We start from the raw sequence: 138,937 nt of genomic DNA, 5'->3' as shown, positions 1-138,937 counted from the left end.
ATGGTAAATCAATTTTACTGGTGTGGTTTAAAGAAAAAGGCCATCACTAAGAAAATTATATATCTAATGTTAAAAAACTATTCATGTGACATGCTAAACATCTCAAATTTGTACACCATTTGTTTTTACATTGTAGATGAAATTGTGAGGTTAAGGAAAGAGCATGCGACAGCAGAAAGAACAGTAGATGACATAGGGAGTGCCAGAAAAGACAAGGATGACCTAGGTGACCTTGAGACAGGTCCTAAACAAGTGAAACTTGCCCAGTATCCAATGAGCTATTTTAAGTTTCAAATGAGAGCATTCAATTCAAAATGGTATGACAGTTTTGTCTGGCTTGAGTACTCAGTAGAAAAAGATGCAGCCTTTTGCTATTGCTGTCGCTTATTTGGAAAACAACATACTCGAATCAACAGTGACAAACTGCAGAGTCAGGGCTACAAAAATTGGAAGAAAGCCCTCAGTTCATTCAGAGAACATGAACAAACCGCTGTTCACAGTGCCAGCATGGTCTCATGGCAAGGCTTTAAGAGTACGAAAGAGCATGGAGATATATGCATGCAACTGCACTCAGCCAGTATAAATGAAATCCAGGAAAGGCGTGAATACCTTCGTCGCATTGTTGCAATAACAGGATTTCTAGCAAGACAAGGTATACCATTTCGGGGGCATAGTGAAAAAGAGAGCAGTGAGAATCAAGGAAATTTCTTAGAGTGTTTCAAACTACTGTCTCAGTTTGATCCATTTCTTCAAAATTACACGGATAAGTCTCACTCTACTGGTCAGACTTATCCTGAAATGTTAAAGTGTCACACTGGGAGATGTTTAATATAAGAAATGCACCAGCTGGAAATATTTCATCAGGTGGACACAGAGTAATACATGACTTGGAAGGCAAATGTAAAAGCCCTTTCATTCTCTCAAGCTGAAGGAAATGTAAATGAACACACAAACAAACCTTTAAGCTGTGCTGCCATTCTAGATTGTACGAAGAACAGGACACAGAAGTTCATTACTCTTCAGCAATAATCAAATTAAGGATATTTTGTATAATTTAACATTGCAGGTTTGCATCATACTCTGAGTTTCTGTTTGGGTCGTGCATGTTCACATTCAATCTAGAGCTACAATAAATGGGAAAACAAAGTAACTTGCGTTACAGAATTTGGAAAAGTCAGACATTTTCTAGTAAATGAAAAAGTAATGCATTACCAGTTACTTGGGAAAAGTAATCTGATTATATAACTCACGTTACTTGTAATGCATTACCCCCAACATTGTTTATGGATGTTTGTATTTCTTGCAGATTTTCCACACGTCACAGATGATGCACTTGTATGAAAATCTAGCAGAATACATCTGTAGTGTATTCAACCATGTGCAAGAGTGAACCTGATCAGAGAAGCTACCATTAATCACAAAACTAAAGAGTGCTTTTTAATTTGAGCATGAAACTTATCAGTTCAAGAATGTTCAATTCAGCTCAGCTGCACCACACAGTGAAAGCAAAACCACAGCAAAGCAGACATATCTGAGAGCAATATGACAAATGACACGCACCATAAGCTGAGCTTGGCTTTTACACATCAAGCATGTACTGCTTTATTGTACAATACAGCTTTAACAAACGTTTAGAGCATCTCTGATGACTAAAACACAAGCTGTATTCTTCTGAAATAAGTGAATGTATATTTTCTTGCTGCAATTACATTTCCAGGAATGCAGTAATGTATCAAAAGCTTGCAAAATATCAAAACAGAAAGATCACAATTTATGAACAACATTTTAACAAGGCAAGAATTCCTGTGGAAGATCTGTACAAGCTTCGGCTGCTGCTTACAGTCTTTCAACAATCAGCAGAGAACTTAAAGTGCTATCCATCAGGACAAACCCACTGTCGTCTTTCATCTTTAGTTTAGTTTAGTCAATCCAAGCTGTTTTAGGCTACGACTAGAAGGGACCGTGCAGCACGAAACAGCACACATGCTTGAGTGTTAGAAAACCTCCAGGTCTGTTGAGCTGTTCACGACAGGGTTGTCCTCTGTGCCCAGCGCAGACTCCGACGGGCCATCGGGGGCCTCCTCCAGCGAGCCCAGAGCCTCTTCAGTGTCACTGGCAAACGTTTCTCGTGAGACATCGTCATGCTCCTGGAGGTTGGCCTGCTTCATCTTCTCTGCTGCTATTCGCTTCAGTCGCTTCTTAGCAGCCTTTTTGATGTTGTATTCTTTCTGGTTCTCCTCATGAAAGATCTCCTGTATGAAGAAAACATGCAAAGAAATATTTCTGAAATCTGTATGTAATGAGGAGAAGGTAAACGTGCAAATAAAAGCTTCAGCCAGCAGGCCTTTCGAAACAGTGTCAGACCGGGAGTCTGGGCAGAGCCGCTAAACCACAGTGAGCCGATAAACTCCGCCCAACAAACGCTTAACCCAACCCACCACTGATCTCATTAAGCCTATAAGCTCCGCCCAACAAACGCTTAACTCCACCCACCACGGATCTCATTAAGCCTATAAGCCCCACCCACCACTGATCTCATTAAGACGATAAGCCCCACCCACCACTGATATCATTAAGCCTATAAGCCCCACCCACCACTGATCTCATTAAGCCGTTAAGCTCCGCCCTAATTTTCACTGTGAGGCTGCTGGTGGCTCTGCAGTTGGATGCAGATTAAGTGTTTGTGAAGACTCGAGGTCATGTTGAGAACGGAACAGAAAGACGTGTTGATGAAAACCCCTCGGTGTTGACGCACCTTCACCTGTCCGTCAGAGATGCTGGGTGTGTTCTTCAGTAAGTTCAGATACACTCCACGCGGTGTCCGTCTCCTTCTGCCATCCTGCGGGAACGCCAATCAAACATGCTAGCACATTTGATTTATTTTTTGTAAAACACTGATAACAGCAAAACATTTTTTAATGATGTGCAATGATTGTTTTGATACGCAAGGCCTGATGCAGTCAGCCGTTCTTTCACAAAATCATGTTGTGTTTGGTTATGCAACAGTAAATCAAGCCAGCAAACATCACATTATTATTAAAATTGGGATTAAATCATTTACAGAAAGCCAGCTAAAGTGCTCTCCTTCATAATTACTTAAGCTCAGTGAAAGATGCACAATAATGCTCTTATACAGAGTTTACGCTTCATGATCGGAGCAGAGTTAGACTGATAGATGCATACATGTTCCAGTCAAAATAACATCTGTTTGTTACTTCAGACAAGATGTGATCCTGCACTCATAGTGGCGTGATAATAAAGATGAAACGAGTGTTATTAACAGCTAGCGCATTCTATCAGAATCAGTGGAAATAGTTCCTACGGATGCAATGATCATGATCTTTCATGGCTCTTCAAATTCTTTGGGCTAATTTTGGTTGCCAATTTTTTTTTTTTAAGAGATAAGGAGGAATGGCAATGAATTACAGGTCACTATTATACATAATATATTCAGTTTCTCTCACAGTGTGATCATTTTATGAATGAATGAAGCATTTATAGAGCGCTTTGTGTATAGCTGTACCCCCAAAGCGCTTTACAATCATGTGGGGGGATCTCTCCTCAACTACCAACATTTTACTTCATAAGACCCAAGATAGTGTCAGGAGACCCAAGTATCAATTTAGTATTCATTTATTAAGTTGCTGTTGTAGCGACGGCAAACTTTAATTGCTGTGATATTCCCATCTAGTGCAAACTGTCCCTCCATTTATGTGTCTACAAATTTATTTAGCACAATAATGATCAAATGCTATGATTAAATTGTAAGCATATATTAAAAGCGGTAGAATATGGCTCTCTATGCACACATTAGTGTGTTTGACAAACAGAACCAGTTCTGAATAAGCAGTTCTCAGCTCCAAACTCGTTCATCTGTACTGAACTCTGGGTGGATTTGGACGGTGTAGAGACCTCCAGTCTCTGACAGCAGCTCGATGGCTTTCTTCTTTTCTATCACTCGCTCGATCAGATCCTTCCTCGGCTCCATCAGTCTGTAACAGAGCAAACAGATGCAGCTGCGCAGAGACTACAACATCATCTCACAACAATCTCACGTTACTGTAGAATTGATATAAAGCTATTTTTAACATTTCATTATACATATATATATATACACACACACAGAGATGTTCAAAAGTTCTGAAACTAATACTTTAATGTTTTAAAGAAGTCTCTTATACTCATCAAGGCGGATTTGATCAATTTTTCTAAATATATTTTAAAATCAATGTAATTGATTTCTGTGATGCAGCGCTGAAAATTCAAGTTCTTCTGCATTCAGTCTCAGTTTGTTCTCTTTCTTCACTCCAGACACACTGATGATGATGATCAGATCTCACTGGATTATTACAATTAATAACAAACACTGGCTCTGACACTCTCCAGCAGAAACTGACTTCAAAGCATGTTTATCTGCTGGAAACAGTGTAGTGATGAACACTGTGCTGTCTCTGAAATAACAGGCCTTTACCGGATGAACACAAAGCAAGCTCGTTGAATGACAGGAGCGTGTTAATGATGTTAATGAAGTGAACGGGGCTCAGCAGCACTTCTCACCTGATCATTCCTCACAGCCGGAAGTGACGCGCCACATCTTTACTGCCGCTCTCATCTTCTTCTTCTTCTTCCTTTGTTTTTATGAACCTTGGGAGAAACCAGGCTCAGTCGGGGGGCCAATTCTCCTCTGGCCAAACAAACCAGCAGTTCAATACCAAACTGCAGCAAGTCAGATTGTAAGGGCTCAGCTGGTTCCAGTGGTCTTTTCCGATGGCTGTCTAAGTGGCGGGGTCCTCAATGGGGATCTGTCTCTGGCGTTCATCCAGGTGTTTGGCCTCTGCCTACGATCAGGGCCACATACGTCATCTCCCGGCGCTGATCCTCCATCTCAGGTGTTCGGTCATCTCAGATCATGTAATGGTTGGATCCAGACTGAAGTTCTGTAATTCCTGGCTACCACGGGATTAACATACAGAAACGGAGAGACAAGCAGAGACATGATTAGCGTAGCTGCTGTTCCATCTAAGCAAAAATAAATTGTTCAACCCAAGCTAAAGAATAATAATAATGTACATTTGATCAGATATAACTGCAGTACAAGATTATAAGATGCATTATGTGAATGCTTGGCTAAAGAGATGTGTCTTTAATCTAGATTTAAACAGAGAGAGTGTATCTGAACCCCGAATGTTATCAGGAAGGCTATTCCTGAGTTTGGGAGCCAAATGTGAAAAAGCTCTACCTCCTTTAGTGGACTTTGCTATCCTGGGTACTACCAAAAGTCCAGAGTTTTGTGACCTTAGGGAGCGGGTTGGATTATAGCGTGGTAGAAGACAAGTTAGGTACGCAGGAGCTAAACCATTTAGGGCCTTATAGGCAAGTAATAATATTTTGTAAATAATACAGAACTTAATAGGTAGCCAGTGCAGAGACTGTAAAATTGGGGTAATATGATCATATTTTCTTGACCTGGTAAGAACTCTAGCCGCTGCATTTTGGACTATCTGTAGCTTATTGAAGATGCAGGACAAGCAGCTAGCAGTGCATTACAATAGTCCAGTCTAGAGGTCATGAATGCATGAACTAGCTTTTCTGCATCAGAAACAGGTAGCATGCTTCGAAGCTTAGCAATGTTCCTGAGATGGAAGAATGCTGTTTTTGTAACATGGGAAATATGATTTTCAAAGGGCAAGTTGCTGTCTAATATAACACCCAGATTTTTTACTTTAGAGGACGTAACAGTACATCCGTCTAGTTGCAAATTGTAATCCAGGAGATTCTGTGTACTGTTTTGTGGTCCAATAAGTAATATCTCTGTCTTATCTGAATTTAATAGGAGGAAATTATTTATCATCCAATCTTTTACACTTTTTACACAATCTATTAGCTTAGATAGTTGAGAAGTTTCATCTGGTCTTGTTGAGATATATAGTTGAGTATCATCAGCATAACAATGAAAACTTATCCCGTGTTTTCTAATAATATTTCCAAGGGGCAATGACTACAATATTGGCATTTCCCTGTTGAATGTTTCCCTATTATCTTCAATGAAGAATTGAGCCCTGTGTGTCCTATTCTTAACCGTGTAATGATACTTTCCTCTCTTCTACTCCTACTCTCTGTCCTTCCTATATCCACTTCTGGTTGTATATTATATAAATGTCTCCCTTTATCATGATCCACCCAATACTCCTGCCATTTTGATCTTGCATATGCCTTAATGAACACTTCAGCTTCAGATTTGCTATATGGAACTTGTAATATTCTATTGTGTTTCAGTGTTTGTTTTGCAAGTTTATCAACCTCCTCATTCCTTTCACTCCAACATGTGCAGGTACCCAAAGAAATCTGATTTTTAAATCCTTTGCATTTAACTTATACAAAACCATACAAATTTTATGAATTATATCATTTCTTATAGATTTCCCAGATTTAATGCTTTCTAAGGCGGAATAACTATCAGATATAATCACTGAGTTATTTAAATCATTTCCCTCTACCCATTCCAAGGCCAACAAAATTGCAACCAACTCTGTTGTGTATACTGATAAGTTATCTGTTATTCTTTCCTGACATATTACCCCATTCTTTGGAGTATATACTGCTGACCCAGCGTGTCCTGTGTTTGGATCCTTGGAACCATCTGTAAATATGAATGTATGGTCAGCAAAATGCATATCCAGATAATATTTAAAAATATCCCTCACTGCTACTTCCTTTGTTTTATTTTTGATTTCCTTATGAATGCCTAAATCTACATCTGGTACAGGGAAAAACCATGGAGGAATAGGAGGGACTGAAACCGTTGAACAGTACTGTAACTTATGTAATCCTATATTCTCGTCTTTCACATCGCCAATCCACCCAAAACGTCTGTAATTGGACTTACTATGTTCCCAGCAGTCTTTTAAGATAGCTTTAGCTGGGTGGCTTTCAACTTGTCCCTTCACATTAATCCAGTATGCTAACATCAGTTGTACCCTTCTGATCCTCAAAGGCATCTCACCCATTTCCACTTGCATAGAAGACACTGGGGATGTTTTAAAAGATCCACTACATATCCTTAGAGCCTGAGCTTGCATGACATCCAAAACTTTGATATTAGACTCTGCTGATGACATATATGCTATACACCCATAATCAAAGACAGACCTCATTAGTGCCCAATATATATTTCGTAAAGATGCCCTGCTTGCTCCCCATGCTTGTCCTGATAGACAGGGTAGGATATTAACAATCTTTTTACATTTATTAACCATTTTTTCCAAATGAATCTTCCATGTCAATTTTTCATCAAACCACATCCCAAGAAACCTAATAATCTTCATTTGCTCAAAAGGGCTGACTGTACAATATTAAGGATACAGGTGTGATCTTATGCTTTTTTGAAAAACATATTTATGAAATATGAAAAACATAGAGGTTTTCCTCTGTTCTTCACATTGTCTGCAAACAAGAATCTCAAAAAACGCTGCTTGTCTATAATCTAGTGTACCGATAGAAGATGAGATGGTTCTGATGGGATCGTACTGGTTTTAATGGAGATTTTAATGGCGTCTGCTGGTATGTGATGGATTCTCATGGGATTGTACTGGTTTTAATGGAGATTATAATGGCGTCTGCTGGTATGTGATGCTTCTGATGGGATTGTACTGGTTTTAATGGAGATTATAATGGCATCTGCTGGTATGTGATGCTTCTGATGGGATCGTACTGGTTTTAATGGAGATTATAATGGCGTCTGCTGGTATGTGATGGATTCTGATGGGATTGTACTGGTTTTAATGGAGATTATAATGGCGTCTGCTGGTATGTGATGGTTCTGATGGGATCGTACTGGTTTTAATGGAGATTATAATGGCGTCTGCTGGTATGTGATGCTTCTGATGGGATCGTACTGGTTTTAATGGAGATTATAATGGTGTCTGCTGGTATGTGATGGATTCTGATGGGATTGTACTGGTTTTAATGGAGATTATAATCAGGTCTGCTGGTATGTGATGCTTCTGATGGGATCGTACTGGTTTTAATGGAGATTATAATGGCGTCTGCTGGTATGTGATGCTTCTGATGGGATCGTACTGGTTTTACTGGAGATTATAATGGCGTCTGCTGGTATGTGATGCTTCTGATGGGATCGTACTGGTTTTAATGGAGATTATAATGGCGTCTGCTGGTATGTGATGGTTCTGATGGGATCGTACTGGTTTTAATGGAGATTATAATGGCGTCTGCTGGTATGTGATGCTTCTGATGGGATCGTACTGGTTTTAATGGAGATTATAATGGCGTCTGCTGGTATGTGATGGCTCTGATGGGATTGTACTGGTTTTAATGGAGATTATAGTGGCGTCTGCTGGTATGTGATGCTTCTGATGGGATCGTACTGGTTTTAATGGAGATTATAATGGCGTCTGCTGGTATGTGATGATTCTGATGGGATCGTACTGGTTTTAATGGAGATTATACTGGCGTCTGCTGGTATGTGATGCTTCTGATGGGATCGTACTGGTTTTAATGGAGATTATAATGGCGTCTGCTGGTATGTGATGCTTCTGATGGGATCGTACTGGTTTTAATGGAGATTATAATGGCATCTGCTGGTATGTGATGCTTCTGATGGGATCGTACTGGTTTTAATGGAGATTATACTGGCGTCTGCTGGTATGTGATGCTTCTGATGGGATCGTACTGGTTTTAATGGAGATTATAATGGCGTCTGCTGGTATGTGATGCTTCTGATGGGATCGTACTGGTTTTAATGGAGATTATAATGGCGTCTGCTGGTATGTGATGCTTCTGATGGGATCGTACTGGTTTTAATGGAGATTATAATGGCGTCTGCTGGTATGTGATGCTTCTGATGGGATCGTACTGGTTTTAATGGAGATTATAATGGAGTCTGCTGGTATGTGATGCTTCTGATGGGATCGTACTGGTTTTAATGGAGATTGTAATGGCGTCTCCTGGTATGTGATGGATTCTGATGGGATCGTACTGGTTTTAATGGAGATTATACTGGCGTCTGCTGGTATGTGATGGCTCTGATGGGATTGTACTGGTTTTAATGGAGATTATAATGGCGTCTGCTGGTATGTGATGTTTCTGATGGGATCGTACTGGTTTTAATGGAGATTATAATGGCGTCTGCTGGTATGTGATGCTTCTGATGGAATCGTACTGGTTTTAATGGAGATTATAATGGCGTCTGCTGGTATGTGATGGATTCTGATGGGATCGTACTGGTTTTAATGGAGATTATAATGGCGTCTGCTGGTATGTGATGCTTCTGATGGGATCGTACTGGTTTTAATGGAGATTGTAATGGCGTCTACTGGTATGTGATGGATTCTGATGGGATTGTACTGGTTTTAATGGAGATTATAATGGTGTCTGCTGGTATGTGATGCTTCTGATGGGATTGTACTGGTTTTAATGGAGATTATAATGGCGTCTGCTGGTATGTGATGGCTCTGATGGGATTGTACTGGTTTTAATGGAGATTGTAATGGCGTCTGCTGGTATGTGATGCTTCTGATGGGATTGTACTGGTTTTAATTGAGATTATAATGGCGTCTGCTGGTATGTGATGCTTCTGATGGGATCGTACTGGTTTTAATGGAGATTGTAATGGTGTCTGCTGGTATGTGATGGATTCTCATGGGATTGTACTGGTTTTAATGGAGATTATACTGGTGTCTGCTGGTATGTGATGGTTCTGATGGGATCGTACTGGTTTTAATGGAGATTTTAATGGCGTCTGCTGGTATGTGATGCTTCTGATGGGATCGTACTGGTTTTAATGGAGATTTTAATGGCGTCTGCTGGTATGTGATGCTTCTGATGGGATCGTACTGGTTTTAATGGAGATTTTAATGGCGTTTGCTGATATGTGATGCTTCTGATGGGATCGTACTGGTTTTAATGGAGATTGTAATGGCGTCTACTGGTATGTGATGGATTCTGATGGGATTGTACTGGTTTTAATGGAGATTATAATGGTGTCTGCTGGTATGTGATGCTTCTGATGGGATTGTACTGGTTTTAATGGAGATTATAATGGCGTCTGCTGGTATGTGATGGCTCTGATGGGATTGTACTGGTTTTAATGGAGATTGTAATGGCGTCTGCTGGTATGTGATGGATTCTGATGGGATTGTACTGGTTTTAATGGAGATTATAATGGCGTCTGCTGGTATGTGATGCTTCTGATGGGATCGTACTGGTTTTAATGGAGATTGTAATGGCGTCTGCTGGTATGTGATGGATTCTTATGGGATTGTACTCGTTTTAATGGAGATTATAATGGCGTCTGCTGGTATGTGATGGCTCTGATGGGATTGTACTCGTTTTAATGGAGATTGTAATGGCGTCTGCTGGTATGTGATGGATTCTGATGGGATTGTACTGGTTTTAATGGAGATTGTAATGGCGTCTGCTGGTATGTGATGCTTCTGATGGGATCGTACTGGTTTTAATGGAGATTATAATGGCGTCTGCTGGTATGTGATGGTTCTGATGGGATCGTACTGGTTTTAATGGAGATTTTAATGGCGTCTGCTGGTATGTGATGCTTCTGATGGGATCGTACTGGTTTTAATGGAGATTTTAATGGCGTCTGCTGGTATGTGATGCTTCTGATGGGATCGTACTAGTTTTAATGGAGATTTTAATGGCGTCTGCTGGTATGTGATGCTTCTGATGGGATCGTACTGGTTTTAATGGAGATTGTAATGGCGTCTGCTGGTATGTGATGGATTCTGATGGGATTGTACTGGTTTTAATGGAGATTATAATGGTGTCTGCTGGTATGTGATGCTTCCGATGGGATTGTACTGGTTTTAATGGAGATTGTAATGGCGTCTACTGGTATGTGATGGCTCTGATGGGATTGTACTGGTTTTAATGGAGATTATAATGGCGTCTGCTGGTATGTGATGCTTCTGATGGGATTGTACTGGTTTTAATGGAGATTATAATGGCGTCTGTTGGAATGAGATTTACATTTACATTTATGCATTTAGCAGACGCTTTTATCCAAAGCTATTTACATTGCATTCAAGTTACAGTTTTTATATTTTATCAGCTCTTTGAGATTGTAATGGCGTCTGCTGGTATGTGATGGATTCTGATGGGATTGTACTGGTTTTAATGGAGATTATAATGGTGTCTGCTGGTATGTGATGCTTCTGATGGGATTGTACTGGTTTTAATGGAGATTATAATGGCGTCTGCTGGTATGTGATGGCTCTGATGGGATTGTACTGGTTTTAATGGAGATTGTAATGGCGTCTGCTGGTATGTGATGGATTCTGATGGGATTGTACTGGTTTTAATGGAGATTATAATGGCGTCTGCTGGTATGTGATGCTTCTGATGGGATCGTACTGGTTTTAATGGAGATTGTAATGGCGTCTGCTGGTATGTGATGGATTCTTATGGGATTGTACTGGTTTTAATGGAGATTATAATGGCGTCTGCTGGTATGTGATGGCTCTGATGGGATTGTACTCGTTTTAATGGAGATTGTAATGGCGTCTGCTGGTATGTGATGGATTCTGATGGGATTGTACTGGTTTTAATGGAGATTGTAATGGCGTCTGCTGGTATGTGATGCTTCTGATGGGATCGTACTGGTTTTAATGGAGATTATAATGGCGTCTGCTGGTATGTGATGGTTCTGATGGGATCGTACTGGTTTTAATGGAGATTTTAATGGCGTCTGCTGGTATGTGATGCTTCTGATGGGATCGTACTGGTTTTAATGGAGATTTCAATGGCGTCTGCTGGTATGTGATGCTTCTGATGGGATCGTACTAGTTTTAATGGAGATTTTAATGGCGTCTGCTGGTATGTGATGCTTCTGATGGGATCGTACTGGTTTTAATGGAGATTATAATGGCGTCTGCTGGTATGTGATGCTTCTGATGGGATTGTACTGGTTTTAATGGAGATTATAATGGCGTCTGCTGGAATGAGATTTACATTTACATTTATGCATTTAGCAGACGCTTTTATCCAAAGCTATTTACATTGCATTCAAGTTACAGTTTTTATATTTTATCAGCTCTTTGAGATTGTAATGGCGTCTGCTGGTATGTGATGCTTCTGATGGGATCGTACTGGTTTTAATGGAGATTATACTGGCGTCTGCTGGTATGTGATGCTTCTGATGGGATCGTACTGGTTTTAATGGAGATTATAATGGCGTCTGCTGGTATGTGATGCTTCTGATGGGATCGTACTGGTTTTAATGGAGATTATAATGGCATCTGCTGGTATGTGATGCTTCTGATGGGATCGTACTGGTTTTAATGGAGATTATACTGGCGTCTGCTGGTATGTGATGCTTCTGATGGGATCGTACTGGTTTTAATGGAGATTATAATGGCGTCTGCTGGTATGTGATGCTTCTGATGGGATCGTACTGGTTTTAATGGAGATTATAATGGCGTCTGCTGGTATGTGATGCTTCTGATGGGATCGTACTGGTTTTAATGGAGATTATAATGGCGTCTGCTGGTATGTGATGCTTCTGATGGGATCGTACTGGTTTTAATGGAGATTATAATGGAGTCTGCTGGTATGTGATGCTTCTGATGGGATTGTACTGGTTTTAATGGAGATTGTAATGGCGTCTCCTGGTATGTGATGGATTCTGATGGGATCGTACTGGTTTTAATGGAGATTATACTGGCGTCTGCTGGTATGTGATGGCTCTGATGGGATTGTACTGGTTTTAATGGAGATTATAATGGCGTCTGCTGGTATGTGATGTTTCTGATGGGATCGTACTGGTTTTAATGGAGATTATAATGGCGTCTGCTGGTATGTGATGCTTCTGATGGAATCGTACTGGTTTTAATGGAGATTATAATGGCGTCTGCTGGTATGTGATGGATTCTGATGGGATCGTACTGGTTTTAATGGAGATTATAATGGCGTCTGCTGGTATGTGATGCTTCTGATGGGATCGTACTGGTTTTAATGGAGATTGTAATGGCGTCTACTGGTATGTGATGGATTCTGATGGGATTGTACTGGTTTTAATGGAGATTATAATGGTGTCTGCTGGTATGTGATGCTTCTGATGGGATTGTACTGGTTTTAATGGAGATTATAATGGCGTCTGCTGGTATGTGATGGCTCTGATGGGATTGTACTGGTTTTAATGGAGATTGTAATGGCGTCTGCTGGTATGTGATGCTTCTGATGGGATTGTACTGGTTTTAATTGAGATTATAATGGCGTCTGCTGGTATGTGATGCTTCTGATGGGATCGTACTGGTTTTAATGGAGATTGTAATGGTGTCTGCTGGTATGTGATGGATTCTCATGGGATTGTACTGGTTTTAATGGAGATTATAATGGTGTCTGCTGGTATGTGATGGTTCTGATGGGATCGTACTGGTTTTAATGGAGATTTTAATGGCGTCTGCTGGTATGTGATGCTTCTGATGGGAACGTACTGGTTTTAATGGAGATTATAATGGCGTCTGCTGGTATGTGATGCTTCTGATGGGATCGTACTGGTTTTAATGGAGATTATAATGGCGTCTGCTGGTATGTGATGCTTCTGATGGGATCGTACTGGTTTTAATGGAGATTATAATGGCGTCTGCTGGTATGTGATGCTTCTGATGGGATCGTACTGGTTTTAATGGAGATTATAATGGAGTCTGCTGGTATGTGATGCTTCTGATGGGATTGTACTGGTTTTAATGGAGATTGTAATGGCGTCTCCTGGTATGTGATGGATTCTGATGGGATCGTACTGGTTTTAATGGAGATTATACTGGCGTCTGCTGGTATGTGATGGCTCTGATGGGATTGTACTGGTTTTAATGGAGATTATAATGGCGTCTGCTGGTATGTGATGTTTCTGATGGGATCGTACTGGTTTTAATGGAGATTATAATGGCGTCTGCTGGTATGTGATGCTTCTGATGGAATCGTACTGGTTTTAATGGAGATTATAATGGCGTCTGCTGGTATGTGATGGATTCTGATGGGATCGTACTGGTTTTAATGGAGATTATAATGGCGTCTGCTGGTATGTGATGCTTCTGATGGGATCGTACTGGTTTTAATGGAGATTGTAATGGCGTCTACTGGTATGTGATGGATTCTGATGGGATTGTACTGGTTTTAATGGAGATTATAATGGTGTCTGCTGGTATGTGATGCTTCTGATGGGATTGTACTGGTTTTAATGGAGATTATAATGGCGTCTGCTGGTATGTGATGGCTCTGATGGGATTGTACTGGTTTTAATGGAGATTGTAATGGCGTCTGCTGGTATGTGATGCTTCTGATGGGATTGTACTGGTTTTAATTGAGATTATAATGGCGTCTGCTGGTATGTGATGCTTCTGATGGGATCGTACTGGTTTTAATGGAGATTGTAATGGTGTCTGCTGGTATGTGATGGATTCTCATGGGATTGTACTGGTTTTAATGGAGATTATACTGGTGTCTGCTGGTATGTGATGGTTCTGATGGGATCGTACTGGTTTTAATGGAGATTTTAATGGCGTCTGCTGGTATGTGATGCTTCTGATGGGATCGTACTGGTTTTAATGGAGATTTTAATGGCGTCTGCTGGTATGTGATGCTTCTGATGGGATCGTACTGGTTTTAATGGAGATTTTAATGGCGTTTGCTGATATGTGATGCTTCTGATGGGATCGTACTGGTTTTAATGGAGATTGTAATGGCGTCTACTGGTATGTGATGGATTCTGATGGGATTGTACTGGTTTTAATGGAGATTATAATGGTGTCTGCTGGTATGTGATGCTTCTGATGGGATTGTACTGGTTTTAATGGAGATTATAATGGCGTCTGCTGGTATGTGATGGCTCTGATGGGATTGTACTGGTTTTAATGGAGATTGTAATGGCGTCTGCTGGTATGTGATGGATTCTGATGGGATTGTACTGGTTTTAATGGAGATTATAATGGCGTCTGCTGGTATGTGATGCTTCTGATGGGATCGTACTGGTTTTAATGGAGATTGTAATGGCGTCTGCTGGTATGTGATGGATTCTTATGGGATTGTACTCGTTTTAATGGAGATTATAATGGCGTCTGCTGGTATGTGATGGCTCTGATGGGATTGTACTCGTTTTAATGGAGATTGTAATGGCGTCTGCTGGTATGTGATGGATTCTGATGGGATTGTACTGGTTTTAATGGAGATTGTAATGGCGTCTGCTGGTATGTGATGGTTCTGATGGGATCGTACTGGTTTTAATGGAGATTATAATGGCGTCTGCTGGTATGTGATGGTTCTGATGGGATCGTACTGGTTTTAATGGAGATTTTAATGGCGTCTGCTGGTATGTGATGCTTCTGATGGGATCGTACTGGTTTTAATGGAGATTTTAATGGCGTCTGCTGGTATGTGATGCTTCTGATGGGATCGTACTAGTTTTAATGGAGATTTTAATGGCGTCTGCTGGTATGTGATGCTTCTGATGGGATCGTACTGGTTTTAATGGAGATTGTAATGGCGTCTGCTGGTATGTGATGGATTCTGATGGGATTGTACTGGTTTTAATGGAGATTATAATGGTGTCTGCTGGTATGTGATGCTTCCGATGGGATTGTACTGGTTTTAATGGAGATTGTAATGGCGTCTACTGGTATGTGATGGCTCTGATGGGATTGTACTGGTTTTAATGGAGATTATAATGGCGTCTGCTGGTATGTGATGCTTCTGATGGGATTGTACTGGTTTTAATGGAGATTATAATGGCGTCTGCTGGAATGAGATTTACATTTACATTTATGCATTTAGCAGACGCTTTTATCCAAAGCTATTTACATTGCATTCAAGTTACAGTTTTTATATTTTATCAGCTCTTTGAGATTGTAATGGCGTCTGCTGGTATGTGATGGATTCTGATGGGATTGTACTGGTTTTAATGGAGATTATAATGGTGTCTGCTGGTATGTGATGCTTCTGATGGGATTGTACTGGTTTTAATGGAGATTATAATGGCGTCTGCTGGTATGTGATGGCTCTGATGGGATCGTACTGGTTTTAATGGAGACTGTAATGGCGTCTGCTGGTATGTGATGGATTCTTATGGGATTGTACTGGTTTTAATGGAGATTATAATGGCGTCTGCTGGTATGTGATGGCTCTGATGGGATTGTACTCGTTTTAATGGAGATTGTAATGGCGTCTGCTGGTATGTGATGGATTCTGATGGGATTGTACTGGTTTTAATGGAGATTGTAATGGCGTCTGCTGGTATGTGATGCTTCTGATGGGATCGTACTGGTTTTAATGGAGATTATAATGGCGTCTGCTGGTATGTCATGGTTCTGATGGGATCGTACTGGTTTTAATGGAGATTTTAATGGCGTCTGCTGGTATGTGATGCTTCTGATGGGATCGTACTGGTTTTAATGGAGATTTCAATGGCGTCTGCTGGTATGTGATGCTTCTGATGGGATCGTACTAGTTTTAATGGAGATTTTAATGGCGTCTGCTGGTATGTGATGCTTCTGATGGGATCGTACTGGTTTTAATGGAGATTGTAATGGCGTCTGCTGGTATGTGATGGATTCTGATGGGATTGTACTGGTTTTAATGGAGATTATAATGGTGTCTGCTGGTATGTGATGCTTCCGATGGGATTGTACTGGTTTTAATGGAGATTGTAATGGCGTCTACTGGTATGTGATGGCTCTGATGGGATTGTACTGGTTTTAATGGAGATTATAATGGCGTCTGCTGGTATGTGATGCTTCTGATGGGATTGTACTGGTTTTAATGGAGATTATAATGGCGTCTGCTGGAATGAGATTTACATTTACATTTATGCATTTAGCAGACGCTTTTATCCAAAGCTATTTACATTGCATTCAAGTTACAGTTTTTATATTTTATCAGCTCTTTGAGATTGTAATGGCGTCTGCTGGTATGTGATGCTTCTGATGGGATCGTACTGGTTTTAATGGAGATTATACTGGCGTCTGCTGGTATGTGATGCTTCTGATGGGATCGTACTGGTTTTAATGGAGATTATAATGGCGTCTGCTGGTATGAGATGCTTCTGATGGGATCGTACTGGTTTTAATGGAGATTATAATGGCATCTGCTGGTATGTGATGCTTCTGATGGGATCGTACTGGTTTTAATGGAGATTATACTGGCGTCTGCTGGTATGTGATGCTTCTGATGGGATCGTACTGGTTTTAATGGAGATTATAATGGCGTCTGCTGGTATGTGATGCTTCTGATGGGATCGTACTGGTTTTAATGGAGATTATAATGGCGTCTGCTGGTATGTGATGCTTCTGATGGGATCGTACTGGTTTTAATGGAGATTATAATGGCGTCTGCTGGTATGTGATGCTTCTGATGGGATCGTACTGGTTTTAATGGAGATTATAATGGAGTCTGCTGGTATGTGATGCTTCTGATGGGATTGTACTGGTTTTAATGGAGATTGTAATGGCGTCTCCTGGTATGTGATGGATTCTGATGGGATCGTACTGGTTTTAATGGAGATTATACTGGCGTCTGCTGGTATGTGATGGCTCTGATGGGATTGTACTGGTTTTAATGGAGATTATAATGGCGTCTGCTGGTATGTGATGTTTCTGATGGGATCGTACTGGTTTTAATGGAGATTATAATGGCGTCTGCTGGTATGTGATGCTTCTGATGGAATCGTACTGGTTTTAATGGAGATTATAATGGCGTCTGCTGGTATGTGATGGATTCTGATGGGATCGTACTGGTTTTAATGGACGCCATTATAATCTCCATTAAAACCAGTACGATTCCATCAGAAGCATCACATACCAGCAGACGCCATTATAATCTCCATTAAAACCAGTACGATCCCATCAGATTGTAATGGCGTCTACTGGTATGTGATGGATTCTGATGGGATTGTACTGGTTTTAATGGAGATTATAATGGTGTCTGCTGGTATGTGATGCTTCTGATGGGATTGTACTGGTTTTAATGGAGATTATAATGGCGTCTGCTGGTATGTGATGGCTCTGATGGGATTGTACTGGTTTTAATGGAGATTGTAATGGCGTCTGCTGGTATGTGATGGATTCTGATGGGATTGTACTGGTTTTAATGGAGATTATAATGGCGTCTGCTGGTATGTGATGCTTCTGATGGGATCGTACTGGTTTTAATGGAGATTGTAATGGCGTCTGCTGGTATGTGATGGATTCTTATGGGATTGTACTGGTTTTAATGGAGATTATAATGGCGTCTGCTGGTATGTGATGGCTCTGATGGGATTGTACTCGTTTTAATGGAGATTGTAATGGCGTCTGCTGGTATGTGATGGATTCTGATGGGATTGTACTGGTTTTAATGGAGATTGTAATGGCGTCTGCTGGTATGTGATGCTTCTGATGGGATCGTACTGGTTTTAATGGAGATTATAATGGCGTCTGCTGGTATGTGATGGTTCTGATGGGATCGTACTGGTTTTAATGGAGATTTTAATGGCGTCTGCTGGTATGTGATGCTTCTGATGGGATCGTACTGGTTTTAATGGAGATTTTAATGGCGTCTGCTGGTATGTGATGCTTCTGATGGGATCGTACTAGTTTTAATGGAGATTTTAATGGCGTCTGCTGGTATGTGATGCTTCTGATGGGATCGTACTGGTTTTAATGGAGATTGTAATGGCGTCTGCTGGTATGTGATGGATTCTGATGGGATTGTACTGGTTTTAATGGAGATTATAATGGTGTCTGCTGGTATGTGATGCTTCCGATGGGATTGTACTGGTTTTAATGGAGATTGTAATGGCGTCTACTGGTATGTGATGGCTCTGATGGGATTGTACTGGTTTTAATGGAGATTATAATGGCGTCTGCTGGTATGTGATGCTTCTGATGGGATTGTACTGGTTTTAATGGAGATTATAATGGCGTCTGCTGGAATGAGATTTACATTTACATTTATGCATTTAGCAGACGCTTTTATCCAAAGCTATTTACATTGCATTCAAGTTACAGTTTTTATATTTTATCAGCTCTTTGAGATTGTAATGGCGTCTGCTGGTATGTGATGCTTCTGATGGGATCGTACTGGTTTTAATGGAGATTATACTGGCGTCTGCTGGTATGTGATGCTTCTGATGGGATCGTACTGGTTTTATTGGAGATTATAATGGCGTCTGCTGGTATGTGATGCTTCTGATGGGAACGTACTGGTTTTAATGGAGATTATAATGGCGTCTGCTGGTATGTGATGATTCTGATGGGATTGTACTGGTTTTAATGGAGATTGTAATGGCGTCTGCTGGTATGTGATGCTTCTGATGGGATCGTACTGGTTTTAATGGAGATTGTAATGGCGTCTACTGGTATGTGATGGATTCTGATGGGATTGTACTGGTTTTAATGGAGATTATAATGGTGTCTGCTGGTATGTGATGCTTCTGATGGGATTGTACTGGTTTTAATGGAGATTATAATGGCGTCTGCTGGTATGTGATGGCTCTGATGGGATTGTACTGGTTTTAATGGAGATTGTAATGGCGTCTGCTGGTATGTGATGCTTCTGATGGGATCGTACTGGTTTTAATGGAGATTATAATGGCGTCTGCTGGTATGTGATGGTTCTGATGGGATCGTACTGGTTTTAATGGAGATTTTAATGGCGTCTGCTGGTATGTGATGCTTCTGATGGGATTGTACTGGTTTTAATGGAGATTTTAATGGCGTCTGCTGGTATGTGATGCTTCTGATGGGATCGTACTAGTTTTAATGGAGATTTTAATGGCGTCTGCTGGTATGTGATGCTTCTGATGGGATCGTACTGGTTTTAATGGAGATTGTAATGGCGTCTGCTGGTATGTGATGCTTCTGATGGGATCGTACTAGTTTTAATGGAGATTTTAATGGCGTCTGCTGGTATGTGATGCTTCTGATGGGATCGTACTGGTTTTAATGGAGATTGTAATGGCGTCTGCTGGTATGTGATGGATTCTGATGGGATTGTACTGGTTTTAATGGAGATTATAATGGTGTCTGCTGGTATGTGATGCTTCCGATGGGATTGTACTGGTTTTAATGGAGATTGTAATGGCGTCTACTGGTATGTGATGGCTCTGATGGGATTGTACTGGTTTTAATGGAGATTATAATGGCGTCTGCTGGTATGTGATGCTTCTGATGGGATTGTACTGGTTTTAATGGAGATTATAATGGCGTCTGCTGGAATGAGATTTACATTTACATTTATGCATTTAGCAGACGCTTTTATCCAAAGCTATTTACATTGCATGCAAGTTACAGTTTTTATATTTTATCAGCTCTTTGAGATTGTAATGGCGTCTGCTGGTATGTGATGCTTCTGATGGGATCGTACTGGTTTTAATGGAGATTATACTGGCGTCTGCTGGTATGTGATGCTTCTGATGGGATCGTACTGGTTTTATTGGAGATTATAATGGCGTCTGCTGGTATGTGATGCTTCTGATGGGAACGTACTGGTTTTAATGGAGATTATAATGGCGTCTGCTGGTATGTGATGATTCTGATGGGATTGTACTGGTTTTAATGGAGATTGTAATGGCGTCTGCTGGTATGTGATGCTTCTGATGGGATCGTACTGGTTTTAATGGAGATTGTAATGGCGTCTACTGGTATGTGATGGATTCTGATGGGATTGTACTGGTTTTAATGGAGATTATAATGGTGTCTGCTGGTATGTGATGCTTCTGATGGGATTGTACTGGTTTTAATGGAGATTATAATGGCGTCTGCTGGTATGTGATGGCTCTGATGGGATTGTACTGGTTTTAATGGAGATTGTAATGGCGTCTGCTGGTATGTGATGCTTCTGATGGGATCGTACTGGTTTTAATGGAGATTATAATGGCGTCTGCTGGTATGTGATGGTTCTGATGGGATCGTACTGGTTTTAATGGAGATTTTAATGGCGTCTGCTGGTATGTGATGCTTCTGATGGGATCGTACTGGTTTTAATGGAGATTTTAATGGCGTCTGCTGGTATGTGATGCTTCTGATGGGATCGTACTAGTTTTAATGGAGATTTTAATGGCGTCTGCTGGTATGTGATGCTTCTGATGGGATCGTACTGGTTTTAATGGAGATTGTAATGGCGTCTGCTGGTATGTGATGGATTCTGATGGGATTGTACTGGTTTTAATGGAGATTATAATGGTGTCTGCTGGTATGTGATGCTTCCGATGGGATTGTACTGGTTTTAATGGAGATTGTAATGGCGTCTACTGGTATGTGATGGCTCTGATGGGATTGTACTGGTTTTAATGGAGATTATAATGGCGTCTGCTGGTATGTGATGCTTCTGATGGGATTGTACTGGTTTTAATGGAGATTATAATGGCGTCTGCTGGAATGAGATTTACATTTACATTTATGCATTTAGCAGACGCTTTTATCCAAAGCTATTTACATTGCATTCAAGTTACAGTTTTTATATTTTATCAGCTCTTTGAGATTGTAATGGCGTCTGCTGGTATGTGATGCTTCTGATGGGCTCGTACTGGTTTTAATGGAGATTATACTGGCGTCTGCTGGTATGTGATGCTTCTGATGGGATCGTACTGGTTTTATTGGAGATTATAATGGCGTCTGCTGGTATGTGATGGATTCTGATGGGATCGTACTGGTTTTAATGGAGATTATAATGGCGTCTGCTGGTATGTGATGCTTCTGATGGGATCGTACTGGTTTTAATGGAGATTGTAATGGCGTCTACTGGTATGTGATGGATTCTGATGGGATTGTACTGGTTTTAATGGAGATTATAATGGTGTCTGCTGGTATGTGATGCTTCTGATGGGATTGTACTGGTTTTAATGGAGATTATAATGGCGTCTGCTGGTATGTGATGGCTCTGATGGGATTGTACTGGTTTTAATGGAGATTGTAATGGCGTCTGCTGGTATGTGATGCTTCTGATGGGATTGTACTGGTTTTAATTGAGATTATAATGGCGTCTGCTGGTATGTGATGCTTCTGATGGGATCGTACTGGTTTTAATGGAGATTGTAATGGTGTCTGCTGGTATGTGATGGATTCTCAATGGATTGTACTGGTTTTAATGGAGATTATAATGGTGTCTGCTGGTATGTGATGGTTCTGATGGGATCGTACTGGTTTTAATGGAGATTTTAATGGCGTCTGCTGGTATGTGATGCTTCTGATGGGATCGTACTGGTTTTAATGGAGATTGTAATGGCGTCTGCTGGTATGTGATGCTTCTGATGGGATCGTACTGGTTTTAATGGAGATTTTAATGGCGTTTGCTGATATGTGATGCTTCTGATGGGATCGTACTGGTTTTAATGGAGATTGTAATGGCGTCTACTGGTATGTGATGGATTCTGATGGGATTGTACTGGTTTTAATGGAGATTATAATGGTGTCTGCTGGTATGTGATGCTTCTGATGGGATTGTACTGGTTTTAATGGAGATTATAATGGCGTCTGCTGGTATGTGATGGCTCTGATGGGATTGTACTGGTTTTAATGGAGATTGTAATGGCGTCTGCTGGTATGTGATGGATTCTGATGGGATTGTACTGGTTTTAATGGAGATTATAATGGCGTCTGCTGGTATGTGATGCTTCTGATGGGATCGTACTGGTTTTAATGGAGATTGTAATGGCGTCTGCTGGTATGTGATGGATTCTTATGGGATTGTACTGGTTTTAATGGAGATTATAATGGCGTCTGCTGGTATGTGATGGATTCTGATGGGATTGTACTGGTTTTAATGGAGATTATAATGGCATCTGCTGGTATGTGATGGCTCTGATGGGATTGTACTCGTTTTAATGGAGATTGTAATGGCGTCTGCTGGTATGTGATGGATTCTGATGGGATTGTACTGGTTTTAATGGAGATTATAATGGCGTCTGCTGGTATGTGATGGCTCTGATAGGATTTTACTTGTTTTAATGGAGATTGTAATGGCGTCTGCTGGTATGTGATGGATTCTGTTGGGATTGTACTGGTTTTAATGGAGATTATAATGGCGTCTGCTGGTATGTGATGCTTCTGATGAGATCGTACTGGTTTTAATGGAGATTATAATGGCGTCTGCTGGTATGTGATGGTTCTGATGGGATTGTACTGGTTTTAATGGAGATTATAATGGCGTCTGCTGGTATGTGATGCTTCTGATGGGATTGTACTGGTTTTAATGGAGATTATAATAGCGTCTGCTGGTATGTGATGCTTCTGATGGGATCGTACTGGTTTTAATGGAGATTATAATGGCTTCTGCTGGTATGTGATGTATTCTGTTGCTGGGATGTTAAATCCTAGTGGAAAAATGCCCAAAACACTACAGAAAGGAATTTTGTAATGGTTTTACTGGAGAAAGCTAATGGTTTCTAATGGTAATTTAATGGAAACCATTAGAATTTCTGCGATGGTTTGTGTTGTTTTTTAAACATGTATTGAAATGACTGCTCATTTCCTCTCCTGTTGGTCATTACTCCCACATTCTACTGTATTTATACTCTGCTCTACCCATGTCTCATAGCTGCTTCTTCATCTCAGCCTTTCTTGTGTAAATGCGTGACATGTTTTCCTGAGATATGACGGGTTTATTTAGGTTTTAATGTCGTAAGTCTTCTCAATATAACTTGTTTTATTTCCCCTCTCCGTGGTAATGATTTTGAATCATGTGCAGGTGCTGTTGTCTTCTCCTGCACTACACATATATTTCAGAGCTGTAATACACCTCATGTCATGAAGCACGTTTACATTTATTAACTGTGCTTTGAACGGACTCTGCCTGGCTTTATTGTGTTGTCTAATATTTGGAATATCTTAGGAACATTGATTCCAGACATAATTTGACTGTAATATCCATTCTTTTACTCCTGGTATTATTCCAATGCACTTTTCCCAGTTCTATTTCTCAGTTGTTCTGCAGTTCTCTAACGATCTCTGCTGCAGTGGTGTTTGATACGAATATAAGATCCAGTACTGATCTTTCCCAGCATTAACTTCTGTTCCTGTGCATTCACCCTTATTAAGCCACACTATTATTTGACCAGTGAAGTCATTTCTGTCTCTCCTCGCGTGTCATGATCATAAAAATCCCCACTCCACTTCATGTTACTACAGTTGTGTCCCTATATCTCAGCAAATCTCCTTACCTCTAGTCCTTTACATGGATTATAATTCACCAATTCTTTCTTCTCCACCCACACCTTCACTACCATGTATTCCTGCTCGTTTCCTATACTAATACTCGGTACAGTATTCCTAGCTTTAGAAATGCAGTCCCCTCTCTTCTATCAGGTCTTAAACTTTTTTCTTTTACTAGCATTGTATAATGAAATTGGGTGAGCTCAGTGCTGATTATTTTCTGTGAATTGGAATAAGTGAAAAGGTTTGTGGGTGTTTGGAGGACACAAAATATACACTTGATGCATCCGTCAAAACAAGCCAAAAGAAAGACACAAAACATGCTCCAAGGATCCTTCAAAATGAGATGTTGTTTGAGGGAATTTGAAGACGTGGCAGCCTTACTAGCATGCATCCTTCAAGAAGCACCTCTTAAGTCCCAGGTGTGGTCTGAATGCAGGTGTTCAGTGTACAAGTGTGCATGTGGTAGTTTTAATGCAAATCTCAGGATTGTGGTTAAATAAGATAATGCATCTAATATAACCAAATTATGTCTGTTGCAATGTTTAATATGACAGTAAACATGCATCACTCAGTTTAGCACTTTTAAATATAACAGTTTATATGAATTAAATAAATCACTTATTACTTGCATAAATGGACTTGGATGTGTTACATACACTCATGTTTATTTGTTGTTATTTATTGGGTACACACACACACACACACACACACACACACACACTTCAGGAGCCTTCAGAAATACACACATTTCTGCAGTGTTCAGACACTTCTTTGGTAAATACACTAATATTATGTCAAATAAGAGACAAATGTATTGTTTTTTTTGTGTATGAACAAACAGTATCATTTATATAATTTTCTTTAAATGTAAAGATGAGTTTCATTAGCTTGCACACAAAGCTAATCTCAAGGTCAGACCATTAGCCTTACTGAAAGATGCTAACGAATCAAGCATGTGAACTACAATAATAAGTGTTTTTTATTCATTTACAAATAAATGCATCGTACATTATTATGTAGAGCATATTATTTTAATAAATTAACTATTTTTAAAGATGGGCTTAAATGGTACAGTGCCACAAAACACATGCAAACTGTAGCCATCACAAGCTAACCTTGAATGAAAAAAGTGAACATTTCTTAATGTGGGCACAATGAAAATGACTTTGATGTATAGTCCACAGTATATTTAAGTTCCAGGCATGTTTTTGTAAACATATCTTACAATTTTAATCAGAATGAGCTTTATTGGCCAGGTATGTTCACATACGAGGAATTTGTTGTAGTGACAGAAGCTCCACAGCGCAACAGAAACACCGCAACAGGACACAGGTAATAAAAGAATAACATACAAATAGGCAATGTACAAAGCAGCAAAAACACAATATAATATTTTAAACGAAAATAAAAACCTAGCATTGGTCAATTTCTTTAAAAGACTATCTATATGAGAACTGTAAGTCAATTTATCATCGAGCCAGATACCAAGATATTTGTAAGATTCAACCCCTTCAATCTGTGTACCATTTAAAGTTTGAATCACAAAATCATTTAATGGTAATCTGGATCGAGTAAAAATCATGTATTTAGTTTTTTTAGCATTTAACATTAATTTTAAGTTACCAAGAGAGATCTGAAATGAATTAAAAGCATTCTGTAAAGAGTTCATTGCTACATTTAAAGATGGAGCCATAGTGTAGAGAACAGTATCATCTGCATAAAAGTGTACATTTGCAGACTCGACTTATTCCAGTTTCAACATTAGAGAAAATATCATTAATCATAATATTTAAAAGTATAGGGCTGCAAACACTGCCCTGCGGAGTTCCATTATCAGATGCTTTCCCTCTACCAAACGAACTGACTTACTCTATGGTGATCGAGCTGATGTGCCCGGTAAGCTCTAGGCAATAGCGCCCTCCAGCGGCTACATGTGACCCAAATACATCACACTATGAAAGCAAAAAATAGAGGGACTAAAGTACAAAAATAAAATAAAACCAAGTAACGCTCTGCACTGCCCGTTACAAACTTTAAAGGTGATTTTCTCAATATTTAGATTTTTTTGCTCCCTCAGATTCCAGATCAAATAGTTCTTTCAAATAGTTGTATCTCAGCCAAATATTGTCCTATCATAACAAACCATACATCAATGGAACGATTATTTATTCAGCTTTCAGATGATTTCAGAATAATTGACCCTTATGACTGGTTTCGTGCTCCAGGGTCACATATGTGTTTCTACTACAGTCTTTGAAGGGGGCGAGTCGCTGGCTGACCAATCAGAAGCGCCGTACGCACGTTACCGCGGACGGCATGCGCGTGGCGCCCGGCCGCGTACGTCAATTCAGGATGCAGCGTGTGCTGTCGCAGCGAGCTGTGCGGCTCTTCGGTCTGTCGCGGCGCGTCGGAGCTGGAGCGGTGAACATGTCGACACTACTCGTTAACCGGCCGCAGTACAGCTGGCTGAAAGAGCTGGGCCTGAGCGAGGACAATGCCGGCGTGTATAACGGCTCCTGGGGCGGTCAGGGTCAGGTAAGAGGACCACGCTAAATATAGCCGTAGCGACCTCACTCTTTCACGATCAAATACACCTTGTGTTCACTTGTGTTAGTTTATAAGCCTGTGTTCACTTGTGTTAGTTTATAAGCCTGTGTTCACTTGTGTTAGTTTATAAGCCTGTGTTCACTTGTGTTAGTTTATAAGCCTGTGTTCACTTGTGTTAGTTTATAAGCCTGTGTTCACTTGTGTTAGTTTATAGGCTTGTGTTCACTTGTGTTAGTTTATAAGCCTGTGTTCACTTGTGTTAGTTTATAAGCCTGTGTTCACTTGTGTTAGTTTATAAGCTTGTTCACTTGTGTTAGTTTATAAGCCTGTGTTCACTTGTGTTAGTTTATAAGCCTGTGTTCACTTGTGTTAGTTTTTAGGCTTGTGTTCACTTGTGTTAGTTTATAAGCCTGTGTTCACTTGTGTTAGTTTATAAGCCTGTGTTCACTTGTGTTAGTTTATAAGCCTGTGTGCACTTGTGTTAGTTTATAAGCCTGTGTTCACTTGTGTTAGTTTATAAGCCTGTGTGCACTTGTGTTAGTTTATAAGCCTGTGTTCACTTGTGTTAGTTTATAGGCTTGTTCACTTGTGTTAGTTTATAAGCCTGTGTTAGTTTATAAGCCTGTGTGCACTTGTGTTAGTTTATAAGCCTGTGTTCACTTGTGTTAGTTTATAGGCTTGTTCACTTGTGTTAGTTTATAAGCCTGTGTTAGTTTATAAGCCTGTGTGCACTTGTGTTAGTTTATAAGCCTGTGTTCACTTGTGTTAGTTTATAGGCTTGTTCACTTGTGTTAGTTTATAAGCCTGTGTTAGTTTATAAGCCTGTGTTCACTTGTGTTAGTTTATAGGCCTGTGTTCACTTGTGTTAGTTTATAAGCCTGTGTTCACTTGTTAGTTTATAGGCCTGTGTTCACTTGTGTTAGTTTATAAGCCTGTGTTCACTTGTGTTAGTTTATAGGCCTGTGTTCACTTGTGTTAGTTTATAAGCCTGTGTTCACTTGTGTTAGTTTATAAGCCTGTTTTCACTTGTGTTAGTTTATAAGCCTGTGTTCACTTGTGTTAGTTTATAAGCCTGTGTTCACTTGTGTTAGTTTATAGGCCTGTGTTCACTTGTGTTAGTTTATAAGCCTGTGTTCACTTGTGTTAGTTTATAGGCTTGTTCACTTGTGTTAGTTTATAAGCTTGTTCACTTGTGTTAGTTTATAGGCTTGTGTTCACTTGTGTTAGTTTATAAGCCTGTGTTCACTTGTGTTAGTTTATAGGCCTGTGTTCACTTGTGTTAGTTTATAAGCTTGTTCACTTGTGTTAGTTTATAAGCCTGTGTTCACTTGTGTTAGTTTATAGGCTTGTTCACTTGTGTTAGTTTATAGGCCTGTGTTCACTTGTGTTAGTTTATAGGCTTGTGTTCACTTGTGTTAGTTTATAAGCCTGTGTTCACTTGTGTTAGTTTATAAGCCTGTGTTCACTTGTGTTAGTTTATAAGCTTGTTCACTTGTGTTAGTTTATAAGCCTGTGTTCACTTGTGTTAGTTTATAGGCTTGTTCACTTGTGTTAGTTTATAGGCTTGTTCACTTGTGTTAGTTTATAGGCTTGTTCACTTGTGTTAGTTTATAAGCCTGTGTTCACTTGTGTTAGTTTATAGGCTTGTTCACTTGTGTTAGTTTATAAGCTTGTTCACTTGTGTTAGTTTATAGGCTTGTGTTCACTTGTGTTAGTTTATAAGCCTGTGTTCACTTGTGTTAGTTTATAGGCCTGTGTTCACTTGTGTTAGTTTATAAGCTTGTTCACTTGTGTTAGTTTATAAGCCTGTGTTCACTTGTGTTAGTTTATAGGCCTGTGTTCACTTGTGTTAGTTTATAGGCTTGTGTTCACTTGTGTTAGTTTATAAGCCTGTGTTCACTTGTTAGTTTATAAGCCTGTTCACTTGTGTTAGTTTATAAACTTGTGTTCACTTGTGTTAGTTTATAGGCTTGTGTTCGTGAAAGCTTAGCTCCGACTGAAGTTCACAGCACTAGTCAAGACCACTGGTTAAAGTTTGTTAACCTCACTCATGACTTCTGACCAGAAAAGAGTGTTATTTCTGACTGAAATGAAACATCAGCTTATCTAGTAAAACATTTACAGTCTGTTTAAATGCTGATAGTATCAGGATAGTAACACTTTATATGAAGTGTCCTTGTGACATGTTACTTGTACTCATTATTACAATAACAAGTATGCATAATTACATGCAAGTAACTCTGACAAAAAAACCATAACCATATAGTATGTACTTAACTATTATTATTTAGTACTTAAATGTATAATTACACTGTAACAAGGAGACCTTAAAATAAAGTGTAACCTAAGAAGTGTATACATTTATTCCATCACTTGCAGTAATGTGGGATGTGATGGGCTGTAGCTCTCTACACTTTAAACTAGTGATGCTCCGATTGATCGGCCGCCGATCATGATCGGTCGATATTGGTTAAAAATAGCTTAATCGGCAACCCCCAAAAGCGCCGATCAAAAAAGCCGATCACGTGACGTAAATAACTTGCGCAACTTTTCTGCATGTGGCGCGCGGGAACACAACAGCAGAGCAGAGCTGGCCAGACAGCAGCAAAATGACTTCTCCTTCTCCCGTCTGGAGGTTTTTCAAAGTGTCAGACAAAGACATAAAATTAGCCATATGCAATACATGTCGTGCTGAAATCCCTCGAGGTGGAATACATCAACGGCATTTTAATACAACCAACATGATTAGGCATCTTCGAACACGCTATACAACAGCTGAATATGCAGAGTATGAGAGACTAAACCAGCCGACGCAAACATCCCCATCCCTCAATCAGCCGACTGTGAGTGATGCCTTTAAAAGACGTGAACCATACAGCCGGGATAGTAAGAGATGGAAAGACATTACGTCCAGAATCATGGAATTCATTTGCCTCGACGAACAACCTCTATCCGTTGTGGAGGATAAAGGGTTCCGTCGCTTGCTAACCTGCCTTGATCCACGATACGACCCCCCAGGCAGGAAATATCTAACTGATGTGTGTCTCCCCGCGTTGTACAAATCCGTGCACACACACATTGACAAGCTTCTGAATGATAGCGTACATATTAGCTTCACAAGCGATATATGGAGTGCAGACGCCTGTCCAATGACCCTGCTAAGCTTAACAGCGCACTTTATTGACTCAAACTTCAAAAGACACAACATTGTGCTACACTGTCAGGATTTCACGGGGTCACATTCTGCGGAGGCTTTGGTGAACGCATTTAGCGGCATATTTCAGTCATGGGGGATCCAAAAAGAGAAAATCCACGCAATGTTTTGAAAAATGTTAATCTGCCTTATTTGGAAAAGATGGCATACAGTAGCCTTATGTTATCTTGTTTTCTAACTACAATCAAATAAATATTGGTGGTTCTTTAAGATTTTCTTGATTCTATCATATTTCTACTGATAAAAGATTCCCATTCCCCTGCCATTCTGTGATCGGCAGTGATCGGCAATCGGCAGATCATGATTTTGGTGATCGGTAATCGGTGATCGGCCCCAAAAATGCTGATCGGAGCATCACTACTTTAAACTGTAGTATGCAAGCTAGTAGCTTACACAATTAACAACTATACAATTAAATCTTATTTTTAAAAGAACATATCTACTTACTGTTGTTTTTACTGGAGCAATCTGTTTAATAAAGTAAACTGTGTTGAAGTTTGGTCACTACTTCAGTTTCTTCTAAACAGTGACGGCTGGTGAGGAGAAGAGTAAGCAATGTCTTTTGATTTGAAAACTGCATTTTCCTTTTAAAACGCTGTCTATCCACACTAGCGCTTTCAAGTGTTTCTCATCCACACTGAAACGTCAGATAACAGTGAATTTGCATACAGCCTCAGAAAAGCTCACGGAGACAATACAGCTGGAACAGAGATGATGTTTTCATGCATTTCTTCAAGCAGGACCATATTACTCAGGAAAATATCTCCCCATTCACTGATTGTATGTCTGACCTAAAACACAACTGCCCTCATGTTTTGCCGCAAACAGCAATCACGAGTAAATTTTCATCTTTGCAGGACAGTGATATGAAGAGTGGACGAAGTAACACATCTGTGGCAATAGTGTGAAAGTGAATAGCACATAACAGGCACAATACTGGTATAAACATAGATATCTATTAGCACAATATTTGTCACATGACAAACACGCGTCATTGTTTTCACAGGCCACACTACATTTTCAGATTTATCCACTGTGGAGAGTGTTTTCAGAAAGTTTTCATCTCAGTGTGGACAGAAGGCCAAAACGGTCCGAAAAAGATGTTTTCAAATTAAAACATACATTGGTGGCCAAAGTCATTACAGCACTAGTGTTTTCAGCAGCTAAAATGGTTTTAAGTCAGTTATTTCTATCTTTTGCTGTAGTGTGTCAGTAAAAAATATCAGTTTTAAGGATGGAACGATTACCGGTTTATAAAAATTCCCCATGGTTGGTATTACTGATTCATATTTTAATTATCATTAAAACTGTATCCGATAACAGTGATTTGAACAACTCATGATAAATAAATACTGTTCAGCATAAAGCAAAGTTTTAAATATCAGTCTCATGGGCGCACAGCATGTTAGTTTTGTTTTGTGTGAAAAACATGGTGGAAAGCTGGGAGGATTTAAAAGGGAATTATGCAAATACATGAATGAACTAGCCTCATTACATGAATGTACCTCTCTCTGAAGGTTCTGACTGTCTTCAGAAAACTTTTGATGGAATTTTTTCATCTCCACTCCATGGAATACCTAATAAAGTAATGCTGCTTTTCTCACAGAGGTTACTGGAAACAGCTGTAATTCTGCTGCTCCATCAGCGCCACCTGCTGTCAGAGACTGGATTTACACATTACAATCACATTCAGCTTCTGTGTCTGGAATAAATCAGACCGGATTTTGACCTGTTGGTGAAAAACAAGCTTATGTGGATTCTACACATTTAAACAATTCGCATAAGGTATCTAGAATTATTTATGGAGCAGATAAAATGCATATAATTATTTATTAGTCGGTTATTTTGACTGAACCCTTTTCTTTATTTAAAGGCTTAAAGGCTGTTTACCATTTTATGAAGCGTTTTCAAAGCTTTATTTGAACATTTTGTACATGCTATTCAGTCATGTTGTCATTTACAATCCAGACATCTTTGGTAATGTTTTAGTGTTTATGCAACAAAAATAAATTTTATTTATTGTTTGTTGATTTTAAATACAAAACTCACTGAAACGATTTATGTGTCAGTACTCATTGAACATTTCCAGCACATTTTTAATAATAACTGTGATAATTTTGGTCACTATAATCGTGATAAGAAATTTTCATATGGTTACATTTCTAATCAGTTTACATTTCCAAACATTAATTTTGCCATTAATTGTAATGACACAGTGAGATTTTTGTTTGCTCTACACAGTAGCTCATAACTTGCTGATTTAGGAGGAAATCTTAAAAATAATGGGCATGACCGTCCTAAATTTTAGCTCTAAGAGTATTTCACAAAGTGTTTTAGCTCTAAAACTAGCTCCTAAATCTGTGAAAGGCTAGGAGTCGTGAAGAGGAGTCCTAAACCACAAATTATCCTGAAATGGCTGTTTCCAGCAAGCTGCCTCAGAATGTAAACATTTTAGAAACATTTGACAATGAGTTTTTAAAAAGGTATCACCTTTGGTTTTGGAGGTTATCCTAACTTTTTATCCTAACAGATTTTCATTTGATTATATCCTTGTTTTCTGTTACATTTGCATGTCTTATATCAGACATGATTATTCCACACTGTTAATTAAAAGGCTGTTTATATGAATATCCGCTAATTGTTTACGAGAAGCACACATGCAAGAGGCTGGCAATTAGCTGAACATATACTTGTTTAATTAGTGACACTTAGCCTGCATTTTAAAACCTTTATTAGAATGGCAACATATCACGCTCTACAATATTTCTATGAATAAACCTCTGACAGACTATCAGACAATCACTGTGTGCATAGTTAATAACATGCTGACATCATCCATAGCAACGAGGTAAACCCCGCCCCCTTACTTTGAGCTTAAGACTTCTCTCTATTCCTTAATAAAGTTTATCTCAGCACTTGATGCAATCCTTCAAAATGAGCTGAAAGAAAGATGTGAAGCCAAGCAGCCTTCCAACAATCCGATGACATGGCAGCATGAGATATTCAGATTGAGATGTTTGATTTCATGTAAGCACCTGCTGATTTCGTCACTAGAACCTCACTTCTTCTTTCCTCGCTTTATTCACTGCACTTTGGCCACCCAGTGATGAGGCATGCCGATCAAAACCCATGGCCCACTGACTGCAAACTCATCCTATTTACTTTGCCCACTTTTTCTTAAGTGTTTTAATTATTAAGCTCTACAGTAATTTAAGTTTTTTTGAAGTGATACAGTTATGGTAAGGTTTGGGATTAAGAATGGGTTTGGTACCTATAATTACAAGACAATATGCATGTATTCTATTGCAGGGCTTGACAATAATGCCTGTCCCTTTGTCCAGGACAAGAGGATTTTTTTAAGGGCCAAGTGAAAGAGAATTTTACTTGCCCAACTTGACAAGTAACCAAAAAATAACTAGCAAAGCACGGAAACTTTGGCGAGAATCATTCTGATTTTAGTCTGTTGAGTGTAAACGGTGGCTGATTATGGACAGTGTATTGAAAGCAACAAGGTCACGTTAGTTTAGGCTCATGCAACCTGCCTGAGTGTGACAGAGAGACTTGCAGAGAAATCTAAACAAAAGAGCCAATAGCAGCACAAAGAAACATGATGATAAGCAACACCACACAACCAAGAGTGCTGGCTTTACCAGACATCAGCACGACTGCGAATGATTGATTTTATACAACAGCTTTTAGACACAATATTGACTAACAATAGTTCCAAAGATCACAGCTGAGCAACACACGGTGGTGTTTAGTTACTGAACAATTCAGTGTTTTTGAATGAATCCAAGTGAGTCAAGTTCATAAACACATTATCAACCATTAATCATTGAACAAATTTGGTTGAATGAATGACTCTACAACTCACTGATTAAGACTACTTGTGGTTTCATATGTAAAAGTATCATTGCATTTTTAAAAGTTCACATTTCAATATTCAACAACGTATTCATATTTGTAAATTAAAAAAATAAATAAAATGTAATCTTGGCACATTATTCATGCATTAATTTTGCAATGTAAATGCATTCATGCTTCCTCTGAGCTTCATTAAACAGTCTGTGTAAATGCATTTAAATGTCACTTAAGATATAACTTCTGAATTTATTGACAATTTAAGAATTGGACATGAAAGATAATGCAAACATTTAGTAAGTTTAAGAACAAATTATGTTTTCAAATGCAAAAATTAGCTACACCTGCTGTTAATAATTCATGAAGCAAGATAATAAAGCATTGGCAGAAGAGTTGTCTTTCGTATGTCAGTAGTTGTTTTTTACTGGAACGATGTTCTGTGTACAGGACGCTGAATAATGCATTCTCTGTTTCGTACAGGTGGTCACTTCATGCTGTCCAGCCAACAATGAGCCCATTGCCCGAGTGCGCCAGGTAAGCTAAACTGTGCTTTAATAAATGAATAAACGCACATTAAAAGTGACTCTTTCCCTGAATGAATGTTGTCTTTAAACAGGCAACCATGGCAGAATATGAGGAAACTGTACAGAAAGCACAAGACGCGTGGAAAGTGTGGGCAGATGTAAGCTTTCATATTAAGTACTACAGCTGACACAAATGCCGTCATTTTATTTGTTACTTTCTCAATCCAGTTTATGTAACCATGCAACTTCTGATTAACTGGTTGGGGGAGAAAGGTAAAACAAAGCCTTTAAAGCCAATAGTTTGACATCATAGTTTGACCATATTTCATGAAATCTTAAGCATGTTAAGAGCCTCAATGGCTATGTTTACATGCACAACTTTTGTTTCATTTGGACTGAATTCATTCCAAGTTATGAGTCTAAATGTAATGTTACATGAACATTAAGGAGATCGGGTTAATGTGTGCATTTATACGTCACAAGCTTCAAAACAAGCATGTTTGCGCATAATAACCATTCTCCTACACTGTTTCTTTATTTCAGAATTAATCTTTATGCATATTTGAATATTACATATAAACTGCTGTCCCGTGGTGCTTACATTTATCACACAGTAAAACATTCCCGAAACCAGTCGTCTGTGGACGGGAAGAACCGCTCGTTGTTCTTCAACACATGTCATTGCACATGGGCAGTCCTTTCAGTTTCGGCTTTCAATCTGATCGAGCGTTTTCATGCATTCTTGATCATAGAGAAGGAATAAACCACCCCTTTCAATCCGATCATTTTACATCAGCCCTTTACATCTGTGTTTCGACATCATTCTGACACTGAGATTCTGGTATATAAAAGAGGATTTTCAAAGCGTGTTGTAAATGACACCCTTCTTGCAACCAGCTCTGACTCTGTGTGATCAGCCTCCTTCATCAAACATACTGCTCTAGTGTGATCTAAAGCACTGGCTCTCAGCTCCAGGCCTGGGGACCCATTGCTCTGCTCATTTAGTGTGTCTCTTATTTAACACCCCAGATTCAGATAAAGATGGATAAGAGAAGACGGTGAGTACCCAGAAGTGGAGTTGAGATCATGGGCCCTAATAAATCCTCTTTCACTGCTTGGACCATAATTAAATAATCTTCAGGAAAACAATAACCATAATTCCTCCTGCACACTTCTTCACACGTCATCCAGGTTCCTGCTCCAAAGAGAGGTGAAATCGTCCGACAGATCGGAGAGGCTTTAAGAGGGAAGATCAAAGCCCTCGGCAGCCTGGTAAGATTGCATTGAGATGGCTGTGAATTGTCAGGCGTGAGCGGCGTGACAGCGGTGTGCTGTGTGCAGGTGTCTCTGGAGATGGGCAAGATCTATGTGGAGGGTGTTGGTGAGGTGCAGGAGTATGTGGACGTCTGTGACTATGCTGTAGGACTGTCCCGTATGATCGGCGGACCCATTTTACCCTCGGAAAGTGAGTTCTGGTTACGCTTCTAATATGCGTGCAGATACACAGGGCTGTGGTGCTACTGAGATGAATGCAGACGCTGAGTGTTGTTTCTGTGTGCTTTGAGGGCCGGGGCACGCGCTCATCGAGCAGTGGAATCCTGTGGGTTTGGTAGGAATCATCACTGCCTTTAACTTTCCCGTGGCTGTATACGGCTGGAACAACGCCATCGCTCTCATCTGCGGCAACGTCTGTCTCTGGTTAGACCTCAGTTATCTCAGTGCAGGATGTATAGTTACAGCATTCAGTGTGCAGTCAATGACTTATATTTCTTTGCTTGACAGGAAAGGAGCACCGACGACACCCCTCACGAGCGTCGCTGTCACCAGGTACGGTTTTCTGTCATCTGACATGGATCCGTTTCCCCCCAAATTCTCATTTCACATGTATTTCAGAGTGAAACCGTTTACTGGATAAAAAAAAAAAAAAAGCAAGGGGGGGAGGGGGGTTGATTTGTTTATTGTTATATTTTATTGGTTAGGATTGATTGGATTGTGAAAAGTCAGTGTTGCATAGACTGGAGGCAGAACTGAATGCAGGCATGCACATGTCAGCGTATCACAGGAAGAGCATGTTATGGCATTGATTCAAGATATCAGGTTAAAAAAGTTGAATATAAAAATGCTTGGATGAATCGTTTGCCGTAAGACCAATAACCGAAATTATGGATGCACTTGACTGAAAACCAAAACTGAACATGCTTTTTAAGAATTATTTTAATAATGATTTTGTTTAATTTAACTCCAGAATTTTAATAATACTGAATTTAAAAAATACAAGCCAATAAAATACCACACTTTTATTGAAAGTAAAACCGTAACATTGGACAGAAAATATATTATTAAATATCAATATTTAATTTTTATTCAGTTCTATGCAAAAGAATCAGATATAACAGATTTTTTTGTTCAATTATACAAATAATCTGTAGTCTTACAAAGCAATTATTATCAGAGCATGTGAGCAGAGCTTAGTGTCACGAGGGTAACATTACCTTACCAGTCATGGCATGTTACAGCACAGTAGCGCTAGTGCAAACAGGAGTAAGTATACTACATAGAAATATTGTGTATTTGAGTGGACTTTGCTTTTCCTGTGAGAACAAGTGGTACATGAGCGTTCGCATGGGCCTTGAGCAACTCAACAGAACGCAGATTCATAGAGCAGAGCGTCACACCAAAATTTCTGTGCATCCCTACTATGCCTAAGCGGTCAACTTCAAAGTTCTTTGTTTTAGTAGCATGAACTAGCTAAATTAAATTACAGAATGCATTCATAGAATGTTTCTTTTACAACCCGAATTCCGGAAATGTTGGGACGTTTTTTAAATTTGAATAAAATGAAAACTAAAAGACTTTCAAATCACATGAGCCAATATTTTATTCACAATACAACATAGAGAACATACCAAATGTTTAAATGGAAATTTTTTACAGGTTTATCCACTAAATGAGATCATTTCAAATTTGATGCCTGCTACAGGCCTCGGGGGCAACGAAGGGCTGAAAATGCAAGAAATTTTGAAAAGATTCAGCTGGGGGAACATCTTGAGCCATACATGTTAAAACACATTGAAGCAGTAAGTACACACTTAGGCCAACCTAAAGTTACGGCTGCACGCTCAAAATGAGGGAATTATTTATCCAAATCCGTCTCTATGAAGGGAGGGACAAAACGAATGTTCTTGTAAATATCAGCTTCAGCACTAGCTTTAGACGTTACAGCTGCTTGACTTGCTCCAAGTTCTAGACCTTTCAAACGCAGAGTTCTCTCCGTTTCCAGGTTCTCTGACTCCAGTTCCAACCTTTTTAGCTCTAACTTGCAGTTTGATTTTCTTTAACCTGCCGTTCTTTAAGTTTTAATTCAAGATCAAGTTCCTTCACACACTGGGACTTTTCAACAAATAACTCTTTAGGCAAATCAAAGTAGTCTGCAAATATTTTGAAGCAGCATCACTAGAAAATCTTTTGATTTAGTAATGCAGATAAAAAAAAACGAGCAATCAATTTTATAAGAATCTGCAATTTGTTGAAACTCCAGCTATAAAGCTGTTCTAAACGAAGGAGACTAAAACTTCTCCAAATCAAAATCCTCCATCACAAATCTTCCCCTGACAAAACGTAGTGAGAAAAACTACTATAAAATAAAGTTAAGCAAGTAGGCCTACAAGAATGTTACCCCATGAAACGGCTCCAGCCCATGGCCACTCAAACATAGTTTACACAATAAGAATGGCAAAAATTGGTCAAAACCCACCTTTCAAACTACTAAATGCAGCCAAAGGACATGCCCAAAGTAGCCATGCATCAAATAAAAAAGCATGCTACAGTACAAAAACAAAATAGAAATGCATTAAACACACAAAAGCAAGCTACAAGACACAGAAGTAGATTTGCCTCAATCTCTCAAAGCAAACTATAAAACACAAAAGTAGCATTGCATAAATATTACAAAGCATTCTACAAAACAAAACTAGCAGTCCAACCAAAAGCATTAAGTAGCAAAACATGCTACAAAAAAACAAAAGTGGCTCTTCAAACAAAAGGCAGTTCAAATCCCGGCTGAGCCCCCAATATACGTTACAACCCTGTTTAGGGACCAACATAAGAAAGCCGTTCTAAATGCAACAAATACCACAGTGGCCAGGTTAAAGAGTTAAAGTTTTATTGTACGGGTAAAATAACATAACCAAAAATAGAAAACAACAAGAAATGCATTTAAACCAATCATAAATAAGGACTGGTGAGGTAATTAATTAAACTGTAACTTACTCGAGTAAAGAGAACTTCCTATCTCCCGAGGCAGAAATCAAATACAGTTAAAGTCTTTCAGATCAGCTCACTTACCTATGCTTTCTATGTACTCTATGGCAACTAAACAAGCAATCACTCACCATCCTAAACAACAGAGAATAAGAAAAAACGACCAAAAGCAGACACAAAAACAGAGTTCCCAGGGCAAGCTGCCATTGAAGTGCCACCAGCAACTCTTAAATAGGCAGAGGCCTCAGGTGTTTGTAATAGTCTCCTTCCCCATCCAATTAGCAGCTGCACTCCGGAAAGAAAACAAAAAGAGCAGGGGCTTGCTCTGTAGGTATGGGACAAGGCCTTTGTTGGATGCCCGTGGTCTTTGGGCCCTCAGACGACACTGCATCACTCATCAACATGATTCTGTCATTGACATTACTAAATGGGCCCAGGAATACTTCCAGAAACCACTGTTGGTAAACACAATCCTCCGTGCCATCTGCAGATGCCAACTAAAGCTCTATCATGCAAAAAGGAAGCCATATGTGAACACGTTCCAGAAGTGCCGTCGTGTCCTGTGGGCCATGGCTCATTTAAAATGTCAAGTCAAGTCATCTTTATTTATATAGCGCTTTTAACAATACAGATTGTGTCAAAGCACTTAACAGTATCAAATTGTCGGTAATGTATAATAATAAGATTAAACACTCAATTTTCAGTTAAAGGCATTTCATTATTGAATTCAGAGATGTCATTGTCTAGCTCAGTTTAGTTTAAATAGTATCTGTGAAATCAAACTGACGATAATCGCTAGAAATTAAATGGACTGATTCAAAGTGGAAAAGTGTTCTATGGTCAGACGAGTCCAAATTTGGCATTCTTGTTGGAAATCACGGACGCCGTGTCCTCTGGGCTAAAGAGGAAAAGACCAGTGTGTTATCAGCGTTCAGTTCAAAAGCCAGCATCTCTGATGGTATGAGGGTGCATAAGTGCATACGGTATGGGCAGCTTGCATGTTTTGGAAGGCACTATGAATGCTGAAGGGTATATAAAGGTTTTAGAGCAACATATTGTCCCCTTCAGACGACGTGTATTTCAGCAGGACAATGCAAAACCACATACTGCAGCTATTACAACAGCATGGCTTCATAATAGAAGAGTCCGGGTGCTGAATTGGCCTGCCTTCAGTCCAGATCTTTCACTTATAGAGAACATCTGGCACATTATTAAATGAAAAATACGTCAAAGACGACCAAAAACTCTTCAGCAGCTGGAAACCTATATCAGGCAAGAATGGGACCAAAACTCCAGAAACTCATAACCTCGATGCCCAGACGTCTTCAAACTGTTTTGAAAAGAAGAGGAGATGCTACCATGGTAAACATGCCCCCATCCCAACCTGTAGCAGGCATCAAATTCGAAATGAGCTCATTTTGTGCATAAAATTGTACAATTTCTCAGTTTAAACATTTGTTATGTTATCTATGTTCTATTGTGAATAAAATATTGTAATGAAAAAAAAAGTCAAACATTTCCGGAATTCAGGTTGTATAATCACTGAGGCTGTCAGACCCTTCATTTCAGTGTTCCCGTCTCCTTCAGTATCACTGCTCACCTTCTCAAACGCTGTAATTCTGAAACGCCTGAGCCAAAGTCTGCCATCAGAATGATTAAGTATAATTATCTCCCAGAACTCTCACACCATTGCATTCCCAAACATTCGGCATTTAAAAGCACTGATTTTGGACAAATAATGTATTGAGTACCCTAGTTTTAATTGATACGAGTTTCTAAATGTTTTTAGCTGTGCTTTTTTCTCATGTTTGTGTGTAGGATTGTAGCTGAGGTGCTGGAGCGCAATCATCTTCCTGGAGCGATCTGTTCTATGACGTGCGGTGGTGCTGACATTGGGTATGACACGAATACACAACTGAAATAAAGCACATTGTGCTCTCCTCCGTTAAGCACTTCACAATCACATGAGACCGTTAGTTAATCAAGAACCAGAACCAAACTCTTACTGTACAGAGAAAAGCATTCAGTCGTCTGTGTGTGTGTGTGTGCACGCAGCACGGCCATGGCTAAAGATGAGCGAGTGGGTCTGCTGTCCTTCACAGGCAGCACACAGGTGGGCAAACAGGTGGCCATGATGGTACAAGAACGGTTCGGTGAGTTTTATTGTTCATATTTACTTTTACATTTAGTCATTTAGTGCTGTGACGAGTCCCAGTTAGTCGAACAATACACATTTACCTTTTTTCTTAATAATAAATAAAAGTAGATAGAATAGAAATAGAAGACAGCTAGTATCAGAGGGCAGTTATTATAATAATGTTTTTTATAATAAATTAAATGAAAACAAGTGGATAGAATAAAGAGAGCTAGTGTTAGAGGGTCATTTTATTTATAATTTAAAAAAATATGATTAATAACATCACATTGATATCAAATCATACATCAACCTGATACACTCACGTTACATGCCTTTAGCTTTGATAGCAAAGCCAAAACCATCCTTCATCACAACTTTTCTGTGTATTAGGGTTCTGACAATACCTTAATTATGTCTCATGGTATGATACCAGCTGAAGCATCACGATAATAAGCAATATTGAGGTATCACTCATTGTTTGGATGCTCCGTTTTAATATTTCACAATTTAAACTAAGATACGGTTATTGTTGTTGTTATTATTATTATTATTATTATTATTATTAAATGTTTACAATGGGAAAGTGAAAGAGGACTTAATGTGCATACAGCAACAACTAAAAATATCACTTATGGTAGACTTGCCTGCTGCATCATGGTGTGTTCAACATCTGAGCCAACATACAATAATACGATTACACAGATTCTTTCATTCACTCATGGGTGCTAATTACCAGATGCCAGACGATGTCTTTATGTACTTAAACCAAAGATAAGTTTACTCTGAGATGAATATCTTGGTATTTGTGCTCAAATTTTCATTATTAAAATAATAAAGTTCACTAAATGCTTGACATGTTTCTGCACTATGCAAATAATGCTGTGCACACGTTGCAGACCATTGCACCGATGCTAATAACAAATTTACTGAAACCAACTGATAAGTGCTGCCATTTCTGTTGCATATGAGAAACATTAAACGGCAAATGTGCCTAAAGTGGAACAAAACAGAGCTACTTGTTTGAACTGTGCTCAAAAGACACCAGCGTGAGTTCAGAGCAAATGCGTTTACTCGCTGGCTTCTCAATCACACTGTGATTTAAAAAGTGCCGTGAGATCCAGTGAGAAGCGGTCGAGTTCAGATCAGACATCTCCGACACAAACCACCATTGTCTTAGTCATTTAAACAAGTTTAAGCCTGTTGAAACAGCGCTTATATTCAGGAGAACAGGAGACACGGAGTGTGAAGGCTTTTCAGACCACAAATCCTCAACATTCACCACAGATTTGTTTGTCTTGTTCTGATGATAAAACCACAATTAACTGCCTTTAAACTTGAAAGAAAAAGCAGATTTGACCTTTATTGTTATGATTATCTTTGTCAACTGATATAAACAATTTTTGGCCATATTGCCCAGCCCTAGGTAAGAGAATTGAATCCTGAAATGTTGTCATCAGGACAACCATAGAATGTTGTTTTGGTTACTGATTTAACTTAAGAATGATGATTTTTAGAGTAAATATTTTAATTTCATACAGGTCGTCAGCTGCTGGAGTTGGGAGGAAATAATGCCATCATAGGTTTGTTGCATTTTATTTATTGAAAGGCTCTTCTCTTTGAAGTAATTGTATTAGTCTTTTGAGTTATTCTAACTGAATAAACTAGGGCTGCAACAACTAGTTGATCTAATGAAGATAATGCACAAGTCTTTCCATGTTTAATATAATACACAAAGTCATTGCATTATGTTTTTGCCCCAGTGTTTGAGGACGCTGATCTTAATCTGGTTGTGCCGTCTGCTGTCTTTGCCTCTGTGGGAACGGCTGGCCAGCGCTGCACTACTACCAGACGACTGGTTAGTACAGTGTGCTAAAGATTAGTTTAACCGAATTATAATTTAACCAGACAGGTTTCAGTCTGATTCTTATTCATGTGTTTTCCTGCTGGATTAGATGCTGCATGAAAGTGTACATGATGATGTTGTGGAGAGGATTGCTAAAGCTTACAAGCAGATCCGCATCGGTGACCCCTGGGATCGTAAGTTCAGTGGAGAATCATGGGTCTCAATCACTAATAATTGCATGGACAGTTTGTATTTATATGCACAAGAGCATTTTTTTTTTTTGCACAAATTTGTACGTGTGTGTGTGTACATTAAATTAGCTTTGCAGACACACAAAATATATATATTTTTTTTTTTGTGAGATGCAAATAACTAGAGGTATAAACAGATTAGTCATTGTCTAGTAATTGATATCCAAATAAACCTTAATTACCAAAACCTTAAAAACCAAAAACAAGTTCTGACAGATTTTTGACTATGAAATTCAAGAAGATAAGGATAATTCAGAAAACAAATCTTCGCCCCTCAAGTTCGTACACAACCCTGGCAATGATGATTGCAGAAACCAACAAAATTTAAGCATCTTGCCATTCAAACTTATTTTCCAAGCATTAGTAGACCCTGGTAGTAACCTCAATATCTTAAAGATTACCCAGCTATAGGCCTGGGCGATAAAACGGTACACCTTCATCGATAACGCTAGAAAAAATGTTGGATATAGTGCATGCATGCTATGAGACAAGAAGACCACACACAAACACATGCTGAAATGAGTGCTGAGCCTGCCTGTGATAGGGAGATTGTGAATAAAAAATGAATTGGTCGAATTTAAAATAAAAATTTACATTTGAATCCAAAAACGGTGCAATCGAATGTTAGGTGTGCGTCAGGGAGCCTCATCAGTGGCGCACGAGATGCAGTGATGAGGATGTAAGTGTATTTTAGTGTTTTTGTTAGCCTGTCAAGTTGAACCCACGAGATGCGGCGCTGCTGCGTTATTCATTCAAAATATTAGAGAAATATAGAAGCTCAATGCAGAGAAGATCTTGATAAGGTTAAAACCCAAACCCAAACCAAGCCATTCACACAGAACGCATATTCAGCACATTTGTTTAGATGGACATGCATAGAAACTGCAATACTTTATACTTTTAAAAACATCACAAATTTGTGGAGGTTTATTCCATTTCATTGCGTCTCATGTTTTTAAGTCTGTGTGACTGGCGCTTTGGCTCTTTGTATGATGCTGTTTTGTTCATAATTATTTATGCAATATATGAAGTTATATTTGATTTATGTATGTTTATTTAGACAGTTGTTATTTAATTGCATTGAATAAACAATTTAATGTGCTGTATTATTTTGCTCATTGTGCCTTCCTGTGGCCTCGGGAGAATCTGCATATAAAACATAAGAAAATAAATTGTTTAAATTTTATTTTGTGTTTGACTGTTAAAACAAAAAAAATATTTGTTGTTTGTCTTACTAAATTGGGTAAATTAAAAATACAGTGGTTAAAAAAAAAAAAAAGGTTGTAAAAAAGGTTAAAAATGTGAGTAATTATCGATACCGAACGATATGAAACATTATATCGGTGATCAATTTTTTTTCTAGCTGTAACGCTCAGCCCTACCTAGCTATATGAGAAACCACTTGCATCTAGTTGGGAGCAGGTGTATTTTTTTATTTATTTTTTTGTACCAGCTAACATTTTGAAAATAGAAACACTTTCATGAATCCAAAAATTTGCGTCAGAACAGCTTAAACGATTTACACAAAAAAAAAAAAAATCATTCTGCTTGTGTTGCATGTATGAGGCCCATTGCTTATAAATGTTTTAGTAAAAAAAATAGGATATAATGCTCTTAAATGGTTAAAAATAATATAAATACTCTTTATTTTTTTTACTGGTGAAATACAAGTTTATTGAATAATGCCCATCCCTAGTATGTGCATTTAGTAAATGAGACGCAATGTGTTATATGTCTTTTGCATTAATTCTTCTGCATTTGTTAACAGCAAACACTCTCTATGGACCTCTGCACACCAAACAGGCTGTTGAGCAGTATCTGGCGGCCATAGAGCAAGCAAAGCAGCAGGGTGGCACTCTCGTGTGTGGGGGAAAGGTAACACTCTTCATGCACTGTAAATAGTTGCAGTATATTGTCATTATTACACTAGAACCAGGGCATCTTCTGACTGTTACTGCCCTACTTTTGTGACTGTGATTTTCCTCTAAATCAGTGATTCTTGTTAAAGGGTTAGTTCACCCAAAAATGAAAATTATACAATGATTTACTCACCTTCAAGCTATTCTAGGTGAATATGACTTTCTTCTTTCAGGCAAATCCAATTGGAGTTACATTCAAAATTGTCCTGGGTCTTCCAAGCTTTATAATGGCAGTGGGCGGGTGTTTCTGTTCAACAGTCCTAAAGACGTGCAATAAAGCACATCCATCCATAATGAAAAGTGAATAACGTGTTTTTAAGTGAAGTGACATACGGCCAAGTATGGTGACCCATACTCTGAATTTGTGCTCTGCATTTAACCCATCCAACGTGCACACACACACAGCAGTGAACACACACACAGCAGTGAACACACACACAGCAGTGAACACACACACAGCAGTGAACACACACACAGCAGTGAACACACACAGCAGTGAACACACACACAGCAGTGAACACACACACAGCAGTGAACACATACAGTGAACACACACACAGCAGTGAACACACACACGCAGTGAACACACACACAGCAGTGAACACACACACAGCAGTGAACACACACACAGCAGTGAACACACACACGCACACACCGGGCAGCATTTGTGCTGCAGCGCCCGGGGAGCAGTTGGGGGTTCGGTGCCTTGCTCAAGGGCACCTCAGTCGTGGTATTGAGGGTGGAGAGAGCGCTGGACATTCACTCCCCCCACCTACAATCCCTGCCGGCCCGAGACTCGAACCCACAACCTTTGGATTACGAGTCCGACTCTCTAACCATTAGGCCACGACTTCCCCACGTCCCCTTTTGTAGCGTTGAGTAATGTATCACAGACATATTCTCTCATTATAACAAAAAAAAGTGTAGACAGTGTAAAATAAGAGATTCGTTGTGCTGAGTTTTTGTGAGATCGCGATGAACTAAGATGAGTGACAGCTTTTAATGATTATTAAGGGAGTTTGCAAATGTGATATTGATTCAATACAACAGTTCATTAAACAAAAAGTTAATATTAAGTTGCTTATATTGTCTGACTACAACACTATTGCCTTATTTTGCTCTATTTCAGCAACGAAAATCGTTTCAAACAAAGTCTCACCCTGCTTCCCAATGTTCAAACTATCCATCTTAAATAGTATGTGAGATTACAATAGGTGTGTCCCAAAGCGTAGTATGTTGAAAAGAGTATGCTAAAAGACCCTGGATGGTCTACCATTTCAGGTCGATTTTTGAAATGTGGATCCGTCCACACTGGTTAAAATTGCCCACAATCCATTGCGCTTTGGCACGAATACACAAATACAACGCGTTAGAAAAACTACAAACGTGGCGGATTTGCGCGATTGACAGTGAGGTAGAGAGGTTTTAATAATCAATATTTAACCTGGAAAAAATATTTATTGTTATCAGTGTTATTTTTCATCTGCAACAGCAATGTGAACTTTTATAAACATCCATTTGCTCATTAAATTTTAAATGCATCATTATACAGAAAATATGAGCAGAGTTCTCGCCATGAAAGACCCGCGACTGGCAGATCAACGAGGTACTTCTTTTCTCTCTAATACGGTATGAAATTAAATGTGGAGGATGTTAACTGTGCCAGATGATTGACAGGCCAGTTTACAGTGACCGGGTGCGTGTAACAGGTGCGACAGAGCGGTCTGGTAAAGACGCAGTTCTGTGACGTGATAGCATGTCCCAAAGCTTGCCTACTCTTCAACTACACACTCAAAAGTGTGTACTTTTTCTTCACCAAAAGAGTGCACACTTTAAGGGCGTAGTATAAGTAGGCACAACAATATCTCCATTCAAACACAACGGCGTTTCGTTTATGAATGAACTGCGTTTTTAAACGAATCTAGTGAGTCAATGATTCAATTACCCATTCATAAAGACTTCATTCCTGAATGAACCAGCCGTTCGAACGAATCAATTAAATGAATGATTCAGTGATAAAATCAGTGACATACCGCCACCTACCGGCAGTTTTAGTTTAATTTTTAAAGTATCTTTTATGTTATTTAAATCATTTAATATTTCTACATTCAAAACATTAACCTCAACATGAATTTATGAATTTAATTGCACTTATGCAACCTCTGAGCCTCATTAAACATCTGAAAATACACCTACAAGCCACTTGTGTTCTTCTGTGCCACATCTGTAGTACACATTTATTTCTTAAATACTGATTTCATTTGATTGGTATCTTTTCTACTTCTTATTCTACTTGTTTTTATTCTGTTGTTTTAATTAGAAATGATAAAAAGCTTATAAATATATTTATAAAAGATAACATACTTTTAATAAAGTTAGAAAAATGCTATTACAAAGGTAAAAATAAAATTCCCTGTAAATCACTTTGAGTCAAATATCACCTCGTAATGGGAAGGTTAATTTTTGATCAGAATTGTTGATTATTGATTTAAAGGTGCTCCTAAATTTTTGACCGTGCTCCTAAATATTTTAAATTGGGAGCACAAGCGCTCCTAAAAAGAAAAGTAAGCGTAGAGCCCTGTTATTAGCGGCACCGGTGGCCATTAAGTGAACTGCGGTCAGCAACATATTGCTCTCACTCGCAGTCGTGCACATTTAACGCTCAAGAGACTGAACGCGATTCAGTGCCCTGTTTACTCACGGCAAAGTGCTTTTTTGGTTTTTGCTTAGAAAAAGAATTTGGAAATGCCTTTGCACCAATGTACTATTAACGAAAACTCAAACACCATCCACGCTGATGAGAGTGACGTTTAGATGAATATTTAAATATGTGCTGTACACTTTCCAATCAAAAACAAAATAAGCAAAAAACACGACAGCAGTGAGAAAGCAGCAGTTAAGAAAACATCTGATTTGAAGCATACTTGAAGCATTCTGTTTCTTTGGTGAACTTTTTAATGTTTGAAAAGTTACTTTTTGGTTCACTTATTATATTTTGAAGATGTTCATTGTTAGTTTTGTAATGAAACAGGTAAGGCAGGTTGCTATCAAACATCATCCATATGCACTGCTCTAGCATGATCTAGTACTCACCCACAGGAAACTCAGTCGTTTCATTTTGCTGCTTTGAAAAATATCAGTTTTGTCTCTTGTATTCATAAGCATGTTTGTGAAATGTAAGCTTTTGCATTTTTTTAACTTCATTACTGAGATGATGCATTGAATTTGAGCACTGAATTCTGATTCAGATTATGGATCGCCCGGGTAACTATGTGGAGCCTACCATTATCACTGGACTGCCACACGACGCTCCCATAGTTCACACAGAGACCTTCGTGCCCATCCTTTACGTGCTTAAATTCAAGGTGGGCTTCTTTATTGCATTCTGGTTTTGCATACTTTATATTATATAATTAGAATTTTGCTGGTAATAATTTTTCCCACTGGTTTCAGACTGAGGATGAAGCATTTGCCTGGAATAATGAAGTGAAGCAAGGGCTCTCCAGCAGCATCTTCACTAAAGACATGGGTCGAGTGTTCCGCTGGTTAGGGTAAGTGTGCAGGAGCGCTATAGGTTTACCAAGACAATTCCATGACCATTAAACAGATTTGTGAGTTCATTTAGAGAGTTGAATAGAGTGTAACAGTTGTGTGTCTATAGTCCCAAAGGCTCTGACTGTGGCATTGTGAACGTCAACATTCCAACCAGCGGCGCAGAGATCGGAGGAGCGTTTGGTGCGTATCTACACATCATCCATCACTCAGCAGCAGAAACCATTGACAGCGCTTCAGTGTCCCTGGCTCTGCCAGTCGGTTAGCCATTCTGAATGGAGCTTAGAAGTTTGGAAACACTGCCACAAAGGGAAAGGAATAGAGACCAAAATAAGTGTTAAAGTTATCCTTTTTATTCCTTGAGTCCAACAATATCCCATTTGTCAGGGTCAGACAAATTACTTGTCTGCTATTCTGAATTCTGAAGACTGAACAAAATTTGTAGAACAAGCAGCTAAAAACAGCCTTCACCTTGGTTAGCACTAGATTATCTGTAAACCAAGCTACACAAGCAGTCAAAAGAAAAAAAAGGTTTTCTAGGTAAGTCCAGTTAAAACCATGCAGGAATTGAGTGTATTTTCAGTGTTCTTGGGGAGATCATTAGCACTGTGTCGGCAGGTTGTTGTCCCATGTCATGACTTAGATTTAGCTGTATTTGGCTGAGCAGTCATAAAATAAGTAGGCTTGACTGGAGTTCTAGTGTATGTAAGACAGAACTTTATACCTGAAGAAAAAGGGCTACAAACAATAGATACAGTTAGGACCTCCCACTGGAGATCCTGCAATCTACAAGAAGTTCCTGAGGAATACTGTGCCTGTTTAATTCTTACTGTAAGGACCATTAGGTTCACACCTTTACAGACACAGTTTCAGGTGATTGCATCTGAAGCAGTCACAATCTGCCTAAAGATACATATAATCTTTCACGACTCTGTCGTCTCTAGATTCCTCTGGCAATAGGATACACATTTTTGAGTTTTAAACTTCCACAGCAATCATTTGATCTTCATTAAATTTGAATCAGTCCATATTAGGGCTGCAAGATACTGGAAAAAAAATCACATTGCGATATTTAGTTTTTCTGCAATATATTGCAATGTGAATTATTTTAAATCACCAGATGGCTTGAATAGCTCTATTTGGAAAAACATAATCAATGATTGGGGTTATTGTAGGTTTAGGTGAACAAACCTTCACCTAAACCATAAGCAGCTGTGTTTAGGAGACTTACAGCATTTTGACAGTTTCACAAAATAGATGCAGAAGTGAACGGAGTTCGGTGTTCCCGTGCATCTGCGTGGCTCTCAGCATGTCTACACCGGACGCGAGCGGCGTGACAAAACACTACAGAACCCATTATAATCAGTGATGCGGCACGGCAGACAAATCCCTGATGGTAAACTGGTGCTGACGTACTGACACAAAGCTCAAAGGATTTGCAGCGGTCGCTTTGTCACGAGTCACGACCGGTGTAGACAGACTTTAGCTGTTGTGTCTGGTGTAGACACTGCATCTGTGTGTGAGCAAAGCAAACGATCAGTATACTAAGCATCGCACATCCTGCGACGTGACTATTGCGGATGCGCACACTAGACCATATTTAGAGCAATCGAGTCTAAATGAATTAAATGCTTGTTGATTTTCTTGGCTGTTCATGGGTAGCACATTGAGAACTGCATAGTGAGGAGGATGTCTAACAGGAAGTGCTTTGCAGTGAAAATTGACTTAATTTGTCATTGTTGCAATTCCCTGACACTTTTATCAGTTATTAAATTGATTCTTATCATGGCTTCTAAACTGATTCTTTAAATCATCGGTAGAATGGTATGTCAAATTAATTTCCAATTCCCTATAAAAAACAAACTAACTGGCATTGTGATGCTTCACTCGGGTCTCAGTCAGTGGAGAAACAGACCGGTTCGTAGGTCCAGCATAATTTCAGTGGAAAAGGAATGTCAGGAATGTCTCTGTCTGTCAGCCTGAGCTCATTTTCCAGTTGATCTGTGTGTGGTATGTGCTGTCCACGGTGTAACGCTGTGTTTGTACAGGAGGAGAGAAACACACAGGCGGCGGGCGCGAGTCGGGCAGTGACTCGTGGAAGCAGTACATGAGAAGATCCACGTGGTGAGTGTCGGTCTACATCAGATGCTCAGGGAATTATCCTGCATGTTTGAAATAAAACGGAGGTTATTATCCACCTTTTTCCTACGCCCCATGACGCTTTGCACAAATTATGGGAGTAACTTCCGTTTACAACAGTCTGCAAAAGCATCACTCTATGAACACAATAATAAGCATGTTGAAAAACTGGGTGCAATGAGGTGACATTATACTCACCCTTCAGCCATTGAGCATTACAAGGACATTTAAAAGTCTAAAAGCATTAACAAATTAATTTAAACATACCATGAATAACTCCTAAAGATCCTCCTATCCTATCCACAGCAATTACAGACATGTTAAATATCATTATAGTAGTATATTGTCTGTATTTCGTAACAATTACATTTTACAGCATCTGTGTGAAAACAAACCTGGAACGAGAAAATGAAAGATTCTTAGTGCATTCCAGGGAATTATTCCTGGTTTATATTGTAAATTCAGTCGGGAGAGCAGACCACAAATGCACAAGATGTGTTGCTTTTTTTTTTCATTTGCTTACAGCGGAATATAAAGGAAACATGAAAATAATCAGGCTTAGAAAAATCAGAAAATAGAAAATAAATGAACTTTTACAGCCCATTCAGTCAAAGTCTTATGATTTGAAATGTTTTGTCTTTTTGAGTGGAACTTCTTCAAACCGGATCATTTAAAACTCAGTAGGCTCGTTAGGAAAAAGGTGGAGATAAAATAGAGACCGTAACTCTCCTGTTGACAAATTACACCATTAATGAGACACCCTTTTCTTACAGCACTATCAACTACAGCAAAGATCTGCCATTGGCCCAGGGGATCAAGTTTGAGTGAACCGCAGCGTTGCCTAGTTAACAGTGTGAAATAGCATTGATTTCCATGTTGATCTGTTTGTATTGCCACATCAAGTAGTCTCAAGCAGCTCATCATGCAATGCATTGTTTGATAGCACTTACCCATAGCTTCAAGTCTTGATACTGTTTCTTACAATAAACCATGAATGACTACGCCAGTTTCTGTCCACTATCTGAACATATTTTCATCCAAGCATATTTCTAAATAATTTCACGAGTTCACACTTGCATATAATAGATAAAGGTTATGTGTATTTGCGGGGGAGCCTGGAATTTTGGCCGAACCCAGAGTCCTGTATAAACCTCTTATCTTGGTAATTGAGTTGATTACTGAACATGCTCCTCTCGTGTTAATTATCTGAAAGTGCTCCCTCCGAACTTTAATAAAATATTTTGTAATAGAATTTTGTGCCTCATTTCAGAACTACAGAAATGATCACTTCATGTGATGTTTTTGTTTGTTTGTTTTTAGCGTAGCATACTGTTAATATGGATGGAAATATTACTTTTCTTGTGCCATGGGAGATAAATGTGATGGTGTGATTGTCTTTAGTCCAGTGCAAAACATGAACTGAACTGGGCTGCATTTCCCAAAATCATTGTAAGCCCAAGGATCATACAGACCTTAAGCTTGCAATACAAAGAAGTGAGAAACGCAGTGTTTTAATGTTCCTGGAGAATGCCCCAGACATCATGACGGAGTATGTGTTAACTGGCATAATGTGTCCTGAGATTAAATAAGTATCAAAAGACCTGGGGGGAAAATGTAAAAAAAAAAGTATATATTCAAGTGTTTGGAGAATTCAGTTAATTTTTCTCTAATCCTAGGCAGTCAAGGTAAGTACAAGTTTTTGTTTGTTTTTTCAGCTGCTTACACGTTTTCTAAACTTTACTTTTTTTCAAAACTTAACACAAATCCAAGAATTGCAAACAAAATGCAAAATGCCTCACATCTCTTGCAAAATGACACTGCATTGAAAACATCACAAACATCTGTCTTGCGTTGCAAACACTTTTGCCATAATATATTTTTGGATATGTCATATACACACAGTTCTTCAAAACCTAAAGCTCTTCTTTCATGAGCCCTTATGGACATTTCTGTACAAGATTGAAAGTAATTGGCAGAGAGATGTTGGAAAGTTCACGGTAAACACAAAAACAAGATTGAAACCATTATAAACTATTTTATTGATATATATATATATTTTTTTTTACTGTAAGCATTTGTGGTTGTGAATGCAGTATCACACACAGTACGAAAGAAAAGAAATACATCAACCATCTGTAGATGAACAGAAACAAACATATTTTTGAAAAAGGTGAAACTGTAACAAATTGCAGTATAATATATTATTTTATACAATATAGTAGTGTTGTCAAAAATATGGATATTTCGATAAATATCGATACTGAAATATCTGAACGGTACCAATATTATTTTCCCGAAGTATGGATACACCGATACTAGCCGAGCTGTCTCTTTCACTTCTCTCCAAAGGCGCGTGCACAAGCACCACACGTGACCGCACTCGTCTCCTTAGCTCTGGTTAAATAGCAAAAGTGAAGTGAATAGAAAGATGACTGCTCTGGTTGTTAAAGAACACAGCAGGAGCGCTATCTGTAGGGATCTATGATCTCCGCGATGCAGAGAACGCCACGGAATCCAGTCATAAACACCGAATTTACAGTTTAACGCGGAATGTCACGGAATTTGTCAAAGTTTGGATGAATTAATCAAAAGTAGGTCATTACACTTAAATCAAATCGCGATATGGACTAGTATCTGTAAATATTAAGCTGCAAAAGTGGATTTAAATATGAATCCTGCATGTTCTGCGCGTCTCTGTGTGAATGTGCTGCACGTGCGGTTGTGTTTACTAATGTGGCGCTCGCGGTGATTTCAGCGTCTGCCGTCTCAATGAGGACATAAATACATCAACAATATCTCCAGAACTGATCTGAAAGGCACTTTACCAGCATTTTACCATTTAATTTGAGTAAAACTAGCATCATATCATACACACACAGAACTTTAAAAGTATTCACGGCAACCCGTCAAAATAAAAGTTCGGTTTAACAGCCTATTAAAGACCGTGTGCCAGAAATAGGCTATATTACTATTATTTAGTATAATGTACATAATACTACTACTTACTACTACTGTTAATTTTTTAAAAAGAAATAATCACAAACTATTTTTATTTTAATAGTAAATCCCCTTCATTTGCCAAAAATTTAAATGTTTAATTTTCATTAATTCAAATATAAATTAATTAAAATAGTTTTATGCCTTCATCTGATATCCAGTAAAATTGAAATACACAACACAGAATTTCTGAGGGGGAAACACATTTCATAAGGCTACTGTAAGAATAAATACAAATTGTTTGTATGCATTCAAATAATAGACATGCTAAAACACAGAATTTGGTAACAATAAAACATAAGGTGAGAAAAAAAATAAAACATTTCATACGGCCCTAAACGTGTCATTTTTGTTACACTTTTAATAAATTAAATGTTAAATTGTATAATTTTGATGATTTTAATGAATTAGAAAAATCAATGCTAATATATGTTTTATAGTATACCTTATGTTGTGCTGAAATAGCTATTATGGGTACATTAGAACATGCCCACATTATAGTAGATGGTACCTGTTCTCATTTCTAAAGGTTTGAATTATACCCTCCACTGTAAATCGACTGTGTCCATCATTAAACCGCGGTTGATCACATGATCAATGACAGTAGCCTTAATCTCATCAGAGACCACTCTTCTTGTTCCTGTTCTTCGTCACCTTCCCTGTCCGACTCATCCTCTTCCTCCGCTTTGATCTCCTCGTCCTCTGGCTCTCCCTCCAACACCCCTTACTCTGTTTGCATTGTTTGCAGCTATTGTTCAAACCTATGAACTGACCTTTGGCCTATGTATAGGCCTATTCTAAAGCATGATTGGTTGGTGTTAGTAAAGAATAGAGTGTTTGCACATGTGAGGAGTTAGTGAGAAGAACTGATGATTAGTGTGGCATTTTGATTGGTTGTGTTTTAAAAAGAAAATCAAGATTCTTCCTGTTAAAATTTTGTGTGTTACATAGACAAATGTGTGTTGTGTTTTGCAAAAAGTGTTTTGTGAAAATGAAAACTGAGTCAAAGGCCAAAAATTAGCATATGGTTTTGTAGATTTGGTGCGTGCTTCTGCTGTTTGAGTGACAGCTTTCAGAAACTGTGTGACAAGGAAAGATCTTGTGTGGAAGCAGCTGAAAAAACTGTAAGCTAAAAATTGGTTACTTTACCAATTCTTTAAAGACACCATCCCAAATGTTTTTCTTTAAACATGTGGCTTGCTGTCTTTAAAGAATGGGCTCAATTCAGTTTTATTTGTATAGTGCTTTTTACAACACATTGTTCCAAAGCAAGTTTTACAGGCAATAATGATGATAAACGGAACAGAAAAACAAGCCCCCGCAGTGATCAGATGCGTTTCTGGAGTTTTCCTTGCCATTACTGCTTCAGTATATGGTGAAAAAACCCTGAGAGAAATGAAGACTCACCTGGAGAAACCTTCCTCCTCGATCTGACACAAGAACTTATGTATTGTCTGTTGTCAATTTCACATTTCAAAAGAAAATTACAAATAAATAAGAGAGGTGCAGTACTTTACAACAGTGACGGCAAGATTGGATTATTTTACTGACTAATTTGATCTTTTTCATCAGAAAGAACTCATTTTTATTCATCATTTTGTTAAATGTTATTTTCTACAAGCAAAATCTCCAAACATGTCCACCTACATAATATGGATTAATAAATAATTCTAATGCAGCCAAAGATAATTTGAGGAATGGAAATGATTACCTCACCAGTCTTTGGTTCATGTGTCCCATGACAGATGCAATGAACAAATCATTCTGAAATCACTACTTTATAAACAGATATAAATAGTGTGACAGAAAATGTACAGCCTATCAGGTGACAATATGTTTACATAAACATTATTAACCTGATTATAATTAGGACAACATTTGTGTAGTTATATAAGCACGTTAACCTGTTTTCCTTTATCAGAGTAAGGTCATAAAAGTATAAGCTGGTCTGAACAGGTTGATGTTTGCCCATTAGCCAGATTTTGCCCTGCATGAAGACACATTTTTCCAGTTCCTGTCTGCCACACCGCTGAGTGGTTCACGATTGCAGCTCTGTGTAGCTTTGTTTCTCTTGTTAACTTACTATCACTCTCTTTTGTTTAAACTGCTACTATATAACTTCATTATAACCACATTTCAGATATTATCTATCAAACGCTCCGTTACTGGCGTAAACTCGGTTCCCTGAGATAAGGGAACAAGTGTTGTGTTGCTGTGCATATGGGGAAACTCCTGTTTACTCTGAATATTGAAGCCTGATTTGGTCACAGAATCATTCTGCACAGAATGAGGACGAGGCTCCCCTCAGAAACCTAATGCCAGGTTGTTTTTGCTGACTGACTGGCCAGCCATTAGAACATGATTCACCACTATTACTGCCACAAATGGTTGGAGCGTGGAAGATGTGCACCCCTTATAAAGTTGTCTTCTAAGGCAAAGAGCCACATTGCCTGTGGACAGCATCTCTGCTCCATGGTTCAATCTACCGGCATGTGAACTGCTCCCAGCGAGAGGAGGATTCACTGGCCCCATGAAAGGAGGCGTTGAGCCATCCTGAGACCGCCTTTGTGTTTTATAAAGGCTACCAATGTCATGTTGTCTGAGCGGACCAGGATGTGGTGCCATAGTTTTTAGGGCTAGAAAAACTGCTGACATGAGGCCAAGCATCCTCTGGAAATCTCCAAGGGGATGTGAAGACCCAAATCTGAATGACGCTGCTTGCTGCTGAATTATCAGGGAGCGTTCCAGTGTAATCCATGGCTGATTCATAAGTGTACGGTTCAGATTCCTGAGATTGAGAACGGGCCTGAGCCTGCCATCAGAGGCAGACAGTAACTAAGTGCATTTACTTGAGTGTTGTACTGAAGTACACTTTTTGAGTATCTATACTTTACTTGAGTCTAATTTTTTCTGGAAATGTATGACTTTAACTTCACTACATTTGAAAGAAAAATATCATACTTTTCACTCTACTACATTTCTATCAAGGTCCTCGAAGTAGAAAGTCGTTACTACTGTATGTAGCAGATTTGAAAGTCAGTGGGTGATTTTTTCTCTCTCTCTAAAATGTATGCAGCCTATAAGTAATCTCTGCTTACATTCTTTTTTGGAGTCCATGGAGGCGGAAGTAACTACCTCTATCTCTGGAAATGCCACTCTCTTGTATAGTATTGGAACATTTGAATGATTTGACATCTGAATTCAATAATGAAATGCCTTTAACTGAATTTTTTTTTTCTTTCTTTCTTTTATCTTTTCATTTACATTATTGACACACTATTTTCCTTTTTTGATATTGTGCAGTTGCTTTGACAAAATTTACATTGTAAAAAGCGCTATATAAATAAAGGTGACTTGACTTGACAATCATTAGAGCTATAATGGTCAACAAAGTGCTTTGGTTATATGTAAAATTGGACATCACCACGGCAAATAAGGAGGCAAGTCTTAGCCAACTGAAGAAATAAGCAGGGATTCACTCCAGCTGTTCAGGCCCGCTTCTAAAGGGATACTACTACAACCAAATCAATAGCACCCTCAGTTAAAGCTGTAATAGCATTTCACTGCAAATTTGGCAAACTATCCATATATACATTTACATTTTACAAAAATCAAAATTGAATATATTTGGTCAAAATCCCATGTCATAAAAGTTGAAGTGCTATGCAGGCTGTTTAAGACAATGTTGGGCAATGCTGACCTAAAATACTAAATGTTTGCCCTTTCTCTCTCCACTGTTTCCACATCTCAGACCTCAAAATACATCAAATATTACCCTTTTTAGACACAGTTTAGTAAAGAGCAAAGAAAATAAAACTTACTAGCAGTTCCCAAGTGGTTATCAGTCTTTTCCAATACAAATAAGATCAGTCTACCTTTTCATAACTGAATATAACAAGTTATGACCAGTCTGCCACCAGCCCCAGTTCTTCATTTACCCTTGTAAGAAAGTATCCGTGTTGTGCTCCACAGCTAACAGTTTTATATATTGCTAATTTTGATGAGAAACAAAGTCTCATCCTTCAAATTGTCCATTATTTTTCAGAAAATTCAAACAATAAATATAATTTTGATGTGGCGTGACAGATTGTTGTCTAAACATCTCAGTCCAAACAGCAGCGCAATCATCCCTTCCTCTTTACTACTAGATTTACCACAAAATAAACATGAACGAACATCTCATGCCTCGTGTGATCGCTCAATCAGTGTTTCAACTGGAAAGATGTCAATAAAACAGCTTGTGAACAAAATGTCATGCAGCATTTCATTTACCTCAGCAAGTCATCAGTGTCCACAGCTCGTTAGTTCACAGGAGAAATGTCTAGAGAAGAGCATTTTGTGAAAATAGACTATATACTCATATTTTACTTTACATGTTAATGTCTTATTTAATGTGTTTCAGTACATCTGTCATGAAACAAGTTATGACAGCCATTGTGTAAATGTATATTTCAACAAACAGAAATGTTATCATGTAGAATTTAATTTAAAAGCTTGAAAATATTCAAAAATAAATAGTATTTGAACTTAAGTTGTTAATTGTGAAGTGACACTGTCAAGTATGGTGACCCATACTCGGAATTTGTGCTCTGCATTTAACCCATCCAACGTGCATACACACAACAGTGAACACACACACACACACACACACACACAGCAGTGGACACACACACACACCGTGCACATACACAGAGCAGTGAACACACACACAGCAGTGAACACACACACACAACACACACAGCAATGAACACACACACATACACACCGTGCACACACACAGAGCAGTGAACACACACACAGCAGTGAACACACACACACAACACACACAGCAATGAACACACACACATACACACCGTGCACACACACAGAGCAGTGAACACACACACACACACACACACACACACACACACCCAGAGCAGTGAACACACACACACACAGTAGTGAACACACACCCGGAGCAGTGGGCAGCATTTATGCTGCGGCGCCCGGGGAGCAGTTGGGGGTTCGGTGTCTTGCTCAAGGGCACCTCAGTCGTGGTATTGAGGGTGGAGAGAGCGCTGGACATTCACTCCCCCCACCTACAATCCCTGCCGGCCCGAGACTCGAACCCGCAACCTTTGGATTACGACTTCCCGCCTTATACTATAAGGTTACAATTACAATACCGTCATGTTTGTGTACTAGATACAGTGCCCTCCATAAGTACTGGAACAGTAAAGACAAAATTGCTCTGTTGGCTGTGGAGTCAAGAAATCTGTTAATATGACTAAAAGATGAATATTAGACAAAACTGCAGAATGTCATGTTTTATTATTAGCGTTTCAACACATACATGTTTTACCAAATAAAAAGAACAGCACTTTAAGAGTTTCATCCCTCTATCTGATGTGAGCATAAGTATTGGAGCAGTTGCCTCACAGGTCTTTCTAAGTGATCAGCTGTGTCCTGTTGCATTAATTCTTCAGATATTAAAAGCAGGGAATGTGTCGTATCAGTTATATCCATTACTTCTGTATTCTGAATCCTGCATTCGATGATGACACACACAAACCAGGATGAAGATGATGTCTCATATTCATCTTTTAATCACATTTGTAAATGTCTTGACTTCACAGCCAACAGAGCAATTTTGTCTTTACTGTTCCAATACTTTAGGAAGGCACTGAATATAATTCAGACCAACACAAAATACTTTAACAGTTGCTGAAGTTACTTTTTCCAACTCATGAAAAAAAGCTTAAATGCATTTTCAACTTTTTATTCCATCCAGTCACATTATATGCATCTATAGAACAACCAATTTACATGTTAGGAAATCACTTCTCAACCCTCCTTAAAAATGTGATGACAAACATCCTACATCAGTGATAATGTTTATAGGAGTGAACCTTACATTTTCAGAATATCATAGCTAAAATATTGCCTCATTTTGAAAAGCAAATGTACTTTTAACTACCATTTTACCAATCTGTGAATATTTCTCCATAAGCAAGTAACATTTCAAGCTTGTGTTTTAATAGCTGTGCTTTTTGGCACACAAACAAAAAGTACTCTCATGGTATTTCATTGAAAAAAGGACATTTTCTTTGCTACCATTTCTTGATGTAATGCAGAATATTTACATGTACATGAATGCTTATTCTTCAATAAAGGTTTTCTAGAGTGTTACCAACGGCACTGCATTTTAAGCATCACTTTACATTATCTAGACCTACACACAAAATATTAGAGTAAACGGGGGCAAGAAGAAGCATTCAGAAACACGAGACAGAAAAGAAAAAAAAAAGTGCATTCAAGAATCCCCTTTAACCACAGCTGTAATTAGACGTGAAAATGGGTCAGAAAAATTTATGAAAAATTAAGCTGTCTTGCCCTATTAGTGTATTAAATTCAGCATGTACATTAACTGGAGTAATCGAAGAACATGATATTTATGAATTTGACATTCTTAAAAGTTTAAGACATGGCAATATGTTACAAAGTTGTATTTGAAAAAGAAGAGAAAAAAAATATATATACAGCAAAGACATCCATCGTTGCAAAGCATTTAAGATACATTTCCAAAGAATTTTCCCCCCAATGTGTAAATATGTGCAGATAATCAGTTGACTTCAATATACAATTTAAAAGAGGCACCAAAAAAAACAACATTTAGTGACAAAGCAGTATGTACAAACTGCACAGGAACAAACGCAGAGCACCCTCTAGAGAATCAGCGTATGCCACATTGTTTGTTTAACACACTATGCTGATGTTAAGTTTGTGTTTTTGATCATAATCAAAAATATTTTTTCTCATCAAAATAAAGCCATCCAACATAAACACGCACAAAAATGTAAAAGAAATAAAAGTAATTAAAAAAAAATTTAAGCGGGGCTTTCTTAATGAGCAAATACACTTTGGAAGACTAGGATATGTTAATGCTATTTTACAAATTAATAAAATAGTCTAATTAAGTTCACAAACTGACAGAGTGGGTAAATGTACAGTGATGTGTAATATAAGTTAAGTTCATTTTTAACAAACAACATCAAGGATAATGGAAGAAATTAAAAGGCTTTGTGACTTGCAGTAAGCAAGGCACGTCGAATATATGTGGACCTGCACCTTTTTTTCAGAAGGTCATTTTGGAATGTATGCAGGTTTAGAACATGAGAGTGAGTGAATGATGATTTGACGTTTTAGGGTAAACGGCATACTCTGGGTTTGCTACTGATTTCAGTCTCGGTTCGGCATCTATGCTGAGTTTGGGGAAGAGTAATCAATTCTTCAGAAGAAAAGAAAAGCAGTCAAAGTTAGCACAGTATGTGTCACAATGCAAAGCCAGAGGAAGAACAACAACAAAAAAGCACATTGCATAGTATATAAGCTCATTTTAGTGTTTTTTGATAGCATGCGTAATGTTTAGTGTCATTAGAGAGTGTAGTCCACATAACATCGATTACACTGAAAATCCAATCTAGGTAAATCACATTCATACCCGGTAGTGCTAAATCACTTCTACAGTACATCTGCTAATGTAAACAAACACAGCAAATGAAGATGTAATGCGTAACAATGGAATATCTGGCACTGTAACGTGTCTCCTCTGGTTCCTATTGCACGCTAACCGCAGGAGGACAGTCGCAGTGGTGTGAACCACACAAACACACACAGAACAAAACATATGTGTGGAAGTGTTTTCCTTTCAGGGTGTCTGAGATCCAGATCTCTTGAAGCTACCCAGCAGACTCTGAACACCCTTCTTCACACTGGATCCGACCCTGCGGGCGACAGAGTCAGCAGGCGGGCCGGGCAGACAAGAGCTGCCGCTGCTGGGAGGCCGAGCGTCCAAACACTTCTGATACCGCAGCTGTGAATGATGGAATACAGCAATGAAACGGCAACACATTTCAGCTTGAACTAGGGTCATCAGACTAATATACACTGTTAAAACAGTCTCCCCAAACACTAGCAAAACAGTCAGACCAACAGAAATGTTTTACGTTTGGGAGAGGGACTTCCCGTATTTACTGCAAGATAAATGAATTCTTCACTGCACATGTGGAAGAGATTGGGGAGGTCATGGCTAGTTTTTTCTATTTATCATTGGTGTTCTTTGCCTTTAGCATTTAGTACAGTAGAGAGCAAAGAGGAAGCAAACAACCAACCAACAGTGTTTGGCATTACTTTAACCTTTAAAAAAAAAAAAAAAAAAAGTGCATACACGATTGGGATTTGAGAGCTGTAGCAGAGGGGCCAGCAATTAATGACTTAAAAAGCACAGTGTTCATGCTCTTCAGGAAGTAATAGAAAACAATATTACACAATATTACACTCTTTGCACTGGCTGCCGATTTGTTACAGAATTGATTTCAAAATTGAGCTTTTTGTTTATAGAGCTCTGCCATTATTAAGGTCATCTCAACAAAGATTGCTGATGGTTCTGAGATCTAAGGCCTCATTTATAAAGAGTGCGTCGCTCAGATTTGATCGTAGTATTTGTAAAAACTGTCTTTGTGGAAAGAGCGTCACGTCGGGGTCTGAGCAGACGCAGACGCACACACTTGTCGGAGCACTGCAGGTTTTTGGAAATGTTAGCCGTTCTAAATGAAAGAATTTGGAAGATGACTGGTGTTAATGACATTAATTAGGAGTCGTTTACAAGGCAGAGATCTGAAACCATTCAGTTGCGAGCAAGTTCAAGATCATTTACGATTCATAGATTTCACATCTGAGAGGCGTACATGCGTTTTTGAGAGATGATCGTAAGATCAAATTTAGAATGGATTCTGTTCAGCATTTTAGAAATGAGGCCCCGAGACTCAAGTCGAGGGGTGACCAAGCTTTTTCTATCGTTGGTACAAGATTGTGGAACTCTCTCCCTTTATTCTTGAGATTAATCTCCACAGTCTGAATTTAAATATAAGCTCAAAACGTACCTTTTCTCTCAGGCTTACAGTTGCTTTTGATTTTTAAAGTAGAATTTTCTGATAGGTGTTCTTGATGTAAACTCCCTTTATGATTGCTTTGTGGTCTTTTTATTCTCTTTTTTAGATTTTTATCCTTTGTCTTTTTGTACATCACAATGGTCAACTACTGTTGTTTTTATTTGTGCTATACGACTAAAACTTGATCATTTAGATCAAACACATCCTTACTCACCATACAGGCGGCCTGTACGGCCTCACTTAGACTTGCTGCGTTTGGATCACACCAGAACATGTGGCAGATAAAGTCTCCAGGTCCCTCAGCCATTATGAACGCAAACGTGCGCACATCCTTCCCGACTCCCATAAATGACAGGAAACGCACACGACATTCAGAAAGAACTTCCTCTGCCTGAGACAATGAGACAACACATATTAGTGTGGTTATCCAATCAACTTTTTATGATAAAGCATTACATATAATACTCAAGTATTGCAAAACGTCAACAAATAGAAACCTGACCTCAGAAGTGAGAATAGTGAGTGTAGCGGACGCCACGTTCACAGTCACAGGTGTCCAATCCTCCTTGTCTTTTTTAAGAGCCGTCTCCAGTGCTACATTAATCACATCCATGCCTTCAAGAGACAGATACCGACACGACTCAACTTCAATTTCAGGCAGCTATTTATATTGCTAATATACATGCATGCTATTTTAAGTGCTTACAGGTAACAAATATGGGGAAAATGCAGGTAAAACTTGTACTTTGTGTACAATGGTAAGTAATAGCAGGTAAAGAGGACTTCCTACCAACTGGCTTTGCCACCAGCACACGACCCAAGTACCGCACCTGGAAGCGCTGGACCAGCTCATTCTTGGGAGCTGGGAACTCTGAAGGAAGAAAGATCTGATTCAGTCATAATGGTATAATTTCATTATTATCCATTACAGTACTCACTTGAGAAGGTGAGAGAGAAATATCTGATGCACACATTAAAAAAACGTGTAGTCAAGCCCAACACTGTCAACAGTTACATACTGTTCTGCAGACCGTCCACAAACAAAAGCTAAATTCATGTCATAAGTTACCCTGGAAAGGGATGTCCCTAAGTCTTGAGGGGTCAGTGTTCAGTCTGCTGGATGACTTCCTCTGGGCCATTATCTAGGGAAATACACAGACAAAACAATATAAAACAAAACACATGGACATAGTTGCATTAGCAGTTGCGTTGCCTATCTGGCTACCTGGTTGACCCAAACTGATCTAAAAAGTAAGAGACACAGGTGTTAACCAGAAGTAACGCGAGATCAGATTACTTTTTTCAAGTAACACATTACTTTTTAATTTTCAAGAAGAAAAGAGTTACTTTTCCAAAAATTTCTATACACTAAATGTGAATGTGCAAAAAAATAAAAAAACTGATTTAGTATTCATCAAAATTAATTAAAACAGTGAAATGCAAACCTGCAATAATTAAATATGTTAAATAAAACAAATGTATCTAATCCCATTTTATTAACCAATGACTTTGCTGCTGACCTTTGATGATCCAGTTCAACCATAATAAGCAAGAAAATTTGCTGAAGTGTTGAACCTTCTTCTCTGTGTTCTACTGTACAGACGTGAATTTACTTTTTGCTGTGTAAGGGTTTTTACATTTGCTATAAATAGAACTTCTTATATTAAAAACAAACAAATCAAGCCCAGCTCATATTTAAAAAGTAACACAAAAGTAACGTATTACTTTCCATAAAAAGTAACACAATTAGTTACTTTTTTAGGGAGTAACGCACTATTGCAATGCATTACTTTTAAAAGTAACTTTCCCCAACACTGGTGTTAACTACAAATAGAAATACTGATACTTGTGTATACAGACAGTAAAAATAAATGACTAGAAAAACATTTAATATGGGTTTTATCAATTATTTACTTACTTTACTTTTGTCATTTAGCAGACGCTTTTGTCCAAAGCGACTTACAAATAAGAAAAAGTAACTAAAACTAAAAAGTTACAACTCTATAAATACTATCTACCCACATATTTAAGAAAATAAAGAAATTAAATAAAATTGACATGCATATAACAACATTTCAATAATAAAAACATAAATTAATAAACTACAATAAAAAGTCGATACTTCTATCCCTTGCCGGTGTCCCTGCCCGGTGGAGTCGCACGGTAGAGTTGATGGTCTTTACACTCTTCGGTCTTCACTCGTCGTCTTCACACGACGACTGCCGCGGTATAATAACCTTATTTATACCAATCCAACAAATCACCATTTCAATTCAGCTGGACCCACTTTCCTGTTTATCAACTACAAATGGCCAAGCAAGTGCACACACTGACAAGATACGCGATACAGTACGGGACCAAACGCGATTTCAGCACCTCTCATATTTAGCATATAAAAATGAGGGGATGCACCAATAATACATTTTGTTTGCCAGATGCTGGACTTGATGGCACTGGTGTCTGTAGTGATCACTGTTCAGAGGTACAGTATGTGCACCAACCTTATGCATAAGGAGCGTGGCAAGAGTGAGCATTAGAGGTTGCTCTGTACCTGAAGACAAGCTAGTGATTAACTATTGCAGTAACTTCAGCCATTTTCTGCTCCTCCCTCCTGAGACCATCGTCAACATAAGTGTCTCTCTACAAACACAAGGAAACTGTGAAACATCTGATGGATGTCTGTCATCATTGCATTTGGCTCAGGTCTGAAGCACATGAGAACCACAAGCTATTATTGAGGTCTGGACCACAAAGGAGAACATCATTCAACGACAAACCACTGAACCGTGCACTTGAGTCAAAAACAATTCTGATTTAGCCAGGTTTTGGAGGGTGCTATACTCCGAAACTTATAGTAAGTACCAGCATTCTTTGAAAATGTTAACAGGAGGTGGTACTTCTGCATGCTCAAAGATCTTTTTCATGACCCATCCTAAACTGTTGGGTGTAAGGTGCATTGTGATGAGCACTGCAATTACCCTATACCCAGATAGACATGTGCATGCGGTAATGCGATGTATCACGGTAATGAAAATGCACGATATTGTTATCTTGGGCACTTCAAAATACCGTGAATAAATATTTATTACGATATTTATTATTACGATTTTTTTGAATGCATTAAGAATATTTTTCCATGTAAACAAGCACGGATGAGAAGCGCACGGCGGAACGTGAAGGAGATGCGCTGAATGAAAGCCACATTCACTCTCTGACAGCAGATGGTGCCGAACAGCAGAAATGCAGCCGCTACCCCAGAAACCCCAGAAATAAAGCAGCTGCGCTACTTTCTAAAATGTATTTAAATGGTTTAAATAGCCATTCAGATTTTTGTATTTGCAGTGGTGTTCATCACAGTGGCAAGTACTTAAATATTTAGACTTAATAGGCTATTTATTTTCAATTATAACATTAAGGCTCTATTAATTGATATTAGTTAATTCATTAGTTAAACTGCCAATGAAAAATTCCTCTAAGCATTCATTAATCTTAGGTAATGTCAATATTTAATATCATGTTGTTAAAATCAAAAGACCATTCTGCAGAACTTGCAGAATGGTCAAGAGGTGGGATCTTGTCAGCTATAGCTTTAAAGGGGTCATGAATTGAGAAATCAAAATTCCCTTGATCTTTTGACATATAAGAGGTCACTGTGCTATAAAAACATCCTGTAAGTTTCAGAACTCAAAACGTTCTCATTAGTCTAAAAACTTATATTGAAGCCAGTCTAGCAAACGGACAGCTTCTGGAATGTATGACTATGATGTAATAATGTGGATAAGCACCGCCTCCGCAGAAGATCAATGCCTGCTTCTATATCGCTGCCTGTTTAGCCCCGCCCACAGATTCTACATCAATGCCTGTTGAGCCACTGCCTGATTAGCGCAGGTCGACACAGAAACCAAACGACAAAGATGTTTTGAAGACAATAAGCGGAGCACTCACACAGAAGCACATAGGAGTGTTTAAAAGCCGTGAATATCAGCGCGGATCCGTCTATGTGCAGACATATTAGGGATCCGCTGATAGACACGGTTTTCAAATGCACCCATGTGCTTCTGTGTGAGTGCTCGGTAAAGAGCGTGAAGCGATGATCGTAGCCAATCACAGTCATATCTGTTGAGCACGTGAACAATATGGCCAATCAGCGGTGTTTACCACTGGTACCAAAGTCGGTACTTTTGACAACACTAGTACCCATATTTATTTCACATCTCATTTTTGTATATGTTAGTTTGTCAGGTACATCACATACTATTATTCTCCTCATTTTGAATCCAGTTATCAACTTCTCCCAAAAATTTAAATTCTGTCATTTACTCTCTAGTTACCCTCTAAGTTGTTCTAAACATGTTTCGGTAACTTTTTTTTTTTTTACTAGTCCACTTTAGACATTCTACTAACAGTAAGTAACTTTGCAACTATTAAATTAAATTAAAGTGTAACCTAAGTGTCTTCTGTTGAGCACAAAACAAGATATTTTGATGAATATTGGTAACCAAACAGTTGACAGTAGCCAATGACTTACAAAAAATGGAAAAAAATACAAGGAAATTCAATGGCTACAATCAACTGTTTGGCATCATAACCTCTCAAAATATTTTAACATTTTGAAAAAAGAAGCATACAGGTTTGGATTAAGTGGAGGGTGAGTAAATGACAGCAGAACTTTTTGAACTATCCCTTTAAACACTCGACACATTGCTATTTTGGACACTACAGCAGAGTGCACAATGTCTTTGATATTTAATCAAGAATATGAGTATTTTAGCCAGCAGCTATGATGTCCTCACCTTTGAGCAGATGTCATGCAGGCTTGTGGCGATGTTCTTTGCAGGGGTGTCACACCGAAATACATGACACTTGAGCACGTGAGTCAAATTGTCTCGTGCCACATATGCAAAGTCCCTGTTGTAAGAGACAAGAGACAAACATAAACATATGCATGTCGTCACATCACTTCAATTTATCCACACACCCATAAACGTATGCATGCACAGTAACAAACATCTCGGATGTGTGTGAAACCTTGGTTCCCTGAAAAAGAATCGAAATGCCACATTATGGCTGATGCTATGGGAACACACTCTGGTGTGACGACTGAGCCCATAAAGAGTCACACCATTTTATTGGCAGATAGTGCTAACTCCGCTCACTGAGGCATTGCTTCTCTGACGCCTCTTAAGAATGTGGACTCTATTTCATTGACTGATTTCATACAAAGGAACCCAAACAGATATGGAGTACGGCCAGCTACACAGCATTTTGTTCTTGATTCAGGGAACCAAGTTTACATATGTAACCATGACATTCCCTTTCAAAGGTATACTTTGACCCTGCATCAGTAGCTGACACAATACCACCACACAAATATCTTCCAACGATACTCCTCAGGCCAATATAGGGGCAAATTTTTTCAAGCGCAGCTTGTCGGTTTTGTGATCAGTAGTAAATACTGCTCCATCCGAAGGCCAGAGGTCGGTCTTGTGCTGAAACTCCAAATATGCCCCACAGAAGAAAGATAATGCAAATCGTTCCAGGAAATCCCTATCACTGTAGCTGAATAAACAGAAGATTGAACTGCTTTCATTTATTCAAAGTGACTAACAAAACACACCTACGGCAGTATAGGAGTTCTTCAACCCTTCTCGGCAATTTTCATTATAATAAAGTATATTTATAATGCTATGCTAATCGACAGTCTTTATCACTGCATAGAATAGTATGAAAAAATATCTTGCTCTTCCAAGTTTTATAATGGCAGTGAAGAGTGGTCAGGATTATAATAAAATACGCCTACCTCCTACACCATCTGCTGGAACGCCACTCTCCATTTGCGAGTATGGATATTATTCTTACACAAATGCATGGATTCACTTCAGGTCGCCTTTATTAACCCCCCGGAGCAGTGTGGAGCACTTTGTATAATGGATTTATGAACTTTATGAAGCACTTTTTATGATCCTGGAAGAACGACCGTGGCCCCCGGAGTGACTGTGCACTACAGTCGTAAGAACACGCTCAAACAACTTGAACTGAGTCTCTGGCTGGACGGACATCATTGCATCCAAAAGATTAACGCTTTGAGAGCTTCTGAACTTGGGCACAAATCCCAACATATCCACTCTATGAAGCGAGGACCTCTCAATGTGAACCACTATACACAAGAAAACTCCCAAAATCCGTACTCAGAAATATAATGCTGCATCCACTGACAGATGAATTATCTTCCTGAAGAGAAATCAACACAAGCTCTTCATTATGAGGTGTCAGTGAAGCAATGCCTCAGTGGGTGGTGCTAGTATTATGTAAGGAATAATTGACTACGGACTGTTGAATTATTAGAAAAATAATGCACACCTGAGGTGATGATGCATTACATGCGTGCATTATTTTTCTAATAATTCAACAAGTCCATTATTCCATTGCCTCCGTTGCTAATTCCAAATTGCTTTGCTATACTCTGTTGCTAATTAGCCTACCTCTCCGAGTCGGTCTCTCATCAGTGTTTGGCAGTAGCGTCCCTAATAGTGAAACTTTAAGTTCATTTTCCTCACGAACAGTGCTGTTGTTACCTCGCTTCGCTTGTGAGAAATGTCATGTACTTTTAAGTTGCTAAACTATTTACTGACAAAGTCGTCAGAGCAGTGCTAACAACATTAGCGCGTATGTTTTCATGTGTAAACTATGTGTGTCTGTAAGGGAGAGAGAGCGGGAGAAATAGAGTATGTGTTTTACGTACATAAAACGTAATTTTGTGGCAAAACATGGAAATGATCTGTAGATTTTATCCCATTGCTTACTATATTTATGTATTTGGCTAGTGTCGTTGTGGGTTGTGGTTGTATTGCTGTTTTAAGACCTTTTGAAATAACTGAAATCATTTGGCGAAGTGATACGGAACTGTAATGTGGTCGAGAGCTGCCTGGAACTACTTTCGCCGTGCATTTCCCTGAAAATAATTACACACCGTAGAATGTTCGTCAGCCAATCAGATTCAAGCATTCAACGGCCCCGTCGTATAACTGCCAATAAATAGGCATGATTCTATACAGGCTTCAGACTATCATCAAATCCAAGGGTTTGTTAGCATCTGCTGCTGATGCAGTGCCGAAGTAAACCTATGAAAGGGAACATCTTGTGTTTGCACAATTCCCGTTTGTAGGATTTTGGGAAATTATTCCAAAAATGTGGAGTAAGACAAATACCTCTAAGTGAATTTGACATTACTCATATTTTTCACAGTAAATATATTGTTATATAAAAATAGTGAAATACTTCTACAAGTTAATATATTTAAATAATTATTAGTTTGTCAACTAGAGTTGGAAAATTAATACACATACAATAGAAATTACAATATGGCTTAGTGTGATTACCAGATGACAAAAGAAAGTGATTTAATTAAATAAATAGTCTGATGTGCTCTGCACTGCTGATTTTACATCTACCACTGTCTTTTACATGTGTATGGTAATTTTGTCAGAAAAAAAAACAACAAATCTGTATTTTAGCAGTACAGAGCAGCAACTTATAAATGACCTGGAAGTGACTGCTGGTTAACATTTAGACTTAATGGACCACGATTCAGTCACTATATCATACTAACAGTATGTTATGCACAGAGTAGAAAAGAAGCAGAGAGATGTAAAGGGCTGACAATACGCAGAATACAAATACAATACAATGATGTCATGAATATGCTAATGAACGCACAATGTCATCTAGTGACACTTTGAATCTTTACACAGATCTTTTCCAGACAACAGTAGTTCACAGTCACCACAATTGTCAAGTTCCAATAAATAAATAACAAAATTAAGTACCAAACTAGTCCAAAAGACTCATGTTATATTATCCAAGTCATGTTATATTTTTTCTGAAGCTCTCAAACTAATTCAGTTTAGACATGCAGAATAGAAAATAACATTTGAGAGCTGCACTAGAGGGGAGGATTTTCAGTGAATAACTTCTGCTCCCCACACAAAGCCATCACATGCATTCAGAAGAAAGAGAATATAGTGCATGATACATTTACATTGTTTTAGAAGCTTAACAGTTGTGGTGTGCATGTATGAACAGTTGTTGAATGTAAAAAAGTGACAGAAACATTCCTCCAAAATTTTCCTTTTGTGTTAGAGGAAAGTCTAATCGAAATGTGGGTATGAAAATTATGAAATTTAATTTTTGGGTGCATTACGCTTGGTATTGTAACAAGTACACAAAAGCTAACAAACAAAACAATACAGTAACACACTACCTCTCCCTGGGATCCAGGATGCAGCAGGACAGACAGAACAAAAAAACAACATAATAATTCAGCAAAATCTAAATTATTTAAAAATAAGCAGCTTCAAAATTGATGAAACAACATAAAAAGCAAATTTATTTCCTGTGACATTGTGCATCCGTCAGTCTGTGGTCATGCACATGCTATTAATCTCTGATTCCAAAGCAAAAATGAGGCAAAAGATTCAGATTCAGTGTCTCTTTAACCTTTAAAGATCACTTATTATGCTGGCTGAGCTGCTCACAGACTTACCTGCCATCATCACGTCCAACTCCCCACACACGAATGCTGATGATGGGCTGAGAGTGCAGCAGCGTTCGACCGTGAGGCTCGATCAGGTTCAGAGTCTCGTTCTCCAGCACCAGAAGCATTTCCTTCCCCTGCACAGCAACACAAACAAAGGCATACTAAGTGACGTGCTTTTACCTCTCCTTGAAATCCTAAACTTAATGTCAAAATCAGTCAAAACATGTAACGTCATAAATTTCCATCTTGTTTGATTGAATAAACTGATCTTTTGGTTTGTCTCCATCAAATCTGAAGTAAATTAGCCAATGAAAGATGAAACACTTCATTTGTAAAGGATTTAATTCACGGGATTATCCACAAACAGACATTACACATGGCTATGTAATGCATACTGTAAATCATTTGAATTTCCCGCAAAAATAACTATAATAACAGTAATACGCCTAATCCAAGGTACTTGCAGATTTTTTTAAACATATTTAAGACTTTAAGACCCTTTTTAAGAGCTGCACAAATAAAATGATACAAAGAGGGCTTTTAAAATACTTAAAACATTTTATTAATTATATACATACGTATCGAAACTGTCAATATATACAGATTAAAAGGCAGATACTGGATTTTGCTGCTATGATAATAATGTATTTAAATAAGGGTAATAAACAGACTATGCCAATACTAGTAAAATGTATGTATACTGAAAGCGTTAATATTCTTGATTTTGCTTTGTTGCTCTTGTATGTTAGACAGTTTATTGTGTAACCTACATGCCAAGAATACCCAGAAAAGTAGATTTTAATCATAATGCAGGACTTTTACTATATACAGTAAAAGTCTTTTACTATATGACTTTTAAAATACAGCATTTTTACTTTTACAGTCGGCATGCAACAGAAATTGAATTGTCGTGATGCACACATAAATCATTTATAATAAAAAAAATATTATGATAAAAATATTCCATTAAAAAATTCAAAACTGTTAATTTTGATTTCATGGTGACTTTACACATCTAGCCAGAGCCGTCACACAAAACGTTGGCTCTGTTCAGTTTCTGGGGTGGGGGGAGTTTGGGGGCTTTGCACTGCCCTCACGATGGTTGTGTGTGCAATGTTCACATTTATTTAATTAAATCACAAGATTTAGAAATTTCTTATTACATTAAGGCCATGTTGTAATTCTTGTTTATCTTTCATAACTTAACTCAACACTGTGTAGCGATGATGCAATGGGAACGCCCCTTGGGTGTGAGATTGTTCTGAAGCTCATTCATTGGCTGATGGTGTGGGCACTGCCTCGGCGATGCAGCATCACTTACTCTAATACTAGTGAACTAGGAACAATTTCCTTCCTTCAGAAGCGTTTCATTTAGCTCTGAAATGGTTCATCTGGCCCATGTTTTCTGGGGCATTCCCATTGCATCATCACTAGGGATGCATGATATTATCGGAATCGGCCGACAATGGCTTTAAATGTAAATATCGGCATCGGCCTGACATGAAAAATTATGCCGATACGTCTTGCTGATAAGAGGAATACATTAACTCACATGTACTCAGGGTGTGCTAGCGATTAGATCTCGTCAGAAGTGTGGCTCATTCTTGAAGAAAAGTTTTGCCAGAATGGTTATTAGATTCACTGTTTTGGATCGCTGCATTTAAACTGAGCATGCACATACAGCATGATGCGTTCGGGGTATGATAGAGTAAACAGTAATAGCTCCGAGTTTCCTAATGCCTGTCCAGTAAGGCGTTTTAATTCCGTTGGGGGCGCTGTTGACCTACTTCTAATAAAATTAAAGTAAAAACACAAATAACATTTAGACTGCATTTCTGATTAAATAAAGCAGTAATTGATGTCATAAAGACATGAGCATGTTTTGATTTAAAGGTCAGAAGCTATAGCTTACATGAATAAAAACAAAAAAACAATCAAACATGACACTAGTAAATTAAATAATTTTATATATACACTGATTTATTCATTAATATGTTATATTTTTTTTACAAATTATGAGCTCTAAAAGATTTGTATATTTTTTATAGCTCTAGACCATCTACAAATGTTAAATCTTAAAATAGAATGTTAAGGTTACTAGGTTACTACTGCATCTTTCTGAAAAAAATGCAGCGATTGATATATAGTTTATTTATAGTTATTTTCAAAGCTTCAATGTACTGTCATTATGAAAGATCTTCATTATTGTTTATTTAATTCTAACAAATAAGTTCTTGTTAAAAACTAACCAAAATTAAAAATAATTTGCTTATAATTTCCACACAGGTGTTGTTTCCAAACAAAAAGGAACTATATAGGTATTGGCATTGGCTACTGGCCAAAAATGAGTTGAAAAATATAGGCAAAATTCCAATATTGCGCATCCCTAATCATCGCTACACAGCGTCTCGTTCCCTGCGTAACATGGGTTAAGCAAGTAACCTGAGACTTTTTCCATCCCCAAATTTAAACGTGAACGATAACTGTTCTTACACCCCCAGCTCTTAGTGCATCATTTTGCCTTATTGAGCATCATTGAATGTTTTGCAGCTTTTGCAATAGTTGTGTATGAGCCCTCAATTGTCCTCGGTGTGAAAAGATGGTCTGTTAATGTTGGCAAGGGGACAAATATGCAGAAGATGCTGGAAAACCAAAGAACGTGCAAGACCTGGAGGATTTTTCTGAAGAACAGCATTAGACTTACATTGCGGTTTCTTTTGCTCAAGATAGTTATTTCATTTATCTCACATTTTAGAAAATTAAGCAATGTTTAATTATGTTCTGAAATTGTTTCATATATTTTTTTTGTGAAAACAACAAAAAAAAGGATACATTTTTTTGTTCAAGTACATTCATTCATTCAAATTCTAGAGATTTCCACATATATGCACAAACCTCGCCCCAGATGCCAGCTGTGTCATCTAGATTCTGTTTCTGGTAGGACAGCTGTCGGATACAGTTATTAACGGCAACACTACTCCTGCCAGGAGCCATTTCCTCTTCTGATATCTCCACCCAGCCCAGAGAACGCACTGCAAAGCACTGCATAAAACACAAACATTGAGAAAACAAGCATCTTCATGCAGTGTATGTGGTCAGTCACCTGTGTGCTTACCTCCGCCCCCTCAAAACTGCTGAAATTAGTCTGTTCCTCTTCCTCCTCAGACTGAGAAAAACTGCACACAACAGGAAGATGACACAGAGAGAAGCTCAAACAATAGAGCCTGGCACTAACAAGGCCAAGATCATGGCCTCGATTACTAAGAACTTAAGTTGAATGCAACGTAAGTGACTTTAGATAAAAAGTGTGTGCATAAATGCAATAAAATGTACATGTACATATGACATAATACTGTGTAACGCTCAGCTTCATAAGTCTGTGTTGTTTAACTGATCTTATACCTGAGATTGATGGAGGCATAACGTAGAGTGGCTCCCTCAAACTCCTTCAGACTTTCATCAGAAGCCACGTCCTCCTTTTAAACAATAAATAAGCATTATATGGACTTACATAAACAGAATGAGACGGTCTGTGACTCCATTATGAACCTACCTGCCAGTGCTCTTCCTCACTGAAAGTGTTTGGATGAGAAACACCACTCCATGTAATCTAAATACAAATATGTTCATGTTTAAAAACATGAGGCTGATGTTGGGCAACTTGATGGAATATTATTAACAGCACACAATTTTCGATAAGTTGCGATGTTTATTATGATGATGTATAGTGAGTGTGTGCACCTGTGGCTCATCAGCAGGTGTGACCGCAGGCGACGTGCTGGCTGGTCTCTCCTCTAGGGGCCCAGGTGGCTCCCACTGCGTGGTACCTGTGGGAATGTGCCAGTAGTAGGTGCCTGATGTGTCCTGCACTCGCATCCAACCAGCGGGAAGGTCCGTGTCCGTTTCAAATGCACTGCCATCCCAGTAGGACTCTACAAACAAAAATGAAACGAGATATTCTTTATCAACATATCAAAATCACCGTAAGTCACAGTCAGCATAGCATGTGCACATCAGAAAACCTTATCCTTTATTTTACAGCAGGGATCCTCAAATCTGGCTCACGAGATCCACTTTCCTGCAGAGTTTAGCTCCAACCTTGATCAAACTATCCTGTGATTTTCCAATGATCCTGAAGACATTGATTAGCATGCTCAGGTGTGTTTGATTAGGGTTAGAGCTAAACTCTGCAGGAAAGTGGGTCTCATGAGCCAGACTTGTGGATCCCTGTTTTACAGCACAAAATTAGAGGGGCAGCACAAAAGTCAGCAGGTCATGATCCAGTTACACAACATGCTTCTTAGCGGTGTAATAATATTAATGTAGTGAACTAAATAATGTGAAGGTATCGGTCTAGCTGCATTTCGGATCCAAGACAATTATCAGACCAACTGAACACTTGATTCCCTAACATCTGTAGGGAATCATTAATAGCACAGTTGATCTGAATGCACACAATATACCAGTGTGAAAATGAAGACATTGTGGCAAGACTTGTTTGAGGCTTTCCAGAAACTTTTTTTTAAAGACATTCATCACTGGCAAATATTTTAAATCCAGTGATTAACAGGTGAGCAGACAGACTGTTGCTGTCATTGGGACACATTTACACTACAAATGCAGTGTGGTCATGTGACCGATCAGATCACAAAAAAAAAAACTAAACAAAAAAACACCTAACTCAGTATTTTTTTAATCTAAACCTTCCTAAATCAAGATATTTACTTGAGATGCCTTTGTAAAGTATCTTGAAATACTGAACAAAATTAAGTTAGTTTAAGCTTAAAGGGTTAGTTCACCCAAAAGTGAAAATTCTGTCATTACTCACCCTCATGCCATTCCAAACCCGTAAGACCTTCGTTCATCTTTGGAACACAAATTATGATATTTTTTAATCAAATAAGCACGCTCTCAGACTCTCCATAGACAGCAACGCAACAGCAATGTTCCCAGGTCCAGAAACATAGCAAGGACATCGATAAAACAGTCCATGTGACATCAGTGGCTCAACCATCATTTTACAAAGCTACGAGAAAAAGTGCGCAAAGAAAACCATAATAACAATTTATTCATCAATTCTTCTCCCCGAGTTACTATCTTCTGCCATTCAGTAAACAGCTCCCGCATGCTGAACGTAAACAACGCTGATTACGCTGATTACATTCTGAGATACTCTCCAAAATGGTGGAAGCTTCATAAAATGATGGTTGAGCCACTGATGTCACATGGACTGTTTTATCGATGTACTTGCTATGTTTCTGGACCTGGGAACATTGCAGTTGTATTGATGTCTGTGGAGGATCAGATAGCGCTCATATTTTATCAAAAATATCTTAATTTGTGTTCCGAAGATGGTCTTACGGGTTTGGAACGACATGAGGGTGAGTAATGACAGAATTTTGGATGAATTAACCCTTTAAAGGAGACCTATTATGCCCTTTTTACAGTTTGTAATATAAGTCTCAGGTGTCCCCAGAATGTGTCTGTGAAGTTTCAGCTCAAAATACCCCACACACCATTTATTATATCATTTTGAAAATGCCTATTTTGAGTGGAAGCAGATAAAGGCTGTTTTCATGCATGTCTCTTTAAATGCAATTAAGCTGCTGCTCCCCGCCCCCTTTTCTAGAATAGGGATGTGCCTTTACAGTTCGTTCCTCAGATACTCTGATAAAAAAATAATAATAATAAAAAAAAAAATAACATGTTTGGTTTTGATTATCATGTCTATCACACCGAAATCATGCATTTTAAATTGTCAGCCGCGGCACGCGGATAAGCTGTTTTCGTTCAAATCAATGCGTAACTAAACGTAGAAAATGTATCTGTGTGGTGCGGCTGACACAGAACAGCGTTATGCCTGATTCAACATGTTGAATCGGCGTCGAGGACGGCGAGAGGGAGAACTCTGATTGGATGTTCAGTTTAGCGAACGAGTCAGTGCCCGAGAATTACAGCGAAAGTGATGAAAACGAGCACGAAAATGAAGGAGGTACAGACAGAGGGCTGTTTAAGTGATCTTTCCCAATCATTCTAACGCAAATGTTTTCTTTACATCAGCCGCTTAAAATGATTAAAGTTATCAACATTACTGATATTCAAAATGGTAGGCAAGCGCTGCTTTGTTTACGTTTCATATATCTGCATTTATCTTGTATATCTTTGTTTTGGTTTATCCTTTTGAATGATGAATATATACCATTGATAGCTGCTGATATGGATAGTTAACTCCTCATGCATGCGCAGAATGTACGTGTTAGTTTGAAGTCGGCTGTAGTCTTTGCAGTGTGTTCAAGCGCAGTTTTTTTTAGTCTAGACACTGCCGACACAAAGCAACAACACCGTCAGCTTTCGTCACCGCTAGTTCTTTGAAGTCAGCTTGGTGTGTCCCAGCCTTTACGGGTTTGGAACGACATGGGGGTAAGTGATCTTAAAAAATGCAGAGCTTGATTTTATTATCAATAGTTATTTTCAAAGCTTTCAATGCACTCTCGTTAAAAAAAGAACATTAATAATGTCCATTTGTTCTAACAAATACGTTTTTGCTCAAAACTAACCAAAGTTAAAAATTATTTATCAATAATTTCTACACAGGAGAGACTCTGTGTTATTTCAAAACAAAAGGAAATATCGGTATCAGCCTGTGCTATCAGCCAAAATGATTTGCAAAAATTAATATTGGCAAAAATCTTATATCGTGCATCCGTACTTCAAATTATTCCTGCTTACTCAAGATGGACATGCAGTGTAAACAGTGTCTGGCAATTTTTTTTGTAATCACCTGCCAAGTTGCGTGACCTTACCTGGCTCTCCATCTGGGGTGCTGCTTGCAGTGCTTCCCTGTGACAGCGACATGCAGCTGGAGTCCTCGTCGCTGGGAATGCCGTTCTTACTGAACAGCAAACAAGCATTTCTGCTGCCACCTTCACCTTCTTTCTTCTGAATCTCAGACGAATCGGTGATCTCGCCTCCACTGGGATTTAAATCTTCCTCTTTCTCTCTTTCTACTTCCTCGTCTCTCGTCTGCTCTTGGTTTTCTTGATTCTTCTCCATCAGAGTGTTAGAAGAGTAAATCAGAAGAGGTTCATCAGCTGCCCAACTGTGCAGGTCAGAGCAGAGCGCTTTCAGGGTCTTGTTCTTCTCTTCATGGCGCCGCTGTGAGTTCTGGTTTGGGTTTCTGTCTGTGGATTCATTCTTGTTTTCAAGCAGGTTGAGATTCTGGTCTTGCTGCTGCTGCTCTGCTAACTTGCATATTTGATTCTGATCTTCCTTCATCCACTTGGCGTTGCTCTCAGAGCCTGGAAGACTGTGCTCATTCTCCTGATTTCTGCTCCATTCATCTTCCTGGTGCCGGAGGGATACATCATCATCATCATCATCTAGTCCTCCCATAATGCCTTTGAGAACCTGGAGAGAGTTTGTGCTGCCGTAATTAAGTTGACTCTTTAGAGAGAAAGGATTTGACCCATGAGTCTCTGTCAGGCCCAACTTTCTTTCATGTGATAAGCAGAGGTGGTCAAGGGTCAGGGAAGGTGAGATGTACGTGTTTTCATTGAGCAGGTCTGATGGGCTCTTCACAGACATGGCACAGAGCTGTAACATACATGCACATTTAAAAGTCACACTTATATGGTAACAGCATTAAAAATAAGACTTTCACACACAAACACAAACTCACTGTCATAAACATGATAATCCTGGCCATTCAAATTGGGGTTAATAATTTTACATTTCAATATTACTAGTGACATCTAAGGATTGCTTCTTGCACATTTGTGAATGGTTTTCTGTGCATTCGTGGCTCCTGAAACATTTCTAGCATCAAGACGTGCTGACAAATCCTCAAATAGGTAGACTCCACCCACTGTACTCAAGCCAATCAGACAACAGCCACATTTCACTGACCGTAGTTCTCGCTATAGCCAATCACATTTTCAAAATCCACGAATGCATGCAGATTTTGGAGAGTATCACGATGTATGCACGTGATTTTCCTGCATGTAAGCAACTCATGCATGTGGTGCAGCAGACATTGAACACACATGCACTGCAACTTGTTTACATTTATAAAGAGAGCACGCGCATACGTCGTGATACTCTCCAAAATGGTGCCCTAGGGTGACATGAGGGCCTTTCGCACTGCTTTAGTTCCAGAACTAAAAGTACAGTACTAAAGTACTAAAGTAAAGATTTTGCGCAAACTATTTCCCAGTACCATTTAAAGGGTTGCATTCTCACCCACAGTGGGTACTAAGAAGTTACGTAAGCCGGACGACAGTGACGTCATTTGTACGCGGCGTTCAAAAACGTAAACAAAGAAGAACAATGTTAACAACAGGAGGATGAGGATGCTGTGATCGGAGCTGTGTTTTTGTTGTGTCTCACGGGTTTCACAATAATGGACATGGAATTTCGACGTATACGTCAAGCGATTGAAAGAACGGAAAGGAGGACTAAAGAATCTCCAATGACAATTTGCAGTGCTACATTTCATTGAGGCTGATAGAAGCACAAAACGCCGTAGACGAAGTCGTTTATAAATGCCCTCAGTATGATACAATGTTTACACAGTGTTTTAAATCATGGTGGGTGATCATCAGCGTACTCTCGGATTTCATAAAAAAAAGTTGTATTCCGAAGATGAACGAAGGTCTTACGGGTTTGGAACGACATGAGGGTGAGTAATTAATGACAGAATTTTCATTTTTGGGTGAACTATCCCTTTAAACATGAAAAACCAGAGTTAGTGTCGCTTTTAGTTAGAATTACAACTTGATTTTCTGTTAAAAAGAGCAGCTCTCCAGTGTGGAGCTAGCTAATGATAAAATATTTTAATTAGTGGGGGGGGGAAATCATTAAAGTGATAGTTTGGTTTGCAGAGATCAAAGCTTGATCTAGCTCAGGACTGTTTGTGAGTTAGGGCTTGGCAATATGATCTAAAATCAAAACCTCGATAAATTGAACACTTCACCTCGATTACTGAATGATTCTTTTATTTACTTATTTTGCCGTCATAGTTCATTAAAGGTTTCTTTTTCTTTGAGAGAGAGAGATTATCTCTGTGCATCTGTCAAGTGTTCGGCAGCAATGTCTCTAGTAATAGTAAAACTTTGAGTTCATTTTCACCACAAACAGTGCCATTGTTGTTACCTCGCTTATAAGAAGTCATGTAGTTTTTAAGTTGTTAAACTATGTTATTGATAAAATCATTAGAGTAGTGCTAACAACATTAGTGCGTATATTACCGTGTGTGCAAACTGTGAGGGAGAGAAAGCAGGAGAGATAGAGCATGTGCTTTCCATACATAGAACATTATTGTGTGGCAAAAACACAAAATATTTTGTGGTCGTTTTTTATCTTATCGTTTGTTGTGGGTTTTGGTCCTTTTGCTGTTTTAGGCTGTAAGGACCTTGGAAATAACTGAAATCATTTGGCGAAGTGATACGGAACTGTAATGCGGTCGAGAGCTGCCTGGAACTACGTTCACCCTGCATTTACACACCGTAGAATGTTCGTCAGCCAATCAGATTCAAGCATTCAACGGCCCCGTCGTATAAATTCTTTTAACGCACCACTGATGTGTGAGACACAATCACACTGGTCATACACATCCGTATAGCGCCGACTACACACGCAGTAGTGTGTTTTTAAAGGAAAAATATTAACAGGACTAAAAATCTGAAATAACCGACACAGGGAAATTATATCAGTTAGACGCTCTGAATTTTGGTTTTGATTTCTTTTCAATTAATCATCCAGTCCTATTGTGAAAAAATCAGTTTATCCAAAAATAAAACGTCTTATGGATAAAAAAAACAATATAAGGGCAAGTTATATGACTAACAAAACTCAATATTTTAACTCATTGCAAAAGTGGAATAATCAAAGTTTACTGACTAACCAGTGAAAAAAAAATCAATGATTAGTTGAGTAATCATTCTAATAATTGTTAGATCAATTGATTATCAAAATAATCATTTGTTGTAGCCCTATTGTAATGTATTGGGTGTGTGACAATAAATCATGCATTGCTAATGGAGAAATGATTCAGCATCGATTCTGAAATTGTCCCAAGAGCAGATGGCAATGCATGCTTTAGAAACAGCCGTACTCTGCTTGCTTCCAATTCCTTACACATGCACCACTTGAACCTAAAATAATAATTAATAAAGTTCGAAAAGGTTGAAGCGAATTACAAGTGTTCACAGTGGGCTGTGTACATTAATCTCGCATCTTAAAAGCATAAAAGCCAAAGTGCAAGTACATTTAACCATTTAACACTGAATGCACAAGCACTCTTCTTTGTGAGCATTTGTGCGGTTAAAAACTAGCCTAGAGCACCATCTGCTGCTAAAAACTAAGCTCAGAATTGATTCCAGTGAGAATCGCCATGCATTCAAAAAATCTCAGAATCAATCCACGAATCGTGATGCATCGTTTTATCGTCCCAGCCCTATAATGAATACTGAAATATTGGAAATGTATTTAAAAATCATATCAACTTTATTGAAAAAATTATATTGCAATATTGATATTGAATAATTGTCCAGTCCTACATGCAGTAATCTACAAATGCACAGGATGCGATTCTCAAATTAATGCCAAGTCGTGTTTGTAACATAAAAATATATTTGTGAATGTGTTTTTTATTTGTAAATCTCATTTTATTTATTTGTGAAATTAGCCTAATTCATGTTTGATTCAGATTTATTTGTGGATCTCATTCTAATTATTTGCCAATGTTTAATTTTTGTAAATCTCTTTACATTTATTTGTGGATCACAATATTTATTTGGAATTACGCAACGAATCTATCTTCATATTTCAAAGCCGTTTGACAGCTTTATGTGAGAAACAGATTGATATTGAAGTCATCCGTTTTATGTACAGCTGGACAATAAATAATATCATATTGACATTGCCAAAAACTTTAATGGCGATAACGACGGGCAGTTCTGTCCAGCGCTGGACATTTTTTCTCGATATGTATTAGTCTAACAGCCTATCACAAAGCAAAAATAAATGTGACCTTGGAGCACAAAGTCAGTCTTAAGTCGCTGGGGTATATTTGTAGCAATAACCAACAATACATTGTATGGGTCAAAATTATTGATTTTTCTTTTATGCCAAAAATCATTAGGATATTAAGATCATGTACCATGAAGATATTCTGTAAATGTCCTACCGTAAATATTAATACTTCATTTTTGATTAGTAATATGCATTGCTAAGAACATTTGAACAACTTTAAAGGAGATTTTCTCAATATTTAGATTTTTTTGCACCCTCAGATTCCAGATTTTCAAATAGTTGTATCTCAGACAAATATTGTCCTATCATAACAAACCATACATCAATGGAAAGATTATTTATTCAGCTTCAGATGACGTATAGATCTCAATTTTGAAAAATTGACCTTATGACTGGTTTTGTGCTCCAGGGTCACACATGTGACAACAGCCAGTCAGTGTATGTCGCTAATAAGTCTGTACGTTTCTGCGTGAATGAGTGGCATAGTTTCATTTATTACAAAACAAACACGTGTGACACCTGCTGTGTTTTCAGCATCTGCGTCTCACCACATGAGTTCTTCTCTCATCTCCAGAGCTGCTCTGAGGGTCACTTCACAAGCTTTTCTTTTCAGAAAAACTACTGAAACTAAAACATTTAAAGATCTTGATAAATGGTCAAAATAAGTCTGGCTGAACTTGATGAAATTATGACTAAAATATATTACTACTGCTACTAAAATGTCATTCCTAAGTAATAATATTACTATAAAAAAGCAACCAAGATATTTTCACCCATGTTTAAGTTTACACAGTTTTGTTCTGAAACATCCTGTTTGACAAAAATAAAAGTTAAATGTTTTCTTATAAATGTATTTATTCAATGTAAAACTTTTATTAATTCATTTAATTGACACCATTTTGATAAATTTGCATTTGATCAGGAAAAAATAAAAGATTCCAGGAAAAATAAATAAATAAACGAAATAAAACTAAATAAAAAGGGATCTTCCTCTGTAGAGTTTAATTGTGAAAGAAAAGCATTTCATTCCACATGAATGGCAAATGAATGTCATGACTGATATTCAAAAGGTCAAATAATTCAAAAAGGTCCACATACATGATATAATAAAGTTCCCCGATACAGGACTATTCGATCAAACGCTAATTTAATCAATCAAACAGGCTTTATTCATGATTCATGAATGCTAGATACTTCTGCTACAACTAGCGGTCCCACTTTATTTTAGGTGGCCTTAACTACTGTGTACTTACATTGAAATTAATAATTTGATACAATGCACTTATTGTGTACATACATGTTTTTACATTGTACTTATATTTTTAAAAATACCTATTTGTAATTACATCTGTAATTAATTTCTGTAGTTACATTTATAATTACACTGTTGACCCATCCCTTACACCTTAACCCACCCTTAAACCTACCCATACCACCAAACCTGTCCTTAACCTTACCCGTATCCCACCTCAATAGCAGCAAAAGTGTTTTAAAATACAATATGACCACAATAAATACATTGTACTTATTTTCTGATGTAAGTACATAGTAGTTAAGGCCACCTAATATAAAGTGTGACCCAACTAGCTAATAATAATAAAATAAAGATTTAGGTTTAACAAATGTATTTGATTTAAACAGTGGTCTAACACGATTTGATTTGTTACTTTATTAACGTCTGACTAATTAAAAGCATTTTTAAAGCTGACATTTAATGGATTCAAAATAAAGCGGATTTATGATGTATTTGATCAAATAGTGATTTAATAAATAAATCAGGCCTTGTTCGTTACTCCTGTAACGTTATTATTATTATATTAAGCGATGAAAGCAGGACTGTATGTTAGTAGATGTCTGTCGTTCCCTCAATCACATTCATCGCGCTATATAAACTCAGCATTAATAAAACCCTCACTCACCATTAATAAACCCTCTCATCAATGTGGATCTGCGTCGATCTTGTGTTAATCCTCAGACAGCCTCTATATTACAACACCGTTACACTGCTAACGCTGCTATAGCTAGCCCACGCAACGCGCTACGTCACAATGACGTAGGTAGAGCGATGCTGCCTTATTGGTCGCGAATGTCCGAAACTCCTCCCTTGTTTGGGCTGCGTTTAGCCCAGTCCTGGCGCCCCTACGCTCGGATATTGGTTATGTTAGGTCTGTATTTTATCGGATGTAATGCCAATATCACCAGGGGCCTGTTTCATAAAAAAATACCCAGGCTTATTTCAGTAATTCTGACTTATTTTCACTTTTGGTTTCTGAAAGCAATATTGCATAGCTCAAGCTCAGTCACTGTGGTACCTTCTGCTGGTCAGGAGCAGCTCCTCTTAACTCTGACCAATAGACCCTCTTTCTGTTAGTAAACATTGTGACGTTTCTCTGTGGGCGGAGCTTAGCTGGAGGCTAAAGACCCCCTGACCGCTTCGCTAACGCTAGCTATGAAGTCTGTTTAGCTTGTTTCTTTTAACAATAACTGGAGAAAATCCGATTTCGCCCGCATATGTAAGGTCACGCACTGTCCAGGACCGCGATTGTTATTTGAAAAGGTTAACTTTAACAGACGCATATGCTTTTAGTGTATAGTTAACACAAACTCACCGCGTATTTCTAGTCGTGAAAATCTATATATATATTTCAATTTCAGCAGGCAACTATTTTCACAGCTACATTATTATTCCAGCCACAATTACTCATAACAATACAATTACAAATTATTAAGCATATAAGTTTTTGTTTTACACACAAGCACACATTATTTCATACACGACATAATCGTGAGAGGCATAAGAAATCTATAGACGAGCTCATAACAACAAAAGACAATACTTTATTGAACCTTTTCTGAAAAGAAGTGTGTGCTGCAAACGCGATGGTTTCTGTCCAGTCCGCTTGTTTAATCTCGTTTTAACCACATTCGTCCGTGTTTGTCTAGCAGTGGCAGCAGGTAAGCGATAACATTTCAAATTGGAGCCTGTACTATGTCGATTCTGGCACCCAACATCACAACAAGACGATATTTTAAGCTCCTTATGTCGCCGAGCCTGCGCTGGTTTGAATGGGCCGGGTTCGCTGCATCCTGCGGCTGCGGTGGACATCCAACCCCGCCCACATCCAAGTGTGACGTCACCCGCCACGCCCACACCAATACAGTCACGCCCACGTCAAAGCGATACGTCAGAAACCACGCCCTATCATATACATCCCTTTTGTGATTTCCCGGGAAACCCGGAAGTAACATAATGTCAAAGCAATTTACAGCCGTTTCTGGGATCTAAATAAAATAATGTTGCCTTTCGTTTTACTAATACACGTTTTCTTAATTCTTGAAAGGATGTCTAGGCTAAAATGGCACAACTTAAATCTAATATATTTAATAAGTCTAATGTACAGAGCTGATTTCTCATCACAACAGCCTGTAAAACACTTGCATTGGTTGATTAAATTAGGCTGATTGTAATAGAAAACCTCTACACCTTACCTTATTCAACTTTATTGTAATGAGATAAATTCTCATTTATTACTATCAATTTTAAACTACCTAAGACACCTTTTAGATTTATCATATTTAAAGGGTACAATTAGATTTTGTTATTGTAAAAGTCACAACACATTGTTATATAAATTGTCATTTAAATTTCTAAAGATGTTATTGTAAAAGTCACAACACATTTTTATAATTTATAATCGTCATTTAATTTTCTAAAGATGTGTTGTTCCACTTATCATCAGTTGTTAATATTTGAATGAAATGATTGGCAGTTCTCCATACAGTATGCAGTAGGAGACACATACATTTGCTGAATAGAGATTGCTTGCTTTGATAGATTATAACAAGTAACATGACATTGACATTCAGGCCTTGTTCATCAACAAAACTTCATATGAAGTGTGTCCAGGTCCTCCACATATTTAAAGATGAATAAACAGACATCTCTTGCTTCTTTTGGTATTTTTATATTTATTATTTTACAAAAATTATTTAATTAAAAATTATGCAAAAAATATATGTTCTATAAGAGATTTGTTCCAGCTATCATAAATGAACAGCTGAATGATCAGACAAACAGTTCTTGAAATGCAGTACACATACACACATAAACTACATAGAGAGATTATTTGCCTTGTTAGATTATTCACAGAAACATGACACGGACTTTCAAGCCTTGTTCAGCAAGACAGTTTGATATGAATGTGTCCATCTACGGGGGATACTCAAACAATCAGAATATTGTATTGTACAGATGTGCTGTATACAAATTATGCAAGGGAATGTGGATAGATCTATGATATATTTAATCAAAAGCATATGTATAATAAATATAAGTATGGATAGTTTGGTATTGCACATGTTTTATTGCACAGTGGAGAGAACATTTAACTGTTTGTGAGGTAGATATGGCCTGAGGGAAGAAACTGGTACAAGTGGGGAGGGTTGTACCAATGATTCTCTCAGCAGTCCGGACTACCCTCCGTAGTCTTCTGAGGTCAGATTTGGTAGCTGAGCTGAAACAGACAGTTATTGAAGTGCAGAGGATGGATTCAATGATGGCAGAGTAGAACTGTTTCAGCAGCTCCTGTGGCAGGTTGAACTTCCTCAGCTGGTGAAGAAAGTACAACCTCTGCTGGGCCTTTTTCACAATGGAGTCTATGTGAATATCCCACTTCAGGTCCTGAGAGATGAATAAAAAGACATCTCTTGCTTCATCCGATTCAACCCCAGGTAGTCTTTGATGGCATTTTGTTGATTTTTACTGTCCATCTGGAGTAAGGCAGGCCCTTTCACCTCCAAACAGAATAACTCACGGTGACTCTGTATCCAGCACAACACTGGGCCAATGTCTCTTACAAACTTCTACTTTATGTCCTCTTGGCACTCCTGTTAAAAATACAGAATACGTGTGTGTTGGTCCACTAAATATTTGTCATACTAAATAGTATTTACCTCATGATTTACCTCATCATTTTCCATACAAGAATATTTATGATTTTAAACCACAAAAATCAATCACTACAGTATCTAGAGAAATGCTCCCTCCATACCTCCAGACCTTTCTTTACTGTTGAAACAGCAGAAGGAACCCCTCATCCCAGCAGAACTGCTCTGCATCAGGCTAGGACCAAAAATGCGTAGAATGCTGTAAAACATGACAAACAAAGATTGACAATAATTATGTGATCTTTCCATTAATATAGAATAATACAAAGATAATTTGTCACAAACAGAGTTATCCAGCAATTCATAGTGAAATGATGTGGTTGCTCATCCAAGTTACTGTCCAAGGGTTCTGTGATCAGTGTATATCATTAAAAATATATGTATGTGAGTGAGTGTTTGTGTGTGTGTGTGTGTGTGGTGTGGGGTGGGGTGGTAAGTACATATGTGTGAGTCGGTGAGATGAGTATTATAAAAAATTGCACATTAACTCAACATTCATTACATGTTGTAAGAATCAGTGCACTAATAAATATATAGTGCACTGATTTTTTTATGACATTAAATTAACTCTAACTGAATGTGCAATTTTTTAACAACCCTTTTTTTTTTTACATAATAGCTACATAATACTCTTACCTACTCATATACACACTTTATCCCTCTCACATATGTATTTACCTCTCCCCACACACATTATATTTTTAATGACACTGATCACAGAACCCTTGCACAGTATCTTGGTTGAGGAACCACATCATTTCACTTTCTTGCTGGATAACACACACACACACACACACAAACAAACAAACACGCATCCATATTTATATGTTAGTGATATCTAAGTAATAACGTGCCTGTGTACAGTTGAAAACACATAAGCATGCTGAACTGTTGTTTACACATTGAAGTTGTTAACGTTTCTTCGTAACGACAAAATGTATTTTTTTCTATTTACCAGCACAGCAAACTTCTTTTTTTAGCGGTTTGCAAACAATTAGACTTATCTTCTTGTCGATGCTTTTTCCTGTTTCAAAATAATAAGTATGTGACGCATTTGGACACAGGCGTTGCTTGTGACGTCACGCTTGGATGTGGGTGGGGTTGGATGTCCACCGCAGGCTGCAGCGAGACACTAGGCTTGTTTGAGATGCGCCTTGCCTAGCCTGTAATTTAGTCGAGAGTAGGCGGCTGCAGTGAGGGGAGGAGTGAAAAAAGTGCAGGCAAGCCGGACACTTCCTGAATCTCGTTGTGTTGTTGGACTGCAAACGTCAGCAATGGAAGAGATCGCGTTCTTTATCGCACTTTGTGGATGCCTTTTATAATCAAAGCCATAATGAGAAATGAGGAGCACACAGATGCTGCACTAAATTTACACTGTTATCCCTAATTATGGGTTAAACATTTCAGAGTGGGATATGCAGTAGAAAATCTGCCTTCTGCATTGCAAATAACAGTTAATTTCATGAGAAATTAACATTTTTCATGTACTTCAGCTTTACTCTTAAAATTGCATAAACCAACTTTCTCTCACTGAGAAAGAAGCTTTTCAGCATCTGTGGCCTTGCTTTCTTTTTATTTGCATAGTTGCACTTAAGATAGCATTAATGTTCTTAAAAAGCTCTAAAACTAATGAAGTTCTTACATGACAATTTTAACATGACTTTAACATGTGCATTGAAGATCTAAACATGACTTGCTCTGCAAAAATACTCTAACACATGAAAATCTGTCTCCTGCATTGCAAATGACATTTCATTTAACAAGAAATTATCATTTTTCATGTACTTCAGCTTTACTCTTAAAATGGCATAAACCAACTTTCTCTCACTGAGAAAGAAGCTTTTCAGCATCTGTGGCCTTGCTTTCTCTTTATTTGCTCAGTTGCACTAAACAGAGCACTAGTGTACTTAGAAGCTCTAAACCAGTGATTATGTGCATTGAAGCTATAACATGACTTGGTATGCAAAAAAATTCTAAAACATAACAAACTGTCTTCTGCATTGCAAATAACATTTCATTTCATGATGAAGAAATATTTTTCACCTACTTCAGGCTTACTCTTAAAATTGCATAAACCAACTTTCTCTCACTGAGAAAGAATCTTTTCAGCATCTATGGCCTTGCTTTCTCTTTATTTGCTTAGTTGCACTAAACACAGCACTAGTGTTCTTACAATCTCCAAACCAGTGATTATGTGCATTGAAGCTATAACATGACTTGGTATGCAAAAAAATTCTAAAACATAAAAAACTGTCTTCTGCATTGCAAATAACATTTCATTTCATGATGAAGAAATATTTTTCCCCTAATTAAGGTTTACTCTTCAGATGGCATAAACCAACTTTCTCTTTCTCTGAGAAAGAAGCTTTTCAGCATCTGTGGCCTTGCTTTCTTTTTATTTGCATAGTTGCACTTAAGATAGCATTAATGTTCTTAAAAAGCTCTAAAACTAATGAAGTTCTTACATGACTTTGAACATGACTTTAACATGTGCATTGAAGATCTAAACATGACTTGCTCTGCTAAAATACTCTAACACATTAAAATTTGTCTCCTGCATTGCAAATGACATTTCATTTAATGAGAAATTATCATTTTTCATGTACTTCAGCTTTACTCTTAAAATTGCATACACCAACTTTCTCTCACTGAGAAAGAAGCTTTTCAGCATCTGTGGCCTTGCTTTCTCTTTATTTGCTCAGTTGCACTAAACAGAGCACTAGTGTACTTAGAAGCTCTAAACCAGTGATTATGTGCATTGAAGCTATAACATGACTTGCTCTGCAAAAAAACTCTAACACATGAAAATCTGTCTTCTGCATTGCAAATGACATTAAATTTCATGAGAAATTAACATTTTTCATGTACTTCAGCTTTACTCTTAAAATGGCATAAACCAACTTTCTCTCACTGAGAAAGAAGCTTTTCACCATCTGTGGCCTTGCTTTCTTTTTATTTGCATAGTTGCACTTAAGACAGCATTAAAGTTCTTAAAAAGGTCTAAAACTAATGAAGTTCTTACATGACTTTGAACATGACTTTAACATGTGCATTGAAGATATAACATGACTTGCTCTGCAAAAATACTCTAACACATGAAAATCTGTCTCCTGCATTGCAAATGACATTTCATTTAACAAGAAATTATCATTTTTCATGTACTTCAGCTTTACTCTTAAAATGGCATAAACCAACTTTCTCTCATTGAGAAAGAAGCTTTTCAGCATCTGTGGCCTTGCTTTCTCTTTATTTGCTCAGTTGCACTAAACAGAGCACTAGTGTACTTAGAAGCTCTAAACCAGTGATTATGTGCATTGAAGCTATAACATGACTTGCTCTGCAAAAAAAACTCTAAAACATAAAAAACTGTCTTCTGCATTGCAAATAACATTTCATTTCATGAGAAATTAACATTTTTCATGTACTTCAGCTTTACTCTTAAAATTGCATAAACCAACTTTCTCTCACTGAGAAAGAAGCTTTTCAGCATCTGTGGCCTTGCTTTCGCTTTATTTGCTTAGTTGCACTAAACACAGCACTAGTGTTCTTACAATCTCCAAACCAGTGATTATGTGCATTGAAGCTATAACATGACTTGGTATGCAAAAAAATTCTAAAACATAAAAAACTGTCTTCTGCATTGCAAATAACATTTCATTTCATGATGAAGAAATATTTTTCCCCTAATTAAGGTTTACTCTTCAGATGGCATAAACCAACTTTCTCTTTCTCTGAGAAAGAAGCTTTTCAGCATCTGTGGCCTTGCTTTCTTTTTATTTGCATAGTTGCACTTAAGATAGCATTAATGTTCTTAAAAAGCTCTAAAACTAATGAAGTTCTTACATGACTTTGAACATGACTTTAACATGTGCATTGAAGATCTAAACATGACTTGCTCTGCTAAAATACTCTAACACATTAAAATTTGTCTCCTGCATTGCAAATGACATTTCATTTAATGAGAAATTATCATTTTTCATGTACTTCAGCTTTACTCTTAAAATTGCATACACCAACTTTCTCTCACTGAGAAAGAAGCTTTTCAGCATCTGTGGCCTTGCTTTCTCTTTATTTGCTCAGTTGCACTAAACAGAGCACTAGTGTACTTAGAAGCTCTAAACCAGTGATTATGTGCATTGAAGCTATAACATGACTTGCTCTGCAAAAAAACTCTAACACATGAAAATCTGTCTTCTGCATTGCAAATGACATTAAATTTCATGAGAAATTAACATTTTTCATGTACTTCAGCTTTACTCTTAAAATGGCATAAACCAACTTTCTCTCACTGAGAAAGAAGCTTTTCACCATCTGTGGCCTTGCTTTCTTTTTATTTGCATAGTTGCACTTAAGACAGCATTAAAGTTCTTAAAAAGGTCTAAAACTAATGAAGTTCTTACATGACTTTGAACATGACTTTAACATGTGCATTGAAGATATAACATGACTTGCTCTGCAAAAATACTCTAACACATGAAAATCTGTCTCCTGCATTGCAAATGACATTTCATTTAACAAGAAATTATCATTTTTCATGTACTTCAGCTTTACTCTTAAAATGGCATAAACCAACTTTCTCTCATTGAGAAAGAAGCTTTTCAGCATCTGTGGCCTTGCTTTCTCTTTATTTGCTCAGTTGCACTAAACAGAGCACTAGTGTACTTAGAAGCTCTAAACCAGTGATTATGTGCATTGAAGCTATAACATGACTTGCTCTGCAAAAAAAACTCTAAAACATAAAAAACTGTCTTCTGCATTGCAAATAACATTTCATTTCATGATGAAGAAATATTTTTCACCTACTTCAGGCTTACTCTTAAAATTGCATAAACCAACTTTCTCTCACTGAGAAAGAATCTTTTCAACATATATGGCCTTGCTTTCTCTTTATTTGCTTAGTTGCACTAAACACAGCACTAGTGTTCTTACAATCTCCAAACCAGTGATTATGTGCATTGAAGCTATAACATGACTTGGTATGCAAAAAAATTCTAAAACATAAAAAACTGTCTTCTGCATTGCAAATAACATTTCATTTCATGATGAAGAAATATTTTTCCCCTAATTAAGGTTTACTCTTCAAATGGCATAAACCAACTTTCTCTTTCTCTGAGAAAGAAGCTTTTCAGCATCTGTGGCCTTGCTTTCTTTTTATTTGCATAGTTGCACTTAAGATAGCATTAATGTTCTTAAAAAGCTCTAAAACTAATGAAGTTCTTACATGACAATTTTAACATGACTTTAACATGTGCATTGAAGATCTAAACATGACTTGCTCTGCAAAAATACTCGAACACATGAAAATCTGTCTCCTGCATTGCAAATGACCTTTCATTTAACGAGAAATTATCATTTTTCATGTACTTCAGCTTTACTCTTAAAATGGCATAAACCAACTTTCTCTCACTGAGAAAGAAGCTTTTCAGCATCTGTGGCCTTGCTTTCTCTTTATTTGCTCAGTTGCCCTAAACAGAGCACTAGTGTACTTAGAAGCTCTAAACCAGTGATTATGTGCATTGAAGCTATAACATGACTTGCTCTGCAAAAAAAACTCTAACACATGAAAATCTGTCTTCTGCATTGCAAATGACATTAAATTTCATGAGAAATTAACATTTTTCATGTACTTCAGCTTTACTCTTAAAATGGCATAAACCAACTTTCTCTCACTGAGAAAGAAGCTTTTCAGCATCTGTGGCCTTGCTTTCTTTTTATTTGCATAGTTGCATTTAAGACAGCATTAAAGTTCTTAAAAAGGTCTAAAACTAATGAAGTTCTTACATGACTTTGAACATGACTTTAACATGTGCATTGAAGATATAACATGACTTGCTCTGCAAAAATACTCTAACACATGAAAATCTGTCTCCTGCATTGCAAATGACATTTCATTTAATGAGAAATTATAATTTTTCATGTACTTCAGCTTTGCTCTTAAAATTGCATAAACCAACTTTCTCTCACTGAGAAAGAATCTTTTTTCATGTACTTCAGCTTTACTCTTAAAATTGCATAAACCAACTTTCTCTCACTGAGAAAGAATCTTTTCAGCGTCTGTGGCCTTGCTTTCTCTTTATTTGCTTAGTTGCACTAAAACACAGCACTAGTGTTCTTACAATCTCAAAACCAGTGATTATGTACATTGAAGCTATAACATGACTTGCTCTGCAAAAAAACTCTAACACATGAAAATCTGTCTTCTGCATTGCAAATAACAGTTAATTTCATGAGAAATTAACATTTTTCATGTACTTCAGCTTTACTCTTAAAATTGCATAAACCAACTTTCTCTCACTGAGAAAGAAGCTTTTCAGCATCTGTGGCCTTGCTTTCGCTTTATTTGCTCAGTTGCACTAAACAGAGCACTAGTGTACTTAGAAGCTCTAAACCAGTGATTATGTGCATTGAAGCTATAACATGACTTGCTCTGCAAAAAAAACTCTAACACATGAAAATCTGTCTTCTGCATTGCAAATAACATTTAATTTCATGATAAAGAAATATTTTTCCCCTACTTAAGGTTTACTCTTAAAATTGCATAAACCAACTTTCTCTCACTGAGAAAGAAGATTTTCAGCATCTGTGGCCTTGCTTTCTTTTTATTTGCATAGTTGCACTTAAGATAGCATTAATGTTCTTAAAAAGCTCTAAAACTAATGAAGTTCTTACATGACAATTTTAACATGACTTTAACATGTGCATTGAAGATCTAAACATGACTTGCTCTGCAAAAATACTCTAACACATGAAAATCTGTCTCCTGCATTGCAAATGACATTTCATTTAACGAGAAATTATCATTTTTCATGTACTTCAGCTTTACTCTTAAAATGGCATAAACCAACTTTCTCTCACTGAGAAAGAAGCTTTTCAGCATCTGTGGCCTTACTTTCTTTTTATTTGCATAGTTGCACTTAAGACAGCATTAAAGTTCTTAAAAAGGTCTAAAACTAATGAAGTTCTTACATGACTTTGAACATGACTTTAACATGTGCATTGAAGATATAACATGACTTGCTCTGCAAAAATACTGTAACACATGAAAATCTGTCTCCTGCATTGCAAATGACATTTCATTTAATGAGAAATTATCATTTTTCATGTTCTTCAGCTTTACTCTTAAAATTGCATAAACCAACTTTCTCTCACTGAGAAAGAATCTTTTTTCATGTACTTCAGCTTTACTCTTAAAATTGCATAAACCAACTTTCTCTCACTGAGAAAGAAGCTTTTCAGCATCTGTGGCCTTGCTTTCGCTTTATTTGCTCAGTTGCACTAAACAGAGCACTAGTGTACTTAGAAGCTCTAAACCAGTGATTATGTGCATTGAAGCTATAACATGACTTGCTCTGCAAAAAAAACTCTAACACATGAAAATCTGTCTTCTGCATTGCAAATAACATTTCATTTCATGATAAAGAAATATTTTTCCCCCACTTAAGGTTTACTCTTAAAATTTCATAAACCAACTTTCTCTCACTGAGAAAGAAGATTTTCAGCATCTGTGGCCTTGCTTTCTTTTTATTTGCATAGTTGCACTTAAGATAGCATTAATGTTCTTAAAAAGCTCTAAAACTAATGAAGTTCTTACATGACAATTTTAACATGACTTTAACATGTGCATTGAAGATCTAAACATGACTTGCTCTGCAAAAATACTCTAACACATGAAAATCTGTCTCCTGCATTGCAAATGACATTTCATTTAACAAGAAATTATCATTTTTCATGTACTTCAGCTTTACTCTTAAAATGGCATAAACCAACTTTCTCTCACTGAGAAAGAAGCTTTTCAGCATCTGTGGCCTTGCTTTCTCTTTATTTGCTCAGTTGCACTAAACAGAGCACTAGTGTACTTAGAAGCTCTAAACCAGTGATTATGTGCATTGAAGCTATAACATGACTTGGTATGCAAAAAAATTCTAAAACATAACAAACTGTCTTCTGCATTGCAAATAACATTTCATTTCATGATGAAGAAATATTTCTCACCTACTTCAGGCTTACTCTTAAAATTGCATAAACCAACTTTCTCTCACTGAGAAAGAATCTTTTCAGCATCTATGGCCTTGCTTTCTCTTTATTTGCTTAGTTGCACTAAACACAGCACTAGTGTTCTTACAATCTCCAAACCAGTGATTATGTGCATTGAAGCTATAACATGACTTGGTATGCAAAAAAATTCTAAAACATAAAAAACTGTCTTCTGCATTGCAAATAACATTTCATTTCATGATGAAGAAATATTTTTCCCCTAATTAAGGTTTACTCTTCAGATGGCATAAACCAACTTTCTCTTTCTCTGAGAAAGAAGCTTTTCAGCATCTGTGGCCTTGCTTTCTTTTTATTTGCATAGTTGCACTTAAGATAGCATTAATGTTCTTAAAAAGCTCTAAAACTAATGAAGTTTTTACATGACTTTGAACATGACTTTAACATGTGCATTGAAGATCTAAACATGACTTGCTCTGCTAAAATACTCTAACACATTAAAATTTGTCTCCTGCATTGCAAATGACATTTCATTTAATGAGAAATTATCATTTTTCATGTACTTCAGCTTTACTCTTAAAATTGCATACACCAACTTTCTCTCACTGAGAAAGAAGCTTTTCAGCATCTGTGGCCTTGCTTTCTCTTTATTTGCTCAGTTGCACTAAACAGAGCACTAGTGTACTTAGAAGCTCTAAACCAGTGATTATGTGCATTGAAGCTATAACATGACTTGCTCTGCAAAAAAAACTCTAACACATGAAAATCTGTCTTCTGCATTGCAAATAACATTTAATTTCATGATAAAGAAATATTTTTCTCCTACTTAAGGTTTACTCTTAATTTTGCATAAACCAACTTTCTCTCACTGAGAAAGAAGATTTTCAGCATCTGTGGCCTTGCTTTCTTTTTATTTGCATAGTTGCACTTAAGACAGCATTAATGTTCTTAAAAAGCTCTAAAACTAATGAAGTTCTTACATGACAATTTTAACATAACTTTAACATGTGCATTGAAGATCTAAACATGACTTGCTCTGCAAATATACTCTAACACATGAAAATCTGTCTCCTGCATTGCAAATGACATTTCATTTAATGAGAATTATCATTTTTCATGTACTTCAGCTTTACTCTTAAAATTGCATAAACCAACTTTCTCTCACTGAGACAGAATCTTTTCAGCGTCTGTGGCCTTGCTTTCTCTTTATTTGCTTAGTTGCACTAAAACACAGCACTAGTGTTCTTACAATCTCAAAACCAGTGATTATGTGCATTGAAGCTATAACATGACTTGCTCTGCAAAAAAACTCTAACACATGACAATCTGTCTTCTGCATTGCAAATAACAGTTAATTTCATGAGAAATTAACATTTTTCATGTACTTCAGCTTTACTCTTAAAATTGCATAAACCAACTTTCTCTCACTGAGAAAGAAGCTTTTCAGCATCTATGGCCTTGCTTTCTCTTTATTTGCTTAGTTGCACTAAACACAGCACTAGTGTTCTTACAATCTCCAAACCAGTGATTATGTGCTTTGAAGCTATAACATGACTTGGTATGCAAAAAAATTCTAAAACATAAAAAACTGTCTTCTGCATTGCAAATAACAGTTAATTTCATGAGAAATTAACATTTTTCATGTACTTCAGCTTTACTCTTAAAATTGCATAAACCAACTTTCTCTCACTGAGAAAGAAGCTTTTCAGCATCTGTGGCCTTGCTTTCTCTTTATTTGCTCAGTTGCACTAAACAGAGCACTAGTGTACTTAGAAGCTCTAAACCAGTGATTATGTGCATTGAAGCTATAACATGACTTGCTCTGCAAAAAAACTCTAACACATGAAAATCTGTCTTCTGCATTGCAAATGACATTAAATTTCATGAGAAATTAACATTTTTCATGTACTTCAGCTTTACTCTTAAAATGGCATAAACCAACTTTCTCTCACTGAGAAAGAAGCTTTTCACCATCTGTGGCCTTGCTTTCTTTTTATTTGCATAGTTGCACTTAAGACAGCATTAAAGTTCTTAAAAAGGTCTAAAACTAATGAAGTTCTTACATGACAATTTTAACATGACTTTAACATGTGCATTGAAGATCTAAACATGACTTGCTCTGCAAATATACTCTAACACATGAAAATCTGTCTCCTGCATTGCAAATGACATTTCATTTAATGAGAATTATCATTTTTCATGTACTTCAGCTTTACTCTTAAAATTGCATAAACCAACTTTCTCTCACTGAGAAAGAATCTTTTCAGCGTCTGTGGCCTTGCTTTCTCTTTATTTGCTTAGTTGCACTAAAACACAGCACTAGTGTTCTTACAATCTCAAAACCAGTGATTATGTGCATTGAAGCTATAACATGACTTGCTCTGCAAAAAAACTCTAACACATGAAAATCTGTCTTCTGCATTGCAAATAACAGTTAATTTCATGAGAAATTAACATTTTTCATGTACTTCAGCTTTACTCTTAAAATTGCATAAACCAACTTTCTCTCACTGAGAAAGAAGCTTTTCAGCATCTGTGGCCTTGCTTTCGCTTTATTTGCTCAGTTGCACTAAACAGAGCACTAGTGTACTTAGAAGCTCTAAACCAGTGATTATGTGCATTGAAGCTATAACATGACTTGCTCTGCAAAAAAAACTCTAACACATGAAAATCTGTCTTCTGCATTGCAAATAACATTTAATTTCATGATAAAGAAATATTTTTCCCCTACTTAAGGTTTACTCTTAAAATTGCATAAACCAACTTTCTCTCACTGAGAAAGAAGATTTTCAGCATCTGTGGCCTTGCTTTCTTTTTATTTGCATAGTTGCACTTAAGATAGCATTAATGTTCTTAAAAAGCTCTAAAACTAATGAAGTTCTTACATGACAATTTTAACATGACTTTAACATGTGCATTGAAGATCTAAACATGACTTGCTCTGCAAAAATACTCTAACACATGAAAATCTGTCTCCTGCATTGCAAATGACATTTCATTTAACGAGAAATTATCATTTTTCATGTACTTCAGCTTTACTCTTAAAATGGCATAAACCAACTTTCTCTCACTGAGAAAGAAGCTTTTCAGCATCTGTGGCCTTGCTTTCTCTTTATTTGCTCAGTTGCACTAAACAGAGCACTAGTGTACTTAGAAGCTCTAAACCAGTGATTATGTGCATTGAAGCTATAACATGACTTGCTCTGCAAAAAAACTCTTACACATGAAAATCTGTCTTCTGCATTGCAAATGACATTAAATTTCATGAGAAATTAACATTTTTCATGTACTTCAGCTTTACTCTTAAAATGGCATAAACCAACTTTCTCTCACTGAGAAAGAAGCTTTTCAGCATCTGTGGCCTTGCTTTCTTTTTATTTGCATAGTTGCACTTAAGACAGCATTAAAGTTCTTAAAAAGGTCTAAAACTAATGAAGTTCTTACATGACTTTGAACATGACTTTAACATGTGCATTGAAGATATAACATGACTTGCTCTGCAAAAATACTGTAACACATGAAAATCTGTCTCCTGCATTGCAAATGACATTTCATTTAATGAGAAATTATCATTTTTCATGTTCTTCAGCTTTACTCTTAAAATTGCATAAACCAACTTTCTCTCACTGAGAAAGAATCTTTTTTCATGTACTTCAGCTTTACTCTTAAAATTGCATAAACCAACTTTCTCTCACTGAGAAAGAAGCTTTTCAGCATCTGTGGCCTTGCTTTCGCTTTATTTGCTCAGTTGCACTAAACAGAGCACTAGTGTACTTAGAAGCTCTAAACCAGTGATTATGTGCATTGAAGCTATAACATGACTTGCTCTGCAAAAAAAACTGTAACACATGAAAATCTGTCTTCTGCATTGCAAATGACATTAAATTTCATGAGAAATTAACATTTTTCATGTACTTCAGCTTTACTCTTAAAATGGCACAAACCAACTTTCTCTCACTGAGAAAGAAGCTTTTCAGCGTCTGTGGCCTTGCTTTCTCTTTATTTGCTCAGTTGCACTAAACACAGCACTAGTGTTCTTACAATCTCCAAACCAGTGATTATGTGCATTGAAGCTATAACATGACTTGGTATGCAAAAAAATTCTAAAACATAAAAAACTGTCTTCTGCATTGCAAATAACATTTCATTTCATGATGAAGAAATATTTTTCCCCTAATTAAGGTTTACTCTTCAGATGGCATAAACCAACTTTCTCTTTCTCTGAGAAAGAAGCTTTTCAGCATCTGTGGCCTTGCTTTCTTTTTATTTGCATAGTTGCACTTAAGATAGCATTAATGTTCTTAAAAAGCTCTAAAACTAATGAAGTTTTTACATGACTTTGAACATGACTTTAACATGTGCATTGAAGATCTAAACATGACTTGCTCTGCTAAAATACTCTAACACATGAAAATCTGTCTTCTGCATTGCAAATGACATTAAATTTCATGAGAAATTAACATTTTTCATGTACTTCAGCTTTACTCTTAAAATTGCATAAACCAACTTTCTCTCACTGAGAAAGAAGCTTTTCAGCGTCTGTGGCCTTGCTTTCTCTTTATTTGCTCAGTTGCACTAAACACAGCACTAGTGTTCTTACAATCTCCAAACCAGTGATTATGTGCATTGAAGCTATAACATGACTTGGTATGCAAAAAAATTCTAAAACATAAAAAACTGTCTTCTGCATTGCAAATAACATTTCATTTCATGATGAAGAAATATTTTTCCCCTAATTAAGGTTTACTCTTCAGATGGCATAAACCAACTTTCTCTTTCTCTGAGAAAGAAGCTTTTCAGCATCTGTGGCCTTGCTTTCTTTTTATTTGCATAGTTGCACTTAAGATAGCATTAATGTTCTTAAAAAGCTCTAAAACTAATGAAGTTTTTACATGACTTTGAACATGACTTTAACATGTGCATTGAAGATCTAAACATGACTTGCTCTGCTAAAATACTCTAACACATTAAAATTTGTCTCCTGCATTGCAAATGACATTTCATTTAATGAGAAATTATCATTTTTCATGTACTTCAGCTTTACTCTTAAAATTGCATACACCAACTTTCTCTCACTGAGAAAGAAGCTTTTCAGCATCTGTGGCCTTGCTTTCTCTTTATTTGCTCAGTTGCACTAAACAGAGCACTAGTGTACTTAGAAGCTCTAAACCAGTGATTATGTGCATTGAAGCTATAACATGACTTGCTCTGCAAAAAAAACTCTAACACATGAAAATCTGTCTTCTGCATTGCAAATAACATTTAATTTCATGATAAAGAAATATTTTTCTCCTACTTAAGGTTTACTCTTAATTTTGCATAAACCAACTTTCTCTCACTGAGAAAGAAGATTTTCAGCATCTGTGGCCTTGCTTTCTTTTTATTTGCATAGTTGCACTTAAGACAGCATTAATGTTCTTAAAAAGCTCTAAAACTAATGAAGTTCTTACATGACAATTTTAACATAACTTTAACATGTGCATTGAAGATCTAAACATGACTTGCTCTGCAAATATACTCTAACACATGAAAATCTGTCTCCTGCATTGCAAATGACATTTCATTTAATGAGAATTATCATTTTTCATGTACTTCAGCTTTACTCTTAAAATTGCATAAACCAACTTTCTCTCACTGAGACAGAATCTTTTCAGCGTCTGTGGCCTTGCTTTCTCTTTATTTGCTTAGTTGCACTAAAACACAGCACTAGTGTTCTTACAATCTCAAAACCAGTGATTATGTGCATTGAAGCTATAACATGACTTGCTCTGCAAAAAAACTCTAACACATGACAATCTGTCTTCTGCATTGCAAATAACAGTTAATTTCATGAGAAATTAACATTTTTCATGTACTTCAGCTTTACTCTTAAAATTGCATAAACCAACTTTCTCTCACTGAGAAAGAAGCTTTTCAGCATCTATGGCCTTGCTTTCTCTTTATTTGCTTAGTTGCACTAAACACAGCACTAGTGTTCTTACAATCTCCAAACCAGTGATTATGTGCTTTGAAGCTATAACATGACTTGGTATGCAAAAAAATTCTAAAACATAAAAAACTGTCTTCTGCATTGCAAATAACAGTTAATTTCATGAGAAATTAACATTTTTCATGTACTTCAGCTTTACTCTTAAAATTGCATAAACCAACTTTCTCTCACTGAGAAAGAAGCTTTTCAGCATCTGTGGCCTTGCTTTCTCTTTATTTGCTCAGTTGCACTAAACAGAGCACTAGTGTACTTAGAAGCTCTAAACCAGTGATTATGTGCATTGAAGCTATAACATGACTTGCTCTGCAAAAAAACTCTAACACATGAAAATCTGTCTTCTGCATTGCAAATGACATTAAATTTCATGAGAAATTAACATTTTTCATGTACTTCAGCTTTACTCTTAAAATGGCATAAACCAACTTTCTCTCACTGAGAAAGAAGCTTTTCACCATCTGTGGCCTTGCTTTCTTTTTATTTGCATAGTTGCACTTAAGACAGCATTAAAGTTCTTAAAAAGGTCTAAAACTAATGAAGTTCTTACATGACTTTGAACATGACTTTAACATGTGCATTGAAGATATAACATGACTTGCTCTGCAAAAATACTCTAACACATGAAAATCTGTCTCCTGCATTGCAAATGACATTTCATTTAATGAGAAATTATAATTTTTCATGTACTTCAGCTTTGCTCTTAAAATTGCATAAACCAACTTTCTCTCACTGAGAAAGAATCTTTTTTCATGTACTTCAGCTTTACTCTTAAAATTGCATAAACCAACTTTCTCTCACTGAGAAAGAATCTTTTCAGCGTCTGTGGCCTTGCTTTCTCTTTATTTGCTTAGTTGCACTAAAACACAGCACTAGTGTTCTTACAATCTCAAAACCAGTGATTATGTGCATTGAAGCTATAACATGACTTGCTCTGCAAAAAAACTCTAACACATGAAAATCTGTCTTCTGCATTGCAAATAACAGTTAATTTCATGAGAAATTAACATTTTTCATGTACTTCAGCTTTACTCTTAAAATTGCATAAACCAACTTTCTCTCACTGAGAAAGAAGCTTTTCAGCATCTGTGGCCTTGCTTTCGCTTTATTTGCTCAGTTGCACTAAACAGAGCACTAGTGTACTTAGAAGCTCTAAACCAGTGATTATGTGCATTGAAGCTATAACATGACTTGCTCTGCAAAAAAAACTCTAACACATGAAAATCTGTCTTCTGCATTGCAAATAACATTTAATTTCATGATAAAGAAATATTTTTCCCCTACTTAAGGTTTACTCTTAAAATTGCATAAACCAACTTTCTCTCACTGAGAAAGAAGATTTTCAGCATCTGTGGCCTTGCTTTCTTTTTATTTGCATAGTTGCACTTAAGATAGCATTAATGTTCTTAAAAAGCTCTAAAACTAATGAAGTTCTTACATGACAATTTTAACATGACTTTAACATGTGCATTGAAGATCTAAACATGACTTGCTCTGCAAAAATACTCTAACACATGAAAATCTGTCTCCTGCATTGCAAATGACATTTCATTTAACGAGAAATTATCATTTTTCATGTACTTCAGCTTTACTCTTAAAATGGCATAAACCAACTTTCTCTCACTGAGAAAGAAGCTTTTCAGCATCTGTGGCCTTGCTTTCTCTTTATTTGCTCAGTTGCACTAAACAGAGCACTAGTGTACTTAGAAGCTCTAAACCAGTGATTATGTGCATTGAAGCTATAACATGACTTGCTCTGCAAAAAAACTCTTACACATGAAAATCTGTCTTCTGCATTGCAAATGACATTAAATTTCATGAGAAATTAACATTTTTCATGTACTTCAGCTTTACTCTTAAAATGGCATAAACCAACTTTCTCTCACTGAGAAAGAAGCTTTTCAGCATCTGTGGCCTTGCTTTCTTTTTATTTGCATAGTTGCACTTAAGACAGCATTAAAGTTCTTAAAAAGGTCTAAAACTAATGAAGTTCTTACATGACTTTGAACATGACTTTAACATGTGCATTGAAGATATAACATGACTTGCTCTGCAAAAATACTGTAACACATGAAAATCTGTCTCCTGCATTGCAAATGACATTTCATTTAATGAGAAATTATCATTTTTCATGTTCTTCAGCTTTACTCTTAAAATTGCATAAACCAACTTTCTCTCACTGAGAAAGAATCTTTTTTCATGTACTTCAGCTTTACTCTTAAAATTGCATAAACCAACTTTCTCTCACTGAGAAAGAAGCTTTTCAGCATCTGTGGCCTTGCTTTCGCTTTATTTGCTCAGTTGCACTAAACAGAGCACTAGTGTACTTAGAAGCTCTAAACCAGTGATTATGTGCATTGAAGCTATAACATGACTTGCTCTGCAAAAAAAACTCTAACACATGAAAATCTGTCTTCTGCATTGCAAATAACATTTCATTTCATGATAAAGAAATATTTTTCCCCCACTTAAGGTTTACTCTTAAAATTGCATAAACCAACTTTCTCTCACTGAGAAAGAAGATTTTCAGCATCTGTGGCCTTGCTTTCTTTTTATTTGCATAGTTGCACTTAAGATAGCATTAATGTTCTTAAAAAGCTCTAAAACTAATGAAGTTCTTACATGACAATTTTAACATGACTTTAACATGTGCATTGAAGATCTAAACATGACTTGCTCTGCAAAAATACTCTAACACATGAAAATCTGTCTCCTGCATTGCAAATGACATTTCATTTAACAAGAAATTATCATTTTTCATGTACTTCAGCTTTACTCTTAAAATGGCATAAACCAACTTTCTCTCACTGAGAAAGAAGCTTTTCAGCATCTGTGGCCTTGCTTTCTCTTTATTTGCTCAGTTGCACTAAACAGAGCACTAGTGTACTTAGAAGCTCTAAACCAGTGATTATGTGCATTGAAGCTATAACATGACTTGGTATGCAAAAAAATTCTAAAACATAACAAACTGTCTTCTGCATTGCAAATAACATTTCATTTCATGATGAAGAAATATTTTTCACCTACTTCAGGCTTACTCTTAAAATTGCATAAACCAACTTTCTCTCACTGAGAAAGAATCTTTTCAGCATCTATGGCCTTGCTTTCTCTTTATTTGCTTAGTTGCACTAAACACAGCACTAGTGTTCTTACAATCTCCAAACCAGTGATTATGTGCATTGAAGCTATAACATGACTTGGTATGCAAAAAAATTCTAAAACATAAAAAACTGTCTTCTGCATTGCAAATAACATTTCATTTCATGATGAAGAAATATTTTTCCCCTAATTAAGGTTTACTCTTCAGATGGCATAAACCAACTTTCTCTTTCTCTGAGAAAGAAGCTTTTCAGCATCTGTGGCCTTGCTTTCTTTTTATTTGCATAGTTGCACTTAAGATAGCATTAATGTTCTTAAAAAGCTCTAAAACTAATGAAGTTTTTACATGACTTTGAACATGACTTTAACATGTGCATTGAAGATCTAAACATGACTTGCTCTGCTAAAATACTCTAACACATTAAAATTTGTCTCCTGCATTGCAAATGACATTTCATTTAATGAGAAATTATCATTTTTCATGTACTTCAGCTTTACTCTTAAAATTGCATACACCAACTTTCTCTCACTGAGAAAGAAGCTTTTCAGCATCTGTGGCCTTGCTTTCTCTTTATTTGCTCAGTTGCACTAAACAGAGCACTAGTGTACTTAGAAGCTCTAAACCAGTGATTATGTGCATTGAAGCTATAACATGACTTGCTCTGCAAAAAAAACTCTAACACATGAAAATCTGTCTTCTGCATTGCAAATAACATTTAATTTCATGATAAAGAAATATTTTTCCCCTACTTAAGGTTTACTCTTAATTTTGCATAAACCAACTTTCTCTCACTGAGAAAGAAGATTTTCAGCATCTGTGGCCTTGCTTTCTTTTTATTTGCATAGTTGCACTTAAGACAGCATTAATGTTCTTAAAAAGCTCTAAAACTAATGAAGTTCTTACATGACAATTTTAACATAACTTTAACATGTGCATTGAAGATCTAAACATGACTTGCTCTGCAAATATACTCTAACACATGAAAATCTGTCTCCTGCATTGCAAATGACATTTCATTTAATGAGAATTATCATTTTTCATGTACTTCAGCTTTACTCTTAAAATTGCATAAACCAACTTTCTCTCACTGAGACAGAATCTTTTCAGCGTCTGTGGCCTTGCTTTCTCTTTATTTGCTTAGTTGCACTAAAACACAGCACTAGTGTTCTTACAATCTCAAAACCAGTGATTATGTGCATTGAAGCTATAACATGACTTGCTCTGCAAAAAAACTCTAACACATGACAATCTGTCTTCTGCATTGCAAATAACAGTTAATTTCATGAGAAATTAACATTTTTCATGTACTTCAGCTTTACTCTTAAAATTGCATAAACCAACTTTCTCTCACTGAGAAAGAAGCTTTTCAGCATCTATGGCCTTGCTTTCTCTTTATTTGCTTAGTTGCACTAAACACAGCACTAGTGTTCTTACAATCTCCAAACCAGTGATTATGTGCTTTGAAGCTATAACATGACTTGGTATGCAAAAAAATTCTAAAACATAAAAAACTGTCTTCTGCATTGCAAATAACAGTTAATTTCATGAGAAATTAACATTTTTCATGTACTTCAGCTTTACTCTTAAAATTGCATAAACCAACTTTCTCTCACTGAGAAAGAAGCTTTTCAGCATCTGTGGCCTTGCTTTCTCTTTATTTGCTCAGTTGCACTAAACAGAGCACTAGTGTACTTAGAAGCTCTAAACCAGTGATTATGTGCATTGAAGCTATAACATGACTTGCTCTGCAAAAAAACTCTAACACATGAAAATCTGTCTTCTGCATTGCAAATGACATTAAATTTCATGAGAAATTAACATTTTTCATGTACTTCAGCTTTACTCTTAAAATGGCATAAACCAACTTTCTCTCACTGAGAAAGAAGCTTTTCACCATCTGTGGCCTTGCTTTCTTTTTATTTGCATAGTTGCACTTAAGACAGCATTAAAGTTCTTAAAAAGGTCTAAAACTAATGAAGTTCTTACATGACTTTGAACATGACTTTAACATGTGCATTGAAGATATAACATGACTTGCTCTGCAAAAATACTCTAACACATGAAAATCTGTCTCCTGCATTGCAAATGACATTTCATTTAACAAGAAATTATCATTTTTCATGTACTTCAGCTTTACTCTTAAAATGGCATAAACCAACTTTCTCTCATTGAGAAAGAAGCTTTTCAGCATCTGTGGCCTTGCTTTCTCTTTATTCGCTAAGTTGCACTAAACAGAGCACTAGTGTACTTAGAAGCTCTAAACCAGTGATTATGTGCATTGAAGCTATAACATGACTTGCTCTGCAAAAAAAACTCTAAAACATAAAAAACTGTCTTCTGCATTGCAAATAACATTTCATTTCATGATGAAGAAATATTTTTCACCTACTTCAGGCTTACTCTTAAAATTGCATAAACCAACTTTCTCTCACTGAGAAAGAATCTTTTCAACATCTATGGCCTTGCTTTCTCTTTATTTGCTTAGTTGCACTAAACACAGCACTAGTGTTCTTACAATCTCCAAACCAGTGATTATGTGCACTGAAGCTATAACATGACTTGGTATGCAAAAAAATTCTAAAACATAAAAAACTGTCTTCTGCATTGCAAATAACATTTAATTTCATGATGAAGAAATATTTTTCCCCTAATTAAGGTTTACTCTTCAAATGGCATAAACCAACTTTCTCTTTCTCTGAGAAAGAAGCTTTTCAGCATCTGTGGCCTTGCTTTCTTTTTATTTGCATAGTTGCACTTAAGATAGCATTAATGTTCTTAAAAAGCTCTAAAACTAATGAAGTTCTTACATGACTTTGAACATGACTTTAACATGTGCATTGAAGATATAACATGACTTGCTCTGCTAAAATACTCTAACACATGAAAATCTGTCTCCTGCATTGCAAATGACATTTCATTTAATGAGAAATTATCATTTTTCATGTACTTCAGCTTTACTCTTAAAATTGCATACACCAACTTTCTCTCACTGAGAAAGAAGCTTTTCAGCATCTGTGGCCTTGCTTTCGCTTTATTTGCTCAGTTGCACTAAACAGAGCACTAGTGTACTTAGAATCTCAAACCAGTGATTATGTGCATTGAAGCTATAACATGACTTGCTCTGCAAAAAAAACTCTAACACATGAAAATCTGTCTTCTGCATTGCAAATAACATTTAATTTCATGATAAAGAAATATTTTTCCCCTACTTAAGGTTTACTCTTAAAATTGCATAAACCAACTTTCTCTCACTGAGAAAGAAGATTTTCAGCATCTGTGGCCTTGCTTTCTTTTTATTTGCATAGTTGCACTTAAGATAGCATTAATGTTCTTAAAAAGCTCTAAAACTAATGAAGTTCTTACATGACAATTTTAACATGACTTTAACGTGTGCATTGAAGATCTAAACATGACTTGCTCTGCAAATATACTCTAACACATGAAAATCTGTCTCCTGCATTGCAAATGACATTTCATTTAATGAGAATTATCATTTTTCATGTACTTCAGCTTTACTCTTAAAATTGCATAAACCAACTTTCTCTCACTGAGACAGAATCTTTTCAGCGTCTGTGGCCTTGCTTTCTCTTTATTTGCTTAGTTGCACTAAAACACAGCACTAGTGTTCTTACAATCTCAAAACCAGTGATTATGTGCTTTGAAGCTATAACATGACTTGGTATGCAAAAAAATTCTAAAACATAAAAAACTGTCTTCTGCATTGCAAATAACAGTTAATTTCATGAGAAATTAACATTTTTCATGTACTTCAGCTTTACTCTTAAAATTGCATAAACCAACTTTCTCTCACTGAGAAAGAAGCTTTTCAGCATCTGTGGCCTTGCTTTCTCTTTATTTGCTCAGTTGCACTAAACAGAGCACTAGTGTACTTAGAAGCTCTAAACCAGTGATTATGTGCATTGAAGCTATAACATGACTTGCTCTGCAAAAAAACTCTAACACATGAAAATCTGTCTTCTGCATTGCAAATGACATTAAATTTCATGAGAAATTAACATTTTTCATGTACTTCAGCTTTACTCTTAAAATGGCATAAACCAACTTTCTCTCACTGAGAAAGAAGCTTTTCACCATCTGTGGCCTTGCTTTCTTTTTATTTGCATAGTTGCACTTAAGACAGCATTAAAGTTCTTAAAAAGGTCTAAAACTAATGAAGTTCTTACATGACTTTGAACATGACTTTAACATGTGCATTGAAGATATAACATGACTTGCTCTGCAAAAATACTCTAACACATGAAAATCTGTCTCCTGCATTGCAAATAACATTTCATTTCATGATGAAGAAATATTTTTCACCTACTTCAGGCTTACTCTTAAAATTGCATAAACCAACTTTCTCTCACTGAGAAAGAATCTTTTCAACATCTATGGCCTTGCTTTCTCTTTATTTGCTTAGTTGCACTAAACACAGCACTAGTGTTCTTACAATCTCCAAACCAGTGATTATGTGCACTGAAGCTATAACATGACTTGGTATGCAAAAAAATTCTAAAACATAAAAAACTGTCTTCTGCATTGCAAATAACATTTAATTTCATGATGAAGAAATATTTTTCCCCTAATTAAGGTTTACTCTTCAAATGGCATAAACCAACTTTCTCTTTCTCTGAGAAAGAAGCTTTTCAGCATCTGTGGCCTTGCTTTCTTTTTATTTGCATAGTTGCACTTAAGATAGCATTAATGTTCTTAAAAAGCTCTAAAACTAATGAAGTTCTTACATGACAATTTTAACATGACTTTAACATGTGCATTGAAGATCTAAACATGACTTGCTCTGCAAAAATACTCTAACACATGAAAATCTGTCTCCTGCATTGCAAATGACATTTCATTTAACGAGAAATTATCATTTTTCATGTACTTCAGCTTTACTCTTAAAATGGCATAAACCAACTTTCTCTCACTGAGAAAGAAGCTTTTCAGCATCTGTGGCCTTGCTTTCTCTTTATTTGCTCAGTTGCACTAAACAGAGCACTAGTGTACTTAGAAGCTCTAAACCAGTGATTATGTGCATTGAAGCTATAACATGACTTGCTCTGCAAAAAAAAAACTCTAACACATGAAAATCTGTCTTCTGCATTGCAAATAACATTTAATTTCATGATAAAGAAATATTTTTCCCCTAATTAAGGTTTACTCTTCAAATTGCATAAACCAACTTTCTCTTTCTCTGAGAAAGAAGCTTTTCAGCATCTGTGGCCTTGCTTTCTTTTTATTTGCATAGTTGCACTTAAGACAGCATTAATGTTCTTAAAAAGGTCTAAAACTAATGAAGTTCTTACATGACTTTAACATGTGCATTGAAGCTATAACATGACTTGCTCTGCAAAAAAAACTCTAACACATGAAAATCTGTCTTCTGCATTGCAAATAACATTTAATTTCATGATAAAGAAATATTTTTCCCCTACTTAAGGTTTACTCTTAAAATTGCATAAACCAACTTTCTCTCACTGAGAAAGAAGATTTTCAGCATCTGTGGCCTTGCTTTCTTTTTATTTGCATAGTTGCACTTAAGATAGCATTAATGTTCTTAAAAAGCTCTAAAACTAATGAAGTTCTTACATGACAATTTTAACATGACTTTAACGTGTGCATTGAAGATCTAAACATGACTTGCTCTGCAAATATACTCTAACACATGAAAATCTGTCTCCTGCATTGCAAATGACATTTCATTTAATGAGAATTATCATTTTTCATGTACTTCAGCTTTACTCTTAAAATTGCATAAACCAACTTTCTCTCACTGAGACAGAATCTTTTCAGCGTCTGTGGCCTTGCTTTCTCTTTATTTGCTTAGTTGCACTAAAACACAGCACTAGTGTTCTTACAATCTCAAAACCAGTGATTATGTGCATTGAAGCTATAACATGACTTGCTCTGCAAAAAAACTCTAACACATGAAAATCTGTCTTCTGCATTGCAAATAACAGTTAATTTCATGAGAAATTAACATTTTTCATGTACTTCAGCTTTACTCTTAAAATTGCATAAACCAACTTTCTCTCACTGAGAAAGAAGCTTTTCAGCATCTATGGCCTTGCTTTCTCTTTATTTGCTTAGTTGCACTAAACACAGCACTAGTGTTCTTACAATCTCCAAACCAGTGATTATGTGCTTTGAAGCTATAACATGACTTGGTATGCAAAAAAATTCTAAAACATAAAAAACTGTCTTCTGCATTGCAAATAACAGTTAATTTCATGAGAAATTAACATTTTTCATGTACTTCAGCTTTACTCTTAAAATTGCATAAACCAACTTTCTCTCACTGAGAAAGAAGCTTTTCAGCATCTGTGGCCTTGCTTTCTCTTTATTTGCTCAGTTGCACTAAACAGAGCACTAGTGTACTTAGAAGCTCTAAACCAGTGATTATGTGCATTGAAGCTATAACATGACTTGCTCTGCAAAAAAACTCTAACACATGAAAATCTGTCTTCTGCATTGCAAATGACATTAAATTTCATGAGAAATTAACATTTTTCATGTACTTCAGCTTTACTCTTAAAATGGCATAAACCAACTTTCTCTCACTGAGAAAGAAGCTTTTCACCATCTGTGGCCTTGCTTTCTTTTTATTTGCATAGTTGCACTTAAGACAGCATTAAAGTTCTTAAAAAGGTCTAAAACTAATGAAGTTCTTACATGACTTTGAACATGACTTTAACATGTGCATTGAAGATATAACATGACTTGCTCTGCAAAAATACTCTAACACATGAAAATCTGTCTCCTGCATTGCAAATGACATTTCATTTAACAAGAAATTATCATTTTTCATGTACTTCAGCTTTACTCTTAAAATGGCATAAACCAACTTTCTCTCATTGAGAAAGAAGCTTTTCAGCATCTGTGGCCTTGCTTTCTCTTTATTTGCTCAGTTGCACTAAACAGAGCACTAGTGTACTTAGAAGCTCTAAACCAGTGATTATGTGCATTGAAGCTATAACATGACTTGCTCTGCAAAAAAAACTCTAAAACATAAAAAACTGTCTTCTGCATTGCAAATAACATTTCATTTCATGATGAAGAAATATTTTTCACCTACTTCAGGCTTACTCTTAAAATTGCATAAACCAACTTTCTCTCACTGAGAAAGAATCTTTTCAACATCTATGGCCTTGCTTTCTCTTTATTTGCTTAGTTGCACTAAACACAGCACTAGTGTTCTTACAATCTCCAAACCAGTGATTATGTGCACTGAAGCTATAACATGACTTGGTATGCAAAAAAATTCTAAAACATAAAAAACTGTCTTCTGCATTGCAAATAACATTTAATTTCATGATGAAGAAATATTTTTCCCCTAATTAAGGTTTACTCTTCAAATGGCATAAACCAACTTTCTCTTTCTCTGAGAAAGAAGCTTTTCAGCATCTGTGGCCTTGCTTTCTTTTTATTTGCATAGTTGCACTTAAGATAGCATTAATGTTCTTAAAAAGCTCTAAAACTAATGAAGTTCTTACATGACAATTTTAACATGACTTTAACATGTGCATTGAAGATCTAAACATGACTTGCTCTGCAAAAATACTCTAACACATGAAAATCTGTCTCCTGCATTGCAAATGACCTTTCATTTAACGAGAAATTATCATTTTTCATGTACTTCAGCTTTACTCTTAAAATGGCATAAACCAACTTTCTCTCACTGAGAAAGAAGCTTTTCAGCATCTGTGGCCTTGCTTTCTCTTTATTTGCTCAGTTGCACTAAACAGAGCACTAGTGTACTTAGAAGCTCTAAACCAGTGATTATGTGCATTGAAGCTATAACATGACTTGCTCTGCAAAAAAAAACTCTAACACATGAAAATCTGTCTTCTGCATTGCAAATAACATTTAATTTCATGATAAAGAAATATTTTTCCCCTAATTAAGGTTTACTCTTCAAATGGCATAAACCAACTTTCTCTTTCTCTGAGAAAGAAGCTTTTCAGCATCTGTGGCCTTGCTTTCTTTTTATTTGCATAGTTGCACTTAAGACAGCATTAATGTTCTTAAAAAGGTCTAAAACTAATGAAGTTCTTACATGACTTTAACATGTGCATTGAAGATGTAACATGACTTGCGCTGCAAAAATACTCTAACACATGAAAATCTGTCTCCTGCTTTGCAAATGACATTTCATTTAATGAGAAATTATCATTTTTCATGTACTTCAGCTTTACTCTTAAAATTGCATAAACCAACTTTCTCTCACTGAGAAAGAAGCTTTTCAGCATCTGTGGCCTTACTTTCTCTTTTTTTGCTCAGTTGCACTAAACAGAGCACTAGTGTACTTAGAAGCTCTAAACCAGTGATTATGTGCATTGAAGCTATAACATGACTTGCTCTGCAAAAAAACTCTAACACATGAAAATCTGTCTTCTGCATTGCAAATGACATTAAATTTCATGAGAAATTAACATTTTTCATGTACTTCAGCTTTACTCTTAAAATTGCATAAACCAACTTTCTCTCACTGAGAAAGAAGCTTTTCAGCATCTGTGGCCTTACTTTCTCTTTTTTTGCTCAGTTGCACTAAACAGAGCACTAGTGTACTTAGAAGCTCTAAACCAGTGATTATGTGCATTGAAGCTATAACATGACTTGCTCTGCAAAAAAACTCTAACACATGAAAATCTGTCTTCTGCATTGCAAATGACATTAAATTTCATGAGAAATTAACATTTTTCATGTACTTCAGCTTTACTCTTAAAATGGCATAAACCAACTTTCTCTCACTGAGAAAGAAGCTTTTCAGCATCTGTGGCCTTGCTTTCTTTTTATTTGCATAGTTGCACTTAAGACAGCATTAAAGTTCTTAAAAAGGTCTAAAACTAATGAAGTTCTTACATGACTTTGAACAAGACTTTAACATGTGCATTGAAGATATAACATGACTTGCTCTGCAAAAATACTCTAACACATGAAAATCTGTCTCCTGCATTGCAAATGACATTTCATTTAATGAGAAATTATCATTTTTCATGTACTTCAGCTTTACTCTTAAAATTGCATAAACCAACTTTCTCTCACTGAGAAAGAATCTTTTCAGCGTCTGTGGCCTTGCTTTCTCTTTATTTGCTTAGTTGCACTAAAACACAGCACTAGTGTTCTTACAATCTCAAAACCAGTGATTATGTGCATTGAAGCTATAACATGACTTGCTCTGCAAAAAAACTCTAACACATGAAAATCTGTCTTCTGCATTGCAAATAACAGTTAATTTCATGAGAAATTAACATTTTTCATGTACTTCAGCTTTACTCTTAAAATTGCATAAACCAACTTTCTCTCACTGAGAAAGAAGCTTTTCAGCATCTGTGGCCTTGCTTTCTCTTTATTTGCTCATTTGCACTAAACAGAGCACTAGTGTACTTAGAAGCTCTAAACCAGTGATTATGTGCATTGAAGATATAACATGACTAGCTCTGCAAAAAAACTCTAACACATGAAAATCTGTCTCCTGCATTGCAAATGACATTTCATTTAATGAGAAATTATCATTTTTCATGTACTTCAGCTTTACTTTTAAAATTGCATAAACCAACTTTCTCTCACTGAGAAAGAAGCTTTTCAGCATCTGTGGCCTTGCTTTCGCTTTATTTGCTCAGTTGCACTAAACAGAGCACTAGTGTACTTAGAAGCTCTAAACCAGTGATTATGTGCATTGAAGCTATAACATGACTTGCTCTGCAAAAAAAACTCTAACACATTAAAATCTGTCTTCTGCATTGCAAATAACATTTCATTTCATGATAAAGAAATATTTTTCCCCTAATTAAGGTTTACTCTTCAAATGGCATAAACCAACTTTCTCTTTCTCTGAGAAAGAAGCTTTTCAGCATCTGTGGCCTTGCTTTCTTTTTATTTGCATAGTTGCACTTAAGATAGCATTAATGTTCTTAAAAAGCTCTAAAACTAATGAAGTTCTTACATGACTTTGAACATGACTTTAACATGTGCATTGAAGATATAACATGACTTGCTCTGCTAAAATACTCTAACACATGAAAATCTGTCTCCTGCATTGCAAATGACATTCAATTTAATGAGAAATTATCATTTTTCCTCTACTTAAGGTTTACTCTTAATTTTGCATAAACCAACTTTCTCTCACTGAGAAAGAAGATTTTCAGCATCTGTGGCCTTGCTTTCTTTTTATTTGCATAGTTGCACTTAAGACAGCATTAATGTTCTTAAAAAGCTCTAAAACTAATGAAGTTCTTACATGACAATTTTAACATGACTTTAACATGTGCATTGAAGATCTAAACATGACCTGCTCTGCAAAAATACTCTAACACATGAAAATCTGTCTCCTGCATTGCAAATGACATTTCATTTAACGAGAAATTATAATTTTTCATGTACTTCAGCTTTACTCTTAAAATGGCACAAACCAACTTTCTCACACTGAGAAAGAAGCTTTTCAGCATCTGTGGCCTTGCTTTCTTTTTATTTGCATAGTTGCACTAGGACAGCATTAATGTTCTTAAAAATGTTCTAAAACTAATGAAGTTCTTACATGACTTTGAACATGACTTCAACATGTGCATTGAAGATCTAACATGACTTGCTCTGCAAATATACTCTAACACATGAAAATCTGTCTCCTGCATTGCAAATAACATTTCATTTAATGAGAATTATCATTTTTCATGTACTTCAGCTTTACTCTTAAAATTGCATAAACCAACTTTCTCTCACTGAGAAAGAATCTTTTCAGCGTCTGTGGCCTTGCTTTCTCTTTATTTGCTTAGTTGCACTAAAACACAGCACTAGTGTTCTTACAATCTCAAAACCAGTGATTATGTGCATTGAAGCTATAACATGACTTGCTCTGCAAAAAAACTCTAACACATGAAAATCGGTCTTCTGCATTGCAAATAACATTTAATTTCATGAGAAATTAACATTTTTCATGTACTTCAGCTTTACTCTTAAAATTGCATAAACCAACTTTCTCTCACTGAGAAAGAAGCTTTTCAGCATCTGTGGCCTTGCTTTCTTTTTATTTGCATAGTTGCACTTAAGACAGCATTAAAGTTCTTAAAAAGGTCTAAAACTAATGAAGTTCTTACATGACTTTGAACATGACTTTAACATGTGCATTGAAGAAATAACATGACTTGCTCTGCAAAAATACTCTAACACATGAAAATCTGTCTCCTGCATTGCAAATGACATTTCATTTAATGAGAAATTATAATTTTTCATGTACTTCAGCTTTACTTTTAAAATTGCATAAACCAACTTTCTCTCACTGGGAAAGAATCTTTTTTCATGTACTTCAGCTTTACTCTTAAAATTGCATAAACCAACTTTCTCTCACTGAGAAAGAAGCTTTTCGGCATCTGTGGCCTTGCTTTCGCTTTATTTGCTCAGTTGCACTAAACAGAGCACTAGTGTACTTAGAAGCTCTAAACCAGTGATTATGTGCATTGAAGCTATAACATGACTTGCTCTGCAAAAAAAACTCTAACACATGAAAATCTGTCTTCTGCATTGCAAATAACATTTAATTTCATGAGAAATTTACATTTTTCATGTACTTCAGCTTTACTCTTAAAATTGCATAAACCAACTTTCTCTCACTGAGAAAGAAGCTTTTCAGCATCTGTGGCCTTGCTTTCTCTTTATTTGCTCAGTTGCACTAAACAGAGCACTAGTGTACTTAGAAGCTCTAAACCAGTGATTATGTGCATTGAAGCTATAACATGACTTGCTCTGCAAAAAAACTCTAACACATGAAAATCTGTCTCCTGCATTGCAAATGACATTTCATTTAACGAGAAATTATCATTTTTCATGTACTTCAGCTTTACTCTTAAAATTGCACAAACCAACTTTCTCTCACTGAGAAAGAAGCTTTTCAGCATCTGTGGCCTTGCTTTCTCTTTATTTGCTCAGTTGCACTAAACAGAGCACTAGTGTACTTAGAAGCTCTAAACCAGTGATTATGTGCATTGAAGCTATAACATGACTTGGTATGCAAAAAAAAATCTAAAACATAAAAAACTGTCTTCTGCATTGCAAATAAAAGTTAATTTCATGAGAAATTATAATTTTTCATGTACTTCAGCTTTACTCTTAAAATTTCATAAACCAACTTTCTCTCACTGAGAAAGAAGATTTTCAGCGTCTGTGGCTTTGCTTTCTCTTTATTTGCTTAGTTGCACTAAAACACAGCACTAGTGTTCTTACAATCTCAAAACCAGTGATTATGTGCATTGAAGCTATAACATGACTTGCTCTGCAAAAAAACTCTAACACATGAAAATCTGTCTTCTGCATTGCAAATAACATTTAATTTCATGAGTAATTAAAATTTTTCATGTACTTCAGCTTTACTCTTAAAATGGCATAAACCAACTTTCTCTCACTGAGAAAGAATCTTTTCAGCGTCTGTGGCCTTGCTTTCTCTTTATTTGCTCAGTTGCACTAAAACACAGCACTAGTGTTCTTACAATCTCAAAACCAGTGATTATGTGCATTGAAGCTATAACATGACTTGCTCTGCAAAAAAACTCTAACACATGAAAATCTGTCTTCTGCATTGCAAATAACATTTAATTTCATGAGTAATTAAAATTTTTCATGTACTTCAGCTTTACTCTTAAAATGGCACAAACCAACTTTCTCTCACTGAGAAAGAAGCTTTTCAGCATCTGTGGCCTTGCTTTCTTTTTATTTGCATAGTTGCACTAGGACAGCATTAATGTTCTTAAAAATGTTCTAAAACTAATGAAGTTCTTACATGACTTTGAACATGACTTCAACATGTGCATTGAAGATCTAACATGACTTGCTCTGCAAATATACTCTAGCACATGAAAATCTGTCTCCTGCATTGCAAATGACATTTCATTTAATGAGAATTATCATTTTTCATGTACTTCAGCTTTACTCTTAAAATTGCATAAACCAACTTTCTCTCACTGAGAAAGAATCTTTTCAGCGTCTGTGGCCTTGCTTTCTCTTTATTTGCTTAGTTGCACTAAAACACAGCACTAGTGTTCTTACAATCTCACAACCAGTGATTATGTGCATTGAAGCTATAACATGACTTGCTCTGCAAAAAAACTCTAACACATGAAAATCTGTCTTCTGCATTGCAAATAACATTTAATTTCATGAGAAATTAACATTTTTCATGTACTTCAGCTTTACTCTTAAAATTGCATAAACCAACTTTCTCTCACTGAGAAAGAAGTTTTTCAGCATCTGTGGCCTTGCTTTCTTTTTATTTGCATAGTTGCACTAGGACAGCATTAATGTTCTTAAAAATGTTCTAAAACTAATGAAGTTCTTACATGACTTTGAACATGACTTCAACATGTGCATTGAAGATCTAACATGACTTGCTCTGCAAATATACTCTAACACATGAAAATCTGTCTCCTGCATTGCAAATGACATTTCATTTAATGAGAATTATAATTTTTCATGTACTTCAGCTTTACTCTTAAAATTGCATAAACCAACTTTCTCTCACTGAGAAAGAATCTTTTCAGCGTCTGTGGCCTTGCTTTCTCTTTATTTGCTTAGTTGCACTAAAACACAGCACTAGTGTTCTTACAATCTCAAAACCAGTGATTATGTGCATTGAAGCTATAACATGACTTGCTCTGCAAAAAAACTCTAACACATGAAAATCTGTCTTCTGCATTGCAAATAACATTTAATTCCATGAGAAATTAACATTTTTCATGTACTTCAGCTTTACTCTTAAAATTGCATAAACCAACTTTCTCTCACTGAGAAAGAAGTTTTTCAGCATCTGTGGCCTTGCTTTCTCTTTATTTGCTCCGTTGCACTAAACAGAGCACTAGTGTACTTTAGAAGCTCTAAACCAGTGATTATGTGCATTGAAGCTATAACATAACTTGGTATGCAAAAAAAAATTCTAAAACATAAAAAACTGTCTTCTGCATTGCAAATAACATTTCATTTCATGATGAAGAAATATTTTTCCCCTAATTAAAGGTTTACTCTTCAAATGGCATAAACCAACTTTCTCTTTCTCTGAGAAAGAAGCTTTTCAGCATCTGTGGCCTTGCTTTCTTTTTATTTGCATAGTTGCACTTAAGACAGCATTAATGTTCTTAAAAAGGTCTAAAACTAATGAAGTTCTTACATGACTTTAACATGTGCATTGAAGATGTAACATGACTTGCTCTGCAAAAAAACTCTAACACATGAAAATCTGTCTCCTGCTTTGCAAATGACATTTCATTTAATGAGAAATTATCATTTTTCATGTACTTCAGCTTTACTCTTAAAATTGCATAAACCAACTTTCTCTCACTGAGAAAGAATCTTTTCAGCATCTGTGTGGCCTTGCTTTCTCTTTATTTGCTTAGTTGCACTAAAACACAGCACTAGAGTTCTTACAATCTCAAAACCAGTGATTATGTGCATTGAAGCTATAACATGACTTGCTCTGCAAAAAAACTCTAACACATGAAAATCTGTCTTCTGCATTGCAAATAACAGTTAATTTCATGAGAAATTAACATTTTTCATGTACTTCAGCTTTACTCTTAAAATTGCATAAACCAACTTTCTCTCACTGAGAAAGAAGATTTTCAGCATCTGTGGCCTTGCTTTCTTTTTATTTGCATAGTTGCACTAGGACAGCATTAACGTTCTTAAAAATGTTCTAAAACTAATAAAGTTCTTACATGACTTTGAACATGACTTCAACATGTGCATTGAAGATCTAACATGACTTGCTCTGCAAATATACTCTAACACATGAAAATCTGTCTCCTGCATTGCAAATGACATTTCATTTAATGAGAATTATAATTTTTCATGTACTTCAGCTTTACTCTTAAAATTGCATAAACCAACTTTCTCTCACTGAGAAAGAATCTTTTCAGCGTCTGTGGCCTTGCTTTCTCTTTATTTGCTTAGTTGCACTAAAACACAGCACTAGTGTTCTTACAATCTCAAAACCAGTGATTATGTGCATTGAAGCTATAACATGACTTGCTCTGCAAAAAAACTCTAACACATGAAAATCTGTCTTCTGCATTGCAAATAACATTTAATTTCATGAGAAATTTACATTTTTCATGTACTTCAGCTTTACTCTTAAAATTGCATAAACCAACTTTCTCTCACTGAGAAAGAAGCTTTTCAGCATCTGTGGCCTTGCTTTCTCTTTATTTGCTCAGTTGCACTAAACAGAGCACTAGTGTACTTAGAAGCTCTAAACCAGTGATTATGTGCATTGAAGCTATAACATGACTTGCTCTGCAAAAAAACTCTAACACATGAAAATCTGTCTCCTGCATTGCAAATGACATTTCATTTAACGAGAAATTATCATTTTTCATGTACTTCAGCTTTACTCTTAAAATTGCACAAACCAACTTTCTCTCACTGAGAAAGAAGCTTTTCAGCATCTGTGGCCTTGCTTTCTCTTTATTTGCTCAGTTGCACTAAACAGAGCACTAGTGTACTTAGAAGCTCTAAACCAGTGATTATGTGCATTGAAGCTATAACATGACTTGGTATGCAAAAAAAAATCTAAAACATAAAAAACTGTCTTCTGCATTGCAAATAAAAGTTAATTTCATGAGAAATTATAATTTTTCATGTACTTCAGCTTTACTCTTAAAATTTCATAAACCAACTTTCTCTCACTGAGAAAGAAGATTTTCAGCGTCTGTGGCTTTGCTTTCTCTTTATTTGCTTAGTTGCACTAAAACACAGCACTAGTGTTCTTACAATCTCAAAACCAGTGATTATGTGCATTGAAGCTATAACATGACTTGCTCTGCAAAAAAACTCTAACACATGAAAATCTGTCTTCTGCATTGCAAATAACATTTAATTTCATGAGTAATTAAAATTTTTCATGTACTTCAGCTTTACTCTTAAAATGGCATAAACCAACTTTCTCTCACTGAGAAAGAATCTTTTCAGCGTCTGTGGCCTTGCTTTCTCTTTATTTGCTCAGTTGCACTAAAACACAGCACTAGTGTTCTTACAATCTCAAAACCAGTGATTATGTGCATTGAAGCTATAACATGACTTGCTCTGCAAAAAAACTCTAACACATGAAAATCTGTCTTCTGCATTGCAAATAACATTTAATTTCATGAGTAATTAAAATTTTTCATGTACTTCAGCTTTACTCTTAAAATGGCACAAACCAACTTTCTCTCACTGAGAAAGAAGCTTTTCAGCATCTGTGGCCTTGCTTTCTTTTTATTTGCATAGTTGCACTAGGACAGCATTAATGTTCTTAAAAATGTTCTAAAACTAATGAAGTTCTTACATGACTTTGAACATGACTTCAACATGTGCATTGAAGATCTAACATGACTTGCTCTGCAAATATACTCTAACACATGAAAATCTGTCTCCTGCATTGCAAATGACATTTCATTTAATGAGAATTATCATTTTTCATGTACTTCAGCTTTACTCTTAAAATTGCATAAACCAACTTTCTCTCACTGAGAAAGAATCTTTTCAGCGTCTGTGGCCTTGCTTTCTCTTTATTTGCTTAGTTGCACTAAAACACAGCACTAGTGTTCTTACAATCTCACAACCAGTGATTATGTGCATTGAAGCTATAACATGACTTGCTCTGCAAAAAAACTCTAACACATGAAAATCTGTCTTCTGCATTGCAAATAACATTTAATTTCATGAGAAATTAACATTTTTCATGTACTTCAGCTTTACTCTTAAAATTGCATAAACCAACTTTCTCTCACTGAGAAAGAAGTTTTTCAGCATCTGTGGCCTTGCTTTCTTTTTATTTGCATAGTTGCACTAGGACCGCATTAATGTTCTTAAAAATGTTCTAAAACTAATGAAGTTCTTACATGACTTTGAACATGACTTCAACATGTGCATTGAAGATCTAACATGACTTGCTCTGCAAATATACTCTAACACATGAAAATCTGTCTCCTGCATTGCAAATGACATTTCATTTAATGAGAATTATAATTTTTCATGTACTTCAGCTTTACTCTTAAAATTGCATAAACCAACTTTCTCTCACTGAGAAAGAATCTTTTCAGCGTCTGTGGCCTTGCTTTCTCTTTATTTGCTTAGTTGCACTAAAACACAGCACTAGTGTTCTTACAATCTCAAAACCAGTGATTATGTGCATTGAAGCTATAACATGACTTGCTCTGCAAAAAAACTCTAACACATGAAAATCTGTCTTCTGCATTGCAAATAACATTTAATTTCATGAGAAATTAACATTTTTCATGTACTTCAGCTTTACTCTTAAAATTGCATAAACCAACTTTCTCTCACTGAGAAAGAAGTTTTTCAGCATCTGTGGCCTTGCTTTCTCTTTATTTGCTCAGTTGCACTAAACAGAGCACTAGTGTACTTTAGAAGCTCTAAACCAGTGATTATGTGCATTGAAGCTATAACATAACTTGGTATGCAAAAAAAATTCTAAAACATAAAAAACTGTCTTCTGCATTGCAAATAACATTTCATTTCATGATGAAGAAATATTTTTCCCCTAATTAAAGGTTTACTCTTCAAATGGCATAAACCAACTTTCTCTTTCTCTGAGAAAGAAGCTTTTCAGCATCTGTGGCCTTGCTTTCTTTTTATTTGCATAGTTGCACTTAAGACAGCATTAATGTTCTTAAAAAGGTCTAAAACTAATGAAGTTCTTACATGACTTTAACATGTGCATTGAAGATGTAACATGACTTCCTCTGCAAAAATACTGGAAATTATCATTTTTCATGTACTTCAGCTTTACTCTTAAAATTGCATAAACCAACTTTCTCTCACTGAGAAAGAATCTTTTCAGCATCTGTGTGGCCTTGCTTTCTCTTTATTTGCTTAGTTGCACTAAAACACAGCACTAGAGTTCTTACAATCTCAAAACCAGTGATTATGTGCATTGAAGCTATAACATGACTTGCTCTGCAAAAAAACTCTAACACATGAAAATCTGTCTTCTGCATTGCAAATAACAGTTAATTTCATGAGAAATTAACATTTTTCATGTACTTCAGCTTTACTCTTAAAATTGCATAAACCAACTTTCTCTCACTGAGAAAGAAGATTTTCAGCATCTGTGGCCTTGCTTTCTTTTTATTTGCATAGTTGCACTAGGACAGCATTAACGTTCTTAAAAATGTTCTAAAACTAATGAAGTTCTTACATGACTTTGAACATGACTTCAACATGTGCATTGAAGATCTAACATGACTTGCTCTGCAAATATACTCTAACACATGAAAATCTGTCTCCTGCATTGCAAATGACATTTCATTTAATGAGAATTATAATTTTTCATGTACTTCAGCTTTACTCTTAAAATTGCATAAACCAACTTTCTCTCACTGAGAAAGAATCTTTTCAGCGTCTGTGGCCTTGCTTTCTCTTTATTTGCTTAGTTGCACTAAAACACAGCACTAGTGTTCTTACAATCTCAAAACCAGTGATTATGTGCATTGAAGCTATAACATGACTTGCTCTGCAAAAAAACTCTAACACATGAAAATCTGTCTTCTGCATTGCAAATAACATTTAATTTCATGAGAAATTTACATTTTTCATGTACTTCAGCTTTACTCTTAAAATTGCATAAACCAACTTTCTCTCACTGAGAAAGAAGCTTTTCAGCATCTGTGGCCTTGCTTTCTCTTTATTTGCTCAGTTGCACTAAACAGAGCACTAGTGTACTTAGAAGCTCTAAACCAGTGATTATGTGCATTGAAGCTATAACATGACTTGCTCTGCAAAAAAAAATCTAAAACATAAAAAACTGTCTTCTGCATTGCAAATAAAAGTTAATTTCATGAGAAATTATAATTTTTCATGTACTTCAGCTTTACTCTTAAAATTTCATAAACCAACTTTCTCTCACTGAGAAAGAAGATTTTCAGCGTCTGTGGCTTTGCTTTCTCTTTATTTGCTTAGTTGCACTAAAACACAGCACTAGTGTTCTTACAATCTCAAAGCCAGTGATTATGTGCATTGAAGCTATAACATGACTTGCTCTGCAAAAAAAACTCTAACACATGAAAATCTGTCTCCTGCATTGCAAATGACATTTCATTTAACGAGAAATTATCATTTTTCATGTACTTCAGCTTTACTCTTAAAATGGCACAAACCAACTTTCTCTCACTGAGAAAGAAGCTTTTCAGCATCTGTGGCCTTGCTTTCTTTTTATTTGCATAGTTGCACTAGGACAGCATTAATGTTCTTAAAAATGTTCTAAAACTAATGAAGTTCTTACATGACTTTGAACATGACTTCAACATGTGCATTGAAGATCTAACATGACTTGCTCTGCAAATATACTCTAACACATGAAAATCTGTCTCCTGCATTGCAAATGACATTTCATTTAATGAGAATTATCATTTTTCATGTACTTCAGCTTTACTCTTAAAATTGCATAAACCAGCTTTCTCTCACTGAGAAAGAATCTTTTCAGCGTCTGTGGCCTTGCTTTCTCTTTATTTGCTTAGTTGCACTAAAACACAGCACTAGTGTTCTTACAATCTCAAAACCAGTGATTATGTGCATTGAAGCTATAACATGACTTGCTCTGCAAAAAAACTCTAACACATGAAAATCTGTCTTCTGCATTGCAAATAACATTTAATTTCATGAGAAATTTACATTTTTCATGTACTTCAGCTTTACTCTTAAAATTGCATAAACCAACTTTCTCTCACTGAGAAAGAAGCTTTTCAGCATCTGTGGCCTTGCTTTCTTTTTATTTGCATAGTTGCACTAGGACAGCATTAATGTTCTTAAAAATGTTCTAAAACTAATGAAGTTCTTACATGACTTTGAACATGACTTCAACATGTGCATTGAAGATCTAACATGACTTGCTCTGCAAATATACTCTAACACATGAAAATCTGTCTCCTGCATTGCAAATGACATTTCATTTAATGAGAATTATCATTTTCATGTACTTCAGCTTTACTCTTAAAATTGCATAAACCAACTTTCTCTCACTGAGAAAGAATCTTTTCAGCGTCTGGGCCCTGCTTTCTCTTTATTTGCTTAGTTGCACTAAAACACAGCACTAGTGTTCTTACAATCTCAAAACCAGTGATTATGTGCATTGAAGCTATAACATGACTTGCTCTGCAAAAAAACTCTAACACATGAAAATCTGTCTTCTGCATTGCAAAAGACATTAAATTTCATGAGAAATTAACATTTTTCATGTACTTCAGCTTTACTCTTAAAATGGCACAAACCAACTTTCTCTCACTGAGAAAGAAGCTTTTCAGCGTCTGTGGCCTTGCTTTCTCTTTATTTGCTCAGTTGCACTAAAACACAGCACTAGTGTTCTTACAATCTCAAAACCAGTGATTATGTGCATTGAAGCTATAACATGACTTGCTCTGCAAAAAAACTCTAACACATGAAAATCTGTCTCCTGCATTGCAAATGACATTTCATTTAACGAGAAATGATCATTTTTCATGTACTTCAGCTTTACTCTTAAAATTGCATAAACCAACTTTCTCTCACTGAGAAAGAAGCTTTTCAGCATCTGTGGCCTTGCTTTCTCTTTATTTGCTCAGTTGCACTAAACAGAGCACTAGTGTTCTTAGAAGCTCTAAACCAGTGATTATGTGCATTGAAGCTATAACATGACTTGGTATGCAAAAAATATTCTAAAACAAAAAACTGTCTTCTGCATTGCAAATAACATTTCATTTCATGATGAAGAAATATTTTTCCCCTAATTAAGGTTTACTCTTCAAATGGCATAAACCAACTTTCTCTTTCTCTGAGAAAGAAGCTTTTCAGCATCTGTGGCCTTGCTTTCTTTTTATTTGCATAGTTGCACTTAAGCCAGCATTAATGTTCTTAAAAAGGTCTAAAACTAATGAAGTGCTTACATGACTTTAACATGTGCATTGAAGATGTAACATGACTTGCTCTGCAAAAATACTCTAACACATGAAAATCTGTCTCCTGCTTTGCAAATGACATTTCATTTAATGAGAAATTATCATTTTTCATGTACTTCAGCTTTACTCTTAAAATTGCATAAACCAACTTTCTCTCACTGAGAAAGAAGCTTTTCAGCATCTGTGGCCTTGCTTTCTTTTTATTTGCATAGTTGCACTAGGACAGCATTAATGTTCTTAAAAATGTTCTAAAACTAATGAAGTTCTTACATGACTTTGAACATGACTTCAACATGTGCATTGAAGATCTAACATGACTTGCTCTGCAAATATACTCTAACACATGAAAATCTGTCTTCTGCATTGCAAATGACATTTCATTTAACGAGAAATTATCATTTTTCATGTACTTCAGCTTTACTCTTAAAATTGCATAAACCAACTTTCTCTCACTGAGAAAGAAGTTTTTCAGCATCTGTGGCCTTGCTTTCTCTTTATTTGCTCAGTTGCACTAAACAGAGCACTAGTGTACTTAGAAGCTCTAAACCAGTGATTATGTGCATTGAAGCTATAACATGACTTGGTATGCAAAAAATATTCTAAAACAAAAAACTGTCTTCTGCATTGCAAATAACATTTCATTTCATGATGAAGAAATATTTTTCTCCTAATTAAGGTTTACTCTTCAAATGGCATAAACCAACTTTCTCTTTCTCTGAGAAAGAAGCTTTTCAGCATCTGTGGCCTTGCTTTCTTTTTATTTGCATAGTTGCACTTAAGACAGCATTAATGTTCTGAAAAAGGTCTAAAACTAATGAAGTTCTTACATGACTTTGAACATGACTTCAACATGTGCATTGAAGATCTAACATGACTTGCTCTGCAAATATACTCTAACACATGAAAATCTGTCTCCTGCATTGCAAATGACATTTCATTTAATGAGAATTATCATTTTTCATGTACTTCAGCTTTACTCTTAAAATTGCATGAACCAACTTTCTCTCACTGAGAAAGTTTTTCAGCATCTGTGGCCTTGCTTTCTCTTTATTTGCTCAGTTGCACTAAACAGAGCACTAGTGTACTTAGAAGCTCTAAACCAGTGATTATGTGCATTGAAGCTATAACATGACTTGCTCTGCAAAAAAACTCTAACACATGAAAATCTGTCTTCTGCATTGCAAATGACATTAAATTTCATGAGAAATTAACATTTTTCATGTACTTCAGCTTTACTCTTAAAATTGTATAAACCAACTTTCTCTCACTGAGAAAGAAGTTTTTCAGCATCTGTGGCCTTGCTTTCTCTTTATTTGCTCAGTTGCACTAAACAGAGCACTAGTGTACTTAGAAGCTCTAAACCAGTGATTATGTGCATTGAAGCTATAACATGACTTGCTCTGCAAAAAAAACTGTAACACATGAAAATCTGTCTTCTGCATTGCAAATGACATTAAATTTCATGAGAAATTAACATTTTTCATGTACTTCAGCTTTACTCTTAAAATGGCACAAACCAACTTTCTCTCACTGAGAAAGAAGCTTTTCAGCGTCTGTGGCCTTGCTTTCTCTTTATTTGCTCAGTTGCACTAAAACACAGCACTAGTGTTCTTACAATCTCAAAACCAGTGATTATGTGCATTGAAGCTATAACATGACTTGCTCTGCAAAAAAACTCTAACACATGAAAATCTGTCTCCTGCATTGCAAATGACATTTCATTTAACGAGAAATTATCATTTTTCATGTACTTCAGCTTTACTCTTAAAATGGCACAAACCAACTTTCTCTCACTGAGAAAGAAGCTTTTCAGCATCTGTGGCCTTGCTTTCTCTTTATTTGCTCAGTTGCACTAAACAGAGCACTAGTGTACTTAGAAGCTCTAAACCAGTGATTATGTGCATTGAAGCTATAACATGACTTGCTCTGCAAAAAAACTCTAACACATGAAAATCTGTCTTCTGCATTGCAAATGACATTAAATTTCATGAGAAATTAACATTTTTCATGTACTTCAGCTTTACTCTTAAAATGGCATAAACCAACTTTCTCTCACTGAGAAAGAAGCTTTTCAGCGTCTGTGGCCTTGCTTTCTCTTTATTTGCTCAGTTGCACTAAACAGAGCACTAGTGTACTTAGAAGCTCTAAACCAGTGATTATGTGCATTGAAGCTATAACATGACTTGCTCTGCAAAAAAACTCTAACACATGAAAATCTGTCTTCTGCATTGCAAATGACATTAAATTTCATGAGAAATTAACATTTTTCATGTGCTTCAGCTTTACTCTTAAAATGGCACAAACCAACTTTCTCTCACTGAGAAAGAAGTTTTTCAGCATCTGTGGCCTTGCTTTCTCTTTATTTGCTCAGTTGCACTAAACAGAGCACTAGTGTACTTAGAAGCTCTAAACCAGTGATTATGTGCATTGAAGCTATAACATGACTTGGTATGCAAAAAATATTCTAAAACAAAAAACTGTCTTCTGCATTGCAAATAACATTTCATTTCATGATGAAGAAATATTTTTCCCCTAATTAAGGTTTACTCTTCAAATGGCATAAACCAACTTTCTCTTTCTCTGAGAAAGAAGCTTTTCAGCATCTGTGGCCTTGCTTTCTTTTTATTTGCATAGTTGCACTTAAGCCAGCATTAATGTTCTTAAAAAGGTCTAAAACTAATGAAGTGCTTACATGACTTTAACATGTGCATTGAAGATGTAACATGACTTGCTCTGCAAAAATACTCTAACACATGAAAATCTGTCTCCTGCTTTGCAAATGACATTTCATTTAATGAGAAATTATAATTTTTCATGTACTTCAGCTTTACTCTTAAAATTGCATAAACCAACTTTCTCTCACTGAGAAAGAAGCTTTTCAGCATCTGTGGCCTTGCTTTCTTTTTATTTGCATAGTTGCACTAGGACAGCATTAATGTTCTTAAAAATGTTCTAAAACTAATGAAGTTCTTACATGACTTTGAACATGACTTCAACATGTGCATTGAAGATCTAACATGACTTGCTCTGCAAATATACTCTAACACATGAAAATCTGTCTCCTGCATTGCAAAGGACATTTAATTTAATGAGAATTAACATTTTTCATGTACTTCAGCTTTACTCTTAAAATTGCATAAACCAACTTTCTCTCACTGAGAAAGAATCTTTTCAGCGTCTGTGGCCTTGCTTTCTCTTTATTTGCTTAGTTGCACTAAAACACAGCACTAGTGTTCTTACAATCTCAAAACCAGTGATTATGTGCATTGAAGCTATAACATGACTTGCTCTGCAAAAAAACTCTAACACATGAAAATCTGTCTCCTGCATTGCAAATGACATTTCATTTAACGAGAAATTATCATTTTTCATGTACTTCAGCTTTACTCTTAAAATGGCACAAACCAACTTTCTCTCACTGAGAAAGAAGCTTTTCAGCATCTGTGGCCTTGCTTTCTCTTTATTTGCTCAGTTGCACTAAACAGAGCACTAGTGTACTTAGAAGCTCTAAACCAGTGATTATGTGCATTGAAGCTATAACATGACTTGCTCTGCAAAAAAACTCTAACACATGAAAATCTGTCTTCTGCATTGCAAATGACATTAAATTTCATGAGAAATTAACATTTTTCATGTGCTTCAGCTTTACTCTTAAAATGGCACAAACCAACTTTCTCTCACTGAGAAAGAAGCTTTTCAGCGTCTGTGGCCTTGCTTTCTCTTTATTTGCTCAGTTGCACTAAAACACAGCACTAGTGTTCTTACAATCTCAAAACCAGTGATTATGTGCATTGAAGCTATAACATGACTTGCTCTGCAAAAGAACTCTAACACATGAAAATCTGTCTCCTGCATTGCAAATGACATTTCATTTAACGAGAAATTATCATTTTTCATGTACTTCAGCTTTACTCTTAAAATGGCTCAAACCAACTTTCTCTCACTGAGAAAGAAGCTTTTCAGCATCTGTGGCCTTGCTTTCTTTTTATTTGCATAGTTGCACTAGGACAGCATTAATGTTCTTAAAAATGTTCTAAAACTAATGAAGTTCTTACATGACTTTGAACATGACTTCAACATGTGCATTGAAGATCTAACATGACTTGCTCTGCAAATATACTCTAACACATGAAAATCTGTCTCCTGCATTGCAAATGACATTTAATTTAATGAGAATTATCATTTTTCATGTACTTCAGCTTTACTCTTAAAATTGCATAAACCAACTTTCTCTCACTGAGAAAGAATCTTTTCAGCGTCTGTGGCCTTGCTTTCTCTTTATTTGCTTAGTTGCACTAAAACACAGCACTAGTGTTCTTACAATCTCAAAACCAGTGATTATGTGCATTGAAGCTATAACATGACTTGCTCTGCAAAAAAACTCTAACACATGAAAATCTGTCTTCTGCATTGCAAATAACATTTAATTTCATAAGAAATTAACATTTTTCATGTACTTCAGCTTTACTCTTAAAATTGCATAAACCAACTTTCTCTCACTGAGAAAGAAGTTTTTCAGCATCTGTGGCCTTGCTTTCTCTTTATTTGCTCAGTTGCACTAAACAGAGCACTAGTGTACTTAGAAGCTCTAAACCAGTGATTATGTGCATTGAAGCTATAACATGACTTGCTCTGCAAAAAAACTCTAACACATGAAAATCTGTCTTCTGCATTGCAAATGACATTAAATTTCATGAGAAATTAACATTTTTCATGTACTTCAGCTTTACTCTTAAAATTGCATAAACCAACTTTCTCTCACTGAGAAAGAAGTTTTTCAGCATCTGTGGCCTTGCGTTCTCTTTATTTGCTCAGTTGCACTAAACAGAGCACTAGTGTACTTAGAAGCTCTAAACCAGTGATTATGTGCATTGAAGCTATAACATGACTTGCTCTGCAAAAAAAACTGTAACACATGAAAATCTGTCTTCTGCATTGCAAATGACATTAAATTTCATGAGAAATTAACATTTTTCATGTACTTCAGCTTTACTCTTAAAATGGCACAAACCAACTTTCTCTCACTGAGAAAGAAGCTTTTCAGCGTCTGTGGCCTTGCTTTCTCTTTATTTGCTCAGTTGCACTAAAACACAGCACTAGTGTTCTTACAATCTCAAAACCAGTGATTATGTGCATTGAAGCTATAACATGACTTGCTCTGCAAAAAAACTCTAACACATGAAAATCTGTCTTCTGCATTGCAAATGACATTTCATTTAACGAGAAATTATCATTTTTCATGTACTTCAGCTTTACTCTTAAAATTGCATAAACCAACTTTCTCTCACTGAGAAAGAAGTTTTTCAGCATCTGTGGCCTTGCTTTCTCTTTATTTGCTCAGTTGCACTAAACAGAGCACTAGTGTACTTAGAAGCTCTAAACCAGTGATTATGTGCATTGAAGCTATAACATGACTTGCTCTGCAAAAAAACTCTAACACATGAAAATCTGTCTTCTGCATTGCAAATGACATTTCATTTAACGAGAAATTATCCTTTTTCATGTACTTCAGCTTTACTCTTAAAATTGCATAAACCAACTTTCTCTCACTGAGAAAGAAGTTTTTCAGCATCTGTGGCCTTGCTTTCTCTTTATTTGCTCAGTTGCACTAAACAGAGCACTAGTGTACTTAGAAGCTCTAAACCAGTGATTATGTGCATTGAAGCTATAACATGACTTGCTCTGCAAAAAAACTCTAACACATGAAAATCTGTCTTCTGCATTGCAAATGACATTAAATTTCATGAGAAATTAACATTTTTCATGTACTTCAGCTTTACTCTTAAAATTGCATAAACCAACTTTCTCTCACTGAGAAAGAAGTTTTTCAGCATCTGTGGCCTTGCTTTCTCTTTATTTGCTCAGTTGCACTAAAACACAGCACTAGTGTTCTTACAATCTCAAAACCAGTGATTATGTGCATTGAAGCTATAACATGACTTGGTATGCAAAAAATATTCTAAAACAAAAAACTGTCTTCTGCATTGCAAATAACATTTCATTTCATGATGAAGAAATATTTTTCCCCTAATTAAGGTTTACTCTTCAAATGGCATAAACCAACTTTCTCTTTCTCTGAGAAAGAAGCTTTTCAGCATCTGTGGCCTTGCTTTCTTTTTATTTGCATAGTTGCACTTAAGCCAGCATTAATGTTCTTAAAAAGGTCTAAAACTAATGAAGTGCTTACATGACTTTAACATGTGCATTGAAGATGTAACATGACTTGCTCTGCAAAAATACTCTAACACATGAAAATCTGTCTCCTGCTTTGCAAATGACATTTCATTTAATGAGAAATTATCATTTTTCATGTACTTCAGCTTTACTCTTAAAATTGCATAAACCAACTTTCTCTCACTGAGAAAGAAGCTTTTCAGCATCTGTGGCCTTGCTTTCTTTTTATTTGCATAGTTGCACTAGGACAGCATTAATGTTCTTAAAAATGTTCTAAAACTAATGAAGTTCTTACATGACTTTGAACATGACTTCAACATGTGCATTGAAGATCTAACATGACTTGCTCTGCAAATATACTCTAACACATGAAAATCTGTCTTCTGCATTGCAAATGACATTTCATTTAACGAGAAATTATCATTTTTCATGTACTTCAGCTTTACTCTTAAAATTGCATAAACCAACTTTCTCTCACTGAGAAAGAAGTTTTTCAGCATCTGTGGCCTTGCTTTCTCTTTATTTGCTCAGTTGCACTAAACAGAGCACTAGTGTACTTAGAAGCTCTAAACCAGTGATTATGTGCATTGAAGCTATAACATGACTTGGTATGCAAAAAATATTCTAAAACAAAAAACTGTCTTCTGCATTGCAAATAACATTTCATTTCATGATGAAGAAATATTTTTCTCCTAATTAAGGTTTACTCTTCAAATGGCATAAACCAACTTTCTCTTTCTCTGAGAAAGAAGCTTTTCAGCATCTGTGGCCTTGCTTTCTTTTTATTTGCATAGTTGCACTTAAGACAGCATTAATGTTCTGAAAAAGGTCTAAAACTAATGAAGTTCTTACATGACTTTGAACATGACTTCAACATGTGCATTGAAGATCTAACATGACTTGCTCTGCAAATATACTCTAACACATGAAAATCTGTCTCCTGCATTGCAAATGACATTTCATTTAATGAGAATTATCATTTTTCATGTACTTCAGCTTTACTCTTAAAATTGCATGAACCAACTTTCTCTCACTGAGAAAGTTTTTCAGCATCTGTGGCCTTGCTTTCTCTTTATTTGCTCAGTTGCACTAAACAGAGCACTAGTGTACTTAGAAGCTCTAAACCAGTGATTATGTGCATTGAAGCTATAACATGACTTGCTCTGCAAAAAAACTCTAACACATGAAAATCTGTCTTCTGCATTGCAAATGACATTAAATTTCATGAGAAATTAACATTTTTCATGTACTTCAGCTTTACTCTTAAAATTGTATAAACCAACTTTCTCTCACTGAGAAAGAAGTTTTTCAGCATCTGTGGCCTTGCTTTCTCTTTATTTGCTCAGTTGCACTAAACAGAGCACTAGTGTACTTAGAAGCTCTAAACCAGTGATTATGTGCATTGAAGCTATAACATGACTTGCTCTGCAAAAAAAACTGTAACACATGAAAATCTGTCTTCTGCATTGCAAATGACATTAAATTTCATGAGAAATTAACATTTTTCATGTACTTCAGCTTTACTCTTAAAATGGCACAAACCAACTTTCTCTCACTGAGAAAGAAGCTTTTCAGCGTCTGTGGCCTTGCTTTCTCTTTATTTGCTCAGTTGCACTAAAACACAGCACTAGTGTTCTTACAATCTCAAAACCAGTGATTATGTGCATTGAAGCTATAACATGACTTGCTCTGCAAAAAAACTCTAACACATGAAAATCTGTCTCCTGCATTGCAAATGACATTTCATTTAACGAGAAATTATCATTTTTCATGTACTTCAGCTTTACTCTTAAAATGGCACAAACCAACTTTCTCTCACTGAGAAAGAAGTTTTTCAGCATCTGTGGCCTTGCTTTCTCTTTATTTGCTCAGTTGCACTAAACAGAGCACTAGTGTACTTAGAAGCTCTAAACCAGTGATTATGTGCATTGAAGCTATAACATGACTTGGTATGCAAAAAATATTCTAAAACAAAAAACTGTCTTCTGCATTGCAAATAACATTTCATTTCATGATGAAGAAATATTTTTCCCCTAATTAAGGTTTACTCTTCAAATGGCATAAACCAACTTTCTCTTTCTCTGAGAAAGAAGCTTTTCAGCATCTGTGGCCTTGCTTTCTTTTTATTTGCATAGTTGCACTTAAGCCAGCATTAATGTTCTTAAAAAGGTCTAAAACTAATGAAGTGCTTACATGACTTTAACATGTGCATTGAAGATGTAACATGACTTGCTCTGCAAAAATACTCTAACACATGAAAATCTGTCTCCTGCTTTGCAAATGACATTTCATTTAATGAGAAATTATAATTTTTCATGTACTTCAGCTTTACTCTTAAAATTGCATAAACCAACTTTCTCTCACTGAGAAAGAAGCTTTTCAGCATCTGTGGCCTTGCTTTCTTTTTATTTGCATAGTTGCACTAGGACAGCATTAATGTTCTTAAAAATGTTCTAAAACTAATGAAGTTCTTACATGACTTTGAACATGACTTCAACATGTGCATTGAAGATCTAACATGACTTGCTCTGCAAATATACTCTAACACATGAAAATCTGTCTCCTGCATTGCAAAGGACATTTAATTTAATGAGAATTAACATTTTTCATGTACTTCAGCTTTACTCTTAAAATTGCATAAACCAACTTTCTCTCACTGAGAAAGAATCTTTTCAGCGTCTGTGGCCTTGCTTTCTCTTTATTTGCTTAGTTGCACTAAAACACAGCACTAGTGTTCTTACAATCTCAAAACCAGTGATTATGTGCATTGAAGCTATAACATGACTTGCTCTGCAAAAAAACTCTAACACATGAAAATCTGTCTCCTGCATTGCAAATGACATTTCATTTAACGAGAAATTATCATTTTTCATGTACTTCAGCTTTACTCTTAAAATGGCACAAACCAACTTTCTCTCACTGAGAAAGAAGCTTTTCAGCATCTGTGGCCTTGCTTTCTCTTTATTTGCTCAGTTGCACTAAACAGAGCACTAGTGTACTTAGAAGCTCTAAACCAGTGATTATGTGCATTGAAGCTATAACATGACTTGCTCTGCAAAAAAACTCTAACACATGAAAATCTGTCTTCTGCATTGCAAATGACATTAAATTTCATGAGAAATTAACATTTTTCATGTGCTTCAGCTTTACTCTTAAAATGGCACAAACCAACTTTCTCTCACTGAGAAAGAAGCTTTTCAGCGTCTGTGGCCTTGCTTTCTCTTTATTTGCTCAGTTGCACTAAAACACAGCACTAGTGTTCTTACAATCTCAAAACCAGTGATTATGTGCATTGAAGCTATAACATGACTTGCTCTGCAAAAGAACTCTAACACATGAAAATCTGTCTCCTGCATTGCAAATGACATTTCATTTAACGAGAAATTATCATTTTTCATGTACTTCAGCTTTACTCTTAAAATGGCTCAAACCAACTTTCTCTCACTGAGAAAGAAGCTTTTCAGCATCTGTGGCCTTGCTTTCTTTTTATTTGCATAGTTGCACTAGGACAGCATTAATGTTCTTAAAAATGTTCTAAAACTAATGAAGTTCTTACATGACTTTGAACATGACTTCAACATGTGCATTGAAGATCTAACATGACTTGCTCTGCAAATATACTCTAACACATGAAAATCTGTCTCCTGCATTGCAAATGACATTTAATTTAATGAGAATTATCATTTTTCATGTACTTCAGCTTTACTCTTAAAATTGCATAAACCAACTTTCTCTCACTGAGAAAGAATCTTTTCAGCGTCTGTGGCCTTGCTTTCTCTTTATTTGCTTAGTTGCACTAAAACACAGCACTAGTGTTCTTACAATCTCAAAACCAGTGATTATGTGCATTGAAGCTATAACATGACTTGCTCTGCAAAAAAACTCTAACACATGAAAATCTGTCTTCTGCATTGCAAATAACATTTAATTTCATAAGAAATTAACATTTTTCATGTACTTCAGCTTTACTCTTAAAATTGCATAAACCAACTTTCTCTCACTGAGAAAGAAGTTTTTCAGCATCTGTGGCCTTGCTTTCTCTTTATTTGCTCAGTTGCACTAAACAGAGCACTAGTGTACTTAGAAGCTCTAAACCAGTGATTATGTGCATTGAAGCTATAACATGACTTGCTCTGCAAAAAAACTCTAACACATGAAAATCTGTCTTCTGCATTGCAAATGACATTAAATTTCATGAGAAATTAACATTTTTCATGTACTTCAGCTTTACTCTTAAAATTGCATAAACCAACTTTCTCTCACTGAGAAAGAAGTTTTTCAGCATCTGTGGCCTTGCGTTCTCTTTATTTGCTCAGTTGCACTAAACAGAGCACTAGTGTACTTAGAAGCTCTAAACCAGTGATTATGTGCATTGAAGCTATAACATGACTTGCTCTGCAAAAAAAACTGTAACACATGAAAATCTGTCTTCTGCATTGCAAATGACATTAAATTTCATGAGAAATTAACATTTTTCATGTACTTCAGCTTTACTCTTAAAATGGCACAAACCAACTTTCTCTCACTGAGAAAGAAGCTTTTCAGCGTCTGTGGCCTTGCTTTCTCTTTATTTGCTCAGTTGCACTAAAACACAGCACTAGTGTTCTTACAATCTCAAAACCAGTGATTATGTGCATTGAAGCTATAACATGACTTGCTCTGCAAAAAAACTCTAACACATGAAAATCTGTCTTCTGCATTGCAAATGACATTTCATTTAACGAGAAATTATCATTTTTCATGTACTTCAGCTTTACTCTTAAAATTGCATAAACCAACTTTCTCTCACTGAGAAAGAAGTTTTTCAGCATCTGTGGCCTTGCTTTCTCTTTATTTGCTCAGTTGCACTAAACAGAGCACTAGTGTACTTAGAAGCTCTAAACCAGTGATTATGTGCATTGAAGCTATAACATGACTTGCTCTGCAAAAAAACTCTAACACATGAAAATCTGTCTTCTGCATTGCAAATGACATTTCATTTAACGAGAAATTATCATTTTTCATGTACTTCAGCTTTACTCTTAAAATTGCATAAACCAACTTTCTCTCACTGAGAAAGAAGTTTTTCAGCATCTGTGGCCTTGCTTTCTCTTTATTTGCTCAGTTGCACTAAACAGAGCACTAGTGTACTTAGAAGCTCTAAACCAGTGATTATGTGCATTGAAGCTATAACATGACTTGCTCTGCAAAAAAACTCTAACACATGAAAATCTGTCTTCTGCATTGCAAATGACATTAAATTTCATGAGAAATTAACATTTTTCATGTACTTCAGCTTTACTCTTAAAATTGCATAAACCAACTTTCTCTCACTGAGAAAGAAGTTTTTCAGCATCTGTGGCCTTGCTTTCTCTTTATTTGCTCAGTTGCACTAAACAGAGCACTAGTGTACTTAGAAGCTCTAAACCAGTGATTATGTGCATTGAAGCTATAACATGACTTGCTCTGCAAAAAAAACTGTAACACATGAAAATCTGTCTTCTGCAGTGCAAATGACATTAAATTTCATGAGAAATTAACATTTTTCATGTACTTCAGCTTTACTCTTAAAATGGCACAAACCAACTTTCTCTCACTGAGAAAGAAGCTTTTCAGCGTCTGTGGCCTTGCTTTCTCTTTATTTGCTCAGTTGCACTAAAACACAGCACTAGTGTTCTTACAATCTCAAAACCAGTGATTATGTGCATTGAAGCTATAACATGACTTGCTCTGCAAAAAAACTCTAACACATGAAAATCTGTCTTCTGCATTGCAAATGACATTTCATTTAACGAGAAATTATCATTTTTCATGTACTTCAGCTTTACTCTTAAAATTGCATAAACCAACTTTCTCTCACTGAGAAAGAAGTTTTTCAGCATCTGTGGCCTTGCTTTCTCTTTATTTGCTCAGTTGCACTAAACAGAGCACTAGTGTACTTAGAAGCTCTAAACCAGTGATTATGTGCATTGAAGCTATAACATGACTTGCTCTGCAAAAAAACTCTAACACATGAAAATCTGTCTTCTGCATTGCAAATGACATTAAATTTCATGAGAAATTAACATTTTTCATGTACTTCAGCTTTACTCTTAAAATTGCATAAACCAACTTTCTCTCACTGAGAAAGAAGTTTTGCAGCATCTGTGGCCTTGCTTTCTCTTTATTTGCTCAGTTGCACTAAACAGAGCACTAGTGTACTTAGAAGCTCTAAACCAGTGATTATGTGCATTGAAGCTATAACATGACTTGCTCTGCAGAAAAAACTGTAACACATGAAAATCTGTCTTCTGCATTGCAAATGACATAAAATTTCATGAGAAATTAACATTTTTCATGTACTTCAGCTTTACTCTTAAAATGGCACAAACCAACTTTCTCTCACTGAGAAAGAAGCTTTTCAGCGTCTGTGGCCTTGCTTTCTCTTTATTTGCTCAGTTGCACTAAAACACAGCACTAGTGTTCTTACAATCTCAAAACCAGTGATTATGTGCATTGAAGCTATAACATGACTTGCTCTGCAAAAAAACTCTAACACATGAAAATCTGTCTCCTGTATTGCAAATGACATTTCATTTAACGAGAAATTATCATTTTTCATGTACTTCAGCTTTACTCTTAAAATGGCACAAACCAACTTTCTCTCACTGAGAAAGAAGCTTTTCAGCATCTGTGGCCTTGCTTTCTTTTTATTTGCATAGTTGCACTAGGACAGCATTAATGTTCTTAAAAATGTTCTAAAACTAATGAAGTTCTTACATGACTTTGAACATGACTTCAACATGTGCATTGAAGATCTAACATGACTTGCTCTGCAAATATACTCTAACACATGAAAATCTGTCTCCTGCATTGCAAATGACATTTCATTTAATGAGAATTATCATTTTTCATGTACTTCAGCTTTACTCTTAAAATTGCATAAACCAACTTTCTCTCACTGAGAAAGAAGCTTTTCAGCATCTGTGGCCTTGCTTTCTCTTTATTTGCTCAGTTGCACTAAACAGAGCACTAGTGTACTTAGAAGCTCTAAACCAGTGATTATGTGCATTGAAGCTATAACATGACTTGCTCTGCAAAAAAACTCTAACACATGAAAATCTGTCTTCTGCATTGCAAATGACATTAAATTTCATGAGAAATTAACATTTTTCATGTGCTTCAGCTTTACTCTTAAAATGGCACAAACCAACTTTCTCTCACTGAGAAAGAAGCTTTTCAGCGTCTGTGGCCTTGCTTTCTCTTTATTTGCTCAGTTGCACTAAAACACAGCACTAGTGTTCTTACAATCTCAAAACCAGTGATTATGTGCATTGAAGCTATAACATGACTTGCTCTGCAAAAGAACTCTAACACATGAAAATCTGTCTCCTGCATTGCAAATGACATTTCAATTAACGAGAAATTATCATTTTTCATGTACTTCAGCTTTACTCTTAAAATGGCTCAAACCAACTTTCTCTCACTGAGAAAGAAGCTTTTCAGCATCTGTGGCCTTGCTTTCTTTTTATTTGCATAGTTGCACTAGGACAGCATTAATGTTCTTAAAAATGTTCTAAAACTAATGAAGTTCTTACATGACTTTGAACATGACTTCAACATGTGCATTGAAGATCTAACATGACTTGCTCTGCAAATATACTCTAACACATGAAAATCTGTCTCCTGCATTGCAAATGACATTTAATTTAATGAGAATTATCATTTTTCATGTACTTCAGCTTTACTCTTAAAATTGCATAAACCAACTTTCTCTCACTGAGAAAGAATCTTTTCAGCGTCTGTGGCCTTGCTTTCTCTTTATTTGCTTAGTTGCACTAAAACACAGCACTAGTGTTCTTACAATCTCAAAACCAGTGATTATGTGCATTGAAGCTATAACATGACTTGCTCTGCAAAAAAACTCTAACACATGAAAATCTGTCTTCTGCATTGCAAATAACATTTAATTTCATAAGAA

At 36.6% G+C, this 138,937-nt stretch overlaps 3 protein-coding genes across 4 annotated transcripts; 1 reads left to right on the top strand and 2 right to left on the bottom strand.

The window, feature by feature from the left end:
* Positions 1 to 1,994: 1,994 nt before the first annotated feature.
* Positions 1,995 to 4,565, bottom strand: LOC306865796 (phosphorylated adapter RNA export protein-like; the record flags this gene model as incomplete). Its single annotated transcript, XM_079410598.1, has 4 exons — positions 1,995 to 2,252; positions 2,756 to 2,839; positions 3,866 to 3,992; positions 4,558 to 4,565. 4 exons carry the CDS (start codon positions 4,563 to 4,565, stop codon positions 1,995 to 1,997), a joined length of 477 nt encoding a protein of 158 aa, XP_079266724.1.
* A 21,877-nt stretch (positions 4,566 to 26,442) lies between these two features.
* aldh7a1 (aldehyde dehydrogenase 7 family, member A1) lies at positions 26,443 to 51,400 on the top strand. Its single transcript, XM_079409928.1, has 18 exons — positions 26,443 to 26,687; positions 34,255 to 34,308; positions 34,391 to 34,456; positions 35,490 to 35,570; positions 35,640 to 35,763; positions 35,864 to 35,996; positions 36,081 to 36,125; positions 40,377 to 40,454; positions 40,614 to 40,711; positions 42,234 to 42,275; positions 42,456 to 42,550; positions 42,648 to 42,732; positions 44,558 to 44,664; positions 47,957 to 48,073; positions 48,162 to 48,259; positions 48,370 to 48,443; positions 50,309 to 50,384; positions 51,173 to 51,400. The coding sequence occupies exons 1-18, from the start codon at positions 26,469 to 26,471 to the stop codon at positions 51,225 to 51,227; spliced, it is 1,647 nt and encodes a 548-aa protein (XP_079266054.1). The 5' UTR covers positions 26,443 to 26,468; the 3' UTR covers positions 51,228 to 51,400.
* Positions 51,401 to 58,688: 7,288 nt separating this feature from the next.
* Positions 58,689 to 83,943, bottom strand: LOC306866130 (amyloid beta precursor protein binding family B member 1-like). 2 transcript variants are annotated; one of them, XM_079411159.1, is made up of 15 exons: positions 83,813 to 83,912; positions 82,413 to 82,520; positions 77,666 to 78,455; positions 74,604 to 74,794; positions 74,416 to 74,472; positions 74,265 to 74,338; positions 73,978 to 74,038; positions 73,758 to 73,904; positions 70,869 to 70,996; positions 67,120 to 67,234; positions 63,396 to 63,468; positions 63,117 to 63,197; positions 62,829 to 62,941; positions 62,541 to 62,717; positions 59,138 to 61,248 (listed from the first exon to the last, which is right to left on the bottom strand). In XM_079411159.1, the coding sequence occupies exons 2-15, from the start codon at positions 82,428 to 82,430 to the stop codon at positions 61,084 to 61,086; spliced, it is 2,190 nt and encodes a 729-aa protein (XP_079267285.1). In that variant the 5' UTR covers positions 82,431 to 82,520; positions 83,813 to 83,912; the 3' UTR covers positions 59,138 to 61,083. The 2 variants fall into 2 exon arrangements, with proteins under 2 accessions (XP_079267286.1, XP_079267285.1); XM_079411160.1 differs by lacking the exon at positions 82,413 to 82,520 and having other exon boundaries at positions 58,689 to 61,248; positions 83,813 to 83,943.
* Positions 83,944 to 138,937: the final 54,994 nt, after the last annotated feature.

The sequence above is a fragment of the Barbus barbus genome (assembly GCF_936440315.1).
Source record: "Barbus barbus genome assembly, chromosome: 47".
NCBI lineage: Eukaryota > Metazoa > Chordata > Actinopteri > Cypriniformes > Cyprinidae > Barbus > Barbus barbus.
The sequence above is the reverse complement of the archived record's forward strand: the minus strand, read 5'-3'. Positions and strand labels throughout refer to the sequence as shown.

Bases quoted from the DNA above. Each gene is read 5' to 3' on its own strand.
- aldh7a1 (XM_079409928.1), top strand. From the start codon at position 26,469: ATGCGCGTGGCGCCCGGCCGCGTACGTCAATTCAGGATGCAGCGTGTG. The intron at 34,457-35,489 runs GTAAGCTTTCAT...CACGTCATCCAG, and splicing joins CGTGGAAAGTGTGGGCAGAT to GTTCCTGCTCCAAAGAGAGG. The intron at 40,712-42,233 runs GTGAGTTTTATT...AATTTCATACAG, and splicing joins GATGGTACAAGAACGGTTCG to GTCGTCAGCTGCTGGAGTTG.
- LOC306866130 (XM_079411159.1), bottom strand. The intron at 70,997-73,757 runs GTTTGTGCATAT...GTTGCTGTGCAG, and splicing joins CAGCTGGCATCTGGGGCGAG to GGGAAGGAAATGCTTCTGGT. The intron at 62,942-63,116 runs GTAGGAAGTCCT...TGTCTCTTGAAG, and splicing joins GCTGGTGGCAAAGCCAGTTG to GCATGGATGTGATTAATGTA.